Consider the following 143,782-nt stretch of genomic DNA (forward strand, 5'->3'; position numbering starts at 1 on the left):
CATCAACCTGGGAAACTAGATTGGAATTGTTTTGGCATGAGCTATCCGTTCGAGCGGTAGATTTCGTTGAGTTTGAGATTTTTTTAGATAAACTCCATACATTTTTGTGAAGATAGTAAGTAAGAGCCTTTTTTACAGCGTATTTCACGTTTTGAACCAAAATTTTAGACGTTGCCAAATGACAAAACACATTAATTTATCTTGTTAACAGGTTGACTTTGGAAGGTTTAATGGGCGCGCCTTATGCCTTATTGGATAATTTTTGGGTGGGACCTTGTTAACCCGTGATGGTTGGTGCTACAGCTCAGCGCACAATTCATCGCCACCGTCATATTCCACACTCGTCCTTTTTCTCCCGTCTTCTTCTCCTCCACCAATGTACACCTCCGCTACCACTCCCCTTGCACGGCACCGCCGGTGACTGCCACACTGCCGTCTACCCTTCCTCCACAGGCAAGGTCTCTGGCGTGTAGCTTCGTCTTCAGCATTGGCGGTCACATAAGTCGCGACCCATCACGCTGAAGGGAAGCCTTCCTGAGCATTAATTTTTTAGTTTAAGATATTTTTTGGAGTACACTATGTCCGTTCTAACCGTTAAGATATATATATTTAGTTTAAATCAGACCTGTGCATAAAAACCCATACCCAAAAAAGCCCGAATCTTGCCCGAGCCTGGCCGATTTTGCCTACCTAGGCTGACCCGTTGACTGCTATGAACAGGACTGGGTGGCAATTTATAAGTCAAAAAAATTAGGTCTGACCCGAGCGCATCAAAACATTAATTTTAATTATATTTACATATAAGATTCACCTGGCAGATCGAGCTCGGCTCGAATCCTGCCCGACTATGGCACAACATTGCTGTCTAGTGAGACTACCTAAGTACTTGTACATTACAACAATAATATAAATATTAAATACAGTAATATTAATTATAAATTTAAGGTATGAAAATATTGATGTGTTATGAAAACACTATCGAACTAATACATCGAGAATAGTGCTATAGTTTGATTTTAGATAGGATTAAAAAAAGAGAAGTAGGTTATCTACTAATTTTTCTTCTAATTTTTTTATTTATTTTTATTAATAAAATAGATTTCATATATATAGCCGGTAACAAAGTGGGATGCTAGAGGGCGAGAGTGGCTGATAAAAGTGAATAAATTACTCAAATTTTAGAGATTTTTATTAGATAAAAGAAGAATATAGTGACAAAATGATGCAAGAACTAACTTATATTTTATACAATAGAGATTATTAGACTAGTCTTATGCATCCATTTTCGGTTTCAAACAAACCGAGTTTTCTACATCCCCGTCCCAGCCTGGCCGGCCCTACCCATGCTCAGTCTAGTTTAACTTCAATTAATTGCAAAAGTCTGCTCCCTCCGTTTTAAAATAATTGGTATTATTGATTTTACTATTTAAACTTTGGCATTATTGATTTTACTATTCATATTTTGATCATAAATTTTAATCAAATATGTATGAAAATAGCTCTAAGCATATACTCTCTTCGATTGCAAATGTAGATCGTTTTAAATTTATGTATAAAGATTAAGAAAATAGATCAAATGATCTTATTACACTTTATTTATTCTGCATTGAAAAAAATAACTCATTTATTTGTGAGAATGATAATATTTATTAAACAAGAATAAGACAGAAATAAAAGAGAAAAAAATGCATAGAAGTTCGAGAATAACTTATATTTAGAGAATAGTTGAGGAGACTAAAACGATCTATATTTGTAATCAGAGGGAGTAATATTTATAAAGTTCATTGACGGTGGATCTAACAATATCATTTTTATTCTACTTGAAAAATATATTAAAATTTACCAATCAATATTTAAACAGTAATATTAACAGTGCAAGTATTCTGAAATCTGTTCGCAATAATGGACGCATCTGCACCGCGCGTGACGCGCGAAACGCCCAAACCGGCAGCTATCGGCCAGCCCATCACCGAGCCAGGTGAGCGCACCGAAAAGCCCCGTACAGCAGGGGCCCCACGCGTCGGCAGAGCACCTTCTACAACTGACACTTGGGTCCATACGCCCGCTCCTCCCCACTTGTCACCGACAGGTACACGCCCTTCCGCAGAGCTGCTCCAGGAGCCGCGTCGGCTCCAGCTGCTGCTCAAGAGCCGCGTCGACAGAACAGAACAGAACAGAGGGGCCTTGTCGCGCGAGGAGGGGGGGACGAGGTGGGGCGTCGCAAGCAGCTCGCCCCACCGCCATGGCGTCCTTGTCGAAGGCCTCAGACTCCTCATCCCAGCGCTCCAAGGTGCGCGCGGACTCTCCCCTCTGCCTATCGATTTTCCGGTTCTCCGGCCCGATCTCCCCAATCTGACCGGTTTCGATCTCTTCCGCTTCGTGTTTTACTATTTTGGGTGCTCTGCAGCGGCCGGATCAGGGGATGGGCAGGGACGCAGCTGCCGCCTCCGTCGTCGCGATTCACAGTAAGCTAACGCAGCTGAGGCGCCAAATCCAATCCGGGCGCCTTGCACACATCAAGGTGAGTGCCCGAGCCGATCACGACGCTGGAATTTCGCGGAGAACGCGGGGTCTGGATTGCTCAATCGGGTACTGGTGATGGATTGGGTGTTTGGTTTTTTTTGGTAGGAGAAGGTGGAGGCGAACAGGAAGGTGCTGCAGAGGCACACCTGCGCGCTGTTCGACGTGGCCGCCGCGGCGGAGGCGGCTTCGAGGGGCACGGAGGGCGGCAACGCGCTATCGCAGCGCGCCGCGGAGGGGCAGTCCAGGCTCGTGGGATCAGACCTGGCCAACGGGCCGGGTGAGAGGGACGTGGTGTACGTGCAGGAGGAGAACTTGGCGGCCGGGACGCTCGTGCTCTCGAGCTCTGGCTGTGCCGCGCAGAGGACCGTCGTGCGGTTCGTGAAGCTGCCGTTGGTTGAGAGGATCCCTCCATACACCACGTGGATTTTCCTGGATAAGTATAGTGCCATTGCTGTCTTTTGATTACTTATTACCTGACTGCCTTGCAATTTTAGAGGAGTTCACGACTTCATGCGTCAAGTTGATCTTGGAATAATGAGATTATGGAGATAACACTCGATTGTGCATGCGTGTTTATAAGATGTTTCAACCCAACGTACGTAATTTAGTCATAGAATATAAGATAATATTTTGGGCCACAAAGAGCGAATTACTGTACCCAATTTAGCTTGGGAATTGCGTAAACATTTGTAGTATTTATTATATGTGTTTGCCATCTCAAACATGGCACCTCAGATAGTGGTATTATTGTGTTCATATGTTTTCTATGGAATGACCAAGGGCACTAATTCAGTAATTTGTAATATTCATGATCATTCTAAGAATATTTTATTGTATGGGTCATGCAAATTGGCTTAAGTTTATTTGCATGATTAATTCCAAGAGTAGTTATTTTGTTATGTGCATGCAACATTGATATAGCAACCCGGAATAAGTATTGCATCCGTTTTTATCTTTGATATTTTATTCTTGCTTAAACAACACAGCGCAGAAACCAAAGAATGGCCGACGATCAGTCAGTTGTTGGTAGGAGAAGAATTTACTATGATCCAGTTGGAAATGAGGCTCTGATCTGCAGCGACAGCGACGATGAAATTCCTGAACCGGAGGAAGAGAAACATCTTTTCACAGAGGGAGAAGATCAATTGATATGGTAATATCCTCTAAAAATATTGATATGGTACTGAATCATAGCATTACAACAGAAGAAATCAGCTACGCCAAAGGAGATTGGTTGTCACTGGTTTATACAATTAGTTGCACAACCTGCATGATTATGCTCAATTTCCACTTGTTTGAGATCTTCCTGAGATATATTGGCTAGTCGGGGAGGTTGTCACCCAGTCAACCATAGTTTGATTCTCACCTTCTACATGTCAAAGCTATGGTGGACATCTCTCCACCTAGTCGAGGTTTCTTTTTTTTTTTGTGTTTGGTGCCTTGCGTGGTGTGCATACCCTATACTGTTATGCAGTTAGTTCATTTAAAGTGATGTTATTTGCACAACACCCACAAGCTTGACTGTACAGTTCCCATGGAGATAAGTAACTGTGACCATAGGGAATACTAATTTGTCTAAACATGAATACGAATTTAGTTACTTTTGCACACTGGAATAAGAACTTGTACTTCTTGTTTAATTAGATCTGATCAATTTTGTGATGATTCCCCTGCTAAAAAAATCACTACCTTAAATGTTGGTCCTACAACATGCAAGCTTGTCAATTCCATCCATATATCTCTTCATAATCAAATCTTACAAAAATATTTTTTTCCTATAGGAATCCATGCTTATCTGATTTTGTATAACTGCTACAGGAAAGCTACTCAAGAACATGGGTTAATCCGAGAGGTTGTAAATGTTCTCTCCCAGTTTATTGATGCAACTCCATTAGAAATTGAGGTTGTCCATATCCTTTTCCCAATATTTTTAAGTTAGTGAAGTCACTAGCAAACCATATATAAATATGATTGTGAGTTTTCTCTTTCCTTAAAATGACAGGAAAGATTTGAAGTTCTATTTGAGAAAAATGAGAAGCAATCTGGATGTTCTGATAAGATACAGAGCCAACTTTCTCTTGACAAGACTATGGATGTTGTTTTGGATTCTTTTGATAATCTCTTCTGCCGCAGATGTTTGGTATAGTTCCACTTCTGGCAATCTGTTGCTTTTACTCCCTGTTTTAAAGGCTGTGTTTTCTCCATTTCTTCAACTAAACTCGCAAGGGTTTGATTCACTTGGGACATCTGTTCACTCAGGTTTTTGACTGCCGTCTGCATGGTTGCTCTCAGAATTTAGTATTCCCAGTAAGTCATAGATCATCTTATTTGAAATTTCTATTTTTTTCCCTGCTAAGTATTTGAAAATATTTTACTTGTCAGAGTGAGAAGCAACCCTATGGCTTTGAACTTGATGAAAACAAGAGGCCATGTGGTGATCAGTGCTACCTTCGAGTATGTTTCCTCCCGAAATATACTACCATATCCACTAACATTTTCTTTTTTGGTAATCCTCAAGTAAGTTTGCATAGAAACTTGCATCCCTTTTCCCCTGTGGTCGATTTGAGAACTGTCTTAAGGAGGTTTGATTGGTATGGAACATGGACATCGTACACTACACTTTACTATGTTTGTAGTTAATAAGCTTTAAAATAAATCCACTGATCAGTTCCTAATACCTTTTGAATTATTTGGTACATTTTTAGTGAGCTTATGTATTTTTGTAACAAGTCACAACAATTACTTAATTGTGCCACAAGGCTAATTTTAATTTTAGTTTGTCCCCAGAGAAGAGAAGGATTTCAAGAGATGCACGATGATGATCATGATGGTTGTGCAACATATACTACGGAATCAAGAACTGCCTCACACAAAGTTGATGTCAATATATTGTCTGAATCAGAAGATTCAAACCGAGAGGAAGACAAGATTAAGTCCGCTATATTTGTTGGAACCAGCGGATCAAAAATAGTTTCTTCTGCGAGTGCTGAAAAAAGCAATACACCGCCTTCTGGGGATACCTCTGAAACCGAAAATGCATCCTCTGATTTACCCCTCAGCATTTTAGGCAAGCACAGGATTTCAAAGCATGGACCCAGGTATAGGGATCATTCTCCTGGTAAAAGGCAGAGGGTTTTCACTGCAGATATTTCTTTTGCAAGCAGTATACTGAATAAACATTCCATTCCGGAGATTGGTGACACAAGACTAGATTCTAGAGAATCTGGAGGCGATCAACTACCAAGTCTTGATGACTCCAATAAGAAAACTTCAAGCAAAGATATATGTGGAGAAAGCACTAGTACTACTCAAAATGTGGGAAGAGACAGTAATAAAGTACCTTCCACAAAGACTTTCTTAGAGCACACTCTTTCTTGTTGGAGTGTCTTAGAGCGAGATTTATACTTGAAGGGGATAGAGATATTTGGAAAGAATAGGTAATTTTATATTGTATATAATGAAACATTGTCTTTTCTTGAAGTGTTATTTACCCTAGTATTATTGAAAACAGAGCTCCCTTATTAATTTAATTTATGCTCCTAGTTGTATCTTATCCTTCATGTTGGCCACAGTTGTCTCATAGCTAGAAACCTACTATCTGGCCTGAAGACCTGCATGGAAGTGGCCAACTACATGTATAACAATGGTGCAATGATGGCAAAGAGACCTCTCTTGAGTAAATCCGTCTTGGGCGACTTTGCAGAGACTGAACAAGACTACATGGTACGTGCTAACTTGCACTCTTAGCTTTTGTGCTTGATGTTGTTAGTGATATAGAGCTCTTATCCATTGCGTATAGATTAGGTTACTAGAGTCCTTATCCTGTACTCCTCATGTACTCTATATATTGTCCCCATGAGCTTCTATTGAATATAAATTGTTATTCCTAACATGGTATCATAGCTAGGTTTAGATTTTTCTTTTCAGGACGCAACAACTCATCCTGTTTAGATCTAAGTTTTGGCTGCTTCCCGTCGGCTTCTCTTCCTCGTCAACTCCGATTTATTGCCTTGGTCCGCTCCTCGGTTTGTCTGTACGTGGGTTTGGACTGTTCTAAGGTCGAGGACTACCTTCTGGCCTGTCGATCTGGTCTCCGCAGTGCTGTTCACGGTCATGCTCAACTCCACCTGTTCAAGCCCGATTGGATCTGTTTGTTGCTTTCATGTTGTCGTTCTAATGCCTCCATCGTCGCTTCCCCGTGCTTGGATGGCTTAGCTGGCTGCTGCTCTCCTGCGCCTGGCTGCCATCCTCCCGCGCTGACCTATCGCTGGCGCCACCGACCCATCGTGCGACGCCCGCCGGCCTCCCACGCTTTGCTCGTTGCCCGTCGGCCTCCCACGCGCCGTCGACCGCCCTTCCTGCCCAGTGTCCCGGGTCTCCTCTTTGTGCCCCGTGCTGGATCTACACCGCGTGGGTCGCCTCTCTCAAACCTCCTCCCATGCATGGCCGCCTCGCGTCGGCCGGCTTCGTCCCGCTGCCAGACTCGTGCGCCATTGCCTAGACTTGTGCGCCGCCGCCTCATCGCTCGCTTCAACACAACTGCAGGGATTTGGTCCACCACCACAACGCGCTGCTAGGTCGAGTAGCACTGCTGTCCTGCTATGCATTGTCGTGCTACTCTGTTGCCCTCTCGTGGGCTACCTTTTGGGCCATATTTTCAATGGTTGGGCTGCCTAGTGTGTGGTGCTATTGTTGTGTGGTATTTGGGCTACTGCTAGCTTTTGCTTCGTCGTGTGGTGGTGTTGTCGCTAGGTTGTGCGTCTTAGTCTCGTATTAGAGTCCTTGCAATTCCGTCGTGTCCACATCTGAGTCGGCTCGTCTCTCTTTGGTGTCGTCTATGCCGTGCGAGTTCACATATTCCGTCATCCATTAGTCGATTTCCTTACAATCGTTCTTGATGCAACTTAGCCATCTAGATCTTTTCGTAGCGTCAGTGACAACTTCGTTTGTTGTCTTGCTACTCGTCATTCTTGATCTAGGGCATTCTTTTGTCGTCTTGGTCTTTCCGTAGCTTTAGTGACAACTTATGTCGGTTGTCTTGCTACTCATCGTCGCTTTGTTGTGGTTCTTGACCAAGGACATTCTTTGTTGTCATCATCACGGCTCTACTTTTTCGGCTTGATTCGACAAGATTACAAGACTCCACTCTACGACGGCTTTGAAGAGACAAAGTTTTTGGATTTATTCGTCTAAGTTTATTACTTAGTGTCACATCTTTCAAATACAATGCTACTGCATACGCTTTGCATTTGAGGGGAGGGGGGGCTAGGGATATAGAGTTCTTATCCATTATGTATATGTTATGTACTAGAGTACCTATCCTGTACTCCTCATGTACTCTATATATTGCCCCCGTGGACTCCTATTGAATACAAGTTGCTATTCCTAGCAGATGTCACCATTTAGTATGCATTCAGATCAGGAAGGTTAAAAGAACGTTAAGTGTTGGTAGTACTACTGTTCTGAATTCAGACTGTTGCTATGCTGTAGTGAGTATGAGTGTTATGATTTGCTACAGAGTAGGGAACTAAGAATCACATACATCGAATGATACTTGTTGCATGGTTTTGTTGTTCTGTTTCTGATTTTGAAGTTCCGTTTCTTTCAATTAGATTAAGTTTTGTAAGTAGTATCAGTGAAGTTTCATGGTATGTAGAACTGGTAATAGCCAGTGCTCTTAGGTGGCTCCAGGTTTTCAGCTATTTGGCAGTTAAGAGTTACAAATGTGGGCATTTTATCAGGAACAATATTTGTAATATTGTTGAGCAACATGGGAAAAGGTAAAGAAATGTTAGTTTACACAGTGACAGAAACTGGTCAAATACACAGGTACATGGCACAGGTTTCCTTTTGGAATCAGACGTCTGGCCACCATTGTTATCAGATTCAGCCTGGCCATCGACCTGGCCAAAGTCTGGTGGGGTCACTTGTTGAAACGTGTGTTTTATGCAGGTATAAAAAGTAGGGATGAGAAAAAAGAGGTAGCCAAATAACCGTATGCTCATGTCCCAAGGCCTTATATATTGCTATTCCCTATTCGCATAATGGTGTAAGCTCACGTGCTTGGTTGGCTTGTTACCTTCTGGAGGTGCTTGTTTTGAACCCCATCTCTGCATTTTTTTGCGAAGCAGTACTAAACAGTGTCTGCTTGGGCTAGACCAACTCCCGTTTTTCTCAAAATCCAGTCGGCTCTACTGGTTTTCTCTGGTTCCAATGATGCAGGCCAGCTGGATGAGGCTCTGTGTCCTTTTTTTTCTGGTCAAACTTCGGGCGGTCTGGGTCTGATAACTCTGGTTACCACCATTAACCAGCCAAAATCAGCTTTAAGACCCTAGCTCCACAAATGAAGCGACTAAGATATAGCCTCAGTACTACTGCACAGTCAAAACATAAACAGATTCTAGCTTTTGTTTTTCTGTTGGCATTGGTATGCTAGTAACATGATTATTTGTCCATGTCTTTCTAGGAGCAAGACATGGCTGCCAGAACAAGAATCTATCGTCGGAGGGGCCGAAATCGAAAGCTGAAATATACCTGGAAGTCTGCAGGGCATCCAACAGTTAGGAAAAGCCTTGGTGATGGGAAGCAATGGTACACACAATATACACCGTGTGGATGCCAGCAAATGTGTGGCAAAGATTGCTCCTGTGTGGAAAATGGAACTTGTTGTGAGAAGTACTGTGGGTACGTTCCAAGATATGCTTAATTTTCCCTTTTTATTGAGCAGAAATCTGTTGGTCCTTTGCCCCTGTTCTCCCAGTGATTAGTATGAGCATGCTAATTCACTCAAAACTGTTTCTTATATTATGTACTAATGAAAATGCAAAGCAAAAAATTTGACACCGATTTCATTTCTGAATTCTCATGATTATCAATAGGTGTTCAAAAAGCTGCAAAAACAAGTTTAGAGGCTGTCATTGTGCAAAAAGTCAATGCAGAAGCAGACAATGCCCATGTTTTGCTGCCAGTCGTGAATGTGATCCGGATGTTTGCAGGAACTGCTGGGTGAGGTAATCAGCACTGGCCTAATTAACGACCTTTACTCCTTCATAAAATTGTTGAAATATTGATCATCACGTGTGGACTTCTCTTCACGCCTCGTTTTCCCTTATAGATCGCACACCAGCCTATTATTTTATTTTTATATAAAGATAAATAGGAAAAGTTTCACAATTAGGTTAGGTTAGATTTTGCTTGCAAAAGCGCACGGTAGGTAAGCAACACGGTCAAGACTCAAGAGAGACTTAAAAAAAATTGTTTACTGCCTATCTTGTTCTATTGTTAGCTTATTCATATTTTAGATTTGTATTAGTATTAGTTTATCAAACTTTACATGATGTTCATTCTCTTCAGCTGTGGCGATGGTTCACTAGGTGAGCCACCAGCAAGAGGCGATGGTTATCAGTGTGGAAACATGAAGCTCCTTTTGAAACAACAGCAAAGGGTGAGACTGAGACTGTACTGTGTTATTTGTCCCTTCACATCATTGTGCTGTACCAATCTTAACTGCGTTAACTGTTGACCATGGTCAGATTTTGTTAGGAAGATCTGATGTTGCAGGTTGGGGTGCATTCATTAAGGTCAGATAAGCAAGTGAAGAAGCACATTTGTCTGTGATGCTTACTTTTTTCTTATCCTGGCAAATTTTATTTTATTTTTCTTGCACTATGTAGAACCCTGTACACAAAAACGATTATCTTGGAGAATATACTGGCGAATTGATCTCTCACAAGGAAGCAGACAAGCGTGGCAAAATCTATGACCGGGCAAACTCGTCATTTCTGTTTGATTTGAATGACCAGGTGCTTCTTTCCCCTCCTCTCTGTTCTTCACTGGATTGGAATATTTGTTTAATTGCCAGTTGGCAAGGTTAATTCAAAGAGGTAAGCTTTAATTCGGCTGCTTTATACAGTATGTATTGGATGCTTATCGCAAGGGGGACAAATTAAAGTTCGCAAATCACTCATCTAACCCCAACTGCTACGCAAAGGTAAGAGTTGTCATTACTTCTTTTTTTTTAAAAATGGGGCTTCAATTTTTGCCACTGCCCTGCCTTCATTGGAGGCCATATGAAGGCAGGCTATTTGGCGAGAGCTGGGGATCGAACCCCCGACTCGTTGGTTCGCCCCCTTTGGGCTTACCAACCGAACATTCGCTCGTTCTCAAGAGTTGCCATTACTGAACACCATTTAGTTATTTATTACTTGCTCGTTTTAATTTCATCTTACTTTCCAGGTGATGCTGGTGGCTGGCGACCATCGGGTTGGTATCTATGCAAAGGAGCATATTGAAGCTAGCGAGGAACTCTTTTATGATTATCGTTATGGACCTGACCAGGCTCCAGCCTGGGCTAGGAGACCAGAAGGATCAAAGAAGGACGAAACATCTGTCTCTCACCATCGAGCACACAAAGTTGCGCGATAGTTGAAGAGTAGCTCCGGATGATACAATCTGCTGCATATTATATGATAATAAATACATGATTTAGTCCAAGTTCATTATACAAGGACCATTTGTTGGTAGATAAACATATTATATACTCCTTAGTAAATAGACTCTCAGACATCGAATTTGCAAATAAATGAAAATAAACATTTGTGGACTTCAGGGATAACCTCGCTACATTGTGAGAATTGTCTTTAGGAAGTGCTACCAGGATTTCAAACTGGAGTTGCTGGAGGATCTATTTTACATAGGTTTTGGGAGCGAAATTTATTAGCCAAATGTTCATTGTAATTTCGTTAATCTGTACAATCATAGTTTCTTCATCGTAATGGACATTTTCCTAAAAATAATTCATAAGGAGTGTTTTTGGAACCTGACAACAGACTTTCTTGACACATTTTCAACTGGTGAAAGGATGCAAGACAAGCATGATTGCACATTTGCGCTCTCTTTTCAAATCAAAGTACATTTACAGATAAGGATCCCATCAGACAAGAAAAAAAGTAAGGGGGCAAATAGTTAAGTCACTAACTTGTTACATACTTTTCTTGTGAGGACACTAGACGGTAGAACAAGAGCTCATTCCATGTATCTGGGACTCCAGGGAGGCACCAATGGCTGCAATCCTGGACTCTCGATGCTGTTAAATCTACTGCCTTCCGGCCATATACAGATGGGTGGCCATCTATCCTGAGCCCAGATAGATTGGTAATGTTCAGAATTGTCACAGGAGTCTTCATTTGCTTCACGACTTGTTCCAAGATCATGTTTCTCTCAGGTACCGGCCGTGCACGGGTGTCATTAAGTGGCAGCGTGCTCTCTCTGCAGTGTCCCCCTGAGTTCCACTCTCCACCACTGAAATCAGCGATAAATTGTTACATCGACCTGCTTGCACAAGACTGCAGAGTTGTTCTCATTGGATCGAAGAGTCAAAGGACCAAACCTGAAATGAAATGGGGATGAGCTTCGGAAGAACACTTGAGTTCTCCGTGGATTGATGTAGCGATCGATCCATGATGCCCATGTGGTTAGTGCTCTTTGGAAAGCTGTAGAGGCATCGAGATGGGGATGAACGTGATCCCCTTCTTGATAGTAATTCACTCTGCAAAGCATATGAGTGAGAACAAAGAATGTCAAAGGCTGCATTTTTGACAATTTGATTTCAAATACGAACTTTATTTAAGGCAGTGTTTGCCATTCACATTAGTCAACACTCACCCAGCTTTTGTTTTGTGATGCGACCACCAATGAGCAGTGTTGAACACAAGCACATGAGCGTCTCTCCATCTTGATGAGCTCCGATCAATAGTATCAATCCGTAGTGTCTTTGTGCGCTTCTGGCCAATTCGTGCCTTGCCTTCATGCACCAAGAAATGTGTCACATGATACTCCACACTGCAATTGTAGTCCTGCAACAACCGTACCATGATGACTACTATGTACCAGTCTAGACACTGAATGGACCAGTTCTACATCATATATGATACGAACCAAGAACTTGAAGTTGTAATCTCCTTTCTCTTTAGTAATCTTGCGGCCACGAGTTTCATGAATCCTTGCAGGTTCTGAGACTGCCGTTCTCAGCAAGCACATCATGGATTCCCATTGGTTCCTATTAATGGAGTCGCCGACGAACACTAGTCGTTTTCCTCGCAGCATCTCAAGCATTCTCCTAGCATCAAACCTAAAATTTTATCCCATAAAGTTAGCAAAATGGTGAACTTTTAGAACTTCCTCCAAACTCCTAAGCAATCAAAGAACTGAGCAAATGCACTAATGCAACACCTTGGGATATTGCAGTGTTTAGGCTGCCACCTCCATTTCATGTAGCTTTGATTTATCCTTCCATTAGCTTGGCAGCTGAAACCTTCATCTATAAATGGGCATGAATCGCTCGTGTAAAGTGGATAGCTCTTGTCGAACACCCAACTCCCGTCATAAATATCACACTGTACTGCATTGCTTCGTGCCAAATCCATTTTGCTCGCGGCTTCTTCCTCAATCAGATGAGGGTCCTGCCTATTTGAATTGACAGGAGCTGCTCCTGAGCTATTCTTCACCGCTGAATGATCTGAGCTTTCCCTTTGCCCCTGTTGCTGAGTATCATAAGCTCCTTGTGCAGAGGAACTGCCACTTCCTCCCACACCGCCACCTTCCAAGAATTCGCCTCCCGCCCCCATTGCAGGACCAGACGCTTCCATAGAGAAATTGACATCACGCGCAGAACTTGTTCCCTCCAATTTCTCCACAGATGCAGTTGCCTCTTGGGAAACAAAAGCATTAACAGCATCTAACCGTGTCTCCGTTGCCGAACCAACTTCTTCTTTGCTAAGATTCTTGCCTTCAGCTAAGTTTAGCTTCTCCAACAAAGAATCTTTCGCTAATTTGTCGCCATCGCCTCCTCCAGGAGCAACTTCTTTCACCTCCATGTTTGAATCCAGACCTCCAAGAGAGTAGTTTCCACCTTCCGCAATCTGTTGCCCCTCCAAAACCTCACCAGTCGAGGGTGTTTCACCATTTCCTCCTCCAGTAACAGCTTCTTTCGCCTCCATAACCGAGCCCACGCCCCGACCCGACAGCACTCCGGCAACCGCGGGGCGGGCCCCCTCCGCCACCGAATTCCCGCTCCAGCGCCCATGAACCGCCTCTTCGGCCTCCACTGCTGCGCCGCCCCTGGAACCACCAAGAACCGGCGCCCGGGCAATGGCCGCGGCGGAGGCGTTGGCGCCGAGGGAGGCAGAGGAGAAGGGGAGGAGGTGGAAGGGGCGGCCGTGGCGGAGGGCGAAGAACGCGACGAGGAAGGAGAAGAGGAGGGATGAGGAGGCGAAGGAGAGGAGGAGGAGGCTCTTGGGGCTCAGGAAGTGGTACGAGGAGGAGGAGCTCCTCTGCCTCTCCATTGCTCCGCGCTGCGCCCTGCGGCTGCGGGGGAGGAAGCCACGGCTGGTGCGGCAATGGCGAGGCGTGTGGCTCGCGAGGTAATAAAAGCGGAGCGGCAAGGGCGAGGCGAGGGGCCGAGGACGAAGGCTAGGCTAGCAGCGACGAGGGGTCGGTACAACGGAAACGGAACGCGACCTTCGGGTGTTGTGGAGTAAGTGGCGAGTTAGCATAACTGCACCTGCAACGCTTGAGCTCTATTGTCCTTATGCGGTTTGTGCTGTTGTACCAGGTTTTCAAACTGGAGCATCTATGAGCTGATGAAATGGACCGAGAATCTGAGATGACTATAAGCATGAGTTTATAAGTAGATGAAATTTCCTGGCCAAATGTTCTCATTGTAATTTAATTAATTTATTTTTTAAATAATGTTGCCGATAATTGTTAAAGCACCGATCTAACGAACCTGTTAAAGAATAGTGGATGCTGTGAGTAGACGAATCGCAAGAAAAGTACACATAAATTTTTAGACAGGCTCAAGCACTCCTGATAATAATAACCCTACGTCTTATTGGTTTTGTATTGATTTGAGCCTGTTACAAGATATTTAGCTAGTCTAGATGGATCTAAATCTAGTCGGTGATTTTTTTATGGGTTTTTATTAGCTTTTATAGGCTTATTAAACTTGTATAGCTTGAGACGATTTGTCCTGGCTTATCCTCCGCAGAGCCCCTCCGTCTCGTGTGTGTGTGTGTGTATATATATATATATATATATATATATATATATGTATGTATGTATGTATGTATGTATGTATGTATGTATGTATGTATGTATGTATATACGAGGGTGTCGTACATCCTCTAGGTTATTTCTTCCTATTTTTTGAGATATATTTTTTGAGAACCTTCCTGAATACGAGACGTCTTGGGTATCTGCAAGTAGTTTCTTTTATTTCAAGGATTCCTTTGTCAGAGATAAAGATATGCTCCAAGGATTACATGATATTTTAGGGTACTCGGATATGGTGACTATTCATTATTCATTATCAAACACCCCATCAATACGCGAAATGAGGATTTGACGGTTCAAGTATATATAGCCAGCAAAGATAAGCTTTTTACCATACCATATCATCGATTAAACTCGAACCTCCGATTAGGGGAAAATATCTAACCATATTTCCTAGGTCTTTAAGACCACATACTCGGGATTTTGAATGCCTCCGAGTTTTCAAGAGAGCTCTCATTTTGTAATCGTGTCACAAAAATCCTAGAATTTTTAGAGCTTAAATCTTTTCGTTGGACTAATAGAAAGAGGAGAGAAGTAATAGAATTTCTATTGAAATACTTGTCTCTCTCACAAATAAGACCCATCTGGCCGACTCCACACCACCTCCCCTCTCCCACACGGCTGCACAGCAGCAGCCCCACCCCTCCACCTCACTCTCACTCACACTCACTCTCCCTCACTCCCAACAGGCTAGCACAAGCAGCAGAACTGCTACCCCCTTCCCTCTCTCAAACTCTCCCACTTTCTCTTTAAGAATTTGATTTGAGGTATGCATGTCACACCCTAGTGTTCCCCAGCTCATTAGCTTCCTGTCCATCTAATTCTTGTTTTGTGCATGAAGTAAGGAGGAGGCGAGGTTCGAGCGGGCAATAGGGATGGCTCAAGAAGGGAGTCTAGGATGCTATATGCCCACTTGAATGGTTTAAGGACCGACCGTTATTGTAGTTGGCTTTGACACTTTTCGTACTTACTACATATCGATATAATGATAAGATAAGACGAATACCTTTTATAGTTGTGACCTTTTGTCTTGTTGTCATATGGTGTCGTGGGCATAATAGGCTTGTAGTTGTCCTATGGTGTCGTGGGTATAATAGACTAGTAGAGGTAACATCGTAAAGGTGTTGTAGACATAATAGGCTTGTAGAGGTATCTAGTTTGCTCGGGGAGTAGTTCTAGCTACCTCCACACCTTTAGTCGTAACTAGGGTGCTTAGAGAGTAGTTCTAGTGGACCTCCGCACCTAGGTGCATGTTCAAACGATCAGGGCTCAATTGAAAAAGGTTGTCACGAGTACAAATATTTTCATCACATGACACATTGCATTTCGTTCACAATCATGCATCATAAGCACACGTCTTAATTTATTCGTTTGTTCATTTGATGCATTCTTTAATTATTTAGAGAGTGACGTATCGACTGTTTAAGCAGTTAAGGCTGATACCGAACTGGAGGTGTACGTGAGTGAAGTGCTGGAGCAGCAAGACAAGCATCTACATATTTCACCTTTACTTTGGATCTTGTGGTGTCTAACTTGATAAGTTATCGCTTTATATATGTTGCGCATGTTTAGGGAGTCAATGTCGGGATTTGTGTGTAGAACCTATGTTGATGCATTTGTTCGTACCTCGATTATTTATTATCCCCATTCTTATAACCTAGATATAATAATGTTAATGTTTAACTTAAAAGTTATTTAAGATGCTTAGTGATGCATAGGTCATCGGTAGAAGTCGAGCGGTGGTATGCCCATTGTTCATGAGCTATAGGGCTTAAATATATTTCACAATACAAATGATATTGGGATGAAGAGTTTGTGAGAATGAGATAAGATGTGGGCAGTCCTAAGGGTAGTTCGGGAGAAAAACCCAGATGTCAAAGACCACTTGCATTGATTAAGAACCAACCGTTATTTGCCATTGGCTTAAACACTTTCTGTACTTTCACATATTCAATAAATGTATGAATGAGCCGATTATCATACGTCATGCTAACACTTAACTTATGCCCCTATGACGCGTAATAGAAAAATTATGAGGAGAAGCAAGGTGGCGGGGAGCTGGAGGTGTCCGGGACACGCTCGCAGTAACCCCGATGCCATAGGGGCAAGCGCAAGTGTGTAGTTATGGATATGAGAAAGGTTATCTCAAGGGCCAAAAGAATGGACTTGAGTCGTGTGGGTAAAGATGTACCCTATAGTGTGTAAGATCAATTCCAATTATCGGGCTCTCAATTATGAGCATGATTATGTCCATCCGCATCAATCATAGAGTTCTGATGTTGGATTGTATGTGGTATGTTGGGAAGTGGCAAGTGATGGTATATGTTGAGATGAGTTTGTTCAAGTGACACTTGTGATTATGGTTATGATCTCTTGATAGGAGGGTACAAATTGTTAAGTTTTGTAGATGCTCACACTCTTGAGTCGATAAATGGCTTTTGCATATAAATTCATTTAACCACGTGGCTAGTTCTTGCTACACATCCCCAAATGCATGATCCTTGGAGTTGAGTTATTATATGTACCCACTATTGAGTAAGTCTTGCGAGTACCTTCATACTCACCTTGCTTTTATTGAGTTTTTGCAGGTGAGGATAAAATAGTGTACGGTTACTTCATGCCTGCTGATGTCAGTGATGTGCATGAGTAGTGGTGGGCTAATCATGGTGACTCGGTGGTGCCTTAAGGAAAATGATTCCACCTCTTTTGCTATTTATAGAAGTGAAAATGCATATAGCCCCTAAATGTGGTTTTGATAATTAATGACAATACCTATGAACTAACAATTATATTGAGAATTGTTAGTAGGTTGATCCATAGGAGATGCATAAGTGATAAAATATGGATTCGTTGAGAAATCTCATGAGACTAAAGAAATACATCGAAATCATTAAAGTTCTAGGTGATGCTCATGAGATGAAGGAGGCGCTCAAGAAGATTGACATTAAGTGTGAAGGCTAAGTCACTTATGAAGATTATGTGACTAAAGGTATAAGATTATCAATTAAGCTTTTATGGACTAACCCATGTACTTTGTGCTTGAGAATTAGTTAGGGTTAGGTTTCATAAGAGGGCATGAGTTGACTGGAGATATTCTATATGCCATGTTAGAAGATCAAGATCGAGATAAGCTTAGTACATAACTTATATGATTGATGCCTACGGTTCATGCTTTAGTGGTGAATCAAATGAAGATGATGCGAAAAGTGAAGACTCCTATGCTTGGTGCATGAGGAGCTATCAAAAGAGCTTCATTGAACTTCCAGAGATCAAGTGATGATCAAAATGATAAAGTGAAGAGATTGAAGATACATGATACAAAGTGGTTGTCTATGATAAGATGGTGAAGGGAAAGTGATGCTCGGCTGTGATGGACCATCTGGTGGTGAAGGGCAAGCAAAGGCTTGGCGTCAAAGGGCAAATGCGATGGTGAAGGGCGAGTGAAGGCTTTGGCCAATAGACCGTGCGAGGCCATGGGAAGCTATGAGTGATTCACATCGATCATATGAAGAATGCAAGAAGACATGGAGTGAAGAGCAAAAAATTGGACTTCATATGTTGAAGGACATCAAGTGACTTTAAGATATAGAAGAGATTAAACTTCATGTATTGATGAACATCAAGCCAAAATAAAAAATGGACATTGGTCAAAGCAAAGGTATAAATAATATGGGACTAATGTGCTCAATGAGTCTTGATCAGGTGAATAGTCCCAATGATGAAAGGACTTTGACGTTGGCGTCCCTTAAGGTGAAGAAAGAAGATGGCATGAGGGTGTTCCTATTGGTATATAATTTCTTTTTGTATTCGAGTATAGGAATGTCGTACTATTAAGAGGGATGTAATGTTGATAGCTTTGTTCATGTATTAGTGCTCAAACATGACTATCCAAGTGCTAACTTGAGAGAAACTTATCACCGCACATACATTGGGTGGTCTTGGATCATGATTTTAGTTGGGATAGGTAGCCATTTGAATAAGCTTTTCATAGAGTTCAAGAGCATCAAAATTGGACTTCGGAGTAAAAAGTTATGACTATTTTAATTAAACAAACTTGAAAGTTTTGTGTTGGTCGGATATTCCGGATTAAATCCGGCCAGAGGTCCTCTATGGTGAACTAACGCTTCAACCCGGAAATTATGGGTTAACCTGACAGTGCTAAATTGGCTCGGATTAAATCCGGTCAGGGGTCCTCTGTGGTGAATTAATGCTTCAACCCGGACGTTAGAGGTTACACTGACTTTTGGGCATAACAGCTAGTTTTTTAGGGTTGGGTATAAATACCCCCTCAACCCTCTTTGCTAGGTTGCTGTTGTTCCACACGAGAGAAATATCCCCACAGCCAATATTTGCTCTCCCCTCTCCAAATTAGCTTGAGTTTTGAGAAGAGAAGTGAGTTGGATTGAGAGATTAAAAGATTGAGTGCAAGTGAGTTAAACTCCATTTTTGAGCACTTGAGTCATAGCAAGCAAATCTTCGATTGTGTTTATTACTCTTGGAGATCAAGGTCTCCTAGATGGCTAGGAATCATCAGTGAGCACCTAAGATTGTGGTATGCCACGGGAAGTTTGTGAAGACCCCAAATTTGCTTTTGCAAGGGAAGAAATCAAGAGTAAACCCAAGTGGCACGTTGGTGTTACCTTGGTGAGAATTTGGGTTGAAAGAGACCCAGCACCTTTGGAAGCTCCTCAACGGAGACGTAGAAACCTCGGTAGAGGGATCGGACTTCAGGAAATAAATCGACATGTTTCCTCTCTTGGTTTGCTTGTTACTGGTGTCTTGAGCTCATCGGCCTTCATACTTGTTTTTTCCCAATCTATGTGCTCGTACTTATTTGACTGCAGATGATCAATGGAATAGTATGGAAATACTTCTTGGAACCTATGGCAACTTTTGGTTTGAGCTAAAACTCTTTAGGCATAGCTAGATCTCATTTTTTACTTTGTATAGTCGGAAGTTCTAAGCTGAATCAAGAAGTTCTGGATTGAACCCGAACGTTTCAGATTGAACTAGGAAGTTCCAACCCCTGCTTTAGCTAACCCTTTTTTATTTCAGAAAAATCGTCTATTCACCCCCCTCTAGGTGACATTAGTGTCCTTTCAAGATGTTAATTCCGCCATGTAGTAACTCTAACATGCTAAGAGTTGAATCTGTGTATTTTATTCTCCTAGTGGTGTTCGTTGATCTTTAAATCCTTGAACTTGTAATAACCTAAAGGCTTGTAATATATTTACATTACTCGCTCTTTATTACACCCGATATATATACGGAGTTAAGGGGTCCTGCAAGGAGAAGCCACAAGCAATACAAGCCAAAACAAGTCATTAGAAGCCAACAGAAGCTAAGGAGGAAATCACCGACTAGGTTTAGGTCTATCTATGCTAGCTACACCCTATTTGTAATAGGTTTAGATCAATACAAGATAAACATGATATAGGGTTATTATCCTCAGGACGGTTTGAACCTGTCTAAAAACTCTTGTGTGTTTCTCTTTTGATTCGTCTACTCAAAGCATCCCCTAATTATTCAACAAGTTCGTTAGATCGGCGGTTCACCAATCATCGATAGGTGGTCGTGATTGTTGTGGTCAGATGTGAGTTAGCACGAGGCATGTCGAGAGACAGACATGTGCTAGATTTCATCTTATTAAATGATTAATTCGAATACAATTTGGATGGTTCCTCACACCTTTCTGAATTCAGGTAGCTTCCATGCATTTGACAGGAGTCGCAACACGTTGGTTGCAATCAGTTGATTATCGTGTTCATCAAGTTATTTGGAGGGAGTTCTATGATATGATTCTCCACCATTTTGGTCATGATCAACATGAACAGTTGATTCAACAGCTGTTTAACATTTGACAAATGAGTTCAGTGAAGGAGTATAGCGACAATTTGTTGAATTATTGTTCAATTAACTGCATATGAATCCAAACCAGATCCCCTCTATTACACAACTAAATCCATTAATGGTTTGTGAGAAGATATTAAGTTTGTTGTTATGATTCAGCACCCACCCAATTTGGATATGCTTGTGTTCTGGCATATTTGTAGGAGGAAGTCGTAGCCATTCCAACATCGTGATTCGCATCAGCAAGAGTGGAATATGCCGCCATGATCAATGACTAAAGAAGCTCTATCGCTACCTCTACCTCCGCAAGCGAAGCCACCAGTGCCAGCATCTACGGAGGACAAATGGGGACTCAACAACACGTGTACCCAATCACTTAATGCGATAATGGCAGCGTTACACGCATATCGTCGAGCATGAGGGCTATGTTATCATTGTGAAGAGAAGTGGAGTCGTGATCATCGATGCAGTACAATAGTACAACTTAATGCAATTCAAGAACTTTGAGACCTATTCAGGTGCGAGGAATTGTTGGATGATCCTGCTGAATTTACTAACAGCACTCTTATGACACTTGCTTGTGATGCACTATCAGATAAAGAATCACTATAGACAATGAAATTCTTAGGAAGTATTCAAGGCATTGAGATATCGATGCTACTGGATTCAGGCAGTTCACACAATTCCTCAATGCCAACATAGCCAAACAAGTTATTGGGGTGACAACTCTTAAAGTACCTATGCAAGTCCAAGTGACCAATGGCAACATCGTCACCTGCACTGAAGATGGCACGCAGCACTTTTGCATCGTCACCTGCACTGAAAACAGCTCCAATGAATTCTCCTCGTCTGTGCTTTTGGTTCGCAAGAAAGATGGCACGCAGCACTTTTGCATCGGTTACAAGCAGTTGAATTCATTGTCAGTAAAAAGCAAATACCCGGTACCAGCCATCTATGAATTGCTCGATGAACTGACATGAGCTTAGTGGTTTTCCATGTTGGATCTTCGAGTTGGCTACCACCAAATTTGAATCATCCTAGTGAAGAGTTCAAAACAATATTTCAAACACACATGGGCCACTACGAATTCAATGCTATGGCATTCGGTCTCGCCGACGCTCCAGCCACATTTCTCAGTGCCGTGAACACCACCTTAGGCACTCTTCTCTGCAAAGGCGTCCTGGTTTTCTTTGATGACATACTTATCTATAGTGCCACATGGGAAGATCACATTTGTCACCTGGAACAGGTATTTCAACTTCTTCGACGTGATCAATGGAAAGTAAAGTTGTCTAAATGTTCCTTCGCACAACAAAGCATTGCTTATCTCAGGCACATAGTCACTGCATCCAGCGTGCATACTGATGAGACTAAAATTGTTGCAGTCAGAGATTGGTGCAATATCAGGGAATTGCAAAGTTTTTTAGGCCTCGTGGGTTATTACCAAAAAAATGTGCGTCATTTTGGCTCCATCAGTATATCACTCAATGATATTTTCCGCAAACGTAGACATTGCAGGCCGAGACAACCTTTCAAGTACTGAAGCAAGCACTCATTTCAGCACTAGTACTAGCATTGCCGGATTTTAGAAAACCATTTCACATTGAAACTGACACGACTGAATTTGGAGTGAGGGTCGTTTTAATGCAAGATGGCCATCCATTAGCATTTGTGAGCAAATAGTTGGGGCCACACACGAGAGGTTTGTCCACATACGAAAAAGAATATTTGACAATTTTACTAGCAATGGAACAGTGGTGAACTTATCTTCAACAAAACGAATTCATCATTCATACCGATCAGTTCATCCTCTCGCATTTGAATGAGCAACGTATCCATACCCCTTGGCAGCAGAAAGTATTCACCAAATTGTTGGGTTTACACTATTGGATTGTATACAAGAAAGGCAGTGAGAATAGAGCAGCTGATGCTCCCTCTTGCCACCCAAATCCAACAACAGAACTGCAAGCCATTTCAACCTGTCAACATAGTTGGCTCCAAGAGGTAATCGATGGATATGAAAATGATCTCGTTGCTCAGGAGCTCTAAACAGAACTTGTTACACAATCATCCATGGATGGACCTTACACATTACAACAAGGGATTATCCGCTACAAACACTGTGTGTGGCTCAGCAATAATGAACAAATACAGACTAAGATCATTTCAACTATGCACAACAGCACCATAGGAAGTCATTCGGGCTTTCTGGTGACTTACTGCCTAATAAAAAAACTCTTTGTCTTGAAATGGATGAAATCTCAAATTCATGAAGCTATCAGAAATTGCCATGTTTGCCAACAAGCGAAGCCCAATTGCTTGTCGGGACCCGGATTACTGTAGACATTGTCGGTACCAACACAGTCATGGCATATCATATCTCTTGATTTCATTGAAGGATTACCACAATCCAATCGATTCAATGCAATTCTGGTAGTGGTGGGCAAATTCTCGAGGTATGGTCATTTCATCCCCGTAGCACATCCATTTATGGCCATCGAAATTGCCCAAATTTTCTTCGATAATGTCTACAAACTCCATGGGTTATTAGTCATGATTGAATATTTACAGGCACTATTTGGCAATAATTCTTCAAATTAGCATGAACAAAGTTGAGGATGAGTTTAGCGTACCACCAGCAGACCAACAGACAAACTGAGCACCTCAATCAGTGTGTCGAGGCATATTTGCACTGCTTCATCCACGCTTGTCCGAGGAAATGGAGCAACCGGATTGACCAAGTGGAGTACTAGTACAACTCGAGATTTCATTCGACACTCAACAAGTCCCCTTTTGAAGTCCTCTACGGATACTCTCCATGTCACTTAGGCATTGAGGACACAACCAACTATTTAGTATCTGATTTGGCTACCTAGTTGGAGCAATGAAAATTGATGAACTGGCTCCTCCATCTACACCTTTTTCATCCTCAGCAATGCGTGAAAGCTCAAGCGGATAAGAGCATAACAGAATGCCAATTCTTAGTTGGTGATGTCGTCTTCCTCAAACTACAACCATATGTGCAATCATCAGTGGCTGCTAGAGCGAACCACAAATTGGCATTCGAGTATTTTGGCCCTTATCACATAATTGAGAAGATCGGTTTGGTGGCTTACAAATTAGAGCTAACATCCACCAACTCCATCCATCCGGTCTTCCATGTGTCGTAGCTCAAACCAGCGGCGGGCGTCAAGGAACAAGTATGTCCGGAACTATCGTGCACTAACCATGAGAAACCAAGTTGAAATGTGCCTTGAATTATATATGATGAGTGATTGACAATGTTGTCGATTTAGTTTGTTGAGTTCTGGATTGCTTGAGCATGGTTTGAGCATTTTAATTATGGACTAACTGGAGTTGGAGTTGGAGTTGGAGAAATGTATTTGTTTGTCTTATGGTGTGCAGGTGACGGATGCAACTTGACGGTCGACGATGGGTGATCAGGACTAAGCTGGTGCTTGGTGTCGGACAATCAAGGAGGCCGGATGGAGTCAAGGGTGATCCTAGCTGTACACGTGAAGGTCAAGCAAAGCATGAAACAGATGATGAAGTCGGCGTGTTGACAAAGTCAAGCAAAAGGGATACTGGTGCAAGTGACAAGGCGGTCCGAGGGATCGGGAGCGGGAAAGACTTGCCGGCGGTCAGATCACAAGATGAAGTACATGTGTCGACATCAGAGTACTAACTTAAGGTATAAGCAAGTGGCGAGTCATGCTTTGAGAATCGTGTAGAGGGTTTCACTATTGGACCTTAAAATCGTAGGAAGATTGGAGGAGTATGTGGTGCAAAGCTTGCATCAAAGCAACGCTAAGTTGTGAAGGCGCCGCGGCCGTTCGATGGACGAAGCAAGAAATTGACCAAAATGTCGGTAGGTAGGAGTGTGCTACAAGAGAGGAGTATTTTGGTAACAAGCTAGGAAACTTAGGAGTCAAGTTTTCTAGATCTGTAAATAGAGGGGTAGGGCTATGGAGGAGTATGAACCAGCCACTTGAGCCCCTTATGCCACCCATTTGAGATCCTAGTGTTAGGGTTTTAAAGGAGAGAAAGAATGAGTGCTTAGCCTATGTAATAGGTGTGAGTTTTGAGAGGAAAACTTTTGTAATTTGCCTAAAATAGGGCTGACCTCTTTTAGTAATAAAGTTTATATTTTTGCATATGCTTGAATTCCCCTTCTTCTAGTTTCCCTCTATTAGTTCCCTTGTTTTTCTTGCAACTTTTTTTTTATCTCGGTTGCGATTTCATTTTCGTGCTCGAGATGAATTTTTCCACCTTGTTGGAATTAATCTTCTAGTTGCTAGAGGCATAAAATTTGCGTACAAAAGTACAAAATTGGGTATTGAATTTCTTTGCCTCTAATCCATCAACTTGGAGGTTTTCTTCACCCAGTGATCATCTCCTTGAGTTTTTGGTGTATCTCCTAAAGATCTAATTTTTGTGTGGGGTTAAGTCATGGATTGGTTTGCTGTAGAACCTATGGTTCGATTCCAACCATTAGACCCACCTTTTGTTGGATTTTGAAATTTGGTTTTTGAATTGGAACTTCCGGATTGAGCTTAAATTTCTGTTGTGTTGCTCTTTATGGTGATTTCTTCTTCAGGTGTGTTAAATGAACAAGGAGTAGGCCATCTATTTCACAAAAAATTATAAGGCGCCTATTCACCCCCTCTAGTCGTCTATATTTGTCCTACAATTGGTATCAGAGCTGGTTTGATCACTTGTTGACCTTAACCGACTTTATGATCCTTATATGACAATAGAAAGAAGTGGGAAAATTCTGTTCTTCGATGGTCGAGATATTTCGTACTGGAAGGTGCACATGGAGACTTATCTCCTAAGCCAAGAAAGTGCAATATGTGAGATTCCTGTTGCTCGTTCTTCTCCAGCCCAGATTGAATAATATGAGGCCAATAACAAGGCTTGTAATATATTGTTCACTAGACTAAGTAGTAATGAGTTTGACAGAGTTTAGCACCTTCGTATTGTTCATAAGATCTGGTCGACTCTTAGTGTCTTTTATGAGGGCACAAACCAGATCAAGGCTAGACGCCAGAGCATGTACAACCAGAAATACCAGATGTTCGTACAGAACCCTAGATAGTCTTTGGATGCTATGTTTGCTCATTTTGATGAAATTGTTAGCAACCTTGGATCCATTGGTATTTTGCCCTGTTCTGACCATGAGAGAGCGATCAAGCTTCTCTATGTTATTGACCGTAGCATATGGGAAGTTAAGATCTTGAGCATTGAAGAGTCATAAAGTTACGATACGTTAACTTGTGATGAACTCTTCAGCAAGATCAAGTCCACCGAGATAGCCAAGGTGGCTCGGATCAGTCTCAGAAACCCCCTATCTCAGACCCAGTGATGGCAATCAGGCTAAAGCTAGTTTTTCTTGTGCTAACACTTCACATAGTGGATTTGCTTTATCTTCTTTAGTTTCTATCACAAAGGAACAGGTGGACGCACTAGATGATGAGGACCTTGCGCTCATTGCGAAGAAGTTTACTTGCTTCTACAACAATAGAAGAGATCAGAGGAGGGGGTTCTCACGCTTGTTTTGAGTGTGGTGAAACCACTCACCTCAAGGCAAAGTGCCCCAAGCTCAAGAAGGAGGACATCGACCACAACTACAACAAACATAAGAAGAACAAGAAGCTTTTTTTCAAAAAGAACTGCGATAAGATGTCTAGGAAGGCGGCTAAGGTGGCTTCTAGGGCATTTGTGGTGGCTCTCAGCGACATCGATACCTCTTCAAGTGAGGAGGAGAGCTCAGAGGAGGAGGAATCGCAAGTGAAGAGCAAGAAGAAGGCCAAGGACTTCATAGGCCTCTGCTTCATGGTAGATGACAACGACAATGACCCCAAGCTCGATCCTTTCGAGGTATTACTTTTCTACGACTAGCTTTCTATCCAAGTCGATACCTTGAATGATGCTCTTGTTAGCCAGGATAGGTTACATAAGAAAGTTGTGCGTGAGTTGAAAGTTTTTAGATCTAAGTATGAGTCTGTGTCTACTGAACTTGCATTGCTTAGGTCTAGACCTGATGTTGAGGAGTGTGAGAGTTGTTTGATTATCATAGCTAAACTTGCTGAGCTTCAGAATGTGCACGCTCAAGTCGCCAGTTGGCTTGAGAGTGCCGAGAAGAAGCTCCTTGAGGTGCTTTCAAGAATAGCCATTTGCTTGCAAAGGATGTTAAACTCAAAGACAAGCGCCTTAAGGAGCTAAAATCTAGATTAGAGACTGTTGGATGTTCAAAGAATGTGCAACCGAACTGTTCCACATGTATAGTCTTTCAGGACGAGCTCAGCTAAGTTAGAGGGCAAGTTCAAAAGCTTTTGACAGAGAATGAGTACCTCCTTTCTCTAGTGGAGAAGTGCTCAGAGGGTAAGAGAAAAATAAATTTGATCTTAGCCAAGACCAAGATGTGTGCTGACAAGGCAGGTTTGGCTCTTGGGTTGAGTTTTAAGAGGGTAGCTTTCAATATGGAGAGTAAGACTGTGTTTACCATACTTACTATCCTAGAAGCCAAAAAGTCCAAGATTGCCGCTACATCACCACCCATCAAAAAGAAAACAACCTCACAACTTATCAAGAAGAAACCCGCACCACATCCCAAGAAGGCTCCACAACTTAAGGTGAGAGCCCCTATGAGACAGCCCAGAGTGATCGACAGTCGAGCTCTTGAGAGACTTTACCATTGCACCTACTGCTAGAAGAAGGGTCACTTGGTTGGGTTTTGCTTTCGTCGTAGGAGAGATGAGAGGCGTGAGTGGGAATGGAGTACCCGGGACATGTACTACCCTTTTGTTGGTGGACATGAACCTTTTTCTCGCTCCTACCCATGAGTCTTTAGTGCTTTTCAGTCTCTTTCTAGAGACATTGCTCAGCGTGGATTTTACCATGAATCATATGGTTTTGGTCCATATGTAAGAGGCTTTGAGTCCCAGCGCTTTGGCGGACCACATGTTCCCCATCATGGTACTCGTCCCCTGCATGTTGATGATGAGTTGCATGCTTCTACTGTTTCTTCTTCAAGGCGGATGACTCAGTATTTGATTCCCAGGAGGTTTTTGACTAACCCCAATACTGAACCATCCACCTTCTATTCTTCTTCTATGTAGGTGGCAGGTGGAGGCTTGGAGAACAAGTGACTCATTGACTCTAGTTGTTCTCCAGCCTCACCCCGACAAAGAATCATGAGTACATCTGAAGGGATCGGTAACGTCCTAAGAGGGGGGTGAATTAGCACACTTAGAACTCTTTTGATTCTAAAAACAACACAAGATAAACCTATATCAATTTCTATCTAAATGTGCTCTAGATTTATCTAGTGTGTCTACTCTACCGATCAAAGCACTTGCAACCTATTTAAAAAGGTAAATTGTAAGAATATAAATGCAAAAACATAAATAAGGTAGAGAGAAAACTCGACATAAAGATTTTTCCCGTGGTATCGATGGCATGAATGCCACCCCTAGTCCACGTTGGAGCTCCACAAAGGATATGCTCTCGGTCGGCACCCGGTCACAGCTCTTGAGCCACTAAGTCACAAAGACAAGGACTCCACCCGGATGAGCCACCAAGCCACCAAGGCAAGGTCTCACCGCTAGCCTCACTTCCGGTTCCTTTCCATCATGATTACTTTGAAGCAATCGTCTTATCGCCGCTCTACACCAAGTCGGAAGGTCAACAAGCTTGCTGGCGAGTCACCAAGACTCAAGGTGCTGGCATACCACTTGGTACAAAGTTGGATCACTCCTTGATCCACTCTCTAGGCAACAATCACCTAGCGACACTCTCTCTAGGCCTATAAGCACTAAACCTCTCTAATCTTGTGCTTAATCGCCTTGGATAATCACTTTAAACACTTTGGTGGTTTAGATGTCTTCTCAAGTGTATATGAACTTCTCTGAACTCTAGCAGCATGCCACTATTTCAAATAACTGAGTGGAGAGGTATTTATAGCCTCAAACCCACGTACTAGCTGTTAACCTAACGGCTCTAAAAAGCTATTAATATCGGATGATCTGGTGAGAACAGTAATACTAACATCGGATCATCCAGTGAGTATACTCTCACAAACTAGCTATTGGAACCCCACTCAAACCTCTATGAACACTGGACACACCAGTGTATACTTCATCTCCATCACCGGACTATCCCATGAGTTATTCTGAGCCATCCAAGCCTTTCCTTCTTCTCTGTGTAAATTGCTCCGATGTAAGCATCCGGTGCATATCACTTCATCACCGGACTATCTGGTGAGTTAACCTCAGCCAACCAAGCCAATACAACCCTCTTTGGAAATAATGCTCCGGTGTGCACAACCTTCATCACTGGACCATTCGATGCATTGAACTTCGTTCTGCCTCTTTGCACGATTCATTGTCCGATGTGTGCAACACATTAATCACTGGACAATCCGGTGCTTTGATCTTCAACTTCAATGGCTGCAACCTTCTCTGGACAAAATACTCCGGTGTGTATCTTCTCTGATCATCGAACCTTCCGGTGAGGTCTTCAGACCTCTATCTCCTTTGTCAAATATGCTCCAGTGAGTTCAACACCCAGAGCACCGAACCATCTGGTGAGGCAAATCTTTCTGGGATTTCTCCAATTCAGTCCAACTTTGTCCCAGCTACGGTGACTTCTTCATGTATTGCATCCATGAGACCTACTAAGATATATTATTGACAAACATGTTAGTCTCATTGACTATATTGTCATTAATCACTAAAATCACAATCATGGTCTAATAGAGTCATTTTTGCTGCAACATCACTTTCGGGGATAATCAGAAAAGTAGAGTGAAGGCCAAAGGAACGGTAAAGGTAAATGTGAGTTTTACTCTCAAATATGTGGCTTTGGTTGAGCGTCTGGGATACAACATACTTTTTGTATTTCAGTTGCTAGATGAGGACTTGGAAGTGCACTTCAAGAGTGATACTTCTCGAGTTCTTAATTCTTCTAGAGCTTTGAGTTGCAAGATTTCTTGAATTGGAAGAGTTTTTGGAGCCGATTTTTCTGAGGTTTCTGGTTCTTCTCAATGTTTACTTGTTCAACCTTCTTCTGAGTTTTGGATGTGACATAGCAGATTATGGCACATGAGCTTTGATTTTCTTACTCGTTTGAGTGTCCTAGGCTTGATCTGAGGATTGCCTAAGGTCAAGTTTGAGAAGAACCTCGTTTGTGCTCATCGCCGGTATGGCAAAATGGTTGCCGCTCTTCACCCACCAGTCAATCTAGTGATGACTGAACTACCAGGAGAACCTCTATATGGATACTGTTGGTTCTTCCCAGGTTCGTTCAGTAAGTGAAAAGTGGTATGTATTTGTTATTATTGATGATTACTCTCGCTATTCTTGAGTCTTCTTTCTTATAAGCAAGGATGAAGTGTTCTTACACTTTCAGAGCTTAGCTTTGAGATTGTTCAAAGAACTCTAAGGTGCATTGAAAGCAATTCACAGTGATAATGGCATCGAGTTCAAGAACTATCTCTTGATGCTTTCTGCCTTAAATATGACATTGAGCATCAATTTTCTGTCTCACACGTTCCTCAACAAAATAACATGGTTGAAAGAAAGAATAGGATTTTTATGGAGATGACTAGGACGATGCTCGTTGAGCATAGGACTCCTAGAAAGTTTTGGGCTGAGACCATTAGCACAGCGTGATACATCTCAAATCCAATTTTCTTGTGCTCGATATTGAATTTAACTTCTTATGAGTTGTGTTTTGGGAGAAAACCGAAAATTTCACATTTAAGAGTTGCCTTTGTATATACTCTATCTTACTTTTGTTGCATTTGTATTATATCGTATCATGTAAGATAATCATAGTAGTTGAGTTTTAACTTTTATATCTTAAGTATTTTTTATTACTAGACTTGAATTTGGACTAAGTTGAGTAATTATGTGGAGCAAGCTTTTAATCTTATACTCATATTGATGCTTTGACATAAAATATTTCAAGCAAGCTAGCTTTTCTTAAGATGAAATTTAGCAATTTTATGAATCATGTAGACTATAAAATTCTACATTCTTGATCACCATATTCGTAATTGCTTTGGCTTAGTCAATGCTTGTGTTAAGGCTAGTTTGATGAATATCTTGTTCTAGGTTTCTTGGTTCAAGTCAGTGGATTGGAGAATATTATACTATATTTTTTATCTTTATCAAATGTTTAGCTCATGATAGAACCTTGGGGAACATGTGTTCATTGTGTCGCAAAGACACTACTTAACTTGATCATGTGAAAGCTTGATTCTTTGTGAAAATATGAATAATCTTGTGAAATCAAGTATCTTCTGCTAAAATATGATCCAATACAGTTGTCTTGAAGCCTCAAGGTGTTTGCCATACCCAGTCGCGTGATACTTTGTTTGGATAAGAGGCAACTTGAGGATAAAAATAAAAGAAATGTGCCTAATTGCTTAATTTTTTTTAAATCACTTGATCTAATTAACTCTTGGTTTCATATGTGAGCATTTGCAAAGCCTATTATCATGAATAATTGTTTTCCTAGTTTGATATTGAACTTGGCTAATTCTTAATACTTGTATTGTCTCGGCACGAGTGGATGCTTATGTGATGGTCGTTTTAAACATGATTCGACTATGTGAAATTAAATGTGCCAACTAATTCTTCCGATTTAGCTTGTGAAGCTTCATGTTCCTGTGTCACTGTCTCTTTTTGAGCCTTTATACAATTGTGAGCTCCATCCTATACTTTCTGTAGCCCTTTGACGTTTTTAGCATTTACAAATATTTTGTAGTATACTTATGGAAGCTTATTAGATTTATATGTTCATGAATTACATAATATTTTTTTCCTTGATGTTTATATTGCCAAAAGGGGAGAAATGAATGAAAAAGGGGAGAAATAAAAATTTTGCACCAAATCAAAGAAAAATCTTGCATAAATGAAAAATATTCATTCATCAAGGGGAGCATTTGATTTTTTATTTTTGAGTTGTTATTGCTCTTTTGAGGTTTTTAGATTGGCTTTGCCTCTATTAGGTCTTATGCAAGCATTCTTATACCAAGTGATATATTTTTGTTTTTTTTGGAGTTTTTGATCACTTGGATGAGCATATCTTCTTCAAACTAAAATCTTTGTACTTTGAGGTGTTGTTCATGCACTCATCAAGGGGAAGATTGAGAAACCAAATTGAAATATGTCTTGGTTTATATGTGATGAGTGATTGACAAGGTTGTCAATTTGTTTGTCGAGATTTGGATTGCTTGAGCTTGGTTTAAGCATTTTGATTACGGACTAACTAGAGTTAGAGTTGGAGAAATATGTTTGCTTGTCTCATGGTGTGCAGGTGACGAATGCAACTTATCGGTTGACGGCGGGTGATCGAGGCTAAGCGAGTGCTTGGTGCCGGACGATCAAGGAGGTCGAGCGGAGTCAAGGATGATCCTAGCTATATATGTAGAGGTCAAGCAAAGCATGAAATGGAGGATGAAGACGGCGTATTGATAAAGTCAAGCGAAAAGGATGTCGGTGCTAGTAACAAGGCGGACCGAGAGATCAGGAGCGGGAGGGACTTGCTGACAGTCAGGATCGCAATACGGAGTAAATATGTCGACATCAGAGCGCTTTCTTAAGGTGTAAGCAAGTGGTGAGTCACGCTTTGAGAGCGTGCAGAGAGTTTCATGATTGGGCCTTAAAACTGTGGGAAGATTGGAGAAGTATATGAAACTATCACGAAGCTTGTGTCGAGGTGAAGCTAAGTCGTGAAGGTGCCGCGTCCGTTCGATGGACGAAGCAAGAAATATACCAAAATACTTTTGGTGGTAGGTAGGAGTGTACTACAAGAGAGAAGTATTTTGGTAAAAAACTAGAAAACTTAGGGATCAAGTTTTTTAGCCTATAAATAGAGAGGTAGGATTATGAGAGTTTGAACTAGCTACTTGAGCCCTTTGTGCCACCTATTTTAGAGCCTAGTGCTAGGATTTTAGAGGAGAGGAATGATGAATACTGAGCCTATATAATATGTGTGTATTTTGAGAGAAAAATCTTTATAATTTGCCTAAAATAGGGATAATCTCTTTGAGTAATGAAGTTTATATTTCACTCCTTCTAATCTCTCTCTATTGGTTTCTTTGTTTTTTTTGCAAGTTTTTGACCTCGGTTATGATTTTCATTTTCGTACTTGAGCTGAATTTTTTCACTTGTTAGAGTTAATCTTCTAGTTACTAGAGGTATAAAATTCACGTACAAAAATACACAATTGAGTATTGAATTTCTTTGCCTCTAATCCATCAATTTGGAGATTTTCTTCATCCGATGATCATCTTCTTGAGTTTTTGGTGTTTCGTCTAAAGATCCAATTTTTTTTATGGGGTTGAGTTATGAATTTAATTTGCTGTGAAACCTAGGGTTCAATTACATCTATTAGACCTACTTTTTGTTGAATTTTCAAATTTGTTTTTTTAATCGGAACTTTCAGGTTGAGCCTAAATTTCTATTGCGTTGCTTTTTATGGTAATTTCTTCTTAAGCTGCGTTGGGTAAACAAGGAATAAACAATTTATTTCGCAAAAAATTTAAAAGATACCTATTCACTCTCCTCTAGTCGCTTATCTCAATCCTAATAACCAAACTCTTTAAGTTCCAGAACGCGTACTCAAGAGACAGCTGGTGAATCGTGGGACGACGAAACGATCATCACGCAAGTGCTCGTGAAATGGTCTTCTACACCGACGGCATTGGAGAAGCGTTACGCCAACGCTTCCCGTTCGCGCCTGCTTGTCAAGCAAGTCCTCAAGGGGAGGGGATCTTAAGGCGCGGCAGGCGGACGACGCAGGAACCGGGCAGCACGGGCCGAGACGCTCTGGGCGCGTGAACACAAGCTAAACAAACGAGTCACTGGCATCGAGTGGGTGAACGCGTGTGGGGCTCTGTCCATGTAACGAACGACTATATGTAGCGTGTGCTGTCTTGAGGGAGGGGTAAGAACTAAGAAGAAACCAGACATGAACTCGGCTGCCTGCGAAGAACGGCCACCCTACTAATCCAATCCTCCTTCCTCCGATCGATCTCCTCCTGTGTCTCCGATTCTATCTACTGCATCGCGCTAACACGGCCCGGGAAGAGAGGGTGGGAACTGTGAGGTGGGGGTGGACGACGGCTTTGCCAGACCGGCACCAGATTCTGCCGCCTGCGATAAGCAGGCCGTCGGCTGGCGGGCTGGGTGTGGCACAAAGCATGCGAAATCATAGGACTGTTAAGTCTTCAACGCTAACGTGCTGTGTGACTGTGTATCTCTCTATTCTCTGTTGGAATGAGGGGCCGAGAGAGACGATTGGCGTGGATCAAAAAGTAAATGGGGAGAGCATATCTAGTGCTCCAAGGCATCGCGTGCTCCGTTTGCTCCACCATGAGACCATCAGAAGACCACCTCCTCCGGTTCCAATATTTGCCACAGCTACGAACTAGAAGATTTGCACGGACATATGGTCCCTCTGAAAATTGTAAGATGCACCAATCGTTTTTTGAATTCATCGATTACATCCACTATGATTTCACTTTCCACCGCCTGAAAGAGCGAAAGGAGACAGAGATGGGCAACTATAATCTTGTAGCTTATAGGCAATGTACGTTCTTTGTAGAGAAGCATAACTCCCTGTGTGGAGAAATAAACAAAAACTTAAAGGGTGTAAATCCAATGGTAAGTTAAATTTTGTACAAAGATTAGTCGGTTTATATATGACTACTCCCTTCCACTGAGGCCACGCCACCTTTTCCTTGTTGCTTCCTCCCTTGCCCCTTTGATGAGCCTCCTCCTGGTCCGTCACGATGGTTGGCCAGTGTGGCCTCATTGCCAGGGGCGGATCTACCGGGGTGTTGGGTGGGATCAAGCCCCTGCCGCTTGCAACCCCATTGGTGAGAGGAGGTAAAGGAGGAGAAGAGAAGGGATAAGAAGAGAAGGAAAGGGAGAGGAGGCTCAACCCACTCTCACTTGCTATTGCCCCTTCGTCATCGCACGTTCTGGTAAATCTACTGTAACGACAACATTGCCTTTGCCATCCCCCACAATTCCACCACCCATGCATAGCTTCCGACAAAGCTTGATGGTGTCGTTGCCATGACATACCGCTAAACTAACCCCATTTGTCATACCTACAGCCGCTATCATCCCCGTCACTGCTTGTCGGTATTACCTGGTCATCAACGCATTGTCCCTAAACAATCACCCCCCCCCCCTCCCAAAGCCATGTTCTAAGCAGACCTGGAAAAGCCAGGCCTGGCCTAACCAAGATCCCTGAGAAAAATAATTCTGAGCCATTTTATCTGATGATTTCCCTCCAAATAGCCAGAGAAGCTTATTCCTAAGCCTGAACCGTCTCCCCTCGACCCCCATCCTCTGCCGCCCGCGGTCATCAGCAGTGTTCCCGCTACCACCAGATAGGACTACCTCTCATGATGTCCATCTAACTCTGATGGTGAAAAATTAATAATTAAATAGTTATGTGTTTATAAAAGATATGGTACACCTAAAGATATATCACTATCATACATGTGTCAAGATGTATGACTATTATTCTAAAGAAGTACTAAACCTGTATAAAATATTATATTTTTTTCTTTAATAATAATCAGATATTCCTATTTAATAAATATTTATATAATCAATTTTACCAAACATCGATAACCGACAACGGTGAACGCTTGCCCGGAAGCTAAATGTTCATCCATAACCTCGCCGGAATCACCGTCGACTAAAAAGAGCCGAGACATCAGGCGATTGAAGTACAGAAAGCGTGGAAAATAAAGGTTTCCCACTATCTTGCCCTGTTCCGGAAGATTTAGTCTCCATGCTGATTCGTAGCAGCGATCATTGTCGGACTTCAGAACGATCTAGAATTATTTCCGTGTTGGAGCGTTGCGGCTTATAACAATTATAAAACGGTAGCGTTGTGGACATGGACGATAATAATCAACTATATATTTCGTAGCATGTAACCACGTTGGAGTAGGAGGATAGAAAACAGAGGCATGAAACAGGCCATTATTGGCCGTGGACGCATGAAGCTCGCCATGCGACCTCCTTACGCAAGCACTGACACGAAACATGCCTTGCCGCATGCAAAGGACTGGACGAGTGCTCCGGCAGCGCAAACCGGCGTGTATAAATACGTCTCCTGGTCATCCGACAACTCATCGAACAGCTCAATCGTCAATCGTGCCACTTCCTTTTGCTTAGGACAACTCACCAGAGCACGATCCTGCATTTCCTCCAGCTTAATTAGCGCGAGCTCCACGCTTTACTTAGCAAGTGACATGGAGGCCCAAAACCACGAGGTGGCTGCCTTGGTGCAAAAGATCGCCGGCCTCCACGCCGCCATCGCCAAGTTGCCGTCGCTGAGCCCGTCCCCCGACGTCGACGCGCTGTTCACCGACCTCGTCATGGCCTGCGTCCCGCCGAGCCCCGTTGACGTGACTAAGCTCGGCCCCGAGGCGCAGAAGATGCGGGAGGAGCTCATCCGCCTCTGCTCCGATGCCGAGGGGCAGCTCGAGGCGCACTACTCCGACATGCTCGCCGCCTTCGACAACCCGCTTGACCACCTCGGCCGCTTCCCTTACTTCAGCAACTACATCAACCTGAGCAAGCTGGAGTACGATCTCCTGGTCCGATACGTCCCGGGCCTCGCGCCATCCCGAGTCGCCTTCGTGGGGTCAGGCCCCTTGCCGTTCAGCTCGCTCGTGCTCGCCGCGCGCCACTTGCCGAACACGTCGTTCGACAACTACGACATGTGCAGCCCCGCCAACGACCGTGCGCGGAAGCTGGTCCGCGCGGACAAGGACTTGCGTGAGCGCATGTCCTTCCACACTGCCGACGTCGCCAACCTGAGGGACGAGCTCAGCAAGTACGACGTGGTTTTCCTTGCCGCGCTCGTTGGCATGGCGGCCGAGGACAAGGCCAAGGTGGTCGCGCACCTTGGCAGGCACATGGCGGACGGAGCGGCCCTTGTTGTCCGGAGCGCGCATGGTGCTCGTGGGTTCCTGTACCCTATCGTTGATCCTGAGGACATCCGCCGTGGAGGGTTCGACGTGCTGGCCGTGTACCACCCGGACGACGAGGTGATCAACTCCGTCATCATCGCGCGTAAGCTGGACGCCCGCGCGAACAGACTTCAGATGAATGGGCGTGCTCACACTAGCGGCCCGGTGCCGATAGTGAGCCCGCCGTGCAAGTGCTGCAATATGGAGGCGCACGCGCTGCAGAAGAGGGAGGAGATGACGACGAAGGAACTGTCCGTTTGACGCGACGAAACGAGGAGCCATGCGTGGTAATTATAAGTCGATCGCTGTTTGATAACGTAATCTCTTGGTATTGTTCCTACGTGCTTCTTTGTTTGACGTCATGCGTTGTGTAAGTGTGTAATACTTCCTTATGTATGTGTTGTGTGCCAACACTTATGTGTCCGATGCGAAAGACATCGATGAGAACAGTATGCCAAGGAATAAAGGTAAAGACTACATTTCGACCATGCATTCCTTTGTCGTTCCGCCCGCACGCTGTCTCCGTCGTCCGATCGCAATCGCCCGACACACCGTAAAAAGGTTGGCAGCCTCCACTCCGAGTTGTTCTTACAGTTCATGTGGAAGCTTTCTCCACCCGCATCCTTCTCTCTATCTCCTATTTCTCACTCCCATGCCTTCTTCCCTCATCAGATTGCCACAATAACCAGACCGGCAGCCATGGCGTTTCCATCGGCGGCGGGATCAAGCCACCGCAATCGGGTTGCTGCGGATCACTGTGGTGTGGCGGTTCCGCCCGCACGTGCGCTTGTGGTTAAGGAGATAGCGATAGCACCCCTAGGGCGTGGCCACCGCCACTGCAGGACCGACTTCTTCCTCTTTGACCTGTCCTCGGCCATGAGGCCTAGGTCTCATCCTCTGGCGGCTGACGGCGACCACTAGCTCTTCATCGGCCGCAATCAGTGCGCCTTTGCATCGAGGATTGGGCGTTCACTGCTGGAGGCCGAACTTCGTGCCGCCGAATAGACGCCCATGGCACCAGATCGGGACGGGGATGTTGGAGAGGTGCCCGAATCCGGTGAGTACAGGGAGCTGCGCTGCACAAATCGAGCGGGCAGCGCCGATTTGAAGACTAAGTGCACAAGTAAAAGGAGTCCAAGGGAAATAGAAAACTACACTGGAGGGGTGAGTCTCACAATGCTGCTGATTTCGTTGATATGGGAGGGAGGATTCGTGCTGATTTTTTGGGGTTCCTATGAGATCAAAAGGAAAGTATGAGTATTTGCGATTTGATTTGCTTGTAGCATCGGCTTGTTTGAGACTTACCTCGATCTCCTCTGTAACAACAGCACTTGAGTACTGGAGCTCCTCCAAGCACCAAGCAGCGCTTAGTCTGCTCGTTTCCCACCACTGGAGATCCATCCATAATAGGATTTCTTGGTAAGCCTTGATTGATTTCACTTCCTCAAAATTTACAATGTGCTAAATGTTTCCGATTTCACCCAGTGTGTGTCATTCATTTGATTAGCAGCAAATTTGTGTGTTGAAATAAGGCACCATAGTATTTTGTTCAGTATTCTTACGACCAGTTCCTGCAACCGGTGTTGTGCTAGAGCTGCTCACCTTCCTCCTCGAGGAGCTGCGCAAGACCATGTGTGAGTATGCAAGTACTTGCTTATCGAATTGTATGAATTTGCTCATGGAAATGCAACAACTTGCTTCTAGATTTTCATTGATTTGCTCACTTAATTGAATTTGAAAAACTTGCTTTCACCTACTAGGGTTCCGTTGTGGTGAAGAGAAAGGCATCGGCAAGTTGATTCATGGGGAGGCGCCGTGCGCGATCACGCCCCTTGCTTATGGTTGTGGGTTAGTTGGTAGCTGACGATGGTGTTGCTAGCAGTGGAGGCTGCGGCAACCTTGGAGCTTTCATGCACGAATGTGAGCTCATCAGTTTTGTGTTTGGATTCGATTCTGCGTGCCCATGCACAAATTTGTTCATGTGTAATCGGTTCATGTGCTTCATCCATTTAGGTGCGATTCCATTTTCGATCCGAGAAGGATTTTGGAGAGGCAGATTCAGATGGTCACCAGGAAGGTAAGTACAGATTCCATACCCCCATGATTTTCAACACATATGGGTTCCTCTTATCCAGTTTACCTTTCAAGTTTTCACACATGATTTGTTGGATTTTTTGGATATGCATGTGTTGCATTTTTCTATTAGGATTTCACTTAAATCAGGTTATAGGGGCGTTAAATGCTGAGATTGTTGTATTAGCACTAGCAATATGTTTTGTGTCTCGAGAGCTAATGGTGTACTTATGTGTTCCTCTAGTGCTATTAGTAAAAGTACGCGAAGTTTTTATGTTGATTTGCTTTTTCAAACATAACCACAGCCGAGTTGATTCTTGTTTGATTCAAGTTGAAGTCCATGCACTTTCCCTGATTCTAACATGGTTTTCTTAACACAAATATCTGTAACTATTTATAGATTTTTCGTGACTGATCCTAAGAATCTTCTTCTTTTTCTTATTTGCTTTTCATATTGTTCTAATTTGTCTATGGATTCACTATATTTTGCTTACACTTTTTGACAAATTTGCCTATTATCTGGTCTGAAAAGGGGTGTAACAGGAGTTGATTTTTCATTGATTTAAATTTGAAATTCATGCTGACTTGTTTTCACAGATTTTAGCCTAATTTTCTTAAGACAACTATCTTTAACTAAATAAAGATTTTTCATTACTGCTCCTAAGAATCTAAATTTATTTTGTTCTTTTTTGCTTTTCACATTTTTATAATTTGCCTATGGATTCACTATAATTTGCTTACACTTTTAACAAAATTGCTTATTATGTGGTACAAAAAGGGGATAACAAATGAACTTTATCAAAAAAAAATTGTCTGTCACGCATGTATTGAATGACTTAGAGCCTACCTGTACGTTCGGCAGACAAAATAATTGAAAAATGTGGTGTGCATGCTGAAGTGCAAACAAACGCATGTATGGTCGGAACATAGTAAAACAGATAAACTACTTGCATGACATTGAACAAATTTGATCACTATTTGCATGTTCATATTTTCCCCTGTTTCACTGTGTTTGCTTTTTTTGGTTTTTCCCTGGTAAGTATTCACTTCTTTTTCTTACTCATGCCTTTTGTTTTCTGGTTGCTTAATTTCAGGGAACAAGAATAGAGTGTACACTAAGGCTGGTCAAATTTCATGGTCACTTGATAGCGGAGATATGTGAGGCTAGTTTTGGAGATCTGCTGAACAAAGGGGTGCCTCTATTTTTTTGTTGAAATATAGATGTGTCAAGCAAATTTAGATGCCTCTATTTTTTTGTTGAAATATATATGCATTTCTGTTGTTTTTTTAAAAGAAATACTAGTGGATGTGATTTGAAGCATGTCTGTAAAACTATATTGTGTAGACAAATACTCCCTTTTTTAACAACAAATTCTTGTAGAGCACTACTTGTTACTGAAAAGCAATTCAGAGTAATCAGGTAAAGCAAGAATTTTGTAAACAAGAGCAGTTTAACGCTTTCTTTTTTAATAAATGTGTACTGCTATGAAGCAATACTTGTTCAGTGATAGTAGGAACTTAACAATTTTATGATCTTTTTTCATAAAGTTGTATCTGTCATAATGTTACAATTCAGACAGATTGATCTTATTAGACATCACAAACTGCTGACTAGTATTAAAAAACTGAAGTTATGATTCACATAGATTTATCTCCATTTTTCCTGCCAATGCGGGCAAGTGGTTTTTTCACAAACTCAACTTCATGATTCACATTGATTCATCTCGATTATTATGATTTACAGGGTTTTTGACAAGGTGAATGGAAATATCTCTGCTACACAAAAGGTGTTTTGTAAGGTATCTAAGGTGCAAAGAGAAGCATTTAAATCACGGAGCATTAGAGTAACTACGCTTTTGAGCAAAACACAACCTTGATTTTTCTAGTCTGCTTCTATCAAAAAGCAAGTTCTCATACTTGTTTGGCTAGTCTGGTATGTTTTATATACATATGGGCACATTGTGATTGCCAAACCTTATTTTTTCTTTCAGCAAATGGTCAGATCTGCTGCATATTTAGTCACATTTGCGTTTGTGTTCTGTACATCCTTGAATTGGGTTATTTTTCTGCTCTCCTATCTGATGAATCGATCGGATCCTTTTGGTGCAATTTTCTGCTATGCTCACAACAATGATCTGGTGAATCCACGTAATGCATGTGGGGTAGGGGAAACGGGGCACGTGCCTGGCGTTGCCATGCGTGCTCACGCGGGCACGAGCGCGCTCCCGCGCGTGGGAGTTACCTAATCTGGGTACTTGACCTGATTAAGAAGGCACCTAATAAAGTAACCTTTCTTAATTAGAGCGTGCGGACTGATAGGCAGTAGCATGCACGTGCATGCATTAGCCTCGTCCAGGAATAAAACGTGTTCGTAAGTGTGCTACTGAAATAGAAGGTATTCTTCCTAAAAAGAATTTAATTGGCCTGCCCATAATGGGGAGATCTCTCCACGAGGGGCATGGGGAGGAGTTCGACTTATAATTGAGCAGCCCTAAATGTAAGTAATGCTACTCTAGGTGTTAGCAAATAATGCAAAAGTAGATTGAACAAGGGACACAATTTACCTTGGTAAAAAAAAGATAAATAGAAAATAGTCAAATTGAAAGCACAATTGAGTAATGAAATTGAGATGAAGGACTCAGGTGTAGTAAAAAAAATTCTTGGTATGAAAATTATTAGAGAAAGTCATTTAATCTGACAAATTATACCTTAGTCAACAATGTTATATTGAAAAAGTTCTTCGTCTCTTTAATATGCATGATGCAAAACCAGTTAGTACTCTATTAGCTACACATTTCATATTATCTTTAGCTTTGTCCTGAGTTAGAATTATGATATCGAGTACATGTTAAGAGTTATATATTCCAGTGCAGTTGGTTCTCTTATATATGTCATGGTTTGTTCTCACCCTGATTCATCTCATGCACCAAGTGTTGTTAGTAGATACATAGCTAATCCTGTCAAATAGCACTGAAAAGTTGTTCAGTGGATTTTCATAGATTTTGTGTGGTACTTCTAATGTTTGTTTGCAACTTGAGAAATCTGTAGATGCACTTATTGGTTATATTGACTTAGATTATATTGGTAATTTGGACACAAGAGGTCTCTCATAGGTTATGTTTTCATCATTGGTGATTGTGTTAGTTGAAAACAAGCTTGCAGGTTATGTTTTTATCAACTACTGAAGCTGAATATATGACTATTTTCTAAAAAGCATGCAAAGAAACTATTTGGTTGAGAGGTATAAACACTGAGCATTAATTGTGGAGATAATTAATTCTTGCATTAATATATTCTATGATAGTCAGAATGCTATTTGTCTTACAAAGAATTAGATATTTCATAAAAGAATAAGACGTGTTGATGTGAGATATCATTATATTCGAGGTGTTATTGCTCAAGGTGATATTAAAGTATGCAAGATAAGTATTCATGATAATCCTGCTGATATGATGACAAAGCCAATTCCTATTTCTAAGTTTGAGCTATGCTCAAGCTTAGTTGGTGTTATAATTTAAGTACTACAGACTAGTTGCTGTACGGTGTTATTTATTATTGAAAGGAGTTTATTGATGATCCATCATTTGCTACAGGATGTAAATTCATCTCAAGGTGGACCTTGCTGGGAACATTTGGGTGGCCTGCATTACGTATCATTGTGTTTTGCGAAAAAAAAAATCATATTTGATTGCAGTCCCTTTTACCACACACATATAGTCATCTTGTAAGCCGCACGGAAAGAGAAGACGACTCATTGTTATTCCTCTACTTTGTAGCTCTCATGGTATAGTGATGATCACTGGTTAACATTCGTAGTTTTTTCCCATAAGATTTTTTCATGTAAAAATTGTATCTCACGTTTAATCTACTTTTGCATTATTTGGTAACAGCTAGAATAGCATTACTTACATTTAGGGCTGCTCAATTAGAAGTCGAACTCCTCCCCATGGAGATCTCCCCATTAAGGGCATGCACATTAAACTTTTTAGGAAGAGTACCTTTTATTTCAATGATTTTGCTAATTATTTGTTGACTGATTTTATATGGAAAATCCCTCATATTTAAGCCCTCCAATCTGCTTTCATAATTATGTGTTGAATGATGGATACTTTTCCATTATCGGATTCGAACTTGTCAGCAACTCTCTATCCGCAGAGGAATTTGAAGAGACTGGCATTGTTTTGAATTTGACACATCATTTTGCTTGCTCTCTCCACTCTTTGTCACCGTTAGTCATTATTTACCATAAGTTACTTTGCTTGCTGTAGTTAATCAATGGAAGGACAATCCATCTTAACTGCTAACTCTGGATATCTGTAACTTCTGAGAAACATCCATCCATCCAAAAATACTAAGGGTGTGATTGATTGTCTGTATGGGTTTTGCCCACATGTATCGTATATGCAGTCTGAGGAGAAGCAGGCTGAGCAAAGTCATATTATTGAAAAGAAGAGTATTCAGTTGGTTGTATATGTCTGGACAGACTGAATTGAGTTTCTGTTTTAGTTGACCGTATCTGAGGCTGCATGAGCAAATACAAGAGTTGAGACTATGATTGGTTGCTCACATGAAGATGGTTTTATAACACTGATAAGTGAACGTGTCTGCATGAATGGATGTAGGAGCCTGCATCTGTCGTGTTAGGCTGTGGGTGTACATTTGCATATGTCGAGCCATGCTAGAACAGTGTATATGGGCAACAAAACACACCTTTCTATGAGATTATATGCATCCAACAGGACATGTTGCTCTTATGTAGGCAACCAATCAGACTCTAAGGGTGTGTTTAGTTGCAAAAGAGGAGTTGCATCGCATAACCTGGTTGAGTGGAAGCAGGCTGGGGAGCCGTATAACTCTTGAAAAGAGTGTTTGATTGGTTGCATGAGCGGATGCAATGGCAGATGTAGTGAACCTGTAAAGGTGTTTGATTGCTTATATGAGCGGATGCAATAATCCTGTGACTTGAGATTGGCGAGTGGGTCCTACTGACACTGTAGCTCATACAGCCTGCATCCACCTAGCCTGGATATGAGTAAACCTCGATTTAGGCATATCGTATAGCCCGGATGACTCATGCAACCTGCATCCACCATACAGGCAACCAAATGGCCTTTACGGGAATGCATGAGTGGATGCAAGTTTCTCGTATATGCAGGCTCGGATGCAGCAAACCAAACAGACCCTAATTGAACACGTGCAAGCATGGCTTCTAGTATTAATCAATTCATTCATTATATGTTGACACTCCCTTGACCAACAAGTCTTGTGTGTTTTTCCTCCACTCTCTTAGTGTCATAATTATTTTCGAGGTAAATTAGTTTAGCGCACTAGAGCACTTTGATTGAAATCAATTGGATCAGAGAAAGAAATTCAGAAGAGAAAAAAATTAAAGTCGCAGTTAAAACGGATATCTTTCTCTCTAACATGTGGGACCCAACCGGCCCCACACCTCCTCCACTCCAAAGGGGCAGCCCACCTGCTCTCTCTCTCTCTCTCCTCCTCACTCTCCCTCATGTCCCCACCCGAGATCCCTCTCCCTCTCACTCCCCTCTTAAGCCCTTTCTCCATTTCATCCAAAATCTGAGCTCAAGTGAAGGATTGGAGGTATGCATGTGGTACCATTGCATTCTAGAGCTCATAAGCTACTCATCCATCCAATTCATTTTTGTTTTCTCAAAAGATTTGAACCGGATTTAATGTCTTTTGGTGTTCTTGGTTGAAGCACAAGGAACACCGGAGTTCTTCGATTTCCCTCCATTTCCTCCACTTTCCAACGGTCACCCAACTCCACAAGCATCTTGAGTAAGTCTCTTAGGCTCCCCATGGCAAGAATCCGTGATTTGGTTGATCGATTTTAGCAAAGTTCATGAGTTTTTGAGGTTTTGGACCAAAATGAGGATTTAGATGAGATTTGAGTTTGGAATCGAGTTGCTAGGTTGATGAGTGAATTCTAGACTCCATAAATCATCTCAAACATGTTCCTCTTTAGTTGGAAAAGATCGCAATTCGATTTGGCAAATTTTTCCCCAAAATCAGAGAAATTCTGGGTAGTGCGGAGTATCCGCATAAAAGTGCGGATAGTCTGCAAAAGTGCGGAGGTTCCGCATCAAAGTGTGGAGGGTCCGCACTTTCTGGAAAAATGGCAATTTTAATTGTATTCAAGATTTTCTTAGGGTTAAGCTACAAAGTTAGTCTAGAACCCTTGGTATGGTATATGTGCAAGAGTATGTAGCATAGATTCAAGTTTGGAGTTAAATTGATCGACTAATTGTCGAAAACACATTTTCAGCCTAGGTCCGGAGTGTCTGAACTCCGGAGGGTCCGCATATGTCTGGAGTATCCGGAGAATTCTCCAGATAGTTCGGAGTTTGCCTGAGATACGCAATGTCCAGATGTTCCGCATAATTTTGCGGATAGTCCGCATATGTCCGGAGGTTCCAGAGAATTCTCCGGAGGTTTCACATTTTCAGCAATTTTTCAAATTAGTTTGAGTCCCAATTTTGTTCTAGCTCACATGTTTACACTTTTAACATGTTTTACGCATCTTATGGCATGCATTGTTGCATTTCATCCATACTCATGGCATTGCACGCGTTATTCTTTTAGAGAACGCCGATCCAACGATCCCGAAGGCCGAGTTCGATCCCGATGCGCCCCACCTTTCTGATCCAGGGTAGCAAGGCAAGCAACTAAGCATATTGATCCCTCTTGTGTAATTTGATAAGTCTAAAATTGATGAAATATGCTTATATATGTATGCATGTTTAGTGAGTCAGTGTCGGGTACCAATGGGTAGAACCTATGCCAATTGCATTCTTCTACTTTGAATACTTGTATATTTACATTCCTTGTAACCTTGAGGTGTTGTCAATGTCTAGGTATGAGTTCGACTTATATGCTTAGCCATGCTTAGGTCATTCGGTAGAAGTCGAACGACGGTGTTCTCCGTTATTCGCGAGTATAGGGATTACTATTGATTACAAATACATGCTAATGGTGAGATGGTTGGTGAGTGGTGAATATGAGACGAGATGTGGGCATTGTTAGGGGTGTCGTCTGCCTCGGTGGAAAGTCCAGGGGGCAGGTCGGGAGAGGAAACCCGAGCACCATAGACCGCTTGCATCATTTAAGGCCGATTATCGGGGTTGTTGGCTTTAGCATTTACCTTACTCACCACATACCGATCTAATGGTAAGGCAGGCCGAATACCTTTGCAGCTGTGGCTTTGTAGGCGTGAACATCGATGGTGTGAGCGGGCGGGCTTGTAAGCGGTACTAGTTTGCTCCGCGAGTAGTTCTAGTATCGTTGCGCCGAGCGATGCATGCCCCACACGATAGGGCTGGTTAGGAAAGGTTGTCACGAGTACCCTCTTGTGTGCACTTTGGCCGGTGGCACAAGCCAAATGGTCCTCGTGTCTTATGGGTCCAGGAGTATCCCCTGCAAGGTGTATAAATAGTTTGAATTACCGTACTCTCAGTCATGAGCATGCTATTGTTTCATCTGCACTCGGTCGTAGAGTTCTCGTTGTGGTTTGTGGATGATGGCATGAGGTTGATGGTTGGGCATGTGATTATGGTCTGGGTATGGTGGTTGGTGGTTCGAGTTGGTACTTGTTCACATTGATATACTTGTTGTTACATTTACTTATGTTCAGTTGGTGGTGCAGGGTAGTTTTATATATGTTGGTTAAGTTAGTTGCACACACATATGTCTAGGTTGCTTACCGCTTTAATTCACTTAACCGCATGTTTAATCCTTGCTACTAGGTAATGCATGATCCTTGGAGTCGAGCTATGTATATGTGCTCTATATTGTGTAAGACTTGCGAGTACCTTCGTACTCAGGGTGCCGCCCTTAAGTTGATGCAGGTTCACAGGTCGGTGAGGAAGAGGCGGTGTTTGGCTACTTCGTGCCCGCCGATGCAGGTGGTGGGTAAGAGTAGTGCATCTTACTCTGGGTGGTCGTACTTTTGTGATGGAGCCTAAGGGCATATGGCTCCATCCCCCTTTTGTTGTATAGCTTTTAGTCTTCCGCTGCTTAGTTCTTTTGCTGGTTAGGAGTTGAGCAAGTTTTAGTCGCCTCCTAGCTCTCTTTTGCTGTAAATTGTGATAACTTGTTGCATGCTTAAGAACTTATAATATAATGTTAATTACTTGCTCTTTCTTAAGTTTTGTTGTGATGTACATGTTAAAAAGGTATGTGTTTCGATCTTGGCACAAAACACGTGCCGAGACTATCAGGATGATATTCTAGTTAATCATCGAGGTTGTGATTATGAATAATGATCCTCCTGGTGATTAATTAGAATATTATTTGGACGGTTCCTCTCTCTCTCTCTCTCTCTCTCTCTCTCTCTCTCTCTCTCTCTCTCTCTCTCGTTTTATTGATATTTCTCTATATCTCTTTGTATCTCTCCCTTTCTGTATCTCTATTTCTCTGTCTATATCTCATATACAGTTAAAGGCAAACTTCGATTTCTTCTATGTGTATTTACCTCTTTCTTTTGTCCTCCCTTTATTAGATTGGACCAATGCTAGTCACAATTTTCTCTATATGTGTCATGTGAATAAGATTCAGTCTAATACATACAATGTTTTTGTTATTACAGGTGATACGTTTCAGATGAGTGTGAGATGATCTTGTATGTGCTGAGATGTATTCTTATAGGTTCACATGGTAGATTTTATCATACTTGTTACACAAAATGATGGAGAATGTTTTGAATTTCGAAGGGTTTAAGTTGCTACTATATAGTTTTGAATGTAAACTTTTTACACTAGTTATATATTATAGTTGGACCTCATTTTCTAGTGTATGTGCTTCATCATTTTGTCCTTTTGTATCTACTATTTGGTAATAGTGATTTTCCTCTAATGCATTTTATCGTGGGTACCTGATCTCATAATTAACATCGGTTATAGTTAACTTCAATTAAGTTTAGTGTATCTTGTTTATGTAATTTTATGAACTATAGGATTATCTAATATTTGTTACAATTTTCAGTGCAATTTTTAGTGCTATGTTATTTTTATGTGAAATTCACTAATTAGGTTCGTTTGTGAGGTATGTGCATGATTTTCTACGATTTCTTGTGTATTTAGTTCATTATTCTAATGCAAGTTGATTGTTGATTGTTATTGGGTTTTATTTCGCTTTTGTAGTTCGAAGGCTTATTGTTTGTGTGTATTGTGGGCTACATATTACTTTTGGGCTTTGATTTGTGTTCGTTATTGAGATTTGGACTCACGATTTCTATTGATTAGGCTAGTTATTGGGTTATGGGTTTTTTTCGAACCTGTTATATGCTTTTGACAGGGTGGTAGTTGTTTTTGGAATTCTGATGGGCTTGTTTCGAAGGTATATTTTTTACAATACGTCAGGATGTTATTGTTTCAAAAATTGATAGATTTTGTGTCACAAAATCTGTCAACAGCCAACTAGGGGTCCCCTTATTTAAATAGCACACTTACAAACACGTTTTATTCCTTGGCATAGTGTCCTCATCGATGTCTTTCGCATCGGACACAAGTGTTGGCACACAACACACATATAAGAAAGCACGTTACACACTTACGTACAAAACGCATGACGTCAAACAAAGAAGCACGTAGGAACAATACCATGAGATTACGTTATCAAACAGTGATCGTCTTATAATCACCCCGCATGGCTCCTCGTTTCGTCGCGTCAAACGGACAGTTCCTTCGTCGTCATCTCCTCCCTCTTCTGCAGCGCGTGCGCCTCCATCTTGCAGCACTTGCACGGCGGGCTCACTATCGGCACCGGGCCGCTAGTGTGATCACGCCCATTCATCTGAAGTCTGTTCGCGCGGGCGTCCAGCTTACGCGCGATGATGACGGAGTTGATCACCTCGTCGTCCGGGTGGTACACGGCCAGCACGTCGAACCCTCCACGGCGGATGTCCTCAGGATCAACGATAGGGTACAGGAACCCACGAGCACCGTGCGCGCTCCGGACAACAAGGGCCGCTCCGTCCGCCATGTGCCTGCCAAGGTGCGCGACCACTTTGGCCTTGTCCTCGGACGCCATGCCAACGAGTGCGGCAAGGAAAACCACGTCGTACTTGCCGAGCTCGTCCCTCAGGTTGGCGACGTCGGCAGTGTGGAAGGACATGCGCTCACGCAAGTCCTTGTCCGCGAGGACCAGCTTCCGCGCACGGTCGTTGGCGGGGCCGCACATGTCGTAGTTGTCGAACGACGTGTTCGGCAAGTGGCGCGCGGCGAGCACGAGCGAGCTGAACGGCAAGGGGCCTGACCCCACGAAGGCGACTCGGGATGGCGCGAGGCCCGGGACGTATCGGACCAGGAGATCGTACTCGAGCTTGCTCAGGTTGATGTAGTTGCTGAAGTAAGGGAAGCGGCCGAGGTGGTCAAGCGGGTTGTCGAAGGCGGCGAGCATGTCGGAGTAGTGCGCCTCGAGATGCCCCTCGGCGTCGGAGCAGAGGCGGATGAGCTCCTCCCGCATCTTCTGCGCCTCAGGGCCGAGCTTAGTCACGTCGACGGGGCTCGGCGGGACGCAGGCAGTGACGAGGTCGGTGAACAGCGCGTCGACGTTGGGGGACGGGTTCAGCGACGGCAACTTGGCGATGGCGGCGTGGAGGCCGGCGATCTTTTGCACCAGGGCAGCCACCTCGTGGTTTTGGGCCTCCATGTCACTTACTGCTACGCTTGGGAATTGAGGAGATGTGTCTTGAGCTCCAAAGCGGCAAGCGCTTGACTGCTCGTGTGCTGCTTGATGCGGACTGGACCGGTTACGATGGGTACATATATATACAGTACGCCGCGGCAGCTTGGTCACCGCCTGCCTCACTGGTCCTGTGGATGCGGCATGTAAACTGATGGCTACCCCGGCTGGCGTGCTGGTTCGTTACGCTTGTGGAGGCGTACGTGTGGGCGTCATTTCTTAGCTGAAAAGGACTACAAGCCGTCCGAAACCATGCATGCAAGTTCGAAGGAGGTAGAAAAGTCTCGGATGCATTGCGCGCTTCACACGTCCACGGTCAATAAGGCCGATTTCATGCCTCTGCTATGAGTTATACGTTTTGTGGGGATTTTTAACACGTCCACGTCACGCCGCGAAGAGGGTTCAACACGTCCACGTCAAACACGCACCGAACTCTCGATAGAGGCAGTTGGCTCGCAGCTTTTTTTTTTAAACAAAGGCAGAAGCGCTGCCAATTCAATAAGGAGGACAAAAATCCCGGATCCAAGAATCATTACCGACAAGTAAACAAAAAAAGAAAGAAAAGGAGGCAGAAACCAAAGCAACTACAAAAAGGCAAAATAGGCCAGCTTAAGGTGGATCATCCCGAGGAAGGGAAGGTTCCGAATGAGCCATGATACGACGATAGACTTGAAGGAATGATCTCTCGTCCTGGTTAAAAACCCGTCCATTTCGTTCTTTTCAGATCACCCACCAAAGGAAGAAGAGGATGCCCAGCACTCACCTTCTCTCGGACTGGGTTGTTTTGTTGACAATGTATGTGTGAACCATTCTGCTAAAGAGGAGTAAGAGAGAATGTTGGTCAAAATGTGAAGATTGAGCCCTGTGGTGACCTTTGTCCAAAAAACTTCGGTGAAATTGCAATCCTTGGGAAAGCGCACGGTAATCTCAGGTTCCGATCGGCACAGCGTGCAAGTTGGATTGCGCGGCCGTTTTTCTTGGCCATATTGTCTGTCGTTAGGGCTCTGTTGTGCAAAAGGAGCCAAGCAAGGAAGCGACACTTATGTTCAGTTTTCGCCCTCCGTATCCGGTTCCAAATGTAATTAGACTAGGTCCCAATGAATTGGGCGTCATAGGCCGATCACGCTGTGTATTCGCCATTAGCAGTCCAACACCAGGAGATTTGATCCGGTTGGTCTGTCAGAGAAATCTGATGCATACCATCATATAGGATAAAGAATTCATCCAGCAGGTTCTGAGTTCCAAGCGATAGGTGAGGTTTGTGATCTAGCTATGGTTGTGGGGTTCTGCTTTGACTGTTCTTCGCTTGAATCGAGCCACTTTGTATAGACTGGGAGATAGATGTTTGGGTGCTTCTCCAAAAAGCTAGTTTGCTTCCCAAAAGGGGGTGGAAGCCCCATTACCAACATGTATTCTTGTTGATGCGAAGAACAGGCTACGGTCTACTTTGTCATGGTGTTTGACCATGTGTTTCCACGGTCGCTCAACACCATCCCAATGGTGCCAGAGCCAAGAGCCTGAGGACTCATCAAAAGCATTTAAGGTCCTTGATGCCCAGCCCTCCTATCTTCTTAGGGCTGCATATCTTGGTCCAGTTAACAAGGCACAACCCTCCCTTGATTTGATCATTGTTGTTCACGCTAGTTATCGTCATATATTTACTATCAATTTAGCGACTATATTTATAGTATTTTATCACTTATGTCAGTTGGCACTTAATATTAACCCCAGTTGTGGGTATATCGTGTTTGTGTCTGTATATGATATTTTACAGGAAATATGTGCAAATTAGCACACTATGGAAATAACGTATGAAATCACAAAGAAAACGATGGAAACTGGACGAGCTCAAGGATGGAGCCTATCAAGGAGGTCCACAGGACCAACCTAGAGGAAACTGGGCTCATTTGAGCCCACTTGGGCCTAGCGTCGCATGACGCTTTTTCAAGTTGGGCCTTTTCGGCCCATCTTTCTTTGAGAGACGGTTCCCACCTTAAGACTTCTGGAGGGTTTGAAACGTGATTTGGAATCAATCTACATCGGTTTATTTCCACCTCCCTAAGAAAAGGACTCTATCAGGCTACATTTAAATAAAGGATGTCATGTACCGGCCGGGGGAGAGGAGAATTCTGTGAAAGAAGGGGTCAACTAGGGTTAGACAATTTAGATCTTCCTTCTCAGTAAAAACTAAGGCACCACCGCAAAGGAGAGAGCAGTGCCTCATGGCACAACCATAGGGTGCTGAGTGGCATCGTTGCTCTGGTGGTAGAGGACTTCCAGGGAAGTTTCTTAGCATATCCAACCATATATCCATGAGGCCACTAATATGCTCAATGTACCTGCAGCAATATGATGCAATGGGGTAAATCCCTGTTCTTTCCCCGGGTTGTTGGGGATCTTTCCATGTGAACATGTGATGCTTAATTTAATATAATTCTTTACTTATTCTCAGTCTATGTGATGTATGGTTATCGTTGATGGTGTAGCCCATTGTCTTTCTCAGTAAGATAGATGCAAACATGATATTTGGTTCAATGTTTACTAATAGCATTGTTATAGAGCTAATGGTAGATGATAATTCTATTAGCCTTCATTGTGACATGATCGCAACAAAAAATTATCTTCAACTTAGTAATAGTCGAATAGGTTTTTAGTTAAGTCGATCGTTGCATGCAAGTGAGCCTAGACATGTGGAAACTTCATTCATAATCATTGATCATGACCTTAGCCTCTTTCATGTGTTTCTTCCTTGGTCCACTTAAATCAATCAACTATCAACCATGTTTTGGTTAGAAGCGAAAGTTTAGCTAGACAAAAGTCCCCCTTGTTCCACATGTTCGATAAACCTTGGAATACTAGAAAAGCTACAACCAATCTGTGTGCTTAGGGCTTTATATTGTGTTTGTATCTATCGCCAGCAATTGTCTGCCCCTTTCCATAGGAAAGTTATTCTGCTAATGGCCCACTTGGGAAGTTTATGATATGTCAAGAAATAGATAGGCATCGCAGAAAGGATATATTTGGTTAGAGTTTCCCTACTTGAAGATGATGGTAATCTTCTTTTTGAACTAGACAACTTGTTGGCAATCTTCATGATCAATAGATGAATTGCAAATTTAAGAAGTTTGCAGTAGTTCAACGGCAAACTGAGGTAGGAACAAGGAAAGCTCTCGACATTTGTCCAGACACCTGCCAATAAGTTTTTCAGGTCCACATCATGACAATGATTTGGGTATATTTCTATTTTGGCTATGTTGATAATCAGGCTTGCAGTGCGTCTAAAGGAGGTTAGTATGCTACATGCCATGGAGAGCTCTAGGTGAGTGAGCTTTAGGAATAGGGCCGCATCATTGGCACAAAGGGAAGCCCTAAATTTTGTTCTATTGCCTAGAAAGCTACATAGAATCCCTTGTTGCTGAGCCTAGATGAAGAGCTTCTTTATGGGTCAATAGCCAGGGCGAATATTATTTGGAATATTATTTGGACGGTTCCTCACTCTCTCTCTCGCTTTATTGATATTTCTCTATATTTCTTTGTATCTCTCCCTTTCTGTATCTCTATTTCTCTGTCTATATCTCATATACAGTTAAAGGCAAACTTCGATTTCTTCTATGTGTATTTACCTCTTTCTTTTGTCCTCCCTTTATTAGATTGGACCAATGTTAGTCACAATTTTCTCTATATGTGTCATGTGAATAAGATTCAGTCTAATACATATAATGTTTTTGTTATTACAGGTGATACGTTTCAGACGAGTGTGAGATGATCTTGTATGTGCTGAGATGTATTCTTATAGGTTCACAAGGTAGATTTTATCATACTTGTTACACAAAATGATGGAGAATGTTTTGAATTTCGAAGGGTTTAAGTTGCTACTATATAGTTTTGAATGTAAACTTTTTACACTAGTTATATATTATAGTTGGACCTCATTTTTTAGTGTATGTGCTTCATCATTTTGTCCTTTTTGTATCTACTATTTGGTAATAGTGATTTGCCTCTAATGCATTTTATCGTGGGTACCTGATCTCATAATTAACATCGGTTATAGTTAACTTCAATTAAGTTTAGTGTATCTTGTTTATGTAATTTTATGAACTATAGGATTATCTAATATTTGTTACAATTTTCAGTGCAATTTTTAGTGCTATGTTATTTTTATGTGAAATTCACTAATTAGGTTCGTTTGTGAGGTATGTGCATGATTTTCTACGATTTCTTGTGTATTTAGTTCATTATTCTAATGCAAGTTGATTGTTGATTGTTATTGGGTTTTATTTCGCTTTTGTAGTTCGAAGGCTTATTGTTTGTGTGTATTGTGGGCTACATATTACTTTTGGGCTTTGATTTGTGTTCGTTATTGAGATTTGGACTCACGATTTCTATTGATTAGGCTAGTTATTGGGTTATGGGTTTTTTTCGAACCTGTTATATGCTTTTGACAGGGTGGTAGTTGATTTTGGAATTCTGATGGGCTTGTTTCGAAGGTATATTTTTTACAATACGTCAGGATGTTATTGTTTCAAAAATTGATAGATTTTGTGTCACAAAATCTGTCAACAGCCAACTAGGGGTCCCTTATTTAAATAGCACACTTACAACACGTTTTATTCCTTGGCATAGTGTCCTCATCGATGTCTTTCGCATCGGACACAAGTGTTGGCACACAACACATATATAAGAAAGCACGTTACACACTTACGTACAAAACGCATGACGTCAAACAAAGAAGCACGTAGGAACAATACCATGAGATTACGTTATCAAACAGTGATCGTCTTATAATCACCCCGCATGGCTCCTCGTTTCGTCGCGTCAAACGGACAGTTCCTTCGTCGTCATCTCCTCCCTCTTCTGCAGCGCGTGCGCCTCCATCTTGCAGCACTTGCACGGCGGGCTCACTATCGGCACCGGGCCGCTAGTGTGAGCACGCCCATTCATCTGAAGTCTGTTCGCGCGGGCGTCCAGCTTACGCGCGATGATGACGGAGTTGATCACCTCGTCGTCCGGGTGGTACACGGCCAGCACGTCGAACCCTCCACGGCGGATGTCCTCAGGATCAACGATAGGGTACAGGAACCCACGAGCACCGTGCGCGCTCCGGACAACAAGGGCCGCTCCGTCCGCCATGTGCCTGCCAAGGTGCGCGACCACTTTGGCCTTGTCCTCGGCCGCCATGCCAACGAGTGCGGCAAGGAAAACCACGTCGTACTTGCCGAGCTCGTCCCTCAGGTTGGCGACGTCGGCCGTGTGGAAGGACATGCGCTCACGCAAGTCCTTGTCCGCGCGGACCAGCTTCCGCGCACGGTCATTGGCGGGACCGCACATGTCGTAGTTGTCGAACGACGTGTTCGGCAAGTGGCGCGCGGCGAGCACGAGCGAGCTGAACGGCAAGGGGCCTGACCCCACGAAGGCAACTCGGGATGGCGCGAGGCCCGGGACGTACCGGACCAGGAGATCGTACTCCAGCTTGCCCAGGTTGATGTAGTTGCTGAAGTAAGGGAAGCGGCCGAGGTGGTCAAGCGGGTTGTCGAAGGCGGCGAGCATGTCGGAGTAGTGCGCCTCGAGCTGCCCCTCGGCGTCGGAACAGAGGCGGATGATCTCCTCCCGCATCTTCTGCGCCTCAGGGCCGAGCTTAGTCACGTCGACGGGGCTCGGCGGGACGCAGGCAGTGACGAGGTCGGTGAACAGCGCGTCGACGTTGGGGGACGGGCTCAGCGACGGCAACTTGGCGATGGCGGCGTGGAGGCCGGCGATCTTTTGCACCAGGGCAGCCACCTCGTGGTTTTGGGCCTCCATGTCACTTACTGCTACGCTTGGGAATTGAGGAGATGTGCCTTGAGCTCCAAAGCGGCAAGCGCTTGACTGCTCGTGTGCTGCTTGATGCGGACTGGACCGGTTACGATGGGTACATATATATACAGTACGCCGCGGCAGCTTGGTCACCGCCTGCCTCACTGGTCCTGTGGATGCGGCATGTAAACTGATGGCTACCCCGGCTGGCGTGCTGGTTCGTTACGCTTGTGGAGGCGTACGTGTGGGCGTCATTTCTTAGCTGAAAAGGACTACAAGCCGTCCGAAACCATGCATGCATGTTCGAAGGAGGTAGAAATGTCTCGGATGCATTGCGCGCTTCACACGTCCACGGTCAATAAGGCCGATTTCATGCCTCTGCTATGAGTTATACGTTTTGTGGGGATTTTTAACACGTCCACGTGACGCCGCGAAGAGGGTTTAACACGTCCACGTCAAACACGCACCGAACTCTCGATAGAGGCAGTTGGCTCGCAGATTTTTTTTTTTAACAAAGGCAGAAGCGCTGCCAATTCAATAAGGAGGACAAAAATCCCGGATCCAAGCATCATTACCGACAAGTAAACAAAAAAAGAAAGAAAAGGAGGCAGAAACCAAAGCAACTACAAAAAGGCAAAATATGCCAGCTTAAGGTGGATCATCCCGAGGGAGGGAAAGGTTCCGAATGAGCCATGATACGATGATAGACTTGAAGGAATGATCTCTCGTCCTGGTTAAAAACCCGTCCATTTCGTTCTTTTCAGATCACCCACCAAAGGAAGAAGAGGATGCCCAGCACTCACCTTCTCTCTGACTGGGTTGTTTTGTTGACAATGTATGTGTGAACCATTCTGCTAAAGAGGAGTAAGAGAGAATGTTGGTCAAAATGTGAAGATTGAGCCCTGTGGTGACCTTTGTCCAAAAAACTTCGGTGAAATTGCAATCCTTGGGAAAGCGCACGGTAATCTCAGGTTCTGATCGGCACAGCGTGCAAGTTGGATTGCGCGGCCGTTTTTCTTGGCCATATTGTCTGTCGTTAGGGCTTTGTTGTGCAAAAGGAGCCAAGCAAGGAAGCGACACTTACGTTCAGTTTTCGCCCTCCGTATCCAGTTCCAAATGTAATTAGACTAGGTCCCAATGAATTGGGCGTCATAGGCCGATCACGCTGTGTATTCGCCATTAGAAGTCCAACACCAGGAGATTTGATCCGGTTGGTCTGTCAGAGAAATCTGATGCATACCATCATATAGGATAAAGAATTCATCCAGCAGGTTCTCAGTTCCAAGCGATAGGTGAGGTTTGTGATCTAGCTATGGTTGCGGGGTTCTGCTTAGACCGTTCTTCGATTGAATCGAGCCACTTTGTATAGACTGGGAGCTAGATGTTTGGGTGCTTCTCCGAAAAGCTAGTTTGCTTCCCAAAAGGGGGTGGAAGCCCCATTGCCAACATGTATTCTGGTTGATGCCAAGAACAGGCTACGGTCTACTTTGTCATGGTGTTTGACCATGTGTTTCCACGGTCGCTCAACAACATCCCAATGGTGCCAGAGCCAACAGCCTGAGGACTCATCAGAAGCATTTAAGGTCCTTGGTGTCCAGCCTCGTATCTTCTTAGGGCTGCATATCTTGGTATAGTTAACAAGGCACAACCCTCCCTTGATTTGATCATTGTTGTTCACGCTAGTTATCGTCATATATTTACTATCAATTTAGCGAATATATTTATAGTATTTTATCACTTATGTAAGTTAGCACTTAATATTAACCCCAGTTGTGGGTATATCATGTTTGTGTCTGTATATGATATTTTACAGGAAATGTGTGCAAATTAGTGCACTAGGGAAATAACGTATGAAATCACAAAGAAAATGATGGAAACTGGACGAGCTCGAGGATGGAGCCTATCAAGGAGGTCCAGAGGACCAACCTAGAGGAAACTGGGCTCATTTGAGCCCACTTGGGTCTAGTGTCGCATGACGCTTTTTCAAGTTGGGCCTTTTCGGCCCATCTTTCTTTGAGAGGTGGTTCCCACCGACTTAAGGCTTCTGGAGGGTTTGAAATGTGATTTGGAATCAATCTACATCGGTTTCTTTTCACCTCCCTAAGAAAAGGACTCTATTGGGCTGTATTTAAATAGAGGATGTTGTAACTGGCCGGGGGAGAGGAGAATTCCACGAAAGAAGGGGTCAAGTAGGGTTAGAAAATTTAGATTTTCCTTCTCAGTGAAAACTAAGGCACCACCGCAAAGGAGAGAGCAGTGCCTCGTGGCACAACCATAGGGTGCTAAGTGGCATCATTGTTCTGGTGGTAGAGGACTTCCAGGGAAGTTTCCTAGCATATCCAGCCATATATCCATGAGGCCGCTAATATGCCCAATGTGCCTGCAACAATATGATGCAATGGGGTAAATCTCTGTTCTTTCCCCGAGTTGTTGGGGATCTTTGCATGTGAACATGTGATGCTTAATTTAATATAATTCTTTACATATTCTCGGTGTGATGTATGGTTATCGTTGGTGGTGTAGCCCATTGTCTTTCTCAGTAAGATAGATGCAAACATGATATTTGGTTCAATGTTTACTAATAGCACTGTTATAGAGCTAATGGTAGATGATAATTCTATTAGCTATCATTGTGACATGATCGCAACAAAAAATTATCTTCAGCTTAGTAATAGTTGGATAGGTTTTTAGTTAAGCTGATCGTTGCATGCAAGTGAGCCTAGACATGTGGAAAGTTCATTCATAATCATTGATCATGACCTTAACCTCTTTCATGTGTTTCGTCCTTGGTCCACTTAAATCAATCAGCTATCAACAATGTTTTGGTTGAAGCAAAAATTTAGCTAGAAAAAGTCCCAATTGTTCCACGTGTTCGATAAACCTTGGAATACTGGAAAATCTATGACCAATCTATGTGCTTAGGGTTTTATATTGTGTTTGTGTCTATCGTCAGCAATTGTCTGCCCCTTTCCATAGGAAAGTTGTTTTGATTCTGAATTTGTCAATTCTGCTAATGGCCCACTTGGGAAGTTTATGATGTGTCAAGAAATAGATAGGCATCACAGAAAGGACAAATTTGGTCAGAGTTACCCCACCTGAAGATGATGTTAATCTTCTTTTTGAACCAGACAACTTGTTGGCAATCTTCATGATCAATAGATGAATTGCAAATTTAAGAAGTTTGCAGTAGTGCAACAGAAAATCGAGGTAGGAACAAGGAAAGCTCTCGACATTTGTCCAGACACCTGCCAATAAGTTTTTCAGGTCCACATCTTGACAATGATTTGGGTATATTTCTATTTTGGCTATGTTGGTAATCAGGCTTGCAACGCATCTAAAGGAGGTTAGTATGCTACATGCCATGGAGAGCTCTAGGTGAGTGAGCTTTAGGAATAGGGCCGCATCATTGGCACAAAGGGAAGCCCTAAATTTTGTTCTATTGCCTAGAAAGCTACATAGAATCCCTTGTTGTTGGGCCTAGATGAAGAGCTTCTTTAACAGGTCAATAGCCAGGGCGAAGAGCAAAGATGATAGAGGATCCACTTGTCTGACTCCACGAGCATGCCATATATTGCTGCTTGGTCGCCCATTCAAAAGGAATTTGGAGGAAGATGAGGTGAACAGCATGGAGATTTAATTCCGTGAATATTGGCCAAAACCAAGGTATTGTAACACTTCTAACAGATAGGGCCAGTTGAGTGAGTCAAAAGCCCTGGAGATATCCAGCTTGAAAAAGAGGGATGGGATGTGCTTGGTATGCAAATCCTTTATTGTACTTTGGACATAGACTAAGTTGTCATGGATACATCTCTTTTTTCTGAAGGCACTCTAGTTTATTAAGATGATGTCCTTTAGTTTCAGTGCTAATCTGTTGGCCAATAGTTTAGAGAAGATTTTCACAAAGCTATGAATATGACTAATAAGAATGTAGTGTGTCACCTTCCTGGGCACCGATTTTTGGGGATCAAGGTGACATATGCTTTCTTAACCATTTAAGTTGTATATCTAGTTGATCATCTCAACCAAGTTATGGTTGATAATATCTCAGCATGAGTTGTAGAATTGGCCAATGAACCCATCTAGCCCCAGTGCTTTCTCTTTGGGAGGGAGAAAATCATATCACTTTTCTCTTTTGCAGTGAAGGAATCTTCAAGAGAAGTAAGGTTTTGCGTATGTATGTCCAGCGTGCTTCAGTTGAGACCGGTGTTTCTAAGCACATAAGTTCCAAGATGCTCCCTAAAATAATTGATAATGACTCTATGCTTGTCTTCGTGCATAGTTTCTAAGGGATGATGTGATTTTTTATTTTATTTTTGGTTAGCCATCATGTGAAAAACAAATTGTGTCTGCATACCCTTTTGTAGCTAGGTGAGTCTCGATTTTTTGCATGGCCCTAACCTTTTCAAGTGTTACTTTTCGAACACGGGGAACCGCCTTTTCCATTATCATATAACAAAATATTAGATTCTTACATCCATATAAGAATTCGACAAAGAGGACATGAGTTCCCAACAACCAGAACAAAAAATCTAAATGAAAGACAATATGGCTAAAATCCAAATTGACTGACAAGTTCTTCAAGATAGCAGATCCAAACCGAGAAGCCATAAGAACTAAAGTCACAGGACAAATAACAAGTTCACTATCAGAAACAAATTACACCCATCTAGAATGTCCTACATGCAAAAAGCGATTAGCAGACAACATCAGATTACTTGTGAATATCATCATCTTCAGTTGGAGCTTGTGTTTCCTCCATCTAGGTAACACTAGGCAGGATCTTCAGCTATCCTCTAAGTCGATGCTGCGCAGGACGTCGGGCTGAACGGAGTTGATTCACAGTCTGAAGTAGACCTTGCACACCTCACAACAGCTCTTCCTTGCTCATATCACTCAACAGGTCTACCTAGATTTTAAGAATGAACAAGCACAAAAAACAATATCTGTGGGATCATGAATCACTTTCTTATCAAAACAAGCTCTATTACAAGCCTTCCAAATGGCCCGTCAAATTGCAACCAACCCAATTACATAGAAAAAGTTTCCATTATGAAGATTAGTAGTAATCCAGAGATAGCATCGAGCGAAATAATTTGGTATAGTAGCAGTACCAATACAAGTGGAAACAATCCCCCATACCACTTTTACAATAGGACACAAGAACAATAAGTGTTGACAAGTTTCAGATTGAGTACAGAAGAAACAGGAAGTATCACCAATGCATTTATGTCAGATTAAATTGTCCTTAGTAAACAAAGCATTATGTTCCAACAACCAGAGAAAAAGTTTTATTTTAAGAGAGATTTTGGCCTTCCAAATGTGTTTGTAAGGTTGGTGAGGAGCCTCTCTCACCAACCAATTATAGACAAATTTCACAGTGAACACACCTTTTTATTCAAAAGACCAAGTGACAACATCTTCTTAATCAACAAAATTAACATTCAAAACCCGACTATGAATCAACTCTCATTGAATCTGTAACTCAGAATTCAACCACCTCCTAAAACTTACACTCCACCAAAGAGCACGGCAATCAAAAACTGAAATCCGTTTTTTATTACAAATGGTATACAACACAAGAAATATAATGGAGAGAGGGCTGGAGGGAACCCAACCATCCTCCAAAAATTGAGTACTCTTAACATTTCCTACTAAAAGTTTCCTCCCTTAGAGATAAATTGATTTAACTTTGAGCAAATCTGACCAACATGGGAAATCATTGAATGCTGCACTGATGCAACAGAGGAATGTTGTAAATATTTCTTTTGAACTGTAGATTGCCACATACTATCTCCATGCTCAATTCTCCACCAACATTTGCAGAGAAGATCCATATTCATTCTATTCAAATCCTTAATGCCTAACCCTCCTGTTTTTCTTAGGCATATATACTTTACCTCACTTAACAAGATGATACTTTTTTCCTGGTAGCACCCCCTGCCAGAAAATTTCCTTCCTGCAAGATCAATCTTTTTAGAAACATTTTTGGAATTAAGTACATGGGCATATGATATATAGGAACATTGGAAAGACTAGCATTAATGAGAATCAATCTGTCACCTATGAATTGTAAACTTCCTTGCCAAATATCCAACTTCTTGATGATTTTTTCCTCCATTTTTACCCAATCAACAAGATGGAGTCTACTAGGACTCACATGCACCCCTAGGTACTTAATTGGGAAGGACCCAATCTGAAAATGAAAGAGATCAACATATTTCTCTGCAATCTCATTATCAGCCTCTAAAATAATCACTTCACTTTTCTAAAAGTTTATTTTAAGCTCAGACTTCAATTCATACAAATATAGGAGCAACTTGAGATTGTTAGCTTTCACAAAGTCATACTGAAGGCATAAGATAGTGTCATCAGCATATTGTAAAACATATATCCCTCCTTCAAAAAGATGAGAAATCAATCCAGTCACTAGACCTCTGTTTTGGGCATATTTGATAATCTTGGCCAAACAAACAGTAACAAGGTTAAAAGGGAAGGGGGAGAGAGGATCTCCTTATTTAACCCCTTTGTGACTTGTAAAATAAGGCCCAAATTTATTATTCAACTTAACACTCAGGGTTCCATTACACACTACTTTTTGTTTCACATTTTCCATTTGGAACTAAAACCCCTCATATCCAAACATTGAAAGAGGAACTCCCGACACACTTTATCTTAATCTTTTTCAAAGTCAAGCTTTAGAATCACACCAATATGTTTCTGCTTTTTTGTTTCATGCAAAATTTCATGTAAAGACATGACCCCATCCGTAATATTCCTATTTTTATAAAAGCATTTTGACACGAACTAATAAGCTTACTTATGAAAGGTTCCATTCTATTGTCAACACTTTGATAATCCATTTATATGAATAGTTTAACAAACTAATTGGTCAAAAATATTGACATCAAGTGACCCCTCATAGAAATCATGGAATAATTTTGTAATCTGTTTTGATGATGTCCCAACAAAGCTGGAAAAATTTAGCTGAAAAACCATCAGGGCTAGCTGCTTTATTAGATTTCATTTTGAAAAGGACAGTCTTAATCTCCTCTTCAGAGAAGTGGGCATCCAAAACCTCATTATTCATAGAATTTGATTTTTCACGTTCGGACCATAAAAGATGATCTAGGGAAATCAAATTTACTAAGGAGGCACCAGAAAGCTCCTTATAAAAATTATGTAGCATGTCTAAAGCAAAGCCTCATCTCCAGTGATTTTTATTTCATCTTTCAACATATAAAAGATAGTATTTTTTTTCTCTTTTTACCATTAGTAATTCTGTGAAAGTACTTAGTATTATTATTATCCATAAGTAGCAAATTATAATAGGATCTCTTGAACCAAAAGTTCTCCTCATCAAGAAGGAGCTTGAAAATATGAAGCCAGACAAAGACAATGCAAACATAGATGCCCTTGTTGACTCTACAGCTAACTCGACGGTTGCGTCTTTTCTCCATGGGCTCACTCGAGAGCTTCCTTCCCCTCTAGCATCACCTCCTCGCAGAATCACGTCACTACCATATTCTGAGTGAGGCCCCATGCGAAGCAAATGGTTAGCAGCGTAGTCCACCTTCTCGGCTGTGCGCCCTTCCAAACGCAGGGAGATCCTGATCATGCGTCGCCTGGGCCTCACCAAGGAGGGTGAGACCATCTCTCCACAACTTTACCAGGTGTATCTACAATTTTTTGAATGCCCCTTGTCCGACCAACACCTCCAGGCTATTCAGGAACTTTTCCCTGCACAGGCATCTGTGACAGCTGCGTTCGCAGCCCAAAGCCCGGCTTGCTGAGGTGTCTATTCCTTATTATAGACTCTACTCATGGAAAACCACAATATCTGGACATCGTTAGAACAATGATCTTGGATCATAGTGCTTCGGTTGTCTGCTTGATGGAAACGAAAGTTGATGCATTCAACAAATTCCTAGTTAATGAGATCTGTGGCCCAACTTTCTCTGGGTACTCCTTCCTTTTGGCTTCTGAGACAAGGGGTGGTGTGTTCATGGCCTGTCGCCAACCGCTTTCCCTTGTTGTTGTCCAAGTGTTACAATTCTCTATCAATGTGCAGGTCTGCTCTATATCAGAGGGCTCATTTTTCTTAACAATTGTGTATGGCCCAACCAATGAGTCCTTAAAGTATGCTTTCCTTGCCGAGCTCACCAATGTTCATGCGCTATTGCCGGGGCCCTGGCTAATCATGGGTGACTTCAACATGATATCTTTAGCTGTCGATAAGAACAAAGCCTGGCTCAATTCAGGATCCATCTCCAGATTCTGCAATTTTATCAATGGTCTAAAGCTTCGTGACCTACACTTGTTCGGCCATCGCTATACATGGTCGAATGAGAGAGCTTCGTCGACCCTTGTCAGGCAAAACAGAGCTCTATTTCCCCGAAATGGGACGCAGAGTTTCTAGACTCCTTACAAGCGTTATCTTCGAATTGCTCTGACCACTGTCTGTGAGGAACCATCAAAATACTATTCTAATTAATCATCAAGTCGATAATTTACATAATCACGACTTTAACGATTAACCAGAATATCATCCCGGTAGTTTCGGCACGTGTTTTGTGTTCAAGATCGGAACACATGCCTTTCCAACATAAGCAATCATAACCAAACTTAATAAAGAATGAGTAATTAAATCATATTATAAGTTCTTAACTATTTACAAATTTAACAATTTACAACAAAAGTGATCTAGGAGGATACTAAAACTGATCAACTCCTAGCCAAAAGAGAAACTACGCAGCGAAAACAAAAGCTAAAGACAGCAAAAGATGGGTGAAGCCATATGCCCTTAGATTTCACCCCAAAAGCGCGACCGGGCGTGAAGTAGCCAAACACCGCCTCTTCCTCACCTATAAAACCTGTAAAGCAGCTGAGTACGAAGGTACTCGCAAGACTTAATCCATATAGAGTACATAAAAATAACCCGACTCTAAGAATTATGCATTGGGCCATTAGCAAGAAAAAATATCATAAGGTTGATTAAAACATATGTGCCCACATCTAAATTCAACCAACAATAATACAATTATACCTTGCAATAACTAATTGTACATAAATGTAACTGGAACCATCATTAACATATATATATAACACGAACCATCTTCACCATGACCAACATATCCAACCACAATCCACAACTCTTGACTCTATGATGATGCACATGGACAGAAGGCATGCCCATGATCGAGAGCACGGCAATTCGAACAGTTTTTACACCCTATACGAGGGTACTCCTTTACCCAGATGACACGAGTACCATTCGACTTGTGCCACCCACTAAAGTACACACAATGGGGTACTCATGAGAACCTTTCCCAATAAGCCCCAACCATTTGGATCGTGCATCGCTAGGCGCGGGGATATCTAGAACTACTCCCGGAGCAAACTAGATACCCCTACTACCCCACTGTTGATGTTCAGGTCCAAATGATCACATATACAAAGGTATTCGGCTCGCCTTACTATTAGATCAGTATGTGGTGAGTAAGGTAAGTGCTAAAACCAATGGCAACTAACAGTTGGTGCTTAAACGATGCAAAGCGGTCTACGGTATCTGGGTTCCTCTCCCGAACTGCCCCGAGGACTCCTCCTGAGTAGAAAACACCCCTAACACCGTTCACATCTCGCCTCATACTCATAATTCATCCAACTATCTCAACATCATAAAAGTATTTATAAACCATAAGTGAGCCTCATGCTCGCAAACAACGGCATCACTGTTGCTCGACTTCTACTGAGGACCTATGCATTGCTAAGCATGTCGAACAACTCTTAAGTTAGACATCAACAACATTACCGAGGCGACAAGGATGAGGATAATCAACTACTCAAGGTAGAGGATATGCAATTCAACATAGGTTCTACCCGAATAAGCCTAACACTTGACTCGCTAAACATGCGATATACATAAGCATAATTTATCAATTTTAGACTTCATTCAATTGAACAAATGGTGCAATATGCTTAGATACTTGCCTTGCTGCTATGTCGGTTGCTTGATACTACCCGTACAGAACTCACAGAAGTGCGGTAGACCGGTGTCGCTTTTGCTTGCTTGAACTTTTGGACTGACGCTCTCTAAAAGAAACACAGGTGCAATGCATAAATAAACAAACAATGCAAAAAGGATGCAATGTGCATGCTCAAGTAATAGTAGAGCGCTACAACTCGAAAATATCTGCAAAGGGTCGCTAAAGGATTAGGGTTTCGAAGTTTAAAACCCCGGATATGCTAACCTAGCCTCACCTTACTATTCACAGGCTGGCGGTCAGACCGGCCTTAGGGTGGCGGTCAGACCAGCGGCCAGCAAAGAGTTTTGGCCACTGGCAGTCTAACCGTAGGCATGGTGGCGGTCAGACTATCTACCAACGGTCAGATTGGCCAGAGTGGCAGTCAGACTTCTGTATAAGTTTTCAACTCAGATTCTTCGATCCTCAACTGGAGATCAGACCAGCCCTAGTGGCGATCAGACCGCCAGACCTTACCGATGACGCATTTGCAGGGTCACCAGCGAGGACTCCGACGAGACCTTCGACAACGAAAGGTACCAAAATTCTCCATGGGACTAGTGGAGTGTTTCTAAATTGATTCGGACATCATTCACCGAGCTAAACTCAAAATACCCCATGGATTAGATCTAGGCTAGGTTGAACTTGGGCCTAAACGACACGAGGGTCGAATCGAGCTCGGAAACAATATGAAAATGGTAGGGGATAGCTCACCTCAGCTTCTAGAAGCTTTCTATTGGATTGGAATTCTTCGGGGAGGCTTCGATTCACGGATCGGCTCCCGGAGTGGTGGTGAAGCTTACGGTCGATAAACGGATCCTCTAGGAAGCTCGTGGGAGTTCCCACCTCCGATCTCCAGCCTTCGAACGCGATGAGTAGAGCTCTCTTTCTCTCTCTCTAGGGTCGAGTGGAGAGAGGGGGAGTGAGAAAAAAGTGAGAGGGAGAGAGCAAAAGGAAGTGATCGATCCACTTAACCCAAGCCTCTGTGTGCTGGTGGTCAGACTGCGAGCTCGGGTGGTCAGACCGCGGAAAATCTACGTGGCAGCCCACGTGGCCACGCATCTGGCAGTCAGACTATGGGTGACACTGGTCAGACCGCGAGAGGGTTCTTTTGCCGAAATTTTCCTAAGTCTCCCCTCATCATCCTCCTTCTATTATTTTCCTTCTCCAAGGCATGTAGGGATTCTCCAAAGTGCTCTAAACCATCTCTAAGGTGTTTGAGACATGTTTAACCGGTTTTTGATAGACAAACACGTGCAAGCACATGCGATAATGATTATGCATGCCTAATTGCATAATTAGCATTTTGGGACGTGACACTGCCCCATGTTGCTATCAACTTCGATGTACTATGTGCGGTGCGGCAGTTCCACTTTGAGTCTATTTGGATCAAAATGCCATATTTCTCTCTGTTTTGGAGGGAGATTGGAGGTTAAAGCCTGCTGAATTTTTTCCGCCTCCTCTCCGCCAGCTGGATGTCTTGCTAAGGTGCACCACTATTGAGCTTCAACGTTGGAGTTGCATGCACATTGCTAACATCAAGGACCAGCTGCTTATGGCGCATAAGGTCATCTCTCGGTTTAAGAAAGCATAGGACGGTAGGGCTCTGTCGATAGCCGAATTCAAGTTGCGCAAACATCTCAAGCTCTTGTGTCTTGGCCTGGCTTCCTTCGAATGAACGATCGCTTGATGTTGTTCCAGTGCAGCTTGGCTTCGGGACAACGATGCAAACACTAGGCTATTTCAGTCCTTTGCCAATTATTATGCGTGCAAGAACCACATCTCCTCTCTCGACACGGCTAAGGGCACAGTCTCCCCTCACCCGAAAATGGAAGAGACACTGCTCAACCACTTCAACTCCATCCTCGGCGTTGCTCCTCCTCGTGAATTCTCCATCGACCTGCATGGGCTACGCATCGTGTCTCTGGACCTGCAGGCATAGGACATGCCTTTTTGATGAGGCGGAGATTCTGGGGGCTATTAGAAGGATGCCTCTCAATAAGGCCCTAGGTTCCGGATTTGTTCATGACGGAGTTCTACCAGGCCGCCTGGCCGGTAATCGGTAACGATGTGACTCTTGCCATTTTTTCCTTCGCCATGGGTGACCAGAGAGGCCTTGACCACCTCAACAACGCCTTCATCACTCTAGTTCCGAAGAAGGAGGGGGTCATGTCACCGTCAGACTTTTTCCCAATTAGCCTTATTCATAGTGTTAGCAAGATAATAACCAAGATCTTGGCTCTTCGCCTTGCCCTGCTGCTGAGCTCTCTCATCTCAAACTGCCAGAGTGCTTTCATCTCCATGCATTCGATTTATGACAATTTCAAGTTGGTGCATTCTACTGCACGGTTGCTTAAGAAAACCAAGAGGCCTAAGATCCTTTTCAAATTAGACATTTCTAAATCCTTCAATTTCATGAATTGGGCTTTCCTCTTGTTGGTTCTTCGTTGTTGGGGTCTCGGCAACCGTGATGCAGCTGGATTGAGGTCATTTTGGGATCCTCTTTAACTCAGATTCTACTCAATGGTTCCCCAGGCTTGCTCTGTGCCATGCTCGAGGCTTGCGATAGGGTGACTCTATAGCATCTAGGTCCCTAGCTAAGTGTTAAGTGTTTTGGTGATTAATGACAATTGTATCATTATGACTAACATGCATATTTTGAAGGGAATAAAAATTTAGTTCACAATGTTAATTAGGTATTCTTGGTTCCTAAGTTGAACTCATGGACGATCAAATGACTTGAGTATCAAAATTAAAGATCTTCTAGTTCTAAGTGTCACAAGGAGATGAATGACACTTAGTGTAGTATAGGTTCCTTTTTGGTAGTCTTTTGACTGTACTATAAATAGAGGCTAAAAGTAGTAGCTTTACCTAGGTGAGTCTAGATATGCACACTTGTGCAACTCTAGCACTAGGTAGCTCAGAGAAGCCTATGGATAAGTTGCCGAGAAGTTAGAACTCAAAATTGGTTGAATTGGATGAGTTCAGAAGAAAATACCTACAACGGATTGTCCGGCGATCTTGAAGATGAACTCGACGGAGTATTCTTGGTTCAATTCAGAAAGTTGTTGAGTGCACCAAATGGTCCATCGATCTACAAAGTCATTTGCACCAGAGCATCTTTTGGGTGACTTGGCCAGAAAAACAATAAGTCCACGCCGGATGGTCTAGCGCTATGCGGGATGAACACGCCATAGTGCTTTGACTCAGAAGGCCAATTTGAGTTTACACATCGGATGGTCCGGCATTGAGGATGAAGAACGTTAGAGCATTTTATGCTGAACAAGATTTTTGACAGAAGAATTGTGTGTGCATGCTGGATGGTCCGGCGTTCACCGGATGATATCTCCAGAGCAATTTCTGCAGAGAAGAAATTTCAAATTGATTTCTGTGTTTGTACATGCCGGATGGTCCGGCACGTGAACCGGAGGCTTCACCGAAGTATTTTTCGCAGTAACGTCTAATGACAGCTGGCACAGTTTAGACTTTGAAAATGTACATGTCGGATAGTCCGGCATGGGTGAGGTGCACGCCCGAACCTTCTGATGTTCATGAAAAGTTGGGTTGTTGGGCAACTGCTAGATTTAGCCTATAAATACCCCTACTTATTCAATTTAATCTCTTGCGACCCAGAGGAGTTCATACACTGTGTATCATCAAGAAGTAAGAGAGAGCACTTGAGTTGATTTCCAAATCCCTAATTGAAGATTAAGGATGTCATTAGTACTTCAAGAGTAGCAAGTGTGCATCTATCTATAGTCTAGGCTTGATCATAGTCAAGTGAAGCTATTGGTTTGTTACTCTTGTTGGTTTGCAACACCAGCCGGTATTTGGTGATTGGAGGTGTCTCGATGAGCTCTTGGAATTATTGTGGAATCCCTGGGAAGAGCTATATACTTGGTTTGATGCCCGCTAATTCGGAGATGGAGAAGTGGCAATCATGAGCGAGCACTTGAGTCTTGGTAACTCAAAGGGAGCGATATCCTTGGTGGATGCTCCAACGAAGACTTGGGGTGAGTGCCAAATCCTTGATACCTCAGGAAAAAATTTGATATTCTCTCGTCCATTTCTTTACTATTTTGTAATTTAATTTGAGCATTTACATTATTGCAAGTTTTCAATTCTGCATTTACATAGTGTCTTTGCTTGCTAGTTGTGTTGTCTTCTTCTAACTTGTTCGTGTTGTTGCATTTCCTTTCTTCCAGGCTAAAGTTGGTAATTGTTCTAGAATTCGGTAGAAGTTTTAATTGCCCAATTCACCCCCCCCCCCCCCTCTTTTGGGCCATTTGATCCTTTCAAACTCGCTCTCAGCTTTCCTTTTCATGCTGGTCATGGACACACTTGCCCTCATCTTTGAAGGCAGACGAGGCTAGTATCATTGATTCTATGGGACATAACTCAATTCTACACCGTTGTTCTCTCTACGTGGATGACGTTGTTCTTTTAATGTCATCAACCTCACTGGATATCCAAGCTCACTTGGCCATCATTCAATTCTTCGGGGCAGTAAATGGGCTCAAAACAAACTTGGACAAATGTGTGGTCGTTCCCATTAGTTGTGTTGATGATGACGTATCCACTTCCCGTGAGAACCCCCCTTGTGTCTTATCATCCTTCCCATTTTGGTATCTAGGAGTCCCTCTGACGGTCGGTCATCTCTGCAAGAATCCTCTGCAACCAGTGGTAGACAAGGTTGCTGTTAGACTCCCCATCTGGCAAGCCAAACTGATTTCTAAACCAGGATGTGCCACTCTGGTGAGATTTGTGCTATCCCCAACTCCCATCCATACGCTACCCTCCATTATGGTTCCACCGAGGGTGATCAAGGAGGTTGACAAGGTTAGAAAAGCCTTCCTTTGGGCTAGGGAGAAATCCTCATCTGGCGGCCATAGCTCTCTCATGTGGTCTACTGTTTGTCATCTGTTAGAATTTGGTGGCCTTGGCATTCAAGATCTCTGGTTGGCCGACCTAGCCCAGCGCCTTAGATGGATCTGGTGGCAGCGGTGTAACCCATCAAAGCCGTGGGCTGCACTACCACTGCACCATGAAAGGCAAGTTGTGGCGTTGTTCGATGCTTCCACCAGTTTTGTTGTCGAGAATGGTAAATCCATGTTCTTCTGGACTAACGCTTGGCTTCATGGCCACTCTATCTATTTCTTGGCTCCCGATTTCTTCAGGTGCATTACTTTGAATGCTTCCAGGAGAGAATAGTTGAGGATTCTTTACAAAACCAGCGATGGATCCAGGATATTATTGGCCTCTTATCCGTGCCTGCTTTAAGCCATTACCTGCAGCTTTGGAGCCAACTTGAGTCCATCACCCTGAGCAATGAGGAAGACCGTGTTGTTTGGAAGTGGTCTTCTTCCGGCCAATGCCAATACTCTGCCAGCTCGGCGAATCACCTCATGTTCAATGGCTGCATCCGTTTTGGGGGTGCAACGATGTTATGGAGGTCTTGGGCACCCGCGAAGGTCAAATTCTTCGGCTTGCTTGCACTTCACGTCATACTATGGACAGCGACACGTAGGAGATGGCATGGCCTCCAAATCGATGATGCATGCGCACATTATTCCCAACTGCTAGAGACTGCATATCACCTCCTGTTAGACTACTGCTTGGCCAGGGAAATTTGGTGGCGGGTGTTGGAGTACTTACTCCTTATGCAGACATTTCGATACTTGATTAGTGATCACATACTCGGAGAAGGGTGGCCATATACTTTCGGAGAGGACTGGACTCCCTAACCCTCTTGATCTGTTAGAGGATTTGGCTCTCGCGTAACGATGTAATCTTCAACAACCAACATATCTCCTCGATTCCTTGGTGGCGTTGGTCTGGGACGACGTTGATCGTTGGTGTGGCGCTGGGGCTAAGCACCTTGCCATACTTAGAGAGTGGTTGCGTGTATTTGGCTCCATAATCTGATCACCTACAACTTCCTTTTCTGTTTTAGTTATCCTTTACCTTGTAATTTCCTTGTCATGTTCCCTTCTACAGGCTAAGACCTGTTAAGGTTGTTGTGTAATCTCAATTTTTTCTCCTCTTAATAAAAAGATGCGCAGCTCTACTGCGTATTCTAGAAGAAAAAAAAAAGAAGGAACTTCTTCAACTTAGCTAGGATTTGAGATTTTTTAAGAACTTGACTAAAACTCAAAGCCACATATTCCTCCATTTTTTTCAATACTGGCCAATTCTTCTCTAAGAAGCCGGCTGCCAAATTAGCTCCCTAACCTTTGATGGAGCATCTAAATTTTTTGAGCTTGGCAAGAATATTGTCAAACAATCCCCCTTGGAATGTCCTCATTCCAAATTTGTTTGACCTCATTCATAAAAGACCCTTGGTCTAACCATGACAACTCAAATTTGAAATGAGGTCTGGATTGTTTATTATCAAGGGAAGTAGAAATAATAAGAACATTATGGTCAGAAAGGTTTCTAGATAATTTCTGAACAATTGTGAGAGGATACAACTATTCCCTTTTATTAGAAACCAGAATTCTATCTAGCTTCTCTAAGGTGGGGTTGGCTCTATAGACCAGGTAAAACCACCACCACTCATGTGAAGCTCTGTAAGCTCATAACAATGAATGATGTTATTAAACATATCAGAATATGAATGGAGATTTGTAGCTCTATTCTTCTCGGTGGAGTATCTCAAAATATTAAAATCACCACCCAACACCAAAAGGAGATATATATGAGAGCAGAAATTAGAAAGCTCAGAAAGAAACTGCAATTTAAACTTGTCGTGCGCAGCACCATATGCATTGATAGTAGACCATTTATGTTTAAGCTGTCTATCACAGACATCAACTTGCAGCGAGAATAGACCATATTTAACATGATCAAGATCAAAGGAGTCTTGATTAATTCCACTAAGAAGCCCCCAGATATACCACGAGAAGGTATCCACTCCCAATGAAACTTCAAAGGGGGGTCAATTTTTCTGAATACAGAAGGAGAAAATTCTGCTTTTTTTATTTCCTGCAAACAAATAAAATCCAAATTTTGCCAAAAAAATAAGATCTCTCAGCACTCATGCCTGTCTTATTAAAAACTCTACAGTTCCAGAAACAACCATCCTTTATGTTTCTTAGTCTTTTTTCTAACCTCCCTCACAGATTTCTTTGAGCTTTTCAACTGTTGCTAGGCCGAGGATTTTGACCTTTAGATGTCTCCGTAACTGATTTTCATCCGTAGACAGAGCACCCTATCTTCCCTCGCTGCATCTAGCCTTGCAATCACCTCCATCGCAATGGCAAACGGGCTCGCAGCTCGAAGACATATGTACCGTGCATCGGCGCATGCATAGCAAGTATTGAAGTATGGCTGATGAAAGAAAGGCCTTTCCCGCTTGTGGACTTCGTCTCGTCCCGTCTTTAGGCCAGCTCCTGTGCGGCGCCTTGTGGAACGCCCGGGGTTGCCGAACGACGTTTTGTGCAGGGGTGCGCTCGGCGAGCAGGAGCGAGCTGAGCGGCAACGGCTGCGGCCCTCTGAGCCCGACGAGCGCGATCCGTCATCGAGGGGGTTACGGAGGAGCAAACGAACGCAAATCATAAATCTGCCCTCCAGATATTTCGCTCATTTTTTTTGTTTTTTGCTTCGTGAAAAAAAATGTGAATACTACCTTGATCCTTTCTTACTTCTCATTTGGGATATAGATAAGGTCTCCAATGTATACGTTTGATTATTAATTTTTCTAAGTATTTGTTTTCAAAAGTTATTTAAAATATAATTATTTGAAAATATTTTCTATTACAAATGTATTAATATCATTTTATGTGATAAATCTTAATATTTTTATATAGATTAGTTGTTAAAGATTATTAAGTTTGACTACACACATCCGTAAATATCATCTATTTGAAAACAAAATGAGTGATTCATGTGGTATATGGTTAACTATTTTACATGAATTCATGCATTAAGCCAAGCAAAATTTTGGTTGTGTCTACAAAATAAGGCCTTCATTTGGTTGAGATTAAATTTTAGCCATACCTAAAAAAGATTCGACCATCCAAAATTTTCCTTCTGCAAAACCCATCAAAATTTCTGCTTGGGTCACAAACGTCATTTTCTAGCCCTAACTTTGAACTCTGACCGTGACCAATATTTAATCGGATTTTTTGGGGTCAATAACAACAAACCCAGTGTGCAGTAAACATCCAATGCTGCCCCGATGAGGTGAGAAGTCATCGCTCACCTTGTGTAGAGGTAAATACTAATAATTGCCTGATGAAACGACGTTCTCACCGACTAATTATTAGCATTGTTGCCCTCTTTTTTCCACTAATATCTTTCAGTTTTAGTTATTCTGCACCTTTCAATTTGGGAATGAATCTCAGCGCAACAGCTGCAATAGAGCTGATAATAAGTAGAAATATCGAATGCGACAACGCCAAGACTTTCCATGAATAAGCAGCGTTATATCAATACTTTAGTCTGCTGTCAAACAATAGCATATAGCAATTTCCTGTCAAGTTCAAAAAATGGGATCAAAACTCCAAAGACTGCATTCCTGGTATGCACTCTATACATGCACTAGTCTATAACTGTAATCGTGAAAAATTACACAGTTTGTATTGGCCTCTACCAATAAAATACAAATCGAGTGAACTCAATCAGGGTGCAATATTCACCAATAATAAGGCCTTTCCCCACGTCAGTGATATAATCACCTTCAGCAGAAATCCGATCAAATATAATGCCAATCAAGCCATGCCTGGAAGAAGGCAAGAAGCACCAGTTCTGGCACTAGTGCAACAATACATTTTATTTTCCGTTTAGACCCGCTGTCCTGAGATGGTTCATGAACGCCAACTGAACAAAGTTGATCTGTATGGAATCAAGAGACTGTTGTCATCTTGGCTGAAGCATAAATACTGACAAAACATGTTTACGCGGATGAATGCATATTTGGCCAAAGTAAACGCTATTCTATAAGCAGCATAAATAAATAAAACCATTTGTTTCAATATCCTTTGATGTTGTTATGCTTAATTTGCAAAATGCATCACAACCAAAATATTTGGCTGCTAGGTTACATGCATTTGCGCTGTGTAAAGCTTAAGACAACATCGTCGAAACCTTGCCCTATGTGAAAATTATGACATAAGAATAAATTACAGGATGATAATTTCCATTCTATTCAGTCTAAAGAATGAGAATGAGCTTTGAAGCAGACATCATAAATCTTAAGGCAACATCAGGGGTGCCAATTAGCAACAATAAACAAAGAAGTGGGTCTTTTTTTTTTCAGAAGAAAAGCAGCAATCAAAGAAAAAAGTTACCAGAAAAGCGATTGTGGTACTGATGAGGGTCCCTCAGCGCTTAGACCTTCACGAGCTGCACTGCCCCCAGTAGCTGACAGTGTTTTGTTTTCACTGTCAGCTGCTGAATCGGAATCAGCCTTGCTAGTACCGTTTACACAGTAGTTCTGCAGCCACCTATCAGTCTCCCAGAGGAGGTGCATAATACTCTCCCTCGCAGAGTACCCATGGCTCTCAAAAGGAAGTATCACCAAACGAGACAACGCACCATGACCTTTCAAGGCATTGAAGAATCGGTCCGACTGTAACATAAAAATAAAAAGACATAATTAAATAATAACACTCAACAATTAGCTAAACAATGCAGACTACGAACATCCACTAACCAGGAAAAAGAATAAAGAGGACATCAAATTATAACAACATAGAGGATATTTTCCTCCAAAAACAATGCAGAAGACAATCAGAAGCGATCAAATCATTTCAATTTACTAGGTAAGGTACTGGAAATCAAGCAGATCCAATTTCACATGTGCAAAATGAAAATTGGTTACCTGGAACAATAAAAAGTTCTTAGGTCCTGGTAACATGTTTGTATTACTCTACCTCTATCACTATAGAGGTTTTGGTCATTCGCGCAATTTCAGCATGGAAAATAATATAGTTGCTATTTGCAACGATCAATTATAAACATGTCAAATTTGAATTAGTGATAAAAACTGCTTGAGAAAACTTCAAACATCATATATGGCGAGAAGCAGATAAACAATGAACACTCTTTTCTAGAGCGATTGATATATCTGATAGGCTGTGAGTAAGCGTAGGCTTGTACATAAGACTTGACCTGCATTGTCAATGTTCCAGGATTGTTGTCCTGCTCTCCATGGATAAGTAAAATTGGTTTCTTGATTTTGTTTGCAGACATGAAAGGGCTCATCTCGACATAGGTGTTTGTTGCTTCCCAGAGTGTTCTATCCTCGTTCTGCAGAAAAATGCAGGTTGTTAATAAAGACTAAAAAACTATTCCACATATAGGCAGTTGCCTATTCAGCATTTGTATGTACCTGAAACCCAAATGGAGTTAGAGTCCTGTTGTAAGCTCCAGAACGAGCAATCCCGCAGCAGAAAATATGAGAAGCGTGAGCTAAGAGATTGGCTGTCATGAATGCACCATATGAATGACCACCAACAGCAATTTTATCAGGGTGAGCCACCTAAAGAAATGCAACAAAAAAAGATCACGTCAACTCTTGGAAGGCATTTCTCAGGATAGAAGAACATTTCAAGCACATTTGCAGAACGAAAAGGCTCCACGTATGAATGAACTTTACAGACTGATTTCATAAAAATCACTCACTAGTGGGTCGTGTGACTGCAACAAACTCATTTTTTTAAAACATCATTTGTATGCACAAAGAGGTAGAAAAGGCTCACCCCTCTTTTAACAACTTCCTCAACTGCAGCCTCTGCACTTGCTACTAGTTGCTCCACGTACCTACAAAATTGTTTGCAATATTAAAATAATGAATATACTATGGTACAATAGCATAGTTCAAAATTCTCTAGTCCTGGAGAAGGAAATGGAATAGAGCACAGGTAGAAAATATACTTGTCATTGGCCTCTTCATCACCTTCACCAATAATTGGGATTGTCGGACCCGACAGGATAGCAAACCTGCAGGCCAAAGTGTTGAGTGCGTGTGCGTGTACCAGAAAGAAACATATTTGCAAGACATGCATTAAAAAAAAGAGTGACTTTAGAAATTTTTAAATGGTTGAAGGAGTGTAGGGTGTTCTTTCTGCCTTTGTGAGCCAGCATTGGGACAAGTTGTATGCATAATCTATTATTCATGAATAGCAAGAAGAGAAAAATACCCTCTAGCCAACCAAAGAAGAGGGGATGTAGCACCAATCCCTGGAAATTCATTAGGGGAACCACGAACTTGCCCAGCAGCATCTTTGCTTTTAAATTCACCAGGGTAGGACCAAACTAGACATGGCAAAGGCCCATCTTTTGATGGATCGTAACCTGGGGGCAGGTATAAGTTTGCTGTAAGTTGAACTCCATCCTTCCGCTGGTATCTTATCATTTCCTTATACAAGGAAGCAAGCTGAGGATATGGGTGGGGGAAATTTGTGATCTTAACTTGCTTCTTTTCTGGCCAAGTCTGCAAGTAATATTGTGTGTTTTCAGTTTTTGATTCTTTTGATGTAAGTATCTTTAACTGATCAAGGGGCAGTTCCCCATCAGTTTTGCCTGACATCAGTGCAACAACAGCTTCATAGTATTTTTCCTTGTCGCTTTCCCATATCCGCTCTTTACTTCCAGTATTTCTGCCAAAAAAGGAAACAGTTGCATCAATGTCTGGCGTATATTGGTACGATTATATTCTAGTAGAAATACAGAATATTGGTTTATGGATCTAAACATACATGTCAAACAAATCGAGGAATGGGACATTTCCTTCTGGTGTGGCACCCATCCCATTCAACAAGATGTAAGTACTTCCATCTTGTTTCTTGATCTTTGCAATGACATATGTTCCCATGGCAGTTCTTCGCATCATTGGTGAGCCAGGATCGGAGTATACATCTTCTGAAGATCGGTCAAATAAAATAAGTGGGCTGACATCTTTTTTATCAGGAGAGACCACCCATGTTCTTGTTTTCCGAGTTTTATACCAAGATTCATACACTAAAGCAAGAGATTCATCACACCAGGACATGCCTCTGCACCAACAGAATGAAAACCCGGGAGACAACAAGAGGGAAGAGTTAGTTACTAAGCAAATGTAACAAAGGGATAGTGTAAAGAATGTGTCACATTGTTTACATTTAGGCACCAAGTGCACTAGCGATTTTAATTATTAGACCTTTTACTTATATATTGTTATTCTTTATTCATTTGAAGTTTCATGCTAGAAATATTGTAGCAAATGCAGTGAAGAAAAGCTTAATGATCCAACTAAAGCAGGTTAATGGATAGTTTGAAGGACGTACGCATATCGAAGGTCAAGTTTATGTAGAATCTCTGCCTGTTCACCATTTATAAGCTCAGCATTTTCCATGTAAACTATGTCACGAGGTGAAACTTCTACTTTTGCATCTCCACCATCCTGTGTCTCCACCCTGATCAAAAGGACATGTAAAACGAGCTAGAACAAATTAGGAGTAGTCCATGAAAACACTCGTATAGCACCTCTTGACAAGTGAAGTCATGCTTAACTCTCAAGTAAATGCTGTGCATGAATATCATAGAGCATACAAAAATTATAACTGACACCCTAAGAGTAAAGTTTATACATAAGAGAACTGATAATTAACATGACTTGAATGAAACGTTTACCCATACCACACTTCATCAAGACAGCATCAAGACCATGACCATCTAATCAAAATGAGATGGGAAAACAAAATCTCTGTCAATGCTTTTTATAAGGTGAGCATGCTTGATGGTACTGGGCTGGCAATGATTCCTAATTCTATACTGACCTCAACTGCTCGCATTTTGGTAAATATGTTAGTAGCACCGAAACAAACAGAATAAAAGAATGATATTCTAAAAAGAATGTAAGAGTATCGTTGGAATATAGCAAAAAAAACATATGCATTTGCATAAAATCACATGTATCATAAATCAGTTTTAAGTAAAATAGGGTTGTTAAATTTAAAGCAAAAAAAGGAATGTTACAAAATTCACTGTATATTCAAACCACATATCAAATATAGTCAGAACCCGGTAGGAAAGGACAAGAAAAGTTATGACTACCACGAAAGTTGATATTCTTATCTCTAAGACTATCTCTTTTTATTCAAGGTTCTGACCTCTGAGGAGTGCCTATGTTTCAACCAAGAAGTGTCCCAGGGAGAGTTATGAAAAATTCAACTATACTACTATAAAAGTTACTATTTGAAACTATTTCTTTTTTGCTTAGCTGATACATCTAGCCTAACACTCTATCCTCTTGATGAAAGGTCACAAGGTCAGGCTCTGTGGAACCAATTAAACAACATAAACTGTTTGATCAAATTGATTGGCTTTAAGGTAGTCAAAGTTTAAATCATAGAATGGTAGATTTCACCTAATTTAATATATTGTACTGTCTACATTAAAATAAGTCAATTTGTTACTATATTATGCACAAAAATATATTGTTTAATTTGTACCCATATTTTGGGCACAGAACCATCTAATATGGAAACACTTATAGCATTGCAATTTGGCGTCAATATTTGTATATGGATCACTAAAATTGGCATTTATCCCACATGTTGACCGACTGTGTGTTCACCAGACAGGTGTGGTTCAACCTGCTGGCCAGCTTCGGCTTACAGCATCTTGCACCCTCAGGCCAGCCGGTGGTGTTCCGAGATTGGTGGCATGGCGCGGCAGCGACAACAACTAAAACACAGTGCAAGGGATTCGACTCCCTTGTGATCTTAGGGGCCTGGTTGATCTAGAAACACTGCAATGATTGTGTGTTCAACGGGGCAAGCCCCAACATGTAGCTGGTCATCTGTGAGATTAAGGAGGAAGCGAGGTTGCGGAGCTTAGCCGGTGCAAAATGGATCAAAGCCATGTATCCAGGAGCATCGTCCTCTTCGTATATCTTAATGAGGCGTGAATGTGATCCAAGCAAAGGAAGGGTGTGTGTGTGTTGTAATCGGACTGCTTTTTCTAACTCAATACAATGACGCACAGTTCTCTTGTGTGTTCAAGAAAAAAAAATGGCATTTATATGTGGAATGTGACCCTTGGAAGTAAGCTATGCATAATAAGTTAGAATGGATGGGTGCCATCTAATTTCAGTTCAGATGAAATCAAAGTTGAGACTCTTAAGTAAATATACAAGTAGGATTGATATTCTACCTCCAAATACAACAGCCCTGTATAGTTCTACGATTCTGGCACTAGAATCGGGATTTTAACTACCTAGGATGACTTCACATATTCCAACTTCCATGCAATTACTTATTCATTCGCTTACTAATACATAACTCAAGTGAACTCTATTACTCCATTATCACTTGTACAAACTTATGTAGTGAGGTTCATTTCGAAGTTACAGAATGATAAGGTCATCTGTAAACAAATGGGAAAAAACAACAATGCAAATTTTAATAAGTTATGATCAGAATGTGCTTTACATACCAACACAGAGTTGAAGGTTTGTCTGCCCTCCAATAGATCGAACGTTTTCCCTTGCGCACACTGCTCGTTGTAATTGGAATGTCCTCGGCAAGGGGCAAATCACAAAGTTCCCTAATAAACTTCCCATCTACAGTCCACAATTCAACTTTCTTTGGAAATCTCCCATAAGGTACAATGTAGGAATATGGGTGGTGGATGGAAGAAAGCATTAAGTATTTATGATCTGGTGATGGATCAATAGATGTATATACAGCTGGAGGGCCAATTGGCTTCACCGTTCCATCCAAGGAGGCTAACATGAGCTGTGAAGTTGCATAGTAATCAAATAGATCAGCATCATAATCATCTTTCAGCAGATCTTGGAAAGTTCGCACTTGGACTACATTCTTTGTCTCATTTGACTGAATTTTCGGACCAGATGGAACTGATGGCTTCTGTGGTGGAGCTCCACGTGTCACAGGAATAGTGCAGACTAGCAAAGTACAATTATTAACCCATACAAAGCTGTGACAATATCAGGAAGAACGTCATTTACAAGCAGTAACAAGGAAAGACATTGGGCATAAACATTCACCTTCACCTGTCAAAAATGGCATTTAAGTATATTTCAGGCGATATAAAAAGTGGTCTTGCTACTCCATATTCGACATCAGCAACCCACACCCTCAGCTTGCCGCTGTTGTTGTCCTCCTGTTTGGACAACACTAAGTCAGTTATAAGTAACCATTCGAACGCATCAACTCTCTATGTTTCAAAGCCAAGCCAACCAATCACCTTATCAACTCGAACACTGAACGCTAGATGACGGCCGTCTTGTGACCTAGCTCATATGCAGGTTAGGCGAAAGTTATAATTGATGTTAATCCATAATACACACAGCATTTTTATTTTCGAAATAATAAGAAGTGAAAACAAGGAAAATAAGTACCAAAATAATCAAGGCAGTTACTTAATTGAAAATCTTAAAAATTACCAGGTGACGAAATTAATCCTTGCACCTTCCGGATATCCATGTACCTCTTTCTCTGGCCCCACAGTCCCATCGTCCAACAGCTTATGGATACCTATTCCAGTGTAAAAAGACCTACAAATTAGGTTTATCAGATTCCGAACAATGACATGTCATGAGCATAGCAATAAACTTATCATAAATGACAGGGTATAGGACAGACACTGAAAATTTGACGAAAGCTTCAAGTATTACTTACATTCGACTCCTAGTGTTAGAATGTCCATCAATCCTCATACCAGCAAGTTTCTCCTCAGGCCTTGCAAGATCTGATAGTGGCGGAAGCGCTCGACGCTTCAGGAATAGAATCATGTCTTTGTTTGGTGAGAATGACAAGACAGGAAGCGGCGGTGCATCAACAATGTCCTGTATTTCTTTTGGAGGAAGGCAGTAGCCCACTGCCCCCGATGAAAGATCTGCATGGTATGCAAATACAATAGTTATTCACCATACCACTGTCCACACTATGTTTTCTCGTAGAGTTAAAACAAAGGATAATATTCCTCACAAAAAAAAAAACAGCAAGGATAATATATGCTCAAGCAGCATTAAATGTGAATGTTCAATCACAGGGCATACAAAAAGTAACCATGTATGATTGGCAAAGAGATATACAAACTCATTCAAGCAGTCTATTTACTATCGTGATCAACAACCCAATAATTCAATCATCTTCCTTTATCACATTGATAATCAGGCAATATCCCAGAACCGAATATCCGATTACATTGGACTCCTAAGTGCATTAAAGCAATTCTGGGATTCTGAAACAAAAGCTTTAGTATCTGAAACTTGTCCGAGAAATTCTGGGATTACATTTACACTGCAAGTAGACACGCAAAATAACTACAGCGATAGAACTAGAAACAGGATTAAGACAAGTTAAATAAGAGTCTAGACACTTCACAAGGAACCTGATATGATCATATGACCTTCCCAGACAAGTGCTACTACAGATATAATCGTCCTGCGTACAGAGTAACTGAACAAGCAAACTAAATAAAGCTATACACAACTTAAATGAACCAAAAGCTTCGGGAAAAAATAAGTGGCTGGTGGTGTGTTCCTCACTAGAACAAGCCAGATTAATCTATGTAACAACTACTCCAATGGTACAAAGAACAATCCAAATCGCCCATCTATAATATGAGCCAAAAACTTCAGAAAAATAAGACCTTCCCGCGAGCCGATCCAACAATCAAGCCGGCAAAAAGTCAACCAGAGCTCCCATTTCGCCCCCGCGAACCCAACCCAAATCCACTAAAACCATCACCCTTCCCGCGAACCAAACGCAAGGATCCTTCCGGGAAACGAGGCGTCAGTGCGTCACCCACCATCGTCTTCCTGGGCCGCGGCGGACGCCGGCGGCGGCGGCTGCTCATTGGACCCCCCGGCTGCGCCGCCCCCGGTGGCGGCGGCGATGTGGGACAGCCTGGACGCGGCGGAGCTCATGGCGCTCCGGCGAGGCAGGCGGAGATGCCTCCGGGGTGGAGGAGGAGGGCGGAGAGTGGTATAACGCGCGCGACAAGGTGGGAGCGGGAGCAGAGCGAAGCGGAGTCAGGCCCGGTGCAGGATGGAGATGGAGGACATTATTTTTTGGGTCTCGCTTCCTCTTGTATACTAGGAACGACTAGTGGATGGATAGCATTACTAGGAACGACTTGTATATTAGAATAGACGGGTCGATGCTCGCTTTGGGTAGTGGGATGGGCAGCTCTGTCTGCAGCCACCAATATTTACTATATATAAAATCTCATATTATATATGTATTTTTCTTTCATCTAATAAAATTATTAAAATTTATTTATTTTTATCATTCACTCTTGTGCTTCAGCCTAGCAGATAATATCTCCTTATTTTTTTGGATCTTATCTAAAACCAAACTACGATATCGCTCTTGACGTATTCGTTCGGTGATGTTTCCACAGTGCATCAACATCTCCGTATCTTTTATGATTCATGTTATCAGATCTAATATTTATATTTTTTTAACGCACAAAAAATTAGCTAATCTTGTTTAAAATTCAGGATTTGCAGAAAGTTCATAAATATAAATTACCCAAGCAGTCCAGAAAAATAACGCATTTCAAATATAGAAGCTAGCATTGATGCTACTGTAGGAAATAGGAAAAAAAATCGCGGTCAAATATATTAGCCTAAATCTCGTGCTTCAGAGTTGAGTTATCATCGGCGAAGATATGATTTGTTTGGTTTGTTTCCTCACACGTACTATTTGGTTTGGCTTCTTGTGATTTTGGCGGATTCTGAATGCGACGTGAATCAGGATTCCTCTAAGCTTTGGGTGAAAAAAATCTTAGCCTCTGATTGGAATTTGAGCGTACAAAATGACCGTGTTCTCGGCTACACAGTCATGATGGAGTCATGGTCTCGCCATCGCGTCGATGAGAGAGAGAGAGAGTGAGTGAGAGAGGGCTCTTTTTCGCGTTTCTTTTTCAGCTAGTGTGAGGCCTTTACAAGTGCTTATGTGGCAAGCATTGGGATGGGTTCCAGGCACCAAATGATTGGTGCGATGTACAACTGCTTCAGTCTCGCCCACTGCTGAAATTTTTGCAATTTAGCCATTTTTCAGAAAAAATTGCAAATCGACCCCTGGCCAAACGAATTGCAAAAATGAACCATTTTTAAGTCACCAAGCCTTAAGTGTGCCACGTTAGATCTGAAGTAGAATGGGCAATATAGTAGCAGACCACGGTGTTGTACCATTTAGCGATGTATACATGGCTCAGCGCCAATGTTCACTATGTCGTGCCATGAGCAGTAAAAAGGAGGTCATTCATTTCCTTTCTCCTCTCTTCTCCTTTATCCGCCCCACTGCCTAAGTTAGAACAAAGCAAAGGAGCTCTCTCTCTTTGCCTCACCTCTCCTCAAATCCACAAATCCTCATAGATTTAACCCCTTTTTCCGAGGGGATCGAATCCTGAAGGTATATCTCTCCATTCCTCCAATTATTTCCTTTGGATTGAATTGATTTGGTGTGTATTTAATGGAACCCTAGTTTTGAGTGATGCATGCAATGTGCGATTTTGTTCTCGGATTTAGCTTGATTTTGTGGTTGAACAAGTTAGTAGGTCATTGATGTATGCAATGTAGAAAGGCTTAGCCTATATAAATAGCAATTTGGAAGAGAGAGAAGTAGGGATTTGTTATTTTGGTAGTGTGTCACCATATTGTCCATGTGTACCTATGAATAGTGGTAGTAGATGATTTAATTTTTTTATCTTGTAAATTAATGTTGAAGTAGAAGGAATTTGTTAGTAGCAATTAGTGTATGGTTAGTTAGATTTGTTTTTATTCTTTTACATTGCATATACGATTTGTTTATGGTAAATTAGTATTTTTTTAAATGGATGTATGATTCCATGTGTAGTGTTGAAATGGCATTGTCATCCCACCGGTTGTCCGCTCGGAAGCCAACGTTGTGCCTTTTGTGGTGAGTGTAAGATGGTGGTCTCTAATGAATGGAACATGTTTTGGATAAGGAATTGGATGTGCCTGAACTATCTCTTCAATCGACCGGCGAAACAAAAGATACTTATGGTATGGACATGTACACACGCATATTTTGCATATATGTTTATTTTATGTTTTAGTCAACATTGTCTGATTGTTGGTTTGTTTTTGCGATCTCCACCATTGTGTCAATTGAGGAGTAGACCGACCAAGAGACATCCTCTTCGGCCAAACAATACGCTGAGATGGCGAAGAAGCAGCATGAGTAGGACCTTAAGATTATTACCCGCAAAAGGCCAAGCATGAGAGGGAGGAAGAAATTGAGCATCAGCGAGGAGCTGCGTAGGAAGATAGCGGTTGAACGTGAGGCAGAGGGAGAGAAAGTGTGAGAAGGTATGTTGTGCCTGAAAGGATCAAGATGCCCAAGAGAGGGTGAATTGGGTTTTAAAAACTTCCCTAATAATTAGAAACAGAGAGCAAGGAATTAAAACAACCTTAACTTATATATGTGCTCTAGGTTTCTAGTGAGTCTATCCAACAAATAAAGCTTTGCATCCTAGTTCCATTCCTAGTCTAGTATGACAATTCTAAATGTAAATGCGGAATGTAAATTGCACAAAATAAATGGTAGAAGATAATGTTCAAATGTAAATATAGAAATAAGGAAAGCTCTATTTTTTTCTTGAGGTATCAAGGAGTTGGCGCTCCTCCTAATTCTCATTGGAGCACCCACGCAAGGGTCTAGCTTCCTCTTGATTCGCGCAAGGACTAAGTGTTCTTTAGTGGTAGCCTTTCTACACTCTGAATCAGTAGACTCCAAACCAGCACATCATCATCTTAGGGCTTCAAAAAATCTTCTCCATAAAGCTCACCAAGATCAAATGTCATTAAGCCGTCCAGGTGACTCCAATCACTAATAGTAACAAGCCAAAGATCTCTCTTGACATAATCTAAGCCAAATAAATGGATGGATGCATGCTAGCTACTCTCCTAGTAATAAACATTTTCTTAATCTTTAATTAAGGAACATGCAAATCACTTGAGTTCTTCTTTTTCCTCTTAACTCTCCAATGAAGTGTATGAACTCATCAACCATCCAAGAGAGCCATAAAGAGGCAAGTGAGGGTATTCATAGCCCCAAGGGTCAACTAGCTGTTATACCCCACAACATGCAGAAATTCATATCATTGTATCATATGGTGACCCCACCATAATATACGGTGGCATCACTATATCATACAGTTACTTGAACCTCCAACCGATAAAGAATATCTAATTAATAATTATACATTCAATAGAAATATGGTTGTCAGTGTAAAGAATAGTGGGGTCCCCTCACAGGTGGACCCACGTCGGTAAAATATCAGCAGGTGATGTATTCCACGTTTGTCCGGAACCGTGGTCATCCCGCTTGACCAGTCAGCGATCGCGCGACCAGCCAGCGACCACGCAACCCGGCTCTTCGACCAAGCTCTGCAACCAGTCACCAGGTCATAGGAGCAAACCCCGCTACCAGTCTCCACGGGTCGCGGGGCAGGTATGTGTCTAAACAGTCTAATCACAGTAAATGTTTTTTCACTCGAGTATTTCCCTTCGCCAGGTCCTCTTTCTGGTCGACCAAGGCATGGTTAGCGCAGAGCTGTCATGTCCCATCTCGTAGCATTAAACACTACGAGACAGCCTGACAGGCATGTCAGGAAGTTTTTTTTAGGTGCGCATGCGGCGTGTGGGGACGAGACAGGGCAGTCCTGGTGACCGGGATGACGCAAGCGGTGGAGCGATGGGACAGGCTCTGTAGCGCCGTAGAGCAAGTGGGATACGTCTGCTCTTAGTAATGATGGGCCTAGGTGAGAAGCTCTAGCTAGACCTGGGTCTATGTCTTGACTCACGTGTAAGTTATCTCTCCCTCTGATATATAAAGGGAGGAGTACCAGGCTTGTAAAAGGGAGATAGATTCTGGCAAAGAGGGCCGAGCAAGAACATCATCTGTAACCAACTGAGACCATAAGAAAAGAATACACAGGATGTAGGGATATTACCCTAAGGGGGGCCTGAACCTGGATAATCCCGGTGTTCTTGAGTGACACATACACGAATAAATTTAGTAGGCACTCCTCGAACAAAGATCACGCACCCATCGTCCGATACACCATGGAATCATTGTCAGGGATTTTTTTCCCCAACATTTGGCGCGCCGGGTAGGGGGCGCATTTCCGAGTTCGGGATTCGAGTTACTGTAAGGTGTTCTTTGTTGGGTATGACCCAGACGAAGCCGATATGTCCCAAACTCAGGACATCGGATCAGGATCTGAAGGCTTCAGTAGGCGACGGGAGGCAGTAGAGGCATCCAAGCTCCCGGCGCCAAGGAGTGCTCACGGACCGCAAGCTCGGGGGAACGGGCTTCTTCGGTGGCAGCCCCACCCAGAAGAGTTCTCACCGCACTAGAACTGCCACCCCCCAGCCCCGTGACGTGAACCAAAACCATCGGGAAGGTATGATTCGATCTGGCAAAAGAGTATATGGGAACTAATTGCATGTGTCGTTTCTCCGAGCATGTTCAACCCAAGGACGAACAGAAGGGTCTACACCTTGAACTTTTGGCACAAGTAACGACCACTCCCCGTTGGGTACTAGTAAGGAAGGCAGCTTACCAAAATCTTAGAAAGGTAACCCTCTCCTTTCTCGATGCTGAGCACCCTTCGATCAGAAGGGGGAATCCTTGTCCTACCTTCCAGGATTTCAAAGGGCCACGGATGCGGTACTAGTCGCTAAGCGAGGCATGCTTTCCCCCGACCAATAAGGATCGAGCACAGGTGTAGCATCTAGGCTCCTAGGTAAGAGGTAAGAGTTTCGGTGATTAATGACAACCGTATCATTGTGACTAACATATGTGCTTTGAACAGTATAAAAGAAAAAGAAAAACTTATTCGACAATGATGCCTTGATACTCTTGCCCGTTAAAGAGCTTATATGGACGATCAAAGGACCGGTACATGAAGGATAAGGATCTTCTAGTTCTAAGTGTCACAAGGAGATGAAGGACACTTAGAGTAGTATAGGTTCTATTTCTTTTTAGTCTTTTGACCGTACTATAAAGAGGGGTTAAGAGTTGTAGCTTGACCTAGGTGAGTCTAGATATAGTCGATGCACACTTGTGACTTTCTATTGCTAGGTTATCCTTAAAAAGCTTTTGGTTCAGTATCCAAGAAGTTAGAACTCAAGACGGCTTTGAAATAGATAAATTTAGCGAAAATTCAACTCACCGAATGATCCTCTGTATAAAGAGTGATTTCACCGGAGCAAATTCCTAAGAGTTCTGACTTGAAAAATTGTTGAAGACCACGCCGGATAGTCCAGCGTTCGAGATGTGAGAACACCGGAGAAATAGAAAGCAGTGAAGTCTAGAATTAAGTCTACACACCGGATGGTCCGGCGTAGAATAGGGTAATCACCAGATGAATTTACACAGAGAGGTTGCAAACTATCATCTGGCCCGTTTCAATGCGCCGGATGATCCGGCGTAAGTCCGGATTAAACACCGGAGGTTTAACGGCTAATGGAACGGTTAACGGCTATTTTGTCAGAGGTATTAGCACCGGATATTCCGATGTGAAGTGAGTTATTCACACCGGAACTTCCGGCGTTAAGAAAAAGTTCTGGGTTGTTAGGCAACGGCTAATTTTTTATCCTTAGCCTATAAATACCCACCCATTTGGACCTCTCAGCACCTCTTGCGACCCTGTAGCAGCTCATACACTTGGTGTGTCATTTAGAAGCAAGAGAGAGAGCACTTGTGTCAATTCTAAGTTCTTAGTTGAAGATTAGGGACTTCTTTAAGTGCTTGAAGAGTAACAAGTGTGCATCTAGCTGTTATCTAGGCTTGGTCTTTGTCAAGTGAAGCTTGAAGCTTGTTACTCTTGGTGGTTGGTAACACCTAGACGGTCTTGGTGATCGGATGTTTTCTCGGTGAGCTCTTGGAGGACTTGTGGGAGCCCCGGGAAGAGATGATATACTTGGTTTGATGCCCGCCAATCCAGAGATGGAGAAGGGGCAATCAAGAGGGAGCACTTGAGTCTTGGTGACTCAAGGGGGAGCTACATCCTTGGTGGATGCTCCAACGAGGACTAGGGGGAAGTGCCAACTTCTCGAAACCTCGGGAAAAAATCGGTGTTCTCTTCTCCAACTATTTACTTTCCCGCATTTTACTTTGAGTATCTTTGCTATTGCGAGTCCTTCTTTAAAATTCTTTCTCTTGGCTATCTTGCTTGTTTAGTTGCCTTGTCCTAGTTTAAATCACGTAGTCGTATTCTTTTTATCTAGGCTAAGGTTTTATTTGTTTAAGCGGTAGAAGTTTTAATTAGCGCCCAATTCACCCCCCCCCCCCCCCCTCTTGGGCCATTCGATCCTTTCAACAGGACCATGCATCGTCAGGTATATGGTTCAATTCTGTTTTTTCCAATTATTAAATGTGAAGTGGAGTATGAGGGCCTCTTAACTGGAACATGAGCATCACCCGCGCGAGGGAAAAACACCTACTAACTATGAGGGACTCGCTACTAGGTGTAACCCTGTCACTAAGGGGTTTTCAGTACTAGAACTGGACGATGGTGACATACCACTCCGAAGTGAGAAAGCTAGAGCAACGCTCCATCGGCCGGGAAGTCACACACGTCCCTCGCAAAGATTTCTTCTCGGGCCGATGGGCTGACCCCTCTAGCCTCTTCTTGTGAACCTGTCCCGGTCGGAGTCTTTGAGAAAAAGACTAACACAGCCACCTGTTGCGGTCTCAGGTTGACGCAGAAGGGATGCTCCGCTTGGAAATGGAACAACAGAGGCAACACCTCCCTCGGTGCCGTCGACCTCAGGTGGCCATCATGTGGTCGCCCTGCTCGATTCGGATATGACCTGGATGGATCAGATCTCGGACTACCTTCAAAATCAAGCAACCCCTAATGGAAATATATCAGTAGAAAAGGTCACGTAGGCTAACCGCGAGAACCCTCCTTGGTAGAGGGACACCTCTACCACCAAGGGAGCAATGACCCATTACTGAAATACATCGCTCAGGATGGGGGAGCACAGTGCTCCCTAACAACCTCGAAGGCAGACGTGGAGGCCGAACCTCCCACTGCCCTCTAGGAAGCTCACGAGCAGGTGAAAAGGTGTGAATCGTGCCAGCACCACGACCAAAATACCAACCTGGGCACTGCAAATCATACCACTCTCTCAGCTTTTCTCTGTCTGGGGGCTGGACATCTTGGGACCATTCTCTAAAGCCCCAGGCGGTCCTAAGTTCCTACCCTCAGGCACGACCATGATCACCACGCGCGAAACTGGTTGCAGGTCACTGGCGACCTCCAGTTTCCCAGTCTCACGCGGTCGGGTTTGCTGGAGTGGTCGGCCGCCGATCATACAGCTCACGGAGTGCCAGCTCTGTGTATAAGGCCGCTCGGTGATGAGCCTGTTGTCGATTTTGTAGGACCTTCTGGACAAGTATGGACATGACTTGTAAGTTTTTTCAAATTCAAGTAATCAAACTCTCAATGTTGCAGGACTCCATGAACAAATGTGGTCTCCTGCCAAATTCCCAGATTTGTTTAGCCTGCTCGCTCATGTTGATGGAATGAGATCCAAAGCTAACCCGCTCGCACGATGACAGGGTAAAGGCGCCCGAGGGTTAACGACCGCAATGCCGCAAGTCCTAAATCGGGTCGAGCGCTGGTCACCACCGAAAGGCTCATCATGCTAAGGGTCTCCCTCAGCATCAGGAACGTTGCTTGAGAGCAACTTGATGCGATCCTCCCTAAGCATTACAGGCACTCCGAAGGCTATTCATCATCCGAACAAGGAAAAGACCCACATAAAGGCCAGTGCCTGTCACTACAAAGCCTGAGGGCTGGTTCCAGACAAACCTACGATATTCCTCCTAAGACCTAAAAATACCCCTGAGAGGGTCGAACCAGACTGTCCAAAGACAGGAACGAACGACATACAAAAATGAATCAGCCCGGAGGCCGAGTTCCTCCGTGGTCATCCGAGTACCCTCAAAACCGGCGCCAACTACCGGCAAGAAGTCCAGGTCAGGGAAGTGGTCGCGGACGCAGGCAAGGGAAAGGCAGGCGCCGGATACTCTGACCTCGAAAAGATGGTCTCCGACGATCTCGCGAATCCTCTGCTCGAGGCCACCTACCTCCTTGGAGGCCACCAGAAACCACTCAATATGACCGGTCACGGTGTTCCCAGGGGTCGAACGAACCTGGACACTGGCGGACCGAAGCAACAAGTCAAAAGGGGTAAAAGCTCAGCTGAGTTGGTCGTAGAACGCCACTCGCCGCTCGTCGCTCTCCTTGATTAGTCGCTCGAGTTCTTTTCGCACCGCATGCAGATCTTCCCGACAGCGGCGAAGGTGGTCATAGAACTCCTCTCTCTGCTGGGCGTTTTCCCTGGTCACCTGTTATAGGTCCCTCTGCGCCCCGAGTAACTCCTCCCAGTATGCTAGTCAAAAAAACGGACCGTAAGCCACACCAGTGTCAGCCGGTCGAATCCTACATGTGTAACCTAGGACCATCACGTGATACGGGTGGTTGGTGCAACGCACCTTGAAGGTCACTCGACGTACTCGCCCGCTCGATCGCCGACCCCCGCCCACATCTAGCCGCCGCCTCCAAGAAATGTCGGTCAGAAGGGTGGTCGTCGGGTATGGTCGGGGATTAGGTGAGGGCTGGGGAACCAATCAGCATAGGCGGGGGATCAGTTCGGGCGGAAGGCTCGGACACTCCAGGAACTCTACGACCACAACGACACAAACTTGTCAGGAAACGAAAGCGTGGGGACTCCATTCAAAAAATGTTACAGAACAAAAGTTACAATCGAGCTTTTACTCCTCGGCGGCCTCCACCCGGAAGATGGATGTCACGTAGTCCACCGCCCCCTGGCACTCCCACTGAAGTCTCTCCTCAGCTTCGGGTCTGGCAACCACAGCCCCTTCCTGGACCAAGTCCAGGTTGAAGTTGGGGTCACAGCTGCGGTAGCACCAGAAGATATACTCCACGGTCGCCCTCACCGCTTGCGAGACGCCTTCCGCACCCCTCAACGCCAGGGTGGCTGAGAGCTCAGTGAAGTGCTCCGCAAGGACCCGGAGGGCATAGGCCCAGGCTCAAGCAGTGCGGTCATCTTTCGGCTCGATAACCCCCAGCCCGAGGCTACCCAGGGGATCCGCCAGCACTCCGAAGGCTTCCCGGAGAATATTGACGGTAGTGCGCTCATCCTCCTTGAGCTGAGAGCGCTCGGCGACCAGCGCATCCTTCTCTTGGGAGAGCTCACCGCACCTCTGCTGCAGCTCGGCCAGCTACTTCTCCAGTTCGGCGCATCTGCTGGTCGCCATCTTCTTCTCTTCGACCAGCTTGCGGACGACAGCCGGGAAACGGCCAACCCATGAGAGCAAGTCAGGAGTCGAAACAAATTCCTCGACCGAGCTCGTAGGGCCTGGAGCCACCGTCGATGCTCCGAGGGTCAAAGCCAATGCTGGCAGAGGAGCCGGGGTATCTGGCCGGGGCACCGTCGGGGTTGTCACGATGGTTACCGAGGGCCTGCGACAAACGAGCAAAGTTACGGAATCAAGAAGAAAAGAGCAATTCAAAGTATCTACACCTACCCAAAAAAGCTTACCTCACCGACGGAGGACGGAGCACCAGCTTGGCCCTCACAAAACCGCCAGGTTGGCGGGTCGGAGAGGACAACCCCGCGAGTGGGCCGCTGGCGCTCGGGGTCCTACAGGGACATTTTGGTGCCTCCGCATCTGATGATCCTTTCGTCACCCTCTTCCCACACCGTGTGGGCGCTAGGCCCACGGCAGTGGGGTTGGACCGCGCTTGGCCCGGGTGGGTCTGGTCCCGGGGCACCGGGTCGGTCCCGATCTGGTCGTAGGGCACCGGGTCGGTCCCAGACTGGTCACGGGACGCCTGGTCGATCTCAGTCTGGTCACGAGATGCCAGTCGGTCCTAGACCGGTCACCGGGCGCCTGGTCGACCTTGTGCTGACCGACATCACTCACGAGGTAGCCGCTTACGACCACCACCTGACCCTGCAAAGGTTGGCTGTCTCCCGGCCCAGTCGGGTGAGAAGCACAACTAGGACGGGGGACATCCGGAGCGGGGGCAGACAGTTCACGATCGATCTCCCGAAGGGCCTCGTCGACCTCGTCAATTATTGGCCTCAGGGCATCGACCTCGAGAAGATGCTGAAGATAGCTCAAAAAATAAAACTCTGAACAAGGAAAAAACTTGGAATAGGAAATTCGGGGAAAATACTAAACATACCAGCCTAACTTGGGCCCTCTCCATTGGAGGGAGCTCACATAGAGGGACACACAGAGGGCCTCCTTTCCTGGCAGCTGCTGCCATCAGCGATCTGACCCGCAAGTCGATGACCTTGTCGGGAAGATCTGAAAACAATGATAGTAAAACACCACTCGATCAAGCCTCTCGAGGCAAGGGGATGGCTGTAATATTACCTGTGGATCTCTCCCGGGTATCATCATTGCTTCCGATGTACAGGTAGGCCGGGCGCGCCCTTCGCCGTAAGAGGCATAGCCAGCGCTTGATGAGGTCGCGGATGACATCCGATCCCGACAGACCAGCTTTCGCAAGCGCCCTGACCCGATCGACAAGGGATAGTAGCTCGGTGGTTGGCGTGGGGAGCTTGCCCAACTCTCTGCAAGGAGCCACGGCACTTTGGGCACACAAAGGTTGTCGAAGGAGTTGTCGATCGTGAGGTAGAATCACTCTTCCCTCCAGCCCGACCACGATGATTTTGGATTCATCTCTAAGTAGGAGCTGGCGACACCATCTCGGAGATGAAAACTGCAGCTCCTGGTGGCCGGCCTTGGCTGCAGCCGGGCCACATAGAAAAAACTAAAGAGATCGAGACATGGCTCGACCCCAATGAAGTTCTCACACATGTGAGCGAAGACGCTCAGCATGATGATGGAATTGGAGTTTAGATGAAGATGGCAGATGTCATAGAAGAAAATGACGGTGCAGAAGAACTCGGAGAAGGAGGGGACGAGACCTGCCAAGAAAAACAAGGCGAAGATTACAATCTCCCCCTAGCGGGGAGCAAGAACTTCTCCCCCAGGGCGGTATCCGGAGGACAGGCGACACGAAAGCAGTCAATTCTCATACATCTGCTTCAGCTTTGCGGCGGTGCATTTGGACTTGGGAAAGTCAGCCTCCTTTCTGGTGCGCGGCACCATGGGGATGCAATGGTGGTTCTTTGAAAGACTCAGGTGGGAACTGGAGGTGATGGTCTCTAGTGCAAGGGCTCGATTGGCAGAGAGATTTCTGGGGCCTTCTGTCCTCCCATTTATAGGATCGACTCAGTTCCGTCGCCCCAGCTCCCAAGGATCCATGTGGGGAACCAAAATTCTCTCGAAATCCAGCGTCTATTAAGGTTTCTCTCTCCCATGATTCTCTCTCTTGCGCACGCTTCCCTAATATCTCTCTCCCACTATCCTTTTTTTATGGACGATTAACCTCCACTCGGGATGCGGTTTTCTGAGCTAACCACGAAAGTGGATCGTATCACTGACCACTCCCCAGGTGAACTCATGTTCACATGGGGCCCAAGTGGTTCGACTGGGTCCAACCATGGCCATTTGACAAACTGCTCAGTCTACAGCATCCGCGAAGGTGCTTGGGGGCTACTGTCGGTGTAAAGAATAGTGGGGTCCCCTCGCAGGTGGACCCACACCGGTAAAATATCAACAGGTGTTGTATGCTATGTTTATCCGGAACCGTAGTCACCCCACGCGACCAGTCAGCGACCGCGCGATCAGCTAGTAACCACGCAACCAGGCTCTTCGACCAAGCTCCGTGACCAGTCACCAGGTCGTAGGAGAAAACCCCGCGACTAGTCTCCACAGGTCGCGGTGCAAGTATGTGTCTAAACAGTCTAATCACAGTAAATATTTTTTCACTCGAGTATTTCCCTTCCCCAGGTCCTCTTTATGGTCGACCAAGGCGTGGTCGGCGCAGAACTGCCATGTCCCGTCCCGTACCATTAAACGCTGCGGGACGCCCTGATAGGCATGTTAGGAAGTTTTTTTTTTGCAGGTGCGCAGGCGACGCGTGGGGACGGAACAGGCAGTCCAGGCAACCGAGATGATGCAGGCGGTGGAGCGATGGGACAAGCTCTGTAGTGCCATAGAGCAAGTGGGTACGTCTGCTCTTAGTAATGATGGGCCTAGGTGGGAAGCTCTAGCTAGGCCTGAGTCTATGTCTTGACTCACGTGTAAGTTCTCTCTCCCTCTGATATATAAAGGGAGGAGTACCAGGCTTGTAAAAGGGAGATTGATTCTAGCAAAGAAGGCCGAGCAAGAACATCATATGTATCCAACTGAGACCACAAGAAAAGAATACACAGGATGTAGGGCTATTACCCTAAGAGGGGCCTGAACCTGGATAATCCTCGGTGTTCTTGAGTGGCACATACACAAACAAATTCAGTAGGCACTCCCCGAACAAAGTTCATGCACCCGTCGTCCGATACACCCCGGAATCATTGTCATAGATTTTTTCCTCCGACAATGGTATATCCCAAGAATGGGTATTACCATACACGTATCCTTAACCCGATATGGTAGATTCACAACCGCCATGGGGTAAGCAAGGAATGTGCTGATATTCCAAACAGTTCATTATGTTCTACATAGAAACCATCCCTAAATTATGAAGGAGTCTTCTAGATATGCAGAAGTAATACAATCCAGGAAGGTTACACTCAGAGTTTCTGAGTATGGTATCACTTCTCTGCCCCAACTATATAAAGAGGGGAAGGGGCACGTAAAGGGGGGATATTAGCCAAATCAGAGACCAAGCAAAGCAATCCAGTTCCCATCGAGGAGCTGGACAAGCAATAAAGAGCAAGCCGAATCAGATAGGAGCAGAGACAACCTATTGACATCCACAATAGATTCATACCACAATGAGATTAATTCGACAAGGAATTTAGGATTCAGAATAGGAGAGAACTTGTCTAGATCCTTAGGATTAGATCTAGACACATCCTTATTGTAATTATCTTTTTCTGAGATTAATCAAGGCGAAACAGAACATATGGCTATTTTCCTAAGGGAGACATAAGCCTATATAAAAATTTGTGTCTCCTTCAATACATACAGTTGAGGAATAAGTATCCCTACTTTATACAAGTATATGCATGATCGACTTTACCAATCGTCGACAGCTGGCGCCATCCATGAGAATATGAAAAGACATGTCTTCATCAATTAAGCACATCAGGTCTCCAGCAATGGGCTACTCCGATGACAAGTTCTGCTATGACTTTGGACCCGACATCTAAGTGAAGCCCAATGAGTTGGCGGAAGTTCCTCGATCTATGCTAGCAATTTTTGATCGACAAGATATGGGTTTCCTGGTCAAGATGATTACTCACGTAATCATATGGCTTGTGAGTTGAAAAACCCGAGCACGATTATTGCAAACAAGTAGTCGTCAATATAAAGGAGATTCTGAAGGATGAACTTCGCTTCTCAGAATTCAATCCATCTACAGACAAAGAAGACATAGAGCATTACGGTGTCAATGCGCTCTTTTGCTGATCCTATAGGGGATTGGGCAAATGCTAGCCTTGAGTATGAAAGTCCCATCAACAAAAGTGATTATGATGCTCCCCGAAGGGTTTCGAGTCCATCAAAACTCCTCTCTTTGGCTCAGCATCGTAATGGAGATCAATGTTGCATGAATCAATAGATGTTGTCTCGCTATTTAATATTTGGTTTGTTAGGACAACAAGGCAATGGTGAACTTGCCTCTGGTATGTGTTGATAACAAGATTTGATATTTATAGTGGCCATTGCAGTGACGATTGGCTTAATGGGCAACCAAATGAACAATATCGTGATCAGATGAACAGTACCATGACTAGATGAACAGTACCATGCCAAATGAACAGTAACGCAACCAGATAAACTGTGGTCGACTAGGCAAATAGTGCTCAACAAGGTGATTTCCGACCAGAGAATAGTTATTTCTTATCAGTGAATAGTGATTTCCGATTAGTGAACAGTAACATCCTATCAGTGAACAGTTATTTCAGACCAGTGAATAGCGACTCCAGACCAGTGAACACGATCAGTGGTGTTGACCAATGACTAGGCGACCAGTGATCATGGTTTGTTCCTACAGTTGGTCTCCGGACAGATAGAAGAGGTGATCAAATCTAAGATGGCTGCACTACATTAAAGCGTATTCGGGTAGATATGTAGGATTTTTACGTGTTCAAATAGAATATATATGTTTGCTATAGGAAGTTTGGAGATCATGTAGGTGTAGCCGAATCATATCTGGAAGTCTTGTTCAGTTTGAATAAGTAGTCCTGATCTCTTACAGTTAAGACCTGCTGCCCTTTAAATATGAGAGGGTCATAGCCGATTGAGAACATCAACCAATCGATCAAACACAATTTACATTATCTTTCGTCTTTTACCTAGCTCCTGTAGTACTATTCTCTTTTCCCATCTATATTACTTCATGTTCTTGATCTTGATAACCAAGGATAAGCCGTCAGTCACCTGCACTCCGATGGGGTCCCTCCTGAGCGTGGGTGACGACGAAGGTTCGACGGCGCAGCACCACGACTAGCGCATCCTGGGTACTGCTCGCCAGATATTGCACACGAGGTGTTCGGTGTGTTGGTGTGCCACGTTTTCACGTCGACACACTTTTTGGTGACTCCGTTGTGGAAGAAGTTATTTGGCTTTCTCTTAGCCGAATTCTGAACCCTAGTCATGTGTACTTCGGAGATTGATAAAGACAACATCATTATGGCTCCGTATGACGAGTTACCGGAAGAGGCGCATTTGGCAATCGAAGCCGACTTGGAGCAACGTCGGCAACAGTTGCTATCGCGTTATGTGAAGACTCGGCAAGGTGTGTTCAAGAAAGAAGATTCTCCACCACCCGCCGACCAAAGCCCTAAGGTAACAACCAATGTGAGTGCTCAACCCTCTCCTTCTCATCAAGAGGTTGCTGTTATGATCGATCAATCCATTGGTGCAACTAGTGTTCAGAATTTGGTTGATGATACATTGGTTGATAATTTTCAGCCTTTAGTTCTACAAATTCATGAGGAGCAAAATCTGAAAAAACTTGCCACTAGTAATATTAGTGCTCCAATTTTATCTACTGTTGTTAATACATTACCTAGTGTTTCATATGCGCATAATCATCATGATGGTTGAAATATTATGGGTAATATTGCACCTAATTATGTCACTTCTCGTGCTATTAAAACTGATGTAACACAAAACCCGTACCAAACACCATATGACATGCACAATGCTTCAACTTTGGCTCAAGCTTATAGAGCCAAAAATTATCCCAACGTGCAAACACCATATTACCAAACCGTAGCATATAGTGTTCCGTCTATACCGCCACAAGGATCGGGAATCCCTTATGGACCGATTCCTAAACAAAATTTTGCTACGCCACCTCCTCTTACTTCTCATGTGCCAAATTTGTCCACACCACCGCTCAAGCCAATAGCTGACCCTAATCGGCTTGTAACCGATTATACTGAAATCATGCAAGAAAAAGTAGCTACTGTGCTTAGAGAGAAATTCGTCTTGGAGGTTAGGAGGAAAGATCGTGCATACCACAAGCCATATCCTGAGCACTGTGATACAATCCCATACCCCCGTGGTTTTAAGGTTCCTAATTTTGTGAAATTTACCGGGGAGGACAATAGAACAACTAGGGAGTATGTAGGCTAGTTTCTTGCACGATTATGTAAAGCTAGTTCCAATGATGTGCTAAAGATTAGAATATTTCCTTTATCATTGTCTGGAACAGCTTTTACTTGGTTTACATCCCTTGCTCCTAATTTCGTTCATGTGTGGTCTCACTTAGAAGAGAAATTTCATGAATATTTTATAGTGCTGATACTGAATTGAGGCTTTCACATTTGACATCGATTAAACAAAAATATAATGAACATGTTACTAATTTTATTAGAAGGTTTAGAGATTAAAAAAACCAATGCTTTAACTTGACACTTTCTGAAAAAGACTTAGTTGAATTAGCTTATTGGGATTTGTTGTCTCATCTTAAAGAAAAGCTAGAAGGTTTTGAATTTTATGATGCTAGCCAAGTTTTGGAAAGAGCTCTGGTATTAGAAAGCCGGGCTAAAGAGTCTAGAAATTTTCAGAAATCAAATGATAAATTTAAAATTGATTGTCCTAATGTTCATATGCTTGAATATGAGTCTGATAATTCGGACGATAATGATGCTAATGTGTGTATAGCCGAATGGGCTTGGTCTTCTAAGTCTAAACAATTTGTTTGCTCTGCTCTTAAGCCGATTCCTCCCAAAAATCGGCAAGAAGAAATTAAATTTACTTTTGATGTAGCCAAGTGTGATAGGATTTTTTATTATTTGCTGTAAGAAAAACAAATTAAGCTTCCTCATGGTCATGTAATTCCACCATTAGAAGAATTGAAGAGGCGAGCTTATTGTAAATGGCATAATTCTTACTCTTATGCTACTAACGATTGTAATATTTTTCGTTGACAGATTCAATCAGCTATTAACGAAGGACGATTGAAATTCTCAGAGATGCAAGTTGACAAGAAACCATTCTCAGTTAACGTAATTGATCTCCAGGACAAGAGTGTTCTAATTTGGTCAACTCAAGCTGAATCAGCTAAAGGAAAAAATGTGATTGTTGGTGAAGATAGGCCAAAACCTTTGGGAGAGAACAAGAATTTGCTAAGAGAAGTACTACTTGAGAAGACTCCCGAAGGCAAGGAATTAATCGAAGTTGTGATGAACACTTCAACCCCCGAGCAGGGTTCAAAAAACCGTCGGTAACCGCTCAAAAATCGCGATTACCGACCTTCCCGGTCCGGTCCGGTTTCAAAAATCGCTCGGTAACCGAAATTTGAATTCAAAAAATTCGAAAAAATAAAAAAATTTAAAAAAAATTCAAAAAAATCTTAAACAAAACTAGACATAATTCTAAGAACTTCTGTGAAAAAAATTATCAAAAATAATGTCGTTTGCATCATATTCTATAGGGAGAAAGTTTGAAAAAAATGAAAAAAAATTGAAGCGTGCGGCTCAATTATTAACTCACATTAAGGAAAAGTGTAACATGCAAACACATATTTTTCTTGTATAAAACGTATTTTAAGAGAATCTTTAAAATTGATTTCACTTTATTTAGAGTTTTATTAAATTCTCTATGATTTTTACAAAGTTCACAAGCATAAAGTGAATATGTTAAGAAACATCACTGTAATTAATTTTTTCATGTCTACTATTATTTTTTCTACGTAAATCATAATATAAATAAGCTAATGAAAGTGGTTTCACTAATTTTTAAGGTGTGATGGGTCAGTTATGAATTAATCTAGTCGCAACACATTTACACAATCATGCATGTTACAATAACTAATTCATGAGTTCATATATTTTTAAAAGATATAGGATCATGTAAGAAGACTAACAAAATTTGTTTCATGATTTTTGGATTAGCAAAGAGTAAACTATGCATTTACCTTGGTTTAACAAATAAAATTTCTCACGGAAAATTTTGAACTTTTTTATGAGTATAAATACTTTTATCATGTATATCATGTTACAAGGAAGCCAACAAAATTTGTTTCACTTGATTTGAAGCTCGGATGAATTAGTTATTGATTTTACAAGATTGAACCCTTTTTTAGGTTTTTTGTTGAACTGCGCTGAAATTCGATAAAACCGCTCGATAAATCGAGAAAACAGAGCGGTTACCGACCCAAACCGCTCGGTAACCGACCGAATCAAAAATGCGAGAAAATCGCTCGGTAACCGACCCAAACCGCTCGGTAACCGACCCAAACCGCTCGATTACCGAGAGGGCAAAAACATGATTTTTTCGCAAAAATTTAAAATTTGCCAAATGAATTTTCTCAGAATTTTTTTGAATTTTTGACCGGTAACCGCGGTTATCGCGCATTTTCGGTTACCGCCGGAGCTCAGTAACCGAGCTCCGGTCGGTAAATGGAACCCTGCCCCCGAGGGGCATGACAATGCTAAACCGAAGATGATCAAACCCAAAAATCCGGAGGTTGGCAAGTAGAAGATTAATGAAGCAAAGAGACATGACAAGGTTGTGAAATTCAAACCCACTTTCAAGCAACTTTTGTCCAGGTATGAAAAAGATTATGAAAAAGATAAGGCCGTCCAAACTCGTGTGAATCACCCAAATAATCTTTAGTGGTCAAGATCACCTTTGAAGCAAGAAGTGCATGATCATCATCAACCAAAGAAGGACTGTGTTGCTACTATTTACCCCCCATTTGAGCAGGCTCCATGGTCATGGATGCCTCCTCTAGTGCCTTTTCCACCTTGCCCAACATGGGGATATAATGGTATGTAGATGCCTCCTCCTCCTGTGCAATTAAATTATTTTTATCCGGAATGGATAGCACCACGTAGGCCGGTATTTGATAGAATATCACGTCCTGTTCACGACCGATTATGGCAGCCTAGTGATGTTTGACATGATGGAAATGTGAAGAATGTATACCGGGTCAAGGAAAGTATTGTTTCTATTGAAAATTCAGATTCTAGTATTGCTGAAATAAGGGTCACTGATGCTGATATTATTGAAATAGGGTCAATGAAAGTGGTCTCCGAAGAGCTTGGTAAAAGACCGATTGTTATTAGTAATAAATCGATCAAATTTGAAAGTATACCTACTATTGTTCATGCTGTTCCAAAGGATGATAATCATGAGGCAAGTAACAATGAGCTGTCTTCTAAGTATCTACAGCCGAGGTGGTATCCCTCCAGTCTATCTCACACGAAAAAGAGAAGATTGCAGTGGCTATACAAGCAGAAATTAATGAAGCAGCAAGCTGAAAAATTAAGGGATGATACTTTCAATGAAGTTAAGCATATGCAACCCATGAAGCAAGTGTGGAAACCAAAATTAGATGCAATGATAGCTCCTACGACAGCTCCTTCACCAATAGGAACACCGATGCGTATTCAGGGTGATAAGGAAGATGAGGAATTAATTGATTATGGTGATTCACTGGTGCATACTAATGATGTTTCGCCAACTGAAGGTATGGATGTCAATATGGTTTCCATGTTACCTTCGGAATTTCGTGTTATGGATGAAGGTGAAGTGGCTCAATTGACTTTGGGGCCAAAAGAAGCTATTTTTGAGAAACCAAGAGAGACATATCGGCATTTGAAGCCCTTGTATGTGAAGGGTCATACTAATGGGAAGCCAATTTCTAGGATGCTTGTTGATGGTGGAACTGCTGTAAATTTGATGCCATACTCAAATTTCAAGAAGCTTGGTAGAGATGACAGCAAATTAATGAAAACTAATTTGATGCTCAATGGATTTGCTAGTGATTATAATGAGGCCAAAGGGGTTATCTCTATGGAGCTCACTATTGGAAGCAAGACATTATCCACTGCCTTCTTCGCCGTTGAGGTGCAAGGTAACTATAATGTTATTCTTGGACGTGATTGGATTCATGCAAATAGTTTTGTGCTTTCCACCTTGCATCAATTTTTAATTCAATGATGATGAGGTAGAGATAATTCATGCGGATACTTCGGCCTATGTTGCTTTGGCCGATGCTTTAGCTGATTGGAGATACGGCAATGCTGAGTGCTTGTCGGGTCTTGATTTTTCTGAATATGATTTTCTTAGTGTCTCCAAGGATGGATCTATACTCGTGGTTGTAAAGCCAACTTGTGATAATTGGCTCAATGGCATGATATATCAATGAGTAGAGATAGAAATTTAGAATGGTTGCACAAGCGTATGGAGCAATATCGGTCAGATAAAAACGATATTTGTGAGGCTATTGAAGATTTAGATGAGTTAGATAAGTTAGGTCAAGATTTTCCATCGGCCGATCCATTAGAAGAAGTTGATATAGGTGATGGTAGTATTTCAAGGCCGACGTTTGTAAACAAGAATATGAAAGCCAATTACAAGACTAAAGTAATCGAGTTGCTTAAAGAGTACATTGATTGTTTTGCTTGGGAATATCATGACATACCGGGACTTGATCGAGAGTTAGTAGAACATCAGTTACCTATCAGAGCGGGATTTAGGCCTTATAAACAGCCCCTTAGAAGATTTAATCCTAATATGTATGATCGGATCAAAGAAGAAATAGACCGGTTGTTGAAAGTGGGGTTTATTAGGCCATGCAGATATACTGATTGGATTTCAAATATCATCCCGATGGAGAAGAAGAGTAGTGGTAAGTTACGAGTTTGCATTGATTTTAGAGATTTAAATAAAACCACTCTAAAGATGAATATCCTATGCCTATAGCCGACATGTTAATTAATAATGCTTTAAGATATAGGATAATTAGTTTTTTTTTTATGGTAACGCTGGTTATAATCAAATTTTTATAGCCGAGGAAGATATGTCTAAAACGATTTTTCATTGTCCTGGTTTTATTGGTTTATTTTAGTGGGTGGTTATGATATTTGGGTTGAAAAATGCCGGTGCTACTTATCAAAGGGCTATGAATTTAATTTTTCATGATTTGCTTAGTGTCATATTAGAAGTAGTATATATTCATGACATAGTTGTTAAATCGGATGGTAATAATTCTCATTTAGCCGATTTATATTTAGCCTTTGAAAGGATGCATCGATATGGTCTGAAAATGGATCCACTAAAATGTGCTTTTGGTGTGTCGACTGAGAAGTTTTTAGGCTTTATTATACCTGAAAAAGGCATAGAGATAGATCCTAATAAAATAGAAGCTATACAAAAGGTTCAGACGCCTACTTGTAAAAGGGATATGCAGAAATTTATGGGCAAGATGAATTACCTGAGAAGATTAATATCAAACTTGTCCGAAAAATCAGTGCTTTTTCACCTATACTTCAGTTAAAAAATGAGATCGAATTTACTTAGGGGGCAGAGCAGCAACGTGCATTTGATGAGATTAAGAAATATTTGTCTACTCCTCCGGTGCTTCGGGTGCCTAAAATCGGATTACCTTTTCGGCTATAAATTGTTGCGGGGGATAATGTGATTGGTGCTATTTTGGTACAAGAAGCTGATCGTAAAGAGCGTGCAATCGCTTATTTGAGCCGACGTCTTTTGGAAGCAGAGACAAGGTAGGTATTTATTGAAAAATTATGCTTATCGCTATATTATGCTTGCACAAAGTTAAGGCATTATTTTCTATCCAGTACTTGTGTAGTAGCATGTCAGGCCTATGTGATTAAGTATATGTTGCAAAAGCTAATTTTGAGTGGTAGAATTGGTAAATGCACTTATGCGCTTATAGAATATGATTTGATTTATGAATCTTTGAAATCTCTGAAATGTCAAATTGTAGCTAATTTTATTGTTGACTATCAGATTGATGATAAGCATAATTTAGATGTCAGTTTTATCTCTGTTAAACCATGGAAACTTTATTTTGATGGTTCAGCTTGCGGGGTTGAACAAGGTGTTGGTATTATTTTTATATCACCTAGAGGTGCTGTTTTTGAAACATCTTATCGTCCAGAATATTTTTTACCAATAATGAAGCCGAATATGAAGCTCTCTTGTTAGGATTAGAAATTTTGAGCTCCATTGGTGTGAAGAACATAGAGGCTTTTGGTGATTTATTGCTAGTTGTGCAGCAAGTTGCCGGTAATTATCAATGTTTCGACGGATCACTAAATAGTTGTCTTGATAAGTGCGTAGATATTATTGCTATTTTGGATAATTTTACTATCAATCATGTGTCTAGAGGTAATAATTTCAGAGTTAATGATTTAGCACAACAAGCACCCGGTTATCAAGTTGGTAGAGGTAAATTCTATATGATTGAAAAATTGATGCTTGAAAGTGTTAATCTTTGTATAGCCGAACATGAATTTTTCAGTTCGGTTGTATCTTCTTCATTGGGACATAATGTTGAAGTTGTCGAAATTGAATATTGGTGAAAATATCTCATTGCTTACTTGAAAGATCCAAGCAAGAGTGTTGATAGAAAGACTTGGCGGCAAGTTTTCAAATATACATTGTTGAATGATGATTTATATCGCCGAACTATGGATGGTGTGCTTCTAAAATGCTTGGATTCTGATGAAGCTAGAATTGCTATGGGAGAAGTGCATGAAGGCATATGTGGCATGTATCAATTAGCGTGAAAGATGAAGTGATTATTGAAGAAAGCTGGTTTTTATTTGTCTATTATGCTTAATGATTGCTTCGGTATTATAAAGGATGCGAGGTATGTCAAAAGTATGGTGATATCCAATTAGTTCCTACTGCTATGATGCATCCTATTATCAAACCATGGCCGTTCCGAGGTTGAGGTTTGGATTTCATCGGCCAAATACATCCTTCGTTAACTAAAGGTTATCGCTTTATTTGGTGACTACTGATTATTTTACTAAGTGGACTGAAATTGTTCCTCTCAAGAACATGAGACATAAGGAGGTAATTAACTTTATTTTGGAATATATTGTTCATAGATTCGGTATTCCGCAGACTTCAACTACGGATCAAGGTACTTCATTCATGTCGCACCAGGTATGTGAATTTACCGAATCATTGAAAATTAAGCTTTTTAATTCGTCCCCTTATTATGCTCAGACCAATGGTGAAGCCGAGTCTAGTAATAAAATTTTGATTAAACTTATCAAGAAGATAAAGAGAAACATCCCAGGAGATGGCATGAAGTTCTATTGGAGGCTTTGTGGGTACATCGTATATTTAGACATGGTGCCACTAAAGTAACGATATATAAAGTTGTTTATGGACAAGAAGCTGTTTTACCTGTTGAAGTGAATCTTAATGCTTTAAAATTGGTCGAGCAGAATAACCTGTCAGCTGTGGATTATTATGATCTAATGATAGACAGGATTGATAAAGTGATGGATGAAAGGTTGAAGGCTTTGAGAGAGATCGAGAAAGACAAGTTGAGGGTAGCCAAAGCCTACAACATGAAGGTGAAAGTAAAGTCATTTCAGATTAGTAATCTTGTGTGGAAGACTATTTTGCCTGTAGGATCGAAGGACAACAAATTTGGTAAATAATCTCTGAGTTGGAAAGGTCCATACAGAATTGTAAGTATCATCCCAGGAAATTCTTATCTACTAGAAAGTTTGCAAGAAGAGAAACTGCCTAAAACTATTAATGGACGATACTTTAAAAAAAAATATCCTAGTGTATGGCAAGATGCTTAAAAGAAATATGACCGATGTATTGGTTATCATCATCCTAAGGGGCATTCATGGCCGATGTCTTGATCATCGTCCTAAGAAAGGTATAAGGGAGTCGATATATTTTTTAGTGAGCAAGTTTCATCAAAAAATAGGGGGGGGGGGGGGGCATATGTTGATGACAAGATTTGGTATTTATAGTGGTCATTACAGCGACGACTGGCTTAAGGGGCGACTAAATGAACAGTACCATGATTAGATAAATAGTACCACGATCAGATAAATAGTGCTCAACTTGGTAATTTCCGACTAGTGAACAATAGTTTCAGACCAATAATAGTGATTTCAGACTAGTGAACACGATTAGTGGTCATGACCAATAACCAGACGACTAGTAATCAAGGTTTGTTCCTGCAGTTGGTCTCCAGACAGATGGAAGAGTTGATCAAATCTAAGAAAGCCGAACTACATTAAAACGTATTCGGGTAGATATACGAGAGTTTTACGTGTTCAAATAGAAAATATATGTTTGTTATAGAAAATTTGGAGATCAAGTAGGCGTAGTCGAATCATATCTGTAAGTCTTGTTCGGTTTGAATTAGGAATCCTGATCTCTTACGGCTAAGACCTGCTGCCCTTTAAATATGAGAGGATCATGACCAATTGAGGACATCAACCAATCGATCAAACACAATTTACATTATCTTTCGTCTTTTGCCTAGCTCCTGTAGTACCGTTTTCTTTTCCCATCTATATTACTTCATGCTCTTGATCTCGATAACCAAGGACAAGCCGTCAATCACCTGCACTTCGATGGGGTCCCTCCCAAGCGTGGATGACGACGAAGGTTCGACGGCGCAGCATCACGACTAGGGCATCCTGAGTACTACTCGCTGGATATTGCACACGAGGCGCTCGGTGTGTTAGTGTGCCATGTTTTCTCGTCAACAGTATGGCTTAGTACCTACAATGTGCGAGGACTCTACTCTCCAATTGGATTCAGGGAGGATTGAATAATCGAGAAGGGGTGCGGTGGTTGAAAGACATTACTAAAATTCTTAGTTATGTGTAGCAATGGACAGAAGGCTCAATTTCAGCAAGATATACTACTCGAGTATTCCTTCAGAATTATCCATTAGAATGATGAGAGTTTTAATCATAAAAATTCCTTCAGATTTATACAACAGCTATCCAAATGGCCAAAGAAGACAAGAAAGTTATAGCCAACTCATGAGGAAAAAAATATTCAAGCTAACATAGATCATGTAGCATTTGCTAAATCGAAGCATCAATTCGACGACAAGCATTGGCAGACAAAAGTACCAATCAAATGTTAAGAGACTTGAGACTAGAGAGCCGTCTCCTCAAACATTTTTTTTCTACGATAAGATATTCCCCAATATCTTTTCTGTAGTGGTTCAGTATTGCTGCTATTGATGGTGCATTCTACAAAACTCAAGAGTTGCATGCACATGTGTTCCATATACAGTGGTCAAAAGGATAAATACAAAGAAGAGTCATACCTCATCTAATAACACAAAACGAAGCTAAGAGTGTCGAATATTTATACGAAACAAGCTAACCATTTCTGTGAAGACAGTATAGGACTGCTAATATCAAAGTTCACAGTTTCAGAACAAACTGAACCACTTTGATTCCTCCTGCTTCTCTTCCGATGTTTCATAGTATGTTGGCTCCTCTGTTTCGCTGCTTAAATAATTATCTGTGTATGTTGACTCCTCTCTTTTGCCGCTTATATAATTGTCAGTGTATTCTGAACCACCTTCGGAAGAATATGACAATGATTGATTCTCTGGCTGGACAAATTGAAGCATATATTTCAGGCCATTCATGACATCATAGATCATCAGTCCAATTCTTCCTCCAACCCAGCTGCCTAGATGGCTTCCTGCAAGATACCCCAGCCTCCCCAGCCTCTCCTCGCCATGGAAACCACCCACATAAGTTCCAAACAAGGTGCCAGTACCCCGGAGAAAACCTTCTGTCATGCTTCCACCAAAGTACATTGCTTCAAAGAAGTCCCAACCAGAAGAGATTATTGGCCCCAATATCCGTTTGGCTTGACGAGCAGCCACTTTCGCCGCTTTTGTACCAACTTTCTGAGCTTGCTTGGCTGCTTCAGAGGGTGTCAGGCCTTCTGTCACGGCATCAGCTAATGCTTTCTCAATAGCTCGTTGCCGCACCCTTTCCATGTGTACAGTTCGGAGGTTGTAGACATACAACTTGACACCCTCCTTCGCTGTGCATGCAAGGCTGCCAGGGCCCATGTCAAAGCAGTTCAGGAATGTGAACTGACCACTCTTCGATGCAGCCTCCTTTCCAACAAGTTCCCTGAACTTCTCAGCTGTAAATTAGAGGTGAATGGGGTCATTCCAAGGAGATAAGGTTTACTTTCATCTGAATTCTGAAACCATGAATATCTAGGAGAAGTTTGGAGATTGAAGAAGGAACCAATATCAATGCACTCATAGCTTGCAACTATTAATCTGTCATATTCAACTGTGACTATGTAAATAAGGGAGTGTGGCTTGAAGAATGTCAATATGGCTACCCAGCAAGAGCTATCTTTAAATAGATCCACTGAGTCAGTAACTGGAGTATGAAGAGACCTGGGATTACCAATTATGTAAAACAAATTGGTAAACTTGTGCAGCTAACCACTCTTTCATATCCAACAGAATTTACAAGCTAGCCAATTATCATTCATTACTGACTCAGTTGAAACAAAATGCTTTTTCACTACGAGTTCTTCAGCATAATGTAGGTATGCTACCACCAATGCTGAGACTATCTGTTTGTATTGTTTGGCATATGCATATAAAATGAGTGCTTATGGATCCATTAGGAAATGCTAGTTAATGTTCAGCACACGCTACTTAGTAAGAAGCTGATCTCAGGCAAACATGTAAAACTGAAAACTCACTGGTTCCCTACAGAACTTGTAACTTATTATTGATTCACTTGAAAACCCTCTATGAAGGAATTAAGTCTTGCTCAGTTGGTGGGAGGTGTGGATTTACACCCCCAACACCTAGGTTCGAGTCCTCTTCAACTCGAATTTGGATGCCTATTTCTTCTTAATGCAATGCCACCTAATTCCTCCTAGGTCAATCGAGTTTTTTTTAAACCCTGTTTGAACAGGTACCAGCTCTGGTTCTACCCTGTAGAATATATGGAACTATGAAGCTCTGGTTTCTCTAAATCAAATGCGGAGCTAGTGGGCTGTTTAGTAATTTCTGCCAATAGCTACAACTTCTGAACCTTTATAGTTTTGATTGTTTTTTTTTTCTTTTTTATCCTTGCAATTAGATATATAAATTATGTCATTTGTTGTTACAATTGATGGTGAGTCATATTTGTTGCAGTTGTGTGGTCTCAAATCCACCTCTAGCATTTGGATCCACTAAAGTCTGCAATAAAGTGCTCCGATTTTGTATTGTCATCTAGGCTCCAGAGAAGCCCAAAAACTGAGCACGGCTATTTGGCCAAGTGGCTATGACTAAAGCATACAAGCTGGGCGCCTGTGCTGGATGAAACACCACAGAGTATATTCCGTAACTAGTGGATGGGTATCATTATATTGATACCCCTAGTTATTCAACATAAGTCATGCAAGCATATATTGTTATGCTACCTCCAAGACAGAAGACACAGTGACTAACCGCTCGTATTGCTAGGCTCGTACATGTAAAATATGTTTTTGCCATTCCATTAGCGCAAAGTAGCCCATGCTAACCAATATTCAACCCACAGCCAGCTGCTGACATATGTTGTAAGCTTTCAAACGGCATTTTTGTTAAGTGTTAGCTCATTAGTAATAAATCAATACTAGCAAGTTGCTAACTCTATGACAAATTTATGACTTTCTGAATTAAGGCAAAAAGAAATTACGAGCAATTGGTCACATCTAGTCTGTTGATCAACTGAGAACCGCACGGTTTTTAGCTTCTATATGGAACTTCTTCGCACCACCACAAAGTACGGCACCGAAGAACTTAGCAAAAATGGAAGGAGATTTCCACCATTATCATCAATCTAAACCAGGCAAACAAATGCCTAACTACTCTCAGACAACAAAAATTAGCCCCTAAGAAGTCCATTACTGATCGACCAGCATAAACGCATCAGCACCCAAAATCAGGCAAATACGCATCCTCTCACCAGGAACCAACCACTCCCTAACAATCGACGAATCAAAGGTTACAAGGTAAGGAAAATTACAGTGGACAAGCACGCAACGACGGACCCACTGCCCACGGCTCTTCGTCTCGGAAACCAACCGGGGAAATTGCATAGGAAAAAGGAGGAAAGTAGATTCTTCGATCGGGAAGCTTACCGGTCATGCTGAGAGCGAGGACGCCCGTGATGAAGAGCAGCAGCTGCACGCGCCGCTTCTGTACGTCCAGCATCTTCGCCCGCCGCCGTCCGGATCGAACGCCGCGAGGATCTCCCCCTGGCCTAGGGACCAATCTCCCGCTCCCTTGCGTCCACCGGAGGAAGAGGGGAAGGGAAGGGAGGAATAAAGAGAGAAGCAAGCAAGGAAGGAGAATGGACGCGGCGTCCGCTTCGCTGGTGCCACGTGTTACAGACGGAGGTGATCCGCGCTACCTTCCTTAAGCACGAAGTTATATTATGGTGGAAAAAGTCTAATTTTAGTCCATTAACTATTGAAGCAGTTTAATTTTTATTTCTTAACTTTAATACTAGAAATCTTTTAAAATCATTCAGTTCTCATCCTTTTGGATCATTTCGGAGTGATTTTGTACACGTGACGTGTCTAACTCAGATTCGACATAACCAATTGTTAATGACTCGGTAGACGCTCTCTCTCCCCCTCTCACTTTCCCCAATTTCCCCGTCATGCCAGACCTCTTGCTTGTTGCTTGCCTCCATCTTGTTCCTCCAGCCTTCGCGCTCCATCCCATGTTCTCAAATGATCATCTCGAGGCACGGCGTAGCAGTCGTCGCTAGAGTGGCGATTCGCACAGGTCTTCGGTGAGCGAGCAGCAGGCGAGCAAGCGGCAACCACCGAAGCATGGGCAATGGCAGCCATGGTGGCATAGCGGCTCGATCAATGGCGTGGATGGAGAGAGATGGCTCGAGAAGGGAGGAAGAAGGGCAGGCGAGCCTCATTGCGCCATGAGGTAGCTCACCACGAGGTCAAATGGCTCAGGGGAGGCTTGCGGGGACCGAATCCATGGCAAGGTAGAGGAGACCGCTGTAATTTGCCGCCCTTGGTGAGCTTCTCTTTCCTTCTTCCACTCCAGTAGCATCAGCGAGTTCTCCTCTCACTCTAAAGCCCCTTATACTAGCTCAAGACCCTTAGGAAGACACTCAACATCAATCTCCACTATTGTCATCGCCGCCCAAGCTCCACCTCACTGTCGCCAACTCAACTTCGACCACCCCAGCGCCCCTAGAGAGCACGATGAGCATCCTTGGTGTCTTATCTAGCTTTCCCAACCATTTTTTATCCTCTCTGAGCCCCCACCGATCTGACGCCATGTACAATGCCTCCGTCACCTATCTTCTCTATCGCCAACCACTGGCAGAGCCACATCCCTAGGCAGCTTCCCCACGCCTCACCAAACCTCCCTGACAGCACCAAGTCCAGGAACAATGGCTCCCAACACATTCTCGTGGAGAACTGCCACCACCTTCAACTTCGACGAGCTCGTCCCTCCACTCCGGTCACCGCTTGCTGATAAGGACCCAACCACTGTACCTGTTATCGTCTGTAGATCACCGTAGGCAGCTCCAAGTCTAGCCCTACCCACTGTAGTCGCCGGTGGCGAGCACTACAGTTGCCGATGGTATTGCAGATGTAGGGAATCGAGCAAGCAGTGCCTCTCGTTGGATTAAGGGAAGAAACCGTGGCCGGTGGCGCTTCAATAGTGAATCGGGGAGGTGAAGTTCGAGATAGTGGAGCATGAGGTTCCGCGGACTCGAGGAGTCGAGGATGGTATTTAGGGATGGAGGGGGACGAGGGCATCTCGCCAGACTAGTGAGAGAAATGCTTGGAAGAAGCAAGAGAAAAAGAAAGTAGAGGGAGGGGATCCTGGAGCACTAGACTTCCATTCCCATGCGTGGCAATCATGGTAGCTAGCAGCCAGTTGGCTTCGCCATGAAGAAATAAAGAGAGGAGGGGGAGAGAAAAGAAAAGGCAGGGGAATGGAATGACAAATGGGCCTAGCCATGGAAATTGGAGAGGAGGAGGAAGATGATGATACTGACGGGTGAGCTCAATCAATGAGAGGCTGAGTTAGCATGGGCAGACCATGTGGGATCTGAGTCAACAACGTCACGTGTGCAAAACCACTCCGAAACGAGCCGAGAGACGAGAACTGAATAGTAGAGGGTGCTCTTGTACCCCTTAGATTCGCTGATCTTCATCATCTTCTACATGAACCAGGTATCACACCCCCGCCGAAGAGCATATGCATCGTCAAGAAGAGGCCCTTGTTGCGATATGAGATGATGCAAACTCATTCTCTATTGACAACGACACGTGTCCTCACCAAGATGAGGAACCACAGCCAACTATTGTTGTTCTCACTCTCAACCATTGCATACGCGAAAGGAATGATCTGATTGTTTGCATCCGCCGCCAACGCTGTCATTAGGTTACCATGGTACTTGCCGCTAAAAAATGTGGCATCCACACATACAACCGACTTGCAATGTCTGAAAGCTTCGATGCATTAGGCAAAGAACCAGAAAAACCTAATGAGGTGTCGGTCAGTGCTACTGTATGACCCATCCTCCAGCCTGATCGGCTCATCCGCCATGGCCCACTGGATCCCTGGATTGGTCATGGCAATCTTCTGCAGCAGGCTTGGGGTATAGTTATAAGACTCTTCGAAACTTTCAAACAACATCTTCAACGCCTTCTGTTTCGCTCGCCACGCAGTGTGATAATTGATCAGCATACACGTCTTAGTCTGCACCTCCTCCATAATGGATTTTGGTGACAAACATATGTTCGTGCCAACAAGGGTGATGAGGAGTTGGGCTATGAACCTCAGATCAACGGCGTGGCTCACATTCCTAACAACCTCTTCGCTGCATGTATGTGGGGTGTGTCTACTCATCACAAAATAGTTCTCGTATTTTGGCTTATATGCTCATACAAAGTAAGGACAATTTGGGTGCTTGATATACCTGATCTCATACTTTGTAGGGTTAGACCGGGCGCACTTGTGGTCCCTTTTTGTGATTACAACATAGTTGCTGATAAAGTGGATGACCTCCTCCCTGTTCTGAAACCGTTGTCCCACCTAGATATCGCTATTCTGATATCCCCAGTTAGATAGGGTGTTATACTCAACGATGGTACAATCTAGCAGCTCAGCACCATGAAAGTACTGGATTGCCAGCACCGGGTCATCGTTGTCAGCACCTTTTTCATCCCCGCTATCACCGGCTTCATCATCCATGCATCCTGCATCTACCTCACCATGGTCCACTTCAGGTCCCTCTGTACTGGAAGTACCCTCCCCAACATGTCCTCCCTCCTCATCATGCATCACATGATGGTCTGATCCTTCCACGCTAGGCACCACTTCACCTTGCACCAATCGTGATACTATGTTTACGTACACTCCCATTTCAAAGTTCTCATCTAATACCTTGCGTGAGTACAAAGCACATGCGTTATTCCTTCTCAAATCGAACAATGTATGGACAATGATCGAACTGTTTGGTATAAGCCGTGGCCGCACACCCTCTAGGACAACATTGTAGGACTGCTGGTTCACACGCAAAAGGCTTATAATATGTGATTTTAAGCCTTCTAGATCAATAGATAGCTCAACCGTACTCTCTACGTGCTGGTAGTTCTGAATTGATACGAGTCTCCCATGCAAAACAGCAGGACGTTCTCCATAATAAATATGAATAGCCACAGCGTCTCTGCTAAACAAACGTAAATAGACAAATAACTACTTAGATGTATATACTATAAACAGCTAATTACGCCCCATACATTATCATAACTCTGGTTATCATGCCTATCGCGGGATCAAAATTACGATTACACTATAGTAGATGCTGTTACAAGATTATAATTACTGTTACGAGATCATAAAATATGCAAATATTATATCTAATCTATTTTATCAACTTAATACCATTTAACCAATGTATTCGAACGGAATAAATACTCTACTTTCTCTAATTACATTTTTTAATCTAAATATTAAGTACATACATAATCTACATACTTACTATTACGAAAGACTGTCATCTCTGCGCGCTGCTGCTTTACTCCTGCTTGCGCTCGACTGCTGCTTCAAATGCTGCTCGTCCTCACGCTCGCCTGCTGCTCTGCTCGCGCTCGAATGCATGTGATGGAATGCGCAACGAACATTTTATAGCAGCTGACCAAGATCAAAGCAGCAGTTTGGTCGCCGGTAGACAGAATAAAGGAAAAAATAAAAGAGAAAAAATAAAGTATGACGTGATGGCACACGGTGTACGAATTCGTATTTTTGCCTTATCTCGCATGTCCAAACATCTGTACAAATGTCGAACGAAATAAATGGTGCAGCGGGTTCAGACTGAAACATGTACTGTATTCTCTCCTGTATGTTGGTTTCACCTGACTCCTGGAAGTGAACTTCGATGTATCATCACAAAGAACTGAAATAACGTTGCGATGTCAGACCCAAATACCATGTCGAGTCTCAAATTTCACAACACAACTTCTGAGCCTGCAGTATTATTCAGACCTACTGAAATTTCTTCGTGTACTAATTGGACTACTTAAGACTGTTAAATCTGTGGCCTCACAAAGGACAGTTAAATCTGCAATATACTTCACAACACAGCACACAGTAAAACCATGTTCCAGAACCAGAAGCACACCAGCTAAGTTGATTACACCTTCTCTTGGAATTACAGTAGCAGCTCATAAATACTTCTTGTAATTAATAAACAAACCTCGCTTTATTGCAAACCAAACCAGATAAAACGAAGAAACTAAACTTGCAGGCCCGAAGAGACCAATGAGCGGATCCATGCATGTCTGCATGCTGTCATCATGCCACTCTAGCTAAGCAAGCTAGATCACGTGACAGCAATGGCGGAAGCCAGGACGAGCTCGCGGGGCCTCTCAGTCCTCGTACGTGCGGCACTCGTCGGTCTCGGGGTTGTCCTTGCAGTACTCCTCCAGCGGGTCGGCGCCCTTCTGCCGGTCTCGCGCGTGGCTGGCGGCCGCGCTGAGCTCCTCCACCTCGTCCCAGGCCGCCACGCACTCGCCGCTCACCGGATCGTCCGCGCACGTCTCCTGCGCCTGCTTGATGCTCTCGGACACCTTGCTGGCCAGATCCGGTGGCGTGGCCGGCGAGCTGACAGCCACGGCCACCAGCCGGCGGTGCGCGCGCACGGGCCGGACCACGAACGACACGACGTTCTGGAGAGACGGCAGCGCGGCCGGGGGCTGCGGGAGGGTTCTTGGAGCCGGGAAGGCAGCTATGGCAGCCATGGCGGTGACCGTGGTGGCCATGGCTTCGCGATTTGGTTATCTTGGTAGTAGTGATGAAGAGAAGGTTTAGTTGGGTTTGGGACGGTCTCCTTTATGTCGTCTCCTCTTATCGCTTTCCGGCCAATTGCGTGGTGACAAATCAGCCACGGCAGATTTTCATTCTAGAAGAACTTTTCTTTTATTCTTTTTCCTTATTTCCAACCATACTAGCTATTTGAGCTATGGTTTCGATTGTAAGTTTTGGTTGTTAGCAAGTTGATCACTTAATAATAATAGTGTCATTGCTGCTATTGCTACATCGCATGCTATTATTAAGCAGGTGACCTTTGCATATTTCTACTATATTTTTGCAGTGGTTACAAGTTTGAATTTTGGATTCAAAGCTACTTTTTTGACTTAATAGTTCGAAAACTGGAGTGAAAATTTGAGTTACATGAGTTCAAATGTAAACTTCTCCCTTGGCCTCTTACGATCTGATTGGAGGTCAGAATTCCCATATAAAACCTTCCGAAGATTCGGCACCCAACCCTAAGAAAATAGATATCATAAATCCTTATTATCCGATATTTATACCTGGCAAAACACAAATATCGTAAGAAAAATCTATATCCGTCTGTCGGTGTATCAGGAACCGGGGGTCCCTGAGTCCTGAGACCAGGCCAGCCGTCCGCCACGTGTCACCGCAGTTCCCCGATGACACGCAGAGTTCAAGTACCGGGAAGAAAGTGTTCAGGGAGGTGCCCGGTCGCCCCCGAGCACCCTAGTCCCTCGACGATCAGAAGAGCTAAGTTCCGGGAGAGAGCGCTCGGGGGGCTGCGTGCGGTAGCCCCCGAGCGCCCGGTTCCCCGAGGGTCAGTGCAAAAGTGCTCGGGAGAGAGTGCTCGGGGTTGCACGTGGTAGCCCCCGAGCACTCGGTTCCCCGAAGGTTCGTGCGAGAGTGCTCGGGAGAGAGTGCTCGGGGAGGTGAACAGTACCCCCCGAGCACTCGGTGCCCCGACGACCCAGAAGGGCCCCCGAGGGGCCCGCAGATAGGGTGTCAACCAGTCAGAGGTCCGAGGCCGCATTTAATGGGCGTGCGCGGCCTGACATTCCCAACTGCTCCCGCCGCAGTGTCAGTCCCTGCCATACTTTGGCAGAGAGGCGTGGGGGCATTAATTGCACGGGTTCCGTCCCGTATCATCCGGTGTATCTCGGGATAACGTTGCCAGGATCAAGGCGTTCCGCCTGCTGCCCTGCCGCGGCAGAGGGACAAGACAGGGCGGGCACGCCAGGTGCCTCTGTGGCTGCTCGGTGGGCCCTCTCAACGGCGCCCGTCGCCAGGGCGTCCACAGTGACGAGTGGCCGGACGCGCGCCGTGTTTTTCCACCGCCCCTGTCACTTCGCCCAGAGAAAATGACGACGCCTTTCTCAGTCGTGGCGTCTTGGAACTTGTGCCCCTTCCTTCCCGTTCGGGTATGTCGTGGCCGGCGAGTGCATAAAAGGATCGGCATACAGAAAGAAGGGGGGAGATTGGATCGAAACATCGGAGGAGAGAACAATTGGAAAAAAGACAAGCCCAAGCAGTAGACCGTTCCACACTCAGACGAAGAACATTGCAAGCAAGCCTGTGCAGAGCTAGAACAAGGAGCCTCAAGCTCTTAGTTAGACAATATATTCTTGTAACCAGACATATCCCTGAGGGATCCCCCTCAGGGTAAGATATAGCATCCATACAGGAGTATGGTATTACGCCCCCGTGCGGCCCGAACCTGTCTAAACTCTGGTGTATTTACTTCCCTTTGCACTAGGCCGATCATCCCCCACCACCGGCCGTTGAATTTACTTCCACTTCCATTTATTTCTCCGACGAACTTATTCAGGAACATCCCCCGGCCGAATCTTTAAAAAAGGGTCTCTCGGAATCCCTGCGACAGGAGTTAATCCTCCGACACCGTCGGACAAACGTATATGAATACATATATATCCTAATTCTTTTTCCGGATATGGATGTGGTATGAACAATCTTGACAAATATAGATATTGATAATATCTGTATCTGTTTATGCAGAATTAATTACCTCGCTAGAATCTAATTAGCCACTCCACTTTATTCTTTTATCTTGTTTTCTCACCTAATTACTACCATCCATGTTTCCCTTTTCATATGCTTTAGTGCTTGCAGAGCTACTACTAATCGTAACGCTGTCATTTGGAAGGCAACTAGAACTTATTTTGTTGGATGACTTTTGATTTACTTGTTTTTGTGAGGCTGAAGTAATACTTACTAGTCAGTTGCCACTTAGTTACTTGATGATATTGTATCACAGTGTTATGCTAATCGAAACAATTGCCTTTCCACCTGAGTGATGTCATCCTCAAAGTGTCGTTCCTCTCTCCTTTCCGTTGTTTGCCTTAATTAGATGGGTGCTTTAACACGTTTCGATTAGCATCTAGCCGCTGAATCGCGCGCCCGCGTGTTAAAGCAAATGTGCGCTGGTAGCAATATTCTTTCCCCTTCTTTTTTTCGCAACATTGTTTCCTTTAAGTAAACTTCATTTTCGCCGTACGTGGCCCAAGGACACCTGACCACGTAGCGTTGGGGCGTGCCAAGTAAAGAATCGATGAAACCGGGGCCGAACACTTCGGTATCAACGCACGTGCCGTTTTTTCCAAGTCGAGCTCAGCCTGGTCAACGTCGATTTCGACACGCGCGAGAACTTCTCTTTCCGATCGAGATCGAGGATCACCATCATGTACGCACACGCTAAAACCAAGGGAATCACCGATCTGAATCTAGTGGCCGGCGGACGGCTGGTCGCTGTGTCTTCTGCATCTCAGCTTCCTCCCACGTCGGTCGACAAGGAGATGGCCCATCGTTCGTTCCCACTCGTCCCAACGCACGCACGCACGCTCTATAGAAATTCTGCCTCGCACAAGCCTTCAAAGTCTCGCTGCATGCAGGAAGGTTATCGAACTGATGACGGCTAGCCGAGGGGAGGGAGAAAAAATATGTCGGCCCGCGTCGACGTACTCGGAAGTTCTCGCAGTTTTTAGACATGATTAGGGAAAAAAAAAAAGAAAAAAGAAGAGAAAGAGCACCTCTACTCATGTCTCTGGATCCGCCGCTGCTCTCCACCGTCTCGTAGCACTGTCCTGTCTAACTCCAGCCGCGGGGTGAAAAAAATGTCCTTTTGCGTCACCATGTGTGTCAGGTGGCAGCGACGTATTATTTGTTTGTAACGAATCTGTAACGTTTCGGGTCAAGCCTTTGTAGGTTATCTAGAATTGTACATGTTCCGGTGCAATTGCAAGAAAATAGAAAAACGCCTCTGAGTAAATTTCATTATGGAAACTATCCGATCTCTAGTTGATCACAGGTCAATCTCCGCACACTCATCTCCTCCTTGATCTGATGGAGCATGGTCAGTGCCGACTTGTGCTTAAAAAATTTGTCGGTTTCTCTCTTCCCAAATACTCCATATTATGAAAAATGATGAATGCGCTACAGTACACCTTTAATTCTTTGAAAATCTTTCCATGTTCACATTCCACCATTGACTAATGGTTTGGTTTGATGCATGGAGAAAAAATTGGATTTAAAAGAACGAGGGGGCACTGGTAAGACCGAAATTAGAAAATTTCGGTCAATTTCAGTCCGAAATTCTTCAAAAATTTGGACAAAAATGACTAAAATCAATGTATTTAATCAAAATTAATTCAAATTTGAATAATTTCGACTGGTTTTGACCGGTAACACCAAATACCGGAGGTGACTGGTAGGACCGAAAATAGGTGAAATTCGGCCGAATTTTTTTCATGGTTTGATGCTGGGGCATTAATCATATCATGCGTCCATGCACGAACTAGCTCCCAACCTCTTTTGTGTAGCTACAGTGCAAACATAGATGGTCCGTTATTTCTTGCTCTTGATCACACAGTTGGCATATCGGGTTATAGGGCCAATTCCGTCGTGCAAGCTTGTCTACCGTCAAAAGTCTTTTATGTATCATCAGCCAAGCAACGAACTTATGTTTCCCTTCCATATGTGCTCGCCAGACTGCCTGCATCAAAAGTTGTGTAGGGTCCATGAAACTTTGCAGAATGGGCGCTATATTGGCCGTTAGACGTCCACTTCCTTGTGATGGTATCCGACTTTTCCAAAAGATGCACTTTCTCGTTAGCATGATGAGTTCAACCATTTCCTCCACTGATATCATTTTCATCAGTCCTCTCGTCCACTTGTTCCCTAGTATGTCTTCACGTACTGACATATTCTTTCTCCATACAAGTTTGTACAATCTCGATTTTGTGTCCATTGGTGCTCCCCCATCAATCTAGCTTGAGTGCTAGAATTTTGCAGTTCGGCCATCCCCAAGCTAGACTTGCGTGTTCAACCTGAACAACTGTTTGTCCGTGTTGTCGCACGACAAATATTTGCCCACCCATGGCCCCTCAGCATCTGTCCATTCATACCATAGCCAACGCCAACGCAGTGCTCTACCGAAGAATTCAATATTCTTGATTCATAAGTCTCCTTTTTTCTTCGGCCTACTGACCCATTTCCAGGTCACCAGATAGTGCCCACCACTTGATTCCTCTAATCCTCCAGAGGAAATTGCGTCTGATGCGATCAATCTTCTTTATAGCCCACTTCTTAATTGTGAACACTGTCTGATGATACACTGGGATAGAGGACATCACAATATTAACTAGTGTGAGTTGTCCTGTCTTGTTGATTAGTCGTCCCTTCTAACCTGACAGCTTGGCCAAGACCTTTTGAATCAATTGTTGCACCTCCCTTTTGGTTAGCTTTTTGGTGCTAAGAGGCAGACCCAGGTATTGGCATGGGAAGGTCATGATCACACAAGGAAAAGGTTGCATGACATCCACAATGTCTAATTCTTCACATCAGATAGGGTACATGAGAAATCAAGTTAAAATGAGTCTTGATTTACATGTGATGAGTGATTGACAAAGGGTTATTTTGGTTTGATGATGTTTTGATTGTATAAGCATGTATATATGTTGTAATTATAATCACGACTAACCAAAATCGAAGGAAATAGAGTTGGCATAGTTCCGTCAAAGTCCAAGGAAAATTGCACTCACCGGATAGTCCAATGTGTGAGAATTTGTACACACCGGATGATCTGGTGAGCACTTGGAAACAACGTCAGAGTATTTAACAGAGGTGGTCTACTCACAAGATAATTTGGTGATCAGAGGCAGTGCACGCCTGTGATGCCTGTTCTCTCCGTGCCAACCGCCTCCATGACCCCTGCTCTCACTCCGTCACCACGATTTCCCTGTCTCCATAACCGCCCGCCTCCTAATCGTCTATAAAACCCAAATCAAAGCCTTGATCGGGCCTCCCTCTGCCTCACCGCGGCCAAGCCGCCAAGTTTCATCGGATTTCCCTCACCAGAGAGCTTGTGTGCCATCGCCGAACCTTTGCCACAACCTGCTGTCGTCGCTGAGTCGATTCGCGCCACCCCGACGCCGTCTGAACCTTCGTCGGTGTTCACCGTCAGCATCTCATCGTCCCCGATTGTTCGCTGTCGAATTCCAGCCACCGCACGGAGCTCCAAAGGCCACTGAAGCCTGCCGTTGAAGCCCTTCTGTCGCCAAGCTTCTCCGGTCTGCCTTGCCATCGTTCAAGGCATCAAACGGATTTGCCACCATCACCTGGTGGTGCTCCGCCACTCGCTATCGTCTCGTGAGCATCGTAGTGCTGTTGCCGCTGTCCTACGACTGTTCGCCATTGTGGCCGAGCTCGTCGTTGCCGCCCTGAATCGCCAGAGCCTAAGTAGACCTCCTCTCCTCCGCCTAATTTTCAACTGACGGTCCAAATTAGATCCATCTGTACCCCTTTGCGAGCCAATAGGAAGCTGCCACGTGTACACATAATCCCAGTCAGAATATGTACTCCACATCAGCACCGCGCAAGCTGCCACATCATCATTTTGTCTGACGTGGCAGTCCAGTCAGCAGATCAGAGCCAAGTCAACAACCCGGTCAGCTAGATGACGTCAGCGTTGCATAGTAATTTAATTTTCCTATAGATAAATAATCATGAAAATAGAATAATTCTGAATATAGATTTTTAACAGAAAATTATAGAAATTAGTTTATGATTTAAATAAATGTTTTTAATAGGTTTTTAATTAAGAAAATAGTTTTAATGTTAAGAATAAACATTTTTAATTAGAAAATAGTTTTAGAAAATCTAGATTAATTCTAATAGTTTTAAATGTGTTTTCTTTAGTTAAATAAATACTTTTAATATGTTTTATTGCATATAAAAATAGTTTTGTTTCTAGAAAGATGCAATAAATTCTATAAATTTTTTAATCATTTTAATGCTATAAAATAATCCTAGAAAAATTTAAATAAATGTTTTAGGCCTTTTAAAAATTAAGTTTAATTCTAGAAAATTAGTTTCCATGGTTTTTAGTCCTTTAAAAATTTGTTTAGTCATAGCTTCCATGTCATAGCTCCGATTTGTATAATTCTTGTGTCTAAATTTTCTAAATTCGTAGCCTAGCTAGCCTTAACGTTTGTGTATTGTGTTAGCTTCATTTTGCGCTTGTTCTTAGTGTGTCATTCTCTTTGCGTGTAGATGATCTTATCCCGGAGCCGTTCGAGCATATTCAAGATCAAGACTTCGGTGACCTTTGAGCAGCACTTCGAGGAAGGTAAGTGTCCTTGATCACATTGATCCCATTATAGGGAAATATGTTTTTTACTTCTAATTCCATGCTTGTCAATATGAAACCTATGTCTAGATTCTTCCATGATTTTCCTTGTCACTGTTGTATGGGTCCTGGGAATAATTGGTAGATACACTAGTCGCTGTCATGGTTAGGTTATAATTTAAACATGACTAATATCTATGCAACATAAACTGGGAATGGTAATTTTTGTAGTAACATGGAATTAGGGATCCTAATAGGATGGTTGACTTGATGATGGTACGGGAATGCACAATTAGGTTGTGATTTGTACCTGTGTAGGATCCTAAGGACGGGTTCATGGACATGAAACCCGACACAATAGCATAACCACGAGGCTTATATGGGTATGACCTGGTCAATTAATTAGCCACCCCTCCGATTTTATAGGCACTAGTGGACAGTTGACTGGCATAAGATGGGGCATTTGCAGTGATGGAATCACTGTTAGCAGTGAAACCTTAGTGGATACTTATGAGTCCGTGAAAGCTTTGTAACGGTCTTGTAGTGCTCTTATTGTGGCATACCGCAGGAAGTGTGCAAGTGCTTGGCCGGCATAGCAACATAGATTGTCATCTGGTAATGCAGGTGATGAAATCACGACTCGTGGGTAAAGTATGCAACCTCTATAGAGTGTAAAACTAGTATATCTGCCGTACTCACGGTCAAGAGTAGGCTTGGACTTCTTCATGATTAGTGGAAGATCTTGGATGGTTGGTTCTGGTAATTGAGTGGTCATAACCCTATGAGTTGGTAGCCGAATATGAAATATCTGATGAGTTTGGTAGTCATTTGGAATTCGATGAGTAGTTCTTGTGAAGTTAGTGTTGTCACACATAGTAAATAAGACTGCTATGTATTTTTGGGTCATAGGATAGGATGCTATAGATGTAGTAAATCTGAGTCAAGTCTTTCTTGTCTTCAGCCTTCATGTCATATTTTCCCACACGTGCGGAGTATGATATGTACCTACACTTGCTATTTCCAATAATAACGTTGCTTAGTTGGAGAAGACTACGAAGAGATCAAGGAAGCTGAAGACTACAAAAAGACAGAGCATCCTAGGTTGCGTTGCCCCTAATTGATTGCCTATGGTATACCCTGAAGCTTTCGTTGGAGTTTCCTCGTATTCATTCGCTACTGTTTAAATCTCTGGTATTTGTTTCAATAAAGTTGTTTTTATGCGATATAGTACTGTTTATCGCTAATGACGTCACTACATGTAAACTGATCCTGGCATACATGTAGTTTACATCTGGTTTTTTCTTTTGAACCGGGTGTGACAACGCTAGAGTATTCTTTCTTTGATGGCAAAATTTGAATGTTGCATCGGATGGTCCGGTGTTCAGAGGATGTGAACACCGAATAGTCCAGATAAGTGTGTTTTTGGTGCCATAGAGAAGATGCACACTGGACAGTCTGATAATAAGCTGTGTGTGCACCGAAGGCTTCACCTGACCATTTAACAGAGATATTGCAAAATGAGGTCTGATGTAGTTGTACTCACCGGACGATCCGCTGATGGACCTTGTACTCACAGGAGGGTTTTCCAAGAGGTTTCCATAGAAGGAATCATTGTACTCATTTGATGGTTCGGTATTCAGAGACTGTACACATCGGAACATCCACTGTTCATATTTTTCTTTGGATTGTCTTTTTCAACAGGGATTTGATTTGAACTTGTGATAATTTTATATAGTGTTTTGGAGATACATGTCTGCTTGCCTCATGATATGTAGGTGATAGATGCAACTTGGTGGATGACGGCGGGATGATCGGAGCGGGGTGCTTGGTGTCAGATGATTGAGGAGGCTAGACGGAGTCGAGAGTGATCCTAGCTATGCACATGGAGGTCAAGAAAAGCTTGAAATGATGTATGAAGATGGCATATTGACAAAGTCAATCGAATGGGATGCCGGTGCAAATGACAAGACGGCTCGAGGGATTGGGAGCGAGAGAGACTTGCCGGCGGTCAAGATCGCAAGATGGAGTACACGCGTCGACATTAGGACGCTTACTTGCGGTCAAAGTAAGTAGCTGGAGTTACACTTTGAGAAATGTACAAGGCGGTTTCACGGTTTAGCCTTAAAACTGTGGAGGGGTGAAGTGCACGTGGCATCATCGTGGAGTTAGCATCGAGGAGAAGCTAAGTCGTGAAGGTGTCAAGGCCGTTCGATGGACGGAACGAAAAATGAACCAAAATGTCCTGGTGATAGGTAGGAGGTCGTCACAAGCAAGGGGTATTTTAAGAATAAGGAAGCTTAAGTGCTAAACTACCTCCCTAGGTCTATAAATAGAGGGGTAGTTCTGTAGGGAAGGCTTGAGCCAACCATTTGAGAGTGTAGTGATAGGTTTTTGAGGTGATGAGATGATAGACTTAGTCTTTGTAATAGGTTAGAGCTTTTGAGAGGAAAATACTTTACAATTTACCTAAAATAGAGGTAATCTCTGGGCTTAATTAAGTTTATTTTCTCGTATGAGCTTGTGTTCATCTCCTTCTAGTCCTTCTCTTTTGGTTCCTTTATTTTTCTTACAAATTTTTCATTTTTTGTTGTGATTTTCATTTTCCTTTTGAGCTATAGTTTTTCCTCCCTTGTGAAGGTGATCTTTTTGTTGCTAGGGACATAAAATGCACGTACAATAGTATGAATTTGAGTTCGCATTCCCTTACCTCTAAGTCATCAACTTGGAGAGTTTCTTCACCTGATGATTATCTTCTCGAGTTTCTTTTTTAGTTGCGAGCTTGTTGTGACTAGGGTCATGGAATGATCTTAAAAAGAACCTTGTGTTCATATCTCATCTATGGAGTCACATGTTAACAATTCTTTTTATTGTTTCTCTCTATTTGTTTTCGCTTGAGTTTTGAGATGTGTTGGGTAAAACAAATGAGCAGGGATTAGAAAGAATTTAATGAGGTGCCTATTTACCTCCTTAGTCGCCAATTTTGATTCTACAGTATAACATACATTTGATTAGTTTAGTGGTGAGTCCTAAGACAGTTCAAAAAAATATCAAGAATGTATATCATTCTTCATATTTTTTGCCACCGAAGGAGCTCACTTTATATATAGGTATAACGGGAATAGTGAAGAACTCCACAAATACATCACTGCTTCGGCTTACACAAAACTCCCACTGCATACATTCTTTAGTTCACGCAAGTACAATACTGGGGCGCACAACATATAAAGAAATTGCACGCGAAATATACTAGAACACCATGCGGACAACAAAAGCACATATTATATGATATTTGGCCTGATTTAGATTGAGCTCATAAGCGTCCTATAAGTGTACAAGTACATATATTTAATACTATCTCGCTAGTTAAGCAAGGGTAAAATTAATTTATAAGGCCATTAGAATTCACACCACCAGTCCCGGATTAATCATTTTACGCAAAACGATGACGAAAATATAAGTGGATTGACGAAGTGTGTGATTTACCCGATGTGCAGTAGACCTAAGCCAATTTAAACTCTAGGCTGTTACACATCACCCTGTAGTTGCACTTGCACAGTTACATTTCAGAATCCGAGCATATTGACGCGGCAGCGGCAGCGACGACAATGGCAGTGGCATCTGCATGCCGCCGTACAGCTGCACGAGGTGGTCCGGGACGTTCGGCACATCGAGCGATACGCTCGCGACGTCCCCAAGCATCCGGAGCTGGGAGTTCCGCAGCATGAGCGCGGCGCACAGCTCCCGCGCGTGAGCGTTGAGCACCCGGTTCTCCTGCTCCAGCATGCGGCACTGTTGCAGGGCATCGCCGACGCTGGCCCGCATCGCCTCGTTCTCTCGCTGGAGCCGCTCCGCATGGGCCTTCAGGTCGTCCACGTACTGCTGCAGCTTCATGCGGGACTTCCGCGCCGACCGCCGCTCCTCCTCGGTGAGTGTAGTACAGTACCCGCACGTTCCTAGGAGCAGGGGTGGAGCTAGGCTTGACCCAAGACTCGGACTATGTCTAGGCATAGGACCATCAGGATTCGGTAGTCTATAGAAGCTACAGAGAATTAAGAACAGGATGCGGACCGTGACGTAGGCTATGGCCTCGGTTGCCATAGGAGCTCCACCCCTGCCTAGGAGTATGCACTAGGAGAGGCACGGGACTTAGCCGCGACGGGAAAGGAGGGGGTGGAAGAACGCGACAAGATCATAGAAGAGGGATAAGGACTAGTGATAATATTTTGGACCAAACAAAGCTTCGGATCTGAATCAAACCAAAACTTTGTTCGATCAGTTTATTGGGAACATAGCAGAGGCGGATCAGGAGATCACGTAGAGGAAGTAGAGCAGCACGATGGAGAGGGAGTGAAGGTAGCAGAAGTGGAGGCTAGCTTCCGAGAGCGACATGGCGGAACCCGGGGAACAAACAAGAGCAGATCGAGAGTGCAGATAGAGAGCTCGTATCAATATCTCAAACAAAGAAGCAGCTCGAGATACTTAGCTAGCTGAAGTCAGGCGTTCGGGAGGAGGAGGAGGCATGGCGCTATGACGCTATTCTTCCCGATCAACCAAGAACAGCACTCAACTAGGGAGTAGATTGGAGAAGGCAGAAGGGGAGGTTTGAGAGTGGTGAAGGGTTGCAAATTTAAAGGGGGGAACTGGGGACTGACGACGTACATACGCACTAATTACTTAACTAGTAGCTCGTGCAGTTTCGTGTGCACCAACTAGCTTGATTAAAGAAAAGAATTGATATTTTGTTCTTATTACCAACGAGGAACTTAATTAGTCAGCTTCATCGGTCAGGTTGAAAGGCCTGTTGTTTTAACCGGAGAGCTGCAAGCAGTGAAATTTCCTAACATGCCAAAGAATTAAGCCTGAACCTTCCAACAACAGAACAAAAATTGGCTTTTTTTTATCAATGTCACTCCATGAAGTGAACATATTTGAGATATTTTACGCGAAAGTTCCGATGAATTTTTCTAACAATGTAGTGCACAAATTAACCATCTTAGAGACATCAAGTAACTTGATACAATGGCAACACAGAGAAGCGTCAGGGGGCATTGATTCTTTACAGTTCGAGAGGTGTTCTTTTGTTCTTTGTCTGACCAAAAGTACACCAGCAACTACGTCGTCACAATGCAAATTGCAGTTCCACAAAGCGACAGCGCATGCATTCTGCAAAGAAAATCAGGATTCAGGAGGTTCCTATCGACGACTTCGCGTGTACTACGCCGACCACGATCGAGCACGGATTGGTCGCTCTACATTCAATTCTGGGAAGCAGCACAGAGCAAAGATCAAAGAAGGAAAGTACAACAAATTAACTACTGGCTGATACTACTTGAATTGATAATTTGTGACTGAGTTTTCAAGGCGATGTACAGGCCACAAGTGACCACTGCATTTTCTCAAGAAATTATTTGCGCAAAACCTATGGGTGCATAAGAAGATGTCTGAATATTCGATGGTGAGATTCAGATGTCCAAGTCGCGTCTCTTGGACTGTATGATTCCATGAGATTACATTAACAACTGACCACAATGTGCAACAAATAGTTTTACCTGAAGGGAAATGCAAGAAATAGTACATGCCATTTTCGATTAGTAGGCACATTGTGCCGTGATAGAGCTGGTAACTTGCTAATGTGTTAAGGAAATAAAGAGCAGTGAATACGTAGCAAGAAAATATATGCAGTTCGATCAGCATTTGATTTGCTACTTTTGTATGTGACGTAAGATCAATTAGCTAGTGCAAGTGCTTGCTAATTTAGTCATGTTGCATCGTGTCTTTGCGTGCACCTGATCATGGCTTTTTGTTGATGCTAGTGTTTTCAAGCAAAGATGAGCTACACCAACCTTTTCAAAGTTCAATTATACATACATGAGATCATGTTGAATCGAAACTGTTCTGTTTTATGGTCCACTGATTTTTTTTTCTCTATTAGTTGTGCCTGTAAAGAGTAAAGCTTTCTTAGTGCTGGCTTTCGAAATTTACGGAAGAGGGTACCCAGTGGATCTTTCAGTTTTCATGTAGTTTACTGGTTCCAATAAAGCAGAGCTGATTTGGTGCACTTCACCCGTAGCATAAACTTAATCATGACCTCCTGTATGATGTAGTATCATGTACGAGAAGCTCACTACTGCTAAATCTATCTGATGAAGGCTTCTCCTCATTGAAGTATCTTGACCGTATGAAAAAAAGAAGCAACAAAGAAATTAGGGAACCACCGCTTCTTCTTTTTAGACAAAAGGATTTATCACGTTTATATTAAAAGCGAAACGAAGTCTTATATCATTGGAAACACCAGTTTAAGTCAAAGTTCAAAAGAGAAAAACCTCTCACAACGACTAGATAGGAGACTCCACCTACCCTATTAGATAACCATAACATTTGAGATATGTAACGGAGATGGATGGAAGTTCTTCGTCCAGAGCAGCACCCTTGCTGAGATTTGGTCTACCTTCTCGTTGTCATTCGCCTTTAGAAGATAGCTTCCACCTGTGTAAGTAAGAAATTCTAGCATAAAGGGCATCAATAGGTTGATTAGGAAAATTTTTTTGATTGCCATCAGGTTCCTCGTGCTCCAGAGAGTCCAAGCTAAACCTGTAAACAAAAGAAGACCTAATTTGTAATGAATATCAAAGTTATTAATGGTCCATTCCTGCAATAGGTTATCAACAGATGTTGGCTGGCCCTCCCAACCAAAAACTTCCGATAAGATTCTCTATAAGAAACGAGGAAGCACACAATTGAAAAAGATGTGATCAGTTGTTTCAGTATGCCCACACAAAACACAAAACTCACTGCATCGTCACTATCTCTTTTTAATTGATGGTCAAATTGAACTTTTTTTGAAACAACTGGCAAAGGAAGATTCTAATTTTCAAAGACAATTTGCATTTCTAGAGTTTTTGAAATAATCTTTGCTGCATACTATCGTAGGAAAGAAAGTTAAATAAGAACCTGATAGTAAACTTCTTGGAGGAAGAAAGGATCCACTCAATAAGGTAACCACCGCTTCTTGATCGGTGGAATCTATCGTGAGAGCACGACTTCACACGCAGTCGCATTTCATTCCTAGTGCTCGGCATTGTACTTAAGAGTTTTCTTCTTAAATAATATTATTTTATTAAAAATTTATAAAACTAATAGTTAAATTCAAAAAATTGTAAGAGTAGGCACATGTCGGTACGTGTAATACCAACAAGGTACCTATCGGTACTCGGAATATCGACAGCTTACGCCACGTTGGGACCAGGGACCTGTCGGTACGTGGAATACCGATAGATCGTGGGCTCGGCTAAACAAGGGTGCCACGTAGGATTTGCGTGGAGGTAGTTGTCTATCGGCATTCGGAATGCTGACATGTGACACGTTATGACCCGTCGGCACTCAGAATGCTGACAAATGATGCGTTATGGCCTGTCGGCACGCGGAATACCGACAAGTGCCACGTTAGGCCTGTCAGCATGATCGACGATTTGTCTCCACGTGCGATCGTACACAGCGGGCGCGGCGACGAGCGACGACGGCGAGTGTCGACGACAAGCGGGCGGCGCGGGGTGGCATGTGGCAGGCAAGCGAGCGACGAGCAGAAATTAGGGTAGCCGGCGGCGAGCGGGTGGCGGCCGATATGTTTTTTCTTTTTTAAATAGTTATAATTAGTTAGAAATTTAGAGTAGTTAGGAAGTAGTGTAGTTAGAAAAATTAGGAGTAGTTAGAAAATTATAAAAAAAGTTAGGAGTAGTAGAAAAACCGTAGGTGATTATGGAAAAATAGTAGAAAATAGTTGGAAATTAGGAATAGTTAGAAAAATTAGAAAATTAGTAGAAAATTAGTTAGAAAAATTAGGAGTACTTACGAAAATGGCATGAAAATAGTTAGAGAATATTAGAGAAATATCGAATAGAGTAGAGAATTTAGAAAATACGGATATAAAATATAGAATAGAGTAGATATGGTTCAGAAATTAGTTAAAGGTAGAAAATATAGTATAGTTAATTAGGAAATGTAGAATAGTTAGGGAAGTTCAAATATTTCAGTAACGTAGAGTTAAAATAGGTTATTTAATATGATTTAGAAATTGAATATTATTAGAAGTATATATTTTTCGTCGATGTACAAATTTTATATTTGAATTGTTGTGGATTTTCGTATAATTGTATTTAGAATGGAAGGGGGGAGATGTGATTCATTTAAAATTTAGACCAGAAAAATTTAGATACATGTAGAATAGATAATGTAGCATAGAACTTACGTAGTTAGGAATTTTGCAATAGTTAGATAATCTAGACTAGTTTGAAGTCGAATTGTTATGAATATGTAATACAAATATTTCATAGCAGTAGGATATTTAGAATAGAAATAGATTATTTTTTGACAGCAATACATTTAGAATGATATAGTGAGAACTGAAAGAGTATGTTAGCGGTGATATTTGATGGTTATGTAGAATACAAGTGATGGGGTTGAATAGATTTTTTAGTCGTAGCTGTTGTATGTTGATTATAATTATTTAACCTGATGGAGTATAGTATTGTTGTTGAATCAGATATGTCGACCATAGTGGGGTTCTGGGTTTTTTACGACCCAGGATATGTCATGCATTGTGACAATTGGGTAGATCTTAATAACTTCCAGTATGTAGACACAGAATTACATAGTCCGGGAGAGATTCGACGGTCCCAAGTGTTAGGTTGGTTGTATAATCTGCTGCAATTTAATCTAGCACATCAGCGGTTGACAATGAAGGTTCTGATTCCTAGACGTTGAAAAAACGGCTGGCAGTGGGTGCTCTTGGAGGTTACATGTTTGAAGCAATGGTAACAATTTGTGTCACTGGGGTTGAGACGACATTTTTCCCATTATATCCTTGTAGAAATGAGTGATGTTGGGTCCATAGAAGCCGGATCTAGCACCGTAGAAGTTCCGAAGGTACCCCTGTAGACTAGTACACCGGTTCAGTTACAGACTGCAAGAGAAGAACGTAACGAGGGGGAAGAAAATCATGCCGTGATGTGTTCTGATTAGGGAGAGCGAGACGAGGCACTAGTGGACCAGATGGAGGCAGATAACGCTGAGTTCCGCACATTTGTGGACTTAGGTGCAGGTGGAAGAATGGATGAGTTTTGCTTTGGAGAAGTTGACGGTGAACGATGGACACGAGTCAACATGGGAGTATGATTCAATCGTGGTGACCAAATGCCAGATGTTTCATGACAAGGTCCATCTGTAACATGCAATGAAGAGATGGTGTTTCTTGGAGGCAAGGGAGTTCAAGGCAGTAATATCTAATCCTCGGACATACGACATGAAATGTTTAGCTGAAGGTTGTACTTGGCGAGTTCATGGATTCTTGTCGAGGTGTGACATAGTATGGTTAGTGTCTATATTGAGCCACATACTTGCAACTTGAGCTAACCTCTACGCGCGCACAAGAACATGGGTGTTGATTATATTGCAAATGTGATGTACCAAGAGATTATGAAGAAGCCTAGTATGTCTCTGTTTGGAGTTATGCATGCTATCAACACCAAATTTGGGCATGAGATTTCATATGACATGGCATGGATAGTGAAATAGGAAGTGTTAGAGAAGAGATTTGACACATATAAGAACTCATACCACAACTTACCTTCACTGCTAGAGGTTATTTAGGGCAGGAACCTAGGCATCTGTATTGCTACTCATGATTTTGTCAATTAGGATGGAGATCGAGTCTTTCAACGGGCGTTCTGGTCGTTCAACTGTATGATCGAGGCATTCCAACATTGTTGGCCGATGATGTGCGTGGACGGGACATTCCTCATAGTCAAATACAGGGGGCAAATACTCATAGTTATCAGGGTTGATGGTGAGAACCAGGTTGTGCTTTTGGCTTTTGCATTCATCGAACACGAGTCTACAGATAGTTGGTTGTGGTTCTTGCAGTGGATTAAGAGATGTGTTGTTAGTAACAGGCCTAACGTGTGTTTACTCCATGATCGTCATGCATGCTTGTTGAATAATATCAACACATTGTAGAGTGGTGTGGGCGGGGTATTGTCGTTACTAGATTTGCATAGCAGTTGGTGCATGTGATATCTCAGAGCAAACTTCTACAAACAATTCAAGAGCAAGAGGTTGATGGATCTATTTAAGAAGCTATTCTAACAGGATCAAAGGAGAAAGTTTGATGCACTGTGGGAAGAGCTGGATTAACTAAGTGGTAAGCACATGGATGAAGTTTTGAAGAATCCAGTTGTATCGAGGGAGGAGGAGCCTGATGGCCTTGAGCCTTTACCACTTGAGCCGCAGAGTGTGACCTGGAGAAATAAGGGTGGAAGGAGGGTTAAGTGTTTCTTCGACTGGACCAGACGCGAACCACTGGAGAAATGGACACTCATTACGGATATTGATGGTTCATGTTATGGAATTATGACACCTAACATCGCCGAGGTTTACAATTGGGTAATGAATGGAAATAGGTCACTGCCGTTAATGGCAATTGTGGAGAGAGTCACTCGTGGAATGCAACGATATCTCTAAGGGTGTTACAGTAAGGTCGCGCTATATATAGGCAACCCGCAAAAGATGTACATGGAGAAGATAACATCTTACATGAAAGAGAAGAGCGGGAAGGGCCAGTCACATAGAGTTCATATTGTTCGTAACCGTCAACACGTCTTCGAGGTGATGTTGCACGACAAGAGCAGACTGAGTATCGGAAGACAGGAAATTACAATGGAATGCATGTTGTGGCCAGCAGACAACAAGTGCGACTACACTTGCAACAAGCCATCACAGATGCATTTACCTTGCTCTCATGTGCTAGCTTGTTGCGCAAAAGGTAGCATTGAGTCGGAGTATTTCGTGTCACTGTACTATCGCAAGGAAGCCATAGAAAGTACTTGGTCCGATGAGTTGCTTGGGTGACGAGCAGTGCAAGACTTCACAAAGCTGTCTGAAAATGGTTTGTATTGGATTCCAAATCCAAACAGCATGGTCAACACAAAGAGGCAATGCAAGACTCGACGTACCAGGAACGATATGGACGATACTGAGGGAGCACGTGCCCGCAAGGAGTGCTTGGTATGAGGAGGTTGAAAGTGCCTAGAGGGGGGGTGAATAGGCTTTTCTGAAAATTAAAACTAAAACAGCGGATTAAATCTGCCGGATACTCCGGTGAAGGTTGGATACTCCGATCTGGTCCGGAGTATCCGGTCTAGTCCGGAGTCTCCGGTCTATACAGGAAATCAAGAACAACTACGAATTAAAGCAAGTAGCTAGAATATATAGTTGAAGCTAGGTCTACTAGTTATCACGGAGCTAAAATAACAATTAATATTAGTAAGATGATCACTAGGGTAATTTATATGAAGAATCACAAATTCACACGATTAAGCAAATTGCACAAACAAGAACACGAGAGATTATCCCGGAGTTCGGCCACCTCACAAAGAAGTGCCTACGTCTCCATTGTGGAGCTCACAAAGAGCTGGGTCTTTTCCAACCCTATCCTCTTCTAGCGACCACAAAGATCAAACTAGAATTTTCTTACTCAATTCAAAGTTGATTACAAACTTCCCGTGGCACTCCACAAAGTTTAGGTGCTCTACGGGCGACGCCTTGCCGTCTAGAAGCACGAAGCTTCAAGAGTAATGATCACAGCGAATGCTCGAGGAAGAACTCAATGCTCAAGTGGCTTAAACCCTCTCCAAACACAAACTCACTAAATTTTGAAAACTTTGCACTAGAGGTGGTTGGAGGGACATTGAATGCTCTTAAAGTGCTCAAAGAGTCTAGAGTTCACCAGCAACAGCAAGCCTTTAATGCCATGGGGTGTGGGAGTATTTATATCCATCTCTCAAAAACTAGTCGTTATTGTTCTGTCAGACCTGACCGAAGTATCCGGTGAACACTGGAGTATCCAGCCCCAAATCCTAAAACGGCGTCAGAACGTGTCAGAACTAGCCGTTATAATTCTGTTAAGTTACCGGAGTCTCCGGTGAACACCGGAGTCTCTGGTCCTGATAGGGCTTTCAAAAAGACTAAGTCCGGAGACTTGCCGGACCCTCCGACCTCTCCAGGTACCGGAGTATCCGGTGAACACCGGAGACTCCGGTCTTTTTTATCAAAAATATTAAATGCTAACTGAGACACCCCTGCCGGAGTCTCCCTCAGAAACTCCGGTTAAAACTTTTTCTCCTACCGGAGTATCTGGTGAACACCAGAGACTCCGGTCTTTTTCAATAAAAATAAGGACTTAACCAAGACTCTCTGGCGGAGTCTCCCTTGGAGACTCCGGCCTCAAAACCCACAAACTACCGGAGTGTCCGGTGAACACCGGAGACTCCGGTCTTTTTCCAATAAAAATAAATCGAAACTGAGACTCTCTGCCGGAGTTTACCTCGGAGACTCCGGACTAAACACTGAGTACCGGAGTATCCGGTGAACACCAGAGTATCCGGACTCAGTGAACTTTTGCAGAACTACCCGGTGTCCGTGGGTGAGTGTGTCTCTCAACTTATTGGTTCTGAAGGATATCTTGAGCATTGAGACAATAATCAAGCAATCAAATGCAACCCTCTTAATAGAGCGGCTATCCTAGACTCAATTTGAAAAATAAAAGAATTTAAATCCTATTGAGTACTCTTAGTTGCTTCTCCTTTCATTTCGACGGGCGCCAAATGTCATATGTCTTCTCAACTAAGACTTAAATTTGTTCATAACTTAGATAAACATATTAGTTCCTTAAACGTTTTGTCATCAATAAGCCAAAACCCACTTAGGGGGCTTAGATGCACTTTCAGAGATCCGCATTTAAGGGGGCAATGCGAGTAGTATCCGATGGACACTCTAGCGTCAAGTGAGAAGGTTAGGCTTGTCTCGGTACGCCAGCCGAAGAAGAAGAAAAACCTTCAAACTAGACTATTATTTGAAGCAAGGAATGACATTTTCTATATTGTATTACTAATTGGATGGTGCTCTATGTTTGTAATATTCGTCTGTCTATGTGTTGAAGTCTTGTAATATTGGCATATTATTGTGTTACATAATATTCAAACATGTGAGTATATGTTGTAGTATGTGGAACATGTTGTATTATATACTATTTGGAGTTACTGGATAACCTGAGTATGTGATGTTATATTTGGACCATGTTGTATTATGTTTTATTCGGAGTACATGATAACCTTTGTATTTGGTGTAATATTTGGACTACTTTGTAATATTTGGATTATTTGGGTTATGTTATATTCGGACTGCCTTACTCTTTGTTGTAATATTGCCAACTTTTGTACGTCCTCAAAATTCGTTGCACAAAATGTGTTGTACTATATGATGTTTTCGAACAACCTGCTAAGTTTCTCCTCATATTGTATTTCATTTATATATTATCCTTTGTGTTTTATTTCTCTCGAGTTCAATTTTTATTTTGCATATTCTGCGTTGCATTACTATATGCTTGTCGTATTCATTATGTTATGCAGTATAATCTTTTTTGCTTTTAGGTATGGAGCTCATCAACCCCGTGATCGATGCGATGCATCGAACACACTTGGATGGCACCGAGCTATACTTGGCCTTGCGCTTACGTACTCCAGACCACTTTTGGAGGTTCAACTAGTGTTGGATCCCGAGGTTATTTCTTGATGCATTATATGTTTATTGTTGTCAATCACTCGATTTTTACTCGTATTCTTTATTTTCCGTAGGTTGAGGACGTCGGATCTCCTTCCTTTGGTGCGTCTCCTCGATCCGACTAGGGACCGGCCCCCTCGGTTTCCCCTTGATAGGGTACTACAGACAACACTGGTCGACCACTGGAGGCTGGAGACACACACTTTTTACCTACCCATAGGTGAGATGCCTGTCAAGCTACAGGATGCCTCCATGCTACTGGGATTGCCGTTGGCGAGGACTACTGTGTTCAGGCCAGACTTGCATGTTGGGTGGAGGGACGAGCTCCTCGCTAGGTTTCATGGAGTCATCCCTAAGGGTCAGCAACCTGAGCAGGTGGGCTTTGATTCACCATGGTCCATCAAAGGCCTTTGTCTAGCAGTTTTGGGCATACCGCCTGACGCTAGAGTCAGAGGAGTAGAGAGTACGACGACATCTGGAGGCATACCTATTGTGTACCTATTGTGGTTGTTCGGGTGAGTCCTCTTCAACAGCACACACGCGGACACCGTTGACAAGCAGTTTGTCTTCTTCATGCAACAGATTGCAGATGACCCCTAGAGCAGGTCCCTCAGTACAGTTGGGGCTCCATGATCCTAGCGCAAACGTACCGGATGTTGTGCGAGGCTTGCAGCAGGAGGAGTGACTCCGGATCGATCACATGTGGTCCTTTTCTCCTGACCCTTTGGTCGTACGAGCGCTTCAACATAGGGCTCCCGCACCTGAGCTCATACGATGCGTACAACGAGGCTGTCTACTTCCATGACGAGTTAGGCCTGCACAACGCGGTGGACGGCCCTGTGATGGGTTCGTTTTGGTGCAAGTGCGGCGTAGGGAATACAAGTTAACACATTTCTTTCAGTACTGTTATTTATTACGCTTTGCCTGACACTTTTCTTTTTCATGCATCCGAGGTGGGCGACAGCAACGACACGCTCTTCGCACCCTTAGTTCATTGCCGCATTCGACCAACTGCAAACAGACATGGTGCGTTAGACACCGTACGACCACGAGACAGTCAAACAACGATCACACCTCAGGCCACCACCACAGGGCTTCGTACTGCTTCATCCCCGTCAAAACCTCATAGGAACCATGTTAACACCTTCGACTCTTGACCTTGGACTCCAGAAAATGCAATTTCCTTCGAGCTACACCGTCCCCATCAAGCTTCATCATCGTCGCTTGCGGTTGTCATGCAAATGCTCTTCAAAGACAAGAAGTTATGTTAGGATATCCTAACTATGAGGCTAGGCTAGAGCTAGTTCCTTCGGCATCCGCTCACCCCTTCGCATCTCAGGGCCAATACATGATAGGGTACTATTAGGTGAAATATCCTAGCCCACATACATCACTAAGGAGACACCATAAAGAGCTCATTCGGAGCCCTTAGGCTCCAGACTACTTGAAGAACCTAAAAGTTCCTAGAGGTTGTGGACCCCTCCGGCCACCGCCTCTCGATACAAGAGAAGTAGCTGGCCTCCAGAGGGAATATCTGCGAAAGGAGAACACTAACAATAATTGGCTTGACACGAAGTGATCGGTAGTTATGCTGATGCAAGTGGTGATTGCCCTGACATCCCAATACAAGTGGAGGCATCTCTGACACCCAGGACAGTCTGACATCGCAGTTTATGATGTCCAAGCCTCACTCTTTGGGTCAGTTTCCACCATAGTATTTTTCATGGTAGATAATATCTTTGGTAGGGATAAAAGTATTCTACCTAGACCTATGTTGTGCGATTCAACCGGTCTAGGTCTTTGTGATATAGTGATTGTCGGAGGGTGAACTCCTCAAACGGGGATCTGGAGGGACCCCCTTTGAGATTCGGCCGGGGGGATGATTCTGAATCTGCTTTGTATGTGAAATAAATGGGAGTATGCAGGTGGAGGTGGAATGATCGGATGCAAGAAGTAGTAAATGCTCAGGGGATTTTTAGACAGGTTCGGGCCACGCTGAGCGTAACACCCTACTCCTGTGTGTATGCTATAAATGCTCTGAGAATGTCTCTCTGAGGATCTGTTGGGTTACAAAAATATTTGTCTAAGTATAGAGCTTCATGCTCCTTGTTCTTCGGTTGGTCTATCTTCTGTGCTTCGGTCGTCTTGATTTCAGACGTCTCGATCTCAGCCGGTCGAACTGAACTCCAACTTAACTTCCACCGTCTTTCTCCAGGGAGCCCGCCCCGCTTATATACCCGCCAGGGCGGTAGCGTGCCCAAGTAGGATGGCGCGAGTTCCAATGCACCATAAATGGAAAGCAACTGTCATGGGCTGTTGCGTGAGGTGACGGGGAGGGTTGAAAACGCGCCCCCGTCCGGTCTTGTTCGACATCATGCCATTTTTCGACGGGCGCCGTAGGGAGGGCCCACTGGGCAGCCACCGAGCAGCCCGGCGCGCCCGCCCGGTCAGAGCAGGCCTGACACAGCAAGGCGGCAGCCGGGGCACCTCGAGCTCTGCGACGTTATCCCGAGGCGCGCCGGATGATGCGCGATGGGACCTGTGCATTAAATGTCCTCACACCTTCCTGCCAGGCCGTGGCAGGGGCTGACAGCAAGTGTGGGGGGAGCAGTTGGAAGTGACAGGCCACGCGCCCTCTTAAATGCAGCATCGGGCCTCTCACCAGTTGACACCTCACCGCTAGGCCCTTACGGGGACCACCGGTGAAGGACTTCTTGGGCCCTCGGGGAACTGTGAGTGCTCGGGGGTTACTGCTCGCGGCCCCGAGCACTCTCTCCTGGATATGCCCCCTCTTGGTCCTCGGGGAACCGAGTGCTCAGGGGCTACTGTTCACGGCCTCGAGCACTCTCTCCCGGAACTGGCTGTTCGGGTCCTCGGGGAACCGAGTGCTCGGGGGCCACTGTTCGGCAGCCCCGAGCACTCTCTCCTGGAACTTAGCTTTTCTTTATCATCAGAGAACTTGGGTGCTCGGGAGCCACTGCTCGCAGCCCCGAGCACTCTCTTCTCGGTACTTGGCCTTCTCGGGTCATCGGGGAACTTGGGTACTCGGGGACCACTGTTCGTGGCCCCGAGCACCCTCTCCCGGAACTTGGTCTTCTCGTACCTCGGGGAGATACACACCCCCCCCCCCCCCCGTGGAAGGGCGCCACGTGGCACTCTGCTGTTCTGGCCTCGGGACTCGTGGACCCTCGGTTCCTGTGTCACCGACAGCAGCCCATGAGCCCATTGGTAGGCGATGGCCCAGAGACTGCGAATGGGGCCCTCGTCTTCATCGAGGCCGATCCCAGCACCGATGCCACGTGGCCTGTTCTCAAGCGCTGGCCACTCTAGCCCAGGCTTTTGGTACGGCCCAGCGGGGAACCGAACGGACGCGTGTCCATCTGACTCCCAAGGCGCGTGATAACAAGGCGCACGGCGCGCGTGGCAACCGCACAGATCGAGGATAGTGCGCCTAGTAACCGCACATATCGAGGGAGATTTGCCTAGTGCTCGCGGCGAACGAGGAAATGCACCTCGCCGAATGAGCCGCGGAAAGGGCCGTTTGAAAACCCCATGATATAAAAAGGAGAGGGGAGTGAACCGTTGCCCCTTTACGCCATTCTTGCGATCATCGCCTCTGCTTTCTTCTTCCTTGTGCTCGAGAGCTCTTGCCCTTCCTTCGGCCAGTGACGCATTCTCCCCTCCACCCCTTCCAGCACATTCCCCACCCCCAAAAAATGCCGAGGGCAAGAAGCGGCCGCCGAGACAAGGGCCCCGACAGCGTGCTGCCGAAGTCGCGGATCGTTAATGAGAAGGGGGCGGAGAAGGTCCGCAAACTCATGGTGCCTGAAGGCCAGCGGGAGGCGTCGGTGGTGTCGCCGGTGAGTTTTTCGCCCACCATGGACCGACCGGAGTGCATCGTGATCTTCGTCTCCTTCATCGCCGCCGGGCTAGTGCCGCTGTTCTCCACCTTCTTCCTCCAAGTGCTGGACACTTTCGGCATCCAGCTCGTCCACTTGAGTTCGAACTCAGTGGTGATCTTGGCCATCTTCGCGCACTTCTGCGAAATGTTCGTGGGAGTGCCGCCGTCGGTGGCCTTATTTTGGCACTTCTTCGACCGGGAAGAAGAGAGGATCCTCCGGTGTGGACGTCGCTGGCTGCTGCAACTTCCGACTACGGGATGGGCTCGCCGAGCTGTACATTCCGCAAGTACTGCGGAGCAAGTGCAAGGATTGGCGTCGCGACTGGGTCTACGTTGACGTCAACCCCCATGACTGACTCACGCTGCCGGAGATGGCAGCGGAGCCCCACAGGCCGACCTGGGAGGTGGCCCCGGCGGAGGATGAGCGCATGCGCCCGGTGCTGAACCGCATCGACGATCTGCGTCGAGCGGGGCTAACCTCGGTGATGGTGGTGGCCTACTACCTGCGTAGTCATCTGGCGCCCCTGCGGGAATGGGCCCGCCCCTCCTAGATGTACACGGGTCCGAACGACATCACGAGGACCTAGATCGGCGAGGAAGGGAACTTGGAGGAGGGAGCGCTGGCAACCCTGCTAAGGGTGGTGATCAACGTCGAAGATCTCACCCGGGCGGTCCTGCCCCGAGAGCAGCAGGCGCTCTGCGCGGACCCGGGCGGGGTGGCGCTGCAAGCGACGCTGCCAGAGTTCGATGCCCAGGGTTTAGTGGACAGTCCGGGGCGCCGGAACCATGGGACTATTCAGATCCTCGGGGTAGATGAAGAGGCAGGCGGCGCGCGGCGGACCGGTGATGGGGAGGCCGCGGGGGGCAGGCTGCAGACCGGCGGCAGGCCGCAGGCCGGCTGTAGAGATGCTGCAGGCAGCAGCCATCAGGCCGGCGGCAGAGGCTGTCACACCCGGTTTAAAGACCAAAACCAGATGTAAACTATATGTATGCCAGGATCAGTTATTCATACATATAGCGACTTCATTAGTGTAACAGACACAATGTTTCTTATTACAACGCTAAAATATTATAAAATGACCACCCACGGGTCTAAAGAAAAGAACACCACAGCGGAAAAAGGGAACGGCACAGCTCCAAACCAACAGGCAGCCGACCGAGAGGTTCCACAAGCCTAGAACTCGGCATCATCCTCGGGGAAGTCATCCTCAGGAAAATCTTCAAATGCGTCACCTTCTGAAACAGCAAGCGTGAGTATTTCCAATACTCAACAAGTGGGGGAAAACAAATGAATCTAATATGGTGGCTTGAGACAAGGTTTTCCTAATCTAGGGTTTCATTTGCATAAAAGCTGGTTTTTAGCCCTGAACTACGGAAACAAATTTTTATTTTAACCGAGAAAAGATGTACCAAAGATTTTCTTTAACCTCCGGGAATTCAACCCAATTCCCAGACCAAGAAAAACACCCACCCCGACTAATCATGCGAGGGTCCAGGCTGCTCATAACCGTGAGCACGGCTGAATATTCAGTTTGACACTCTGCAGAGTTTGTGCACTTTACCCACGAGTCGTGATCTTCTCTGTTGCCGGCACCTGATGGTACCTTACACACTTCCGGGGTGTGCGCCAAGAGATCACTACGAGGCTTTTCCAGAGAGTCTCCCAGAATGCACTTGCCCACTGAGGTTTCACCGTCGTACATAAGTGGAGTAACCCTTCACCCCAGAGGCCCCCTCTTGTGCCGGGTAGAATCGGGAAGTAACCCTTCCTTATCTACACATCCGATTGGCTCATACAACCCTGGGAGAACATCTAATTACTAGGCCAAGCCGTACCATATTGGTCTCGTGGTTGCCTTGTTTGCCATGGGTGTTCGCTCCACGAACCGGTCCTTAGAATGGTCTGGGCAAGACCTCCAATAACCCCATAAGGGTATACTACCCAACCACCAAACAACCAACCATGTCGGGAAAAGTAGCCCTTTCTTGCCCAGAACCCCAATTATCTCCGTTGTTAACTCCCTTAACAACATTAATTTTCCATGATATTCTTCCTATATCAATTTTTAGTTCATAACTCAAGATTCATCATCCTACACGCTACATGTTCATCTAAAGCATGGCTAAGCAAAAACATGATGATCTTGTATGGATAAAGCATCTATATCCAACACTAGTATTTGCTATACTACCCATTTTTGTAAAGCATCATGCATATTTTGAGAAAGACTACTTGATGTAAAACTGGGTTTGCAACATGGTCAAGACACTTGCCTTCGTCGAAGTGTTGCACAGGTCCCTCAAAATCTTCCTCTTGAAAGTTGCCGAACTCCTGGACTGAATCGTCTACACGAGCACACAATCTAACATGAGAACAGTACACCAAACATTCCTAAAACTAGAGAAAAACCCTATAAACAGATTCTACACGTCGCTACGAGAATATGAGCGCAAAGATCGCCTAAATCGGAGCTACGAGCAAAAAGTTATGAGCTTGTGAAGATATAGGGGCTATTCTGCAAATTACTTGAATTTCAGAGAATTACCGAATTGTTTTTATACTGAAAATCCTATTTATAAAACAAATCCAGGGGTTTCTATAAAAGTACATAGCTTTTATGAGGTTACAGAGAAGTCTAGGGGCTAAAGTGCAAAAAATACCACTTTTCCCGAATTAAAACAAATATAAAACTGACTGGGTATATGGATGATGATGTGGCATCGCTACGCGGGCAAAAAGGCTGAGGTGGACGGCTTGCAGGGCGATGAGGTGGCGGTTCTTTGCCAACTGGGATTACATAACACATGTGTCGCAACGGAATTGGCTAGGCGAAGGGGTATTGGAGCATCTAATCTGGGCCATCCATCACGGATCCGAAGGTGGGAAACAGAGGGAGCTCGGACCGGTGGCGCAGACACGGCGGCGGAATGGCCGGAACCGCACCGGAATCACGCAAACGGCCACGAAATGCGACGGAAAGACTTTCAAACGGAGGAGGAGCTCACGAGGAGTGCATACCGAGGCTTCACAGAGGCGGAGGTAATCCGGTTGATGGCCGGCGACGGGGAAGAACGGGCGGCGGCCTTGGAGCTCGGTGCGAAGGTGCTCGGCGGCGGGAGAGACACCGAGGAGCGTCGGGAAGCGTCGCCCGGTGTCCTGTGACACCAAAGAAGCGAAGACTAAAGTAAAAAAAAGGGTTCAGCACGGTGAAGCAAGGCGGCGGCAAGCTTCTCACCGGTGGCAATGGAGGAGACGGCGCCGGGTTCAAATCCGAGCGGAAGAAGAGGGGGAAATGGTTGCAAAAGCACGGAAAGTCACCAGGAAGACGATGGTCGGCTTAAATATGAGAGAGGGGGAGGGGATCGGCCGGAATTTGAAGAAAATGGCCGGCGGCCATGGCTTTGAATGGCGTCGGTTCCCTCGCATTCAATCGAGCTATGGAGAGGGGAAACCGTCGGGGAAGAGGGAATAGGGGGCGTGGAACCCGGCAGCGGTGATTAATGGGCGAGGTAGTGCGCGGGGGCTCTAATTTGAATCGGCGGTGGTGGATTTTGGGAAAAACGGCCGGCGGCCGGAGGTGGGAGAAGCAGAGCCGCAGCTCGGCGCGGGCGGCTCAGCGCGAGGCCCACCCGACAGAGGGGGGCGGTCGACGGAAGAGGCCGGCTGGGGGGCGGCTGTAGGCCGGCTCGGCCGATGGGCCGACGCGGGGGAAGAGAAGACGGCCCATGAGAGAAGGAGAAGGGGAGGGAAAATTGGGCCGAGAGAGAAAGAATCGGCCCGAGGGCATTTTTCCTTTTAGAAATTCTTTTTCCAAATGAATTCATCAAATTTTCCAATGGGGGTTTTAAAGCGGCGAAACCTAGCAAAATTTTGCAAACTTTTTCCACCCAATAAAACCTTATTGCATCTACAACGGCATGAATGCAATCAAACAATTATCCTAGGCCATGTTAATTTTAGAAATTAATTTCCTATTGATCTAAGTTGCAACACCTGAGTTAAATCTAAGAAAGTTTTAAATTATTGCAAAAATTTGAATTTTGGGTGTTACAAACCTACCCCCCTTAGGATGAATCTCGCCCTCATGATTCGGGTTGATCTTCAAATAACTGCGGGAATTCTGCCTTCAGATCATCTTCTCGCTCCCAGGTTGCCTCATCTTCCGAGTGATGACTCCACTGAACTTTGCACATTCTAATAGCTTTTCTTCTCGTTGTTCGCTCTACAATGTCTAGAATTCTGATAGGATATTCTGCATAGGTCAGATCTTCTTTTGGGTCCACTTCTTCCAGGGGTAACTGTTCTTCTGGCATTCTTAAACATTTCTTTAATTGAGATACATGAAATACATCATGCACGTCAGCCAGCGTAGATGGCAGTTCCAGCTGATAGGCTACCTCTCCACGTCTAGCGATTATCCTGAATGGTCCAATGTACCTGGGTGCCAATTTTCCTTTAACCTTGAACCTGCAGAGACCTCTGATAGGTGAGACTTTCAAATACACCATATCCCCCACTTCAAAGGTCAATCCTCTCCGTCGATTATCCGCATAGCTCTTTTGTCGGGACTGTGCGGCCTTCAAGTTTTCCCGTATGACCTGAACCTGTTCTTCTGCTCTTCTAAGAATTTCTGGCCCAAACACTTGGCTTTCTCCAGTTTCGTTCCAATACAGCGGAGTTCTGCACCTTCTACCATACAAAGCTTCATATGGAGACATTTTGAGGCTGGCTTGGTAGCTGTTATTGTAAGAAAATTCTGCATATGGTAAGCTTTTATCCCAACTCTGCTTGTACTTCAAGGCGCAGGCTCTTAACATATCTTCCAACACTTGGTTGGTCCTCTCTGTCTGTCCATCGGTTTGGGGGTGATATGCGGAAC

The 143,782-nt window shown here is 43.5% G+C and overlaps 7 protein-coding genes and 1 long non-coding RNA gene across 20 annotated transcripts; 3 read left to right on the plus strand and 5 right to left on the minus strand.

Moving 5' to 3' along the window:
* Positions 1-2,130: 2,130 nt before the first annotated feature.
* LOC133916248 (histone-lysine N-methyltransferase EZ3) lies at positions 2,131-11,130 on the plus strand. Of its 7 annotated transcripts, none has more exons than XM_062359848.1 (17): positions 2,131-2,290; positions 2,408-2,521; positions 2,629-2,960; positions 3,515-3,676; positions 4,342-4,426; positions 4,526-4,663; positions 4,783-4,830; positions 4,906-5,040; positions 5,311-5,960; positions 6,096-6,246; positions 8,990-9,207; positions 9,402-9,533; positions 9,877-9,967; positions 10,056-10,103; positions 10,197-10,325; positions 10,436-10,513; positions 10,759-11,130. In XM_062359848.1, exons 1-17 carry the CDS (start codon positions 2,243-2,245, stop codon positions 10,945-10,947), a joined length of 2,748 nt encoding a protein of 915 aa, XP_062215832.1. In that variant the 5' UTR covers positions 2,131-2,242; the 3' UTR covers positions 10,948-11,130. The 7 variants fall into 7 exon arrangements, with proteins under 7 accessions (XP_062215832.1, XP_062215834.1, XP_062215830.1 ...); XM_062359850.1 differs by having other exon boundaries at positions 4,906-4,977; XM_062359846.1 differs by having other exon boundaries at positions 2,629-2,956; positions 3,508-3,676.
* Positions 11,131-11,400: 270 nt separating this feature from the next.
* On the minus strand, positions 11,401-14,018 carry LOC133916249 (protein trichome birefringence-like 6). Its single transcript, XM_062359853.1, has 5 exons — positions 12,754-14,018; positions 12,460-12,652; positions 12,187-12,377; positions 11,912-12,070; positions 11,401-11,823 (listed from the first exon to the last, which is right to left on the minus strand). Exons 1-5 carry the CDS (start codon positions 13,863-13,865, stop codon positions 11,496-11,498), a joined length of 1,983 nt encoding a protein of 660 aa, XP_062215837.1. The 5' UTR covers positions 13,866-14,018; the 3' UTR covers positions 11,401-11,495.
* Positions 14,019-35,666: 21,648 nt separating this feature from the next.
* LOC133914354 (nicotianamine synthase 2-like) lies at positions 35,667-36,956 on the plus strand. Its single transcript, XM_062357471.1, has one exon. The coding sequence runs from the start codon at positions 35,774-35,776 to the stop codon at positions 36,755-36,757; it is 984 nt and encodes a 327-aa protein (XP_062213455.1). The 5' UTR covers positions 35,667-35,773; the 3' UTR covers positions 36,758-36,956.
* A 126-nt stretch (positions 36,957-37,082) lies between these two features.
* Positions 37,083-40,608, plus strand: LOC133916251 (uncharacterized). Of its 6 annotated transcripts, none has more exons than XR_009909468.1 (6): positions 37,083-37,660; positions 37,825-37,915; positions 38,004-38,130; positions 38,257-38,416; positions 38,510-38,573; positions 39,664-40,608. It is a non-coding gene; the product is annotated as an uncharacterized LOC133916251 (long non-coding RNA). The 6 variants fall into 6 exon arrangements; XR_009909467.1 differs by having other exon boundaries at positions 38,007-38,130; XR_009909470.1 differs by having other exon boundaries at positions 38,038-38,130.
* Positions 40,609-47,995: 7,387 nt separating this feature from the next.
* Positions 47,996-55,148, minus strand: LOC133916252 (nicotianamine synthase 2-like). Its single transcript, XM_062359854.1, has 2 exons — positions 54,230-55,148; positions 47,996-49,234 (listed from the first exon to the last, which is right to left on the minus strand). Exons 1-2 carry the CDS (start codon positions 55,070-55,072, stop codon positions 48,257-48,259), a joined length of 1,821 nt encoding a protein of 606 aa, XP_062215838.1. The 5' UTR covers positions 55,073-55,148; the 3' UTR covers positions 47,996-48,256.
* Positions 55,149-74,371: 19,223 nt separating this feature from the next.
* LOC133916253 (probable glutamyl endopeptidase, chloroplastic) lies at positions 74,372-82,143 on the minus strand. Of its 2 annotated transcripts, XM_062359856.1 has the most exons (14): positions 81,850-82,143; positions 80,715-80,931; positions 80,480-80,590; positions 80,281-80,326; positions 80,087-80,196; positions 79,507-80,010; positions 77,355-77,483; positions 76,788-77,084; positions 76,230-76,688; positions 75,964-76,029; positions 75,789-75,849; positions 75,419-75,568; positions 75,199-75,336; positions 74,372-74,656 (listed from the first exon to the last, which is right to left on the minus strand). In XM_062359856.1, the coding sequence occupies exons 1-14, from the start codon at positions 81,965-81,967 to the stop codon at positions 74,372-74,374; spliced, it is 2,691 nt and encodes an 896-aa protein (XP_062215840.1). In that variant the 5' UTR covers positions 81,968-82,143. The 2 variants fall into 2 exon arrangements, with proteins under 2 accessions (XP_062215840.1, XP_062215841.1); XM_062359857.1 differs by lacking the exon at positions 81,850-82,143 and having other exon boundaries at positions 80,480-80,570; positions 80,715-80,887.
* Positions 82,144-106,570: 24,427 nt separating this feature from the next.
* LOC133916254 (uncharacterized) lies at positions 106,571-109,795 on the minus strand. Its single transcript, XM_062359858.1, has 2 exons — positions 109,569-109,795; positions 106,571-107,576 (listed from the first exon to the last, which is right to left on the minus strand). The coding sequence occupies exons 1-2, from the start codon at positions 109,639-109,641 to the stop codon at positions 106,843-106,845; spliced, it is 807 nt and encodes a 268-aa protein (XP_062215842.1). The 5' UTR covers positions 109,642-109,795; the 3' UTR covers positions 106,571-106,842.
* Positions 109,796-114,026: 4,231 nt separating this feature from the next.
* Positions 114,027-114,777, minus strand: LOC133916255 (calvin cycle protein CP12-1, chloroplastic-like). The gene has a single exon (XM_062359859.1). The coding sequence runs from the start codon at positions 114,735-114,737 to the stop codon at positions 114,345-114,347; it is 393 nt and encodes a 130-aa protein (XP_062215843.1). The 5' UTR covers positions 114,738-114,777; the 3' UTR covers positions 114,027-114,344.
* Positions 114,778-143,782: the final 29,005 nt, after the last annotated feature.

This window comes from Phragmites australis, chromosome 4, assembly GCF_958298935.1.
Source record: "Phragmites australis chromosome 4, lpPhrAust1.1, whole genome shotgun sequence".
Lineage (NCBI taxonomy): Eukaryota > Viridiplantae > Streptophyta > Magnoliopsida > Poales > Poaceae > Phragmites > Phragmites australis.

Excerpts from the sequence above, each read along its gene's own strand:
- LOC133916248 (XM_062359846.1), top strand. The coding sequence starts at position 2,243 with ATGGCGTCCTTGTCGAAGGCCTCAGACTCCTCATCCCAGCGCTCCAAG. Across the intron at positions 2,291-2,407 it reads CCTCATCCCAGCGCTCCAAG|CGGCCGGATCAGGGGATGGG; the intron begins GTGCGCGCGGAC and ends GGTGCTCTGCAG. Across the intron at positions 2,957-3,507 it reads CACCACGTGGATTTTCCTGG|AGCGCAGAAACCAAAGAATG; the intron begins ATAAGTATAGTG and ends CTTAAACAACAC.
- LOC133916249 (XM_062359853.1), bottom strand. The coding sequence starts at position 13,865 with ATGGAGAGGCAGAGGAGCTCCTCCTCCTCGTACCACTTCCTGAGCCCC. Across the intron at positions 12,071-12,186 it reads CATCACAAAACAAAAGCTGG|AGTGAATTACTATCAAGAAG; the intron begins GTGAGTGTTGAC and ends TATGCTTTGCAG. Across the intron at positions 11,824-11,911 it reads TCATCCCCATTTCATTTCAG|TGGTGGAGAGTGGAACTCAG; the intron begins GTTTGGTCCTTT and ends CGCTGATTTCAG.
- LOC133914354 (XM_062357471.1), top strand. The coding sequence starts at position 35,774 with ATGGAGGCCCAAAACCACGAGGTGGCTGCCTTGGTGCAAAAGATCGCC.
- LOC133916252 (XM_062359854.1), bottom strand. The coding sequence starts at position 55,072 with ATGGAGGCCCAAAACCACGAGGTGGCTGCCCTGGTGCAAAAGATCGCC. Across the intron at positions 49,235-54,229 it reads CGCGTAAGCTGGACGCCCGC|GCCCAAAACCACGAGGTGGC; the intron begins GCGAACAGACTT and ends AGTGACATGGAG.
- LOC133916253 (XM_062359856.1), bottom strand. The coding sequence starts at position 81,967 with ATGAGCTCCGCCGCGTCCAGGCTGTCCCACATCGCCGCCGCCACCGGG. Across the intron at positions 80,591-80,714 it reads TCTAACACTAGGAGTCGAAT|GTCTTTTTACACTGGAATAG; the intron begins GTAAGTAATACT and ends CCTAATTTGTAG. Across the intron at positions 74,657-75,198 it reads CTGGAACATTGACAATGCAG|TCGGACCGATTCTTCAATGC; the intron begins GTCAAGTCTTAT and ends TTTATGTTACAG.
- LOC133916254 (XM_062359858.1), bottom strand. The coding sequence starts at position 109,641 with ATGCTGGACGTACAGAAGCGGCGCGTGCAGCTGCTGCTCTTCATCACG. Across the intron at positions 107,577-109,568 it reads CCTCGCTCTCAGCATGACCG|CTGAGAAGTTCAGGGAACTT; the intron begins GTAAGCTTCCCG and ends TCTAATTTACAG.
- LOC133916255 (XM_062359859.1), bottom strand. The coding sequence starts at position 114,737 with ATGGCCACCACGGTCACCGCCATGGCTGCCATAGCTGCCTTCCCGGCT.